The sequence below is a fragment of the Epinephelus fuscoguttatus genome, linkage group LG15 (genome assembly GCF_011397635.1).
Source record: "Epinephelus fuscoguttatus linkage group LG15, E.fuscoguttatus.final_Chr_v1".
Taxonomy (NCBI): Eukaryota; Metazoa; Chordata; class Actinopteri; order Perciformes; family Serranidae; genus Epinephelus; species Epinephelus fuscoguttatus.
Window position 1 is genome coordinate 4,433,875 of NC_064766.1, and position 144,179 is coordinate 4,578,053.

Here is a 144,179-nt window from a genome sequence, read left to right on the forward strand (position 1 = left end):
AGGACTTTACAGGACGTAATGGCCCAAACACACCGAACCAACATGGAAGAACCAGCAATGATAAAGGCCAAGTGCAGCGTTGCCTCACGTCACCTGTGTCTCAGCCAAAAATTTGCACTTGAACAGACTGCAAAGATCCCAGCACATGGCCAACTGGCATCTTTTGTACACCTGTGTGAGAGGAAATAATTCTCCACATGTATTTCTCACTAAAAAACACAAACCAGAAGACAAACAGGACAGATTCAAGGTGCCACTTAGCCAGTTAGCACATTGATAACACAATGCTGTGTTAAAAGAACAAATGATATTTACCATGCGCTCACCAAAAGGTTTTACCGTCTCCACCGCTGATTTAACATGCTGAATTGGCCAAATTAAAAAAAAATTAAACGGGCTATCCAGTGCCATGGGCGCGGGACACCCAACAAAAACTTTGGCAACAGATGCTCACTGATGGCCCGACATTGACCAGATTGGTGTGTTAGGGCCCTTAAAACCAGTGTTGGCCAAGGGCATAAAGTGATGAGCCAGAGGCCCCTGTCCCTACTTCCCAACCCCTTACCTCTGGTGCCTTTGCACGGACCACACCCAACCAATCTTTGAATCCTGCCTTCAGTGTGATCTCAACTACACACCTGTTAAGTCTTTAGATCCAGGGATGTAAAGCAGGGAGCCTGTGGCTCCTCCCCTGCTTCCCGCCACAGTAAGTGTCTGCATTTCAACATGATGACACACACAGTCACGAGGTGAAAAAAAAAAAGGCCATTGTGACACTGTTGCTGCTGGTAATTACGTAAATGCAAACTAGCAATAGACGAGCTGTACAAAAGCATCTTCTCTGAAAACACTATTGTTCGAGTATTTAAATAAAGTATGGGTTAAAGCCTTTTTACAACTTGATGGCTACATTAGAGAACAGCAGCTATAGTTATGTGTGGGGTGCTGAAATCAAATCATTTCACATCCTCTGTTTGTTTAGCTTTCATCTCAAGCTAATGTGGCGGCCTCCTCAGTAACTTGTTTTAGAATCCAAGAGGCTTTCTCAGCTCTGAACTGAAGAAGCCACTTGGGTGAGAGGTGAAAACATCTTCAAGAAACTCAAGCAAGTCTAGTTGCCTATGACGTAGCACTTAGGGTGTCAAAAGTTCTATTTCTGCTTATTGTTACACAATGAATAGGCTGACTTAGCAGAAACACATTTCCCTTCACTTCTCAGTGTGAGCAGGGGAGCGTCTGCTGGGAACTGTGTTATCTATGTGAAGAAAAAGTTTGATGAATGCATTTGACATTTTGATCGCTACACCTTAGCAATTTGTAGCCATACAGCTGAACAATAAAAAAACCTCAACCACCCACACAAAATAACAGGTTTCGTGGTTTAGTTTCTTCTTAGAACTGAAGCCACCAGAGAGGATGTGTGTATGCAGATCAGCTGTTGCTGCTTGCCAACGGAAGTGGCTTCTAGTTTTAGTCTCAGGATGAAAATGTATCAATCAGATCAAATCAAGTTTTATGCTGATAGGTTTTCAGTGGGACCCACAGGTGGTCATTTGACTTGGTTCCCAATTAAATTTCTGTTTTTTTTTAATAAAGTGTAGTGCCAAACTTTTGTTTGATGGTATATGGGTATGTTGTAAATTTATGTGAAAATTAAACATGAAACCCCAAATCTTAAAATTTTCCAATTAACAAATACAATTTACAGAACCACAGACTGTATCTTTGTATACAGTGTGTACAATACATTTTACTATAATGTCAATTTTGTGACTGCATGCAAACTGTACATTTCCTATGAAAACGAAAGTGTATTTTGAAAACAGACAATGCATGTAACAGGCTGAAGTTGTGTCCCAGAACGTCAACAACCAAGGCACCCAGGGTACCTTGCACATAATATCTTGATGTAGAAAAGTCCATGACCAAATGTCAATATGTGAAGAGGTTGGCATGAGAATGTGTTGATATTCTCCTTCTTTTTAACAAGAGTTTTTATGTTTTCCTTCCATCTATTGAGAATATGAACAAAACAGGACCTTGTCGTCTTCAATGAGATTCATGATATATACAGAAATGGTGGCTGCCCATAATAATATTTTTTCAACACCCCTGTCCCCTGAACAGCAGGCTAAAGCATCATTTAGTCATTATTGTCATGAGTCATTCCAGTACTGATCAGCAGCACAATCACATTATCACACTATAGCATTATCAGGGGGGAAAAAACATGGCACATCCCCTGGACAGTAAAGCATTGTCAGGTCATCGTGGACATGAGTGAATACAGTGGGCCTATTTGCTGTCACAGCAGACGTTGCTACATAAGATTACAGGAATGTCTGTAGTAATACACATGAATATGGGTACATTTTATGAATCTAAATACACTCAAAAACTTATGGGGAACACTTAATCTTCACAACATAACACCAAGTCATTTAAACTTAAGGGATGTTGGGATTCATGGGACCACAGATGATTTGTCATTTGTTTAAATCAAAACTGGACATGTGAAGGCTTTTCTTCTCCGTGTAACCAGGTAAAATAAATTCCATACAGTGTTATGAACTAATGTTAAAATGAAGGTGAATGAATATGTGTACCTTGGTTGAGAAACAAACACTTTACATAGTAATAAATAAAGTTAAAAATTACATCACAAATATGTTTAAAAGGGTTAAAAAGTTATTTAATTAAAGATTAAAAAGAGTAAAGTGTAATAAATAAGTTTATAAAAAAACATGCAGCTGTGAAGTTATACATGTGTTTTATTTTGAAATGTTTTATTGTGAAGAGTTCCTGGTAACAAGAGGAAGTAGTGTGTGTAAATGAGAGTAATACTGGTCGCTGATTGGTTCAGGTGTGTCAGATCAGAGATGTCCGAGAGCGAGCAAGAGAGAAAGTAAGAGCATGAGGTTGGTTGCCGAGTTTGTGCAGACAAGTGAACCGTGTAGTTTGTGTTGTTTGGACCATAGATGTATATAATCATAGATGACTCATTCCTGTGGCTACTGTGCGTCAATGTCGCCGCCATCTTGGGGTGGTCAGGGCCGGCTGGCTAGTACTGTTGTGTACGGAGATAAGTCTTCAGCAAACTCGGCGTGCTCACTCAAAAGTCTCAAAGTGTAATTGGGTGCCAGTCCATAAAATTACAGCAAAGCAGAAAAACCCGACATCGCTCACTAATAAGTATATATATATAATACTTTTTAATATAGTGGATTGAACAGCAGCAGTCGAACGGATGCGTTTCAGCTCATAGCCGTCCTCAGCGTTAGGAAATGGCCACTTTAGAATGAAAATACAGACAGTACTGACCCTCATGCCGACAAGAAGAACAGTGTAGTTTTTAATCCACAAAAAAAAGAGCTTGTTAAAAGTTTTAACGGGTTGCTGAGCTTTTACTTTATGTACAGTGCTTGTGGGCTAGTTTTCTACTGAACTGAACGTGACAGGACTAGCAACAGTCTGAATATACTACTGACCTGGAGTAAGAATCGGCACCAAATGTTTGGCCGTATGAACAGTAATGCACTTACTGTTGCCCACAGTGAAGTGCATTTGAATTGATGATGTGTTTGCTTACTAATGTACTATACATGCTGATGATATGGCTGCTTAGTTGAATGAACCACACAGTCAATGACTGAATTTTTGAACTGAACTGAGCAAACCTTCAAATCTGCAAAGCGATTTGTTATTTCCATCTCTACTACAGAGGTTACTAATGTCAAAGATGATGTTTGGCCAGCTTTACATACAAAACATTCTTATTATGGATGCTGTTTCTAACACTTGCCCTAAAAACGACATGGAGCCGTATATACAAAGCTTCTTAGTACAGAGTTACTACTTGTGACAAAATTCTAAGAAAAATGATTAACAAAATGATAATGTTTTTTCTAAGAATTTCCCCTTGCAGTGAAGACTAGATTCAAGATAAAAGTTATTCACAAAGCGTCTTCGCCCTTAAGAGAGCTCCTAAGATGAAAAACTGTTAGGAGTAAGAAAGAGGACTTTTAAGCGACTTAAGAGTTTCTTAAGCAGATGACAAAATGGTGAAAAGCCAAAGATGTAGAAATATTCTCCAAACACTGAATGACAGTGAGTAAATGAATGCTACAGAGTAGATGGTAAAGGTGCTTGTGGTCGATCTCATTAAAGATGTGTTCACATCTCCTACTCAATGCAATAACAATATAAAGCTAGTAATCAAGTGATAACAACACTAAGATATTTGGAAATTGAAAAAAAAATGCAACATTGCAGCAGCAGTGATGACTTGGGTCTGTCTCAGCCATAGACTGTATAAATAATGGACGTAGCTACCGTGACGTCACCCATTGGTACTCTCATCTGGAAGCCTCAAGTTCAGCATTTTGCCATCCTGGTTTTGGTCACCAGGAAGTGACCATATTTGGATGAGAGTGTGGAGCTGTGAAGGAGCGAGGGGTGGATATGATTCATAAACTGTGGGGACGCCTTGCGGACAACCCGTCGCTTAAAGCAGCCCCATCCATAAATATGCTTCAAAAAGATGAGAGTTGTGTGGCTTCTGTGCAGCATCAACTGAAAACAGTGCCACGCACAGACATTTTGTGGAGCAGGTCCTTCAGCAAAAGAAAGGCACTCCTCCAGGCTTGCGCACTTGCTAAGTGGCCCCTGTGGAGAGGTGTCTGATGGCACCTGAATAAATACAGTACATTTGTGCATAGTAATGAGCTGGTCTAATCTACATCTACAATACTCTAATCTACGCCTATGATACTCTAATCTACATCTACTATACCAGGGGTGTCCAAACTACGGCCCGCAGTCCATTTTAAATTGGCCCGCAGGAAATTCTAGAAATATAATGGAGTATGGCCCACTCGTGAAACTTGTGCATGACTGTATTGTACTTCTTAGTTTTAACACTAGGGCAAGCTACTGTTGAACAAGGCAGCTCCTCCACCAAAAAAGGGCAATCAAAGAAAAAATTTACCATGGGTGAAGAGAATCTGCAATAAGAACTCATCATAATGCAGTGTGATGATTCGCTGAAGAATCAACATCAGTATCTCTCACTCCCCGACTTCTATCAGAGCTTGGAACAGGAAAAGTTTCCTTTGATGAGACGCCATGCAAAAGTGGCAAGTCTGTTCGGCTCAGCATGTGAGCAAACATTTTCTCTGTTAATGCTGAACACAAGCAGACTGAGAAGCATATGGCCAACAGCCATCTTTGTGATGTCCTTTGCATCTCAACCACCAAGTTTACTCTTGACTTGCCAGCCATCCTTCAGTCCAAAGTGCAGCATCACTGCTCCCACTGAGTGCAATACCGTTCCCATTTTAGGTGAGCTGAAAATATATTACACAGTATTCATGTGTTACTAAGCAGGGGTGCACTTAACTGGTATGCAGGTATGCAGGTGCGACAAATATCAATAATGCGTAACATCAATGAGAAGTGACACTGACTTTCTTGTCTACGCATGTTTCTTCTTAACACACGAAGGAGTAAACATCGCTGTGCACAGTGCACACACTACACAAAATCAGCTGATCGCAACTTTCCTTACTGTGAGGCAGATTCAGTTGCTCCGTGGTCAAGTGACATTTGGCCCAATTTTTGGCATGAGTGGCGCCAGATCAGCCACCGCAGCTGGATTGTCAGTGCCGCGGCCGATTAAAATACTCAGCACAGCTTATACTCACTGGAGTAATTATGTGCACCCCCCCCCCTTTTTTTTCAATAAATAAATGAAAATCCATCAATGGAAAGCTGTGAAGTAGGCTGTTTTTTTTCTTTAAGCATATTCAACAATAAAGCATATTTGACTAACTTTTGATTGACTTTTCTAACTTTAATACAGAAGAAGTGAGGCTATTCACATCACCTTTACTAAGTGGGCCCTTAGCAAAAAAAGTTTGGACACCCCTGTACTATACCCTAATCTACACCTACATCTACATCTATAATACTCTAATCTACATCTACAATACTCTACTCTATGCCTAATAAACTCTAATCTACATTTACAATACTCTAATCTACACATATGATACTCTAATCAACATCTACAATACTCTATGCCTAATAAACTCTAATCTACATTTACAATACTCTAATCTACTTCTACAATACTCTAATCTACACATATGATACTCTAATCTACATCTACAATACTCTAATCTACACCTGTGATACTCTAATCAACATCTACAGTACTCTGCTCTATGCCTAATAAACTCTAATCTACATTTACAATACTCTAATCTACACCTACGATACTCTCAACTACACCTATGATACTGTGATCTACACCTATCCCTGTTCCCCTCCTGTCACAGCCACTGCATTAACAAACTTTGCAACAGGTAATACAAAAGGACCCATTTAGAATGTATGTTGTCATGTTTGAAATGGTCTATATTTTGGAATGTCTGTGAATAAACTGTGTTTGCCTTTCTACTGCAACTTGACAGGTTCATTGCCCTTTGAACAACATTTGCCTTTTTTTTTCAGTTACTTGGCAATACAGGCCAACCAATTTACCCTCAGTCTTGTAGTTTCAGTTGAACAGGAAGAAAGAACTGAAATATGGCACAGGAAGTGCAAAGGAAACTGTAGCTGTTCAAATCTGTATAATTTCTAACCAGCTGTTTTGCACTTCTTCCACATACTACAATTTCTCATCCTCTGAACTGCTCTTCGGGGAAGTGTTTGGAGGTTTTTTTTTTAATATTGTGCAAGAGCACAGTGTACTTATGCAAACATTCTATCTCTGTTGCAGTCATTTTAGCCTGGAATTAAAGGGAAAATTCGTCACCTTTTTTGTGGATGTCTAGTCAGTGTTGATGGTAAATTCAGTCGACTGAAGTGAGAAAGCTGAGTTTTCCTGCTTGCAGACCTGTGCCACTGTAAAAGAAAAAAAAACAAAAAACAAGTAGTCAGAATTCAGAGGATTATGAAGTTAATTTCATCTTAACTTGCACACCTTCAGATTCAAGACCAATGTGGATGCCATCCTGGCCGTGGAACAGTGGACCGGTGTTTCTCTGACTTTTTCAGGCTTGGAGGAAGCTTATGACCCTGTCCCTTAGCCCTTAGGAGTACTAGGTTGTTGATATGAGCTGCGTCCACATAATCAGCAAAAAGTCAAACATGTTTTCAGTCTGTGTTGGCCTCCGCCAGGGTTGTCCCTTGTTACCAATCCTGTGATATTCATGGACAAGATCTCAGGGCACAGTTGGGAAGAGGAAGGGGTCCTGTTTGGGGATCTCAGAATTACATCTCTGTTCCTTGCAGATGATGCAGTTCTGTTGGCTTCATCACATGTCACCTCCAGCAGGCACTGGGGCAGTTTGCAGCAGGCACTGGGGCTGTTTGCAGCAGGCACTGGGGCTGTTTGCAGCCAAGTGTAAAGCGGTCGCAAGGAGAGTCAGTACCTCCAAGACTGAGGCCATGGTTTTCTGCTGGATTGCCACTTCCAGGTTGGGAGCAGAGGAGTTCTAGGGGTTTTCTTGGGGTTTTATTCATCAGTGAGGGTAATGTGAGAACATGAGATGGATAGGTGGTTTGGTGTGGCATTAGCAGTGATGCAGACACTGCCTGTCATGATGAAGAGGGAGCTTATTGGAAGGCAGATCTTTTAATTTACTGGTCCATCTAAATCCCAACCCTTACCTATGGTCATAGGTAGGGGGGCTAGGCTCAGTTTTAGAGATACGGTGTGTAGCTTAGACATCCAGAGGAAGCTCGGAGTTGAGCTGCTGCTCCTTTGTGTTAAAAGGGACCAATTGAGGTGGTTCGTCTCCCGTTAGAGGCTCTCTGGATGTCGAAGTGGTAGGAGGTCCTGGAGCAAACCCAGAACTCGCTAGAGGAATTATATATCTCATCTGGCCTGAGAATACCTTTGGGTCCCCCAAGAGGAGTGTGAAAGCATTGCTGGGGAGAGGGACATCTGGAGTACTTTGCTCAGCCAGCTGCCCCCAAGACCTGGCCCCGGATGAAAATGGAAGTATGGATGGATGGATGGACAGACATGTACACCACCTTAAAAATAGATCATACATTACACTTGAAACAAAAACAAGGTCTTCTTGACAACTTAAAGAAGCAACAGACAGCATTTTTGCCTATATATATCATTATGAAAATAATGTGGGTTGCACAGGGTTGTATACACAGTAAAATCAGACTATCAGCATTTACATAGGTTATTTAATGGCTTTGCAATCTTTGCAATAAGCTTCTGCTACCGGGGACAAATTTTCGCGGAAAATATCTGCTTTACAGCAGGAAATGCGTCATGTATTGCCAAACTGGTCAGTCAGCCAATCAGGGACTGGAGCTGGTCCTTATGAGGAACTGGCCAGGGCATGAGATAGTTGAGTCAGGAGCACAATGGCAGACGGACAAAGTTTGGAGACAAGTGGAAAACAGCCTCCCAAAAGAAAACGAGCTCCTCTGTCTGAGGAGGCAAAGAAGAGCAAAAATGAGAGTGATAAAAGAAGAGGAAAAACAAGAGTAAACCTCAGTCAGTGGTGTTCGAGACATGGCGGGAGCTCCGTGACCAAAGAGGCTTCAAAACTGAAGTCCAGCTAGCTTTCTTTCTAATGGAAGAAACACGGCTAAATGTTAGCTAGACGAGAGAGGACTAAACTGTACTGGCTGCTAGTTCATTCCTGGCTGGCCAGCATCGCAAATCGCCGCAACCAGGGACCAGGTAACGGGTGTTGGTCGGCTGACATCCTCGTTGCCATTCTACGGCAGCCCTCGGACAGTGACCTTATGTGCCGTCACTCAAATGAGCAAGGAGCAGGCACCTTGGAGATAGCAATAATGGGGAAGCACAAACAAACGGTTCGCCATGTTCAATGTTAAACAGGAAGTAACTGGCAGTTTGCCGTAACTTTCCTGGAACATTACAGAGTTGTAACTCGTGACTTGAAGTCGTGACTTACGAGTTCAAAAGCCTGCCTGGAACGCACCATAACATTTGAATCTTTTAGTAGTAAGCCATGTTCTAAGCGGGATAATGTATAGTGAACCGGTGACTGTTGAAAAAATAACTCTGCTGTGCGTCAGGGTTCCATTCCCCTGTCGGGAGTTATTTTTCAACAGTCACCGGCTCACTATACATTATCCCTTACGTGTCTGTTGGTTGTACTGATACTGTGCATATTGGTATAATTTACTGTGAGCTGTTTGTACTGGTACTGTGCATTCTGGTATAATTGTTTGCATTACTATTTGTTTTTTTCTTCAGATAAATCTGATAATTGTTGCTCGGTCTCTTTACTCATTTATTTAGTATAGTGTCCACACACCTTCTCATTCTACATATACATAGAGGTATACTGCTGGCTTTACAGCCTACATTTTATTGATTATCTCTGATCCCCACGGTCAATTTGGTCTTAGCGACAGTGCAAACAACACTGCTGACGCTAGATGGCGCCAAGCTAAAAAAAACCCCGAATCCTATCTGTTGCCTCTTTAAAGGATTTAAAGAAAACATTTGACTATCCAGGGCTGACACACTGTAGTGGAGCAGTCACTGCACAGTTACCTGTCACAGATCTTTGTCTCCTTGAATCTCCTTGTCATGATCAGGTGGAACTAGAGAAAAATACTCCAATACATAGACATGTACTGTATTGGAGTAAAAGTATACATTTTATTCAGGAAATGTTTTGGACTAAAAGTGAAAGTTGACAGAAATATGAAAAATCAGGTAAAATACAGATACACCAAAAATACTTGGGTATTGTAACAAAGTATTATTACTTAGCTACATTACATCACTGCAGAAAAGCACTTTTTAATAAGTAAAGCAAATTCAGTCTTATTTTACAGTGTTTACTATGTGGGAGATATGGGCTTATAGGCCTGTAAGTCAATGCTATTTACAGTCAATAAAAACACAGTTGCAGCTAAAGCCTGAATGACAGCTGACTGGCATGCGCGCGCGCACACACACACACACACACACACACACACACACACACACACACACACACACACAGAGTCAGTATCACATCAGTCTGTTGTAGGACTACCCCTTTAGCAGATGTCTCTTTGTCACTAAAACTCTTGAGCACTCCAGAGTCACTCAGTGTGTCTTTGTGCCTGTTGTACTGCACTCCTGCTAAGCTGCACTGGTGAGTTCAATCAGCCCTGACAAAACTGACATCAAGACTCTATTTTTGTTTCTTTTTTTATTTTCTATAATCTGTACTCAGAGCTTTACACCTCTTTATTAAATGTTTATATGCATATTTTTTTGGTTAATTCTGATTTTAAAACAGGCACATATATGGTATTTTTATATATCAAATGAAGGGTGAGGATGAAATGTCTCTTTAAATTGAAGTTTCATATCAGATCAAACAGAGCCCTTGTAAGCTAACTTTCAATTTCATACGAAATACTGAAATTACTCATGATACGAAAACTAATCAGTAACAGTTTGTCGTGATGACAAACAGAAATTCAGGTTTCTACTTTCATGTTAAAGTAACTGCAACATCTTATGATTACATCATACATTATGACCATTCTTTAATGTAAAATAGACAAACCTGCTGAGGGGTTCATAAGGTTTAAGCCCAACCTAGACACACTACTGCATGGTTTAATATTACAAAAATGGTAGATATTTTATTTATAATCTTAAGATTTTTTTGGTTGTTATTAATGCCATTGTGTGCATATTTGCTACTGAAGGATAATCAAGTTTTAAAGGGTGAGTAGGGTGATAACAAAATTCTATCGTTATTGTAATAAGTCAAAATTATCTTCTTTATTGATTTTCTAACTGAGGGAAGTCCTGAAACAGTTCATCAGAGCTTTGAAAATACAAAAATACTGTCTGTAGACTGTAGTGCTTGTTATAAAGAGAAAACTAGATGTGCATTTATTGATGGATTATCATCATTAATACCTGCATGTGTAAGATACCCACGGCTATGATACTAAGAAATTTGATAAAAACGGATGATAAACACTGACAGAGATGCACTCAGTTATGAGCCAGGAAATGAGCCACCGTGCTCCTTTAACAAATTTTCACAGAGATATATCAGGCAGTTGAATTAGTGTAAGAATACATAAAATACAAAGTCAGGTATGAATAAATCAAATTTACATCCACTTTGTATCTTGTGATAAATCTGCACTGTATTCATAGCTAACCACTGGCTCACTGATTGCTATCATAAAAAACAACACACTCTTATGTGTCAATATACATTATACATTGTCAAACAGTGTACAAAAAAATAAACACAGCTTTCTGAGGGCTACACCTGAAATGACAGGAGATCTTAACATGAGCTCCACATAGTTCAGCTTGCAAATACGTAAATTGCAGAGGAAGGCAAAGAACTACTTCCTGTTTTCTTTATCCAGTTGATACAGATCTTAAAGTGAGACCAGTCACATCAAGAATACATTTTCGACATGTCAGTTCATACTGCTGACTAAAAGCAAGCTGTCTTGACCACTGGAGAGGAAGGAGAACCAGCAAGGAAGTAGGCTAGTAGGAAAAAGAGGAAGCTAGGGCTGTAGTCAACCAAAGAAAATCTTGGTCAACTAAAGTCGCACATAATCTTCAACTAACCAATTAGTTGTGGGGGAAAAAAAATTTGCATGTTATTTTTTACTTCTGCAGTGGTGTGTCTGTGTCACTCTGCAGTTACACCTCCAAAACAAGTCGGTGGTGGAGGACTCTGTTAAGTGCTGTAAAGTTTAGTTCAAATCAGACTTTATTTATATAGTTGATTCAAAACACACATTAAATATGGTTTAATAGAGACAATTTCAAACACAAGTATGCAAATCAACTTCACTGTGAATCGCAGAACTGACAGACAAGTACTTGCCTTTATCTGGACACTTTCCCCCACCAATACAACATGCTAACGTTATTAGCACAAGTCTATGGCATCTTACATTGTATAAATTAGCCTAGCATCTAGCGATCTTTTCCTCTTCTCATATAAAACCAGGGACAACAGCAAGATGTAACAAAGGTAAACGCACATAATTTGGTTCCATTACAACTCACAACATTCACTGACAAAACAACTGTCTTATACTAAACACGTTTTCCAAGCAAATACAACATGCTAACGTTATTAGTCCTAGCCTATGGCATTTTACATTGTATAAATTAGCCTAGCATTGAGCGGAGATTTCCTCTGCTCATATGAAGCCAGGATAAATCCTGAAGTATAAATCCCTGAAGGATAGATCACACACACGACTTAAAATGCTGTTTTAGTGGAGGCTTTACTGTCTTCACTATTTATTGTTTCTTATCTGTGAAATACAAGTAAATACAGGCTTCGTTTTCACTGAGGGAAATGGTGTCAGTAAACTGACAGGTCTGCATCACCGTGAAGCTGAGGGTAGGGTGGGCGAGTTCAGCTTTCTGTCAACATTTTCACAGGTAACTTAGCCTGTCCCCCGCCGCAGGAAATAATGGATTAATCCCTGCTAGAGGGTAATGGGAGGATGCGAATGAAGCAATAATACATCATTTGGCCAAAGGGGACGCTATAGCAACCGATTGAAATTGCAAACTTTGAATGGGCATATCTCATGCCCCGTATGTCGTAAAGACATGAAACTTTGCACAGAGATGCCTCTCCTCATGAGGAACAAATTTGCATCAAGAACTCATAACTTCCGGTTATATAGATTTTCCGCCATTTTGAATTTTTTGAAAAACACTTCAAATTGATCTCTTCCTAGGAAGTTTGACCGATCTGCATGAAACTCGGTGAACCTAATCTAGGGACCAATATCTAAAGTTCCCTCTTGGCAAAAGTTGGAAAACTTAAAACTGAGCTTCTATGAGGCAATGAATGTTGCAGAGGGCGTGGCTCATCACATAATATAACATCTCAAGGGTTTCACCTATCACCACGCAACTTTGTAGGCATATGACCACACATAATCTGAGAGGACCCCTCCATTATTGACCCCATCAAACAAAATGGGAGTGCTAGACAGCTAATTTCTTATCTAGGCCTAACGGCCATATCTATTTTTACTAAACTTGGCAGATATGTAGAACAGGACGCCTCAAGGTGACTGGAGAAATTTAACTCTGATTGGCAACTGGGTGGCGCTATAACAACAGAAAAATGCTTAAAAATGGCTAAAATGCGACCGATCGCTGTGGCTCCCCCTGTGGCCGAATATTTGTTTGTTTTTTCTAATTTTTGGTATGACTAAGTCATGGTATGGTATGCTGTACTCAGTGGGTATGGACTACTTTACTTATATTTAATTTCTTTGTCAAAGTAAAAATTGTACAGAGCAATGGTTTTGCAGACCATTATTACAGATTCCATGGTTCAAATATGCCTTTTGAATAAACCTTGGAAATTGTCCTGTCAGTAGCTGAACTACTTTAACAGGAGAGCAAGTTTAACTAGCCATTAGTGGTTACAATGTCGGCAAGCTCCCGGCCCCACCTACTTTGCATGGACATGCGAACAACCTCGAAATCCACTGGCTATCGGTCTGACAACAATTTCATTTCACTTTACTAATTCTGACTACAATGTATAGGTCCATTACCAAAATATCCAAATAAAAATCCATTTAATTTACAGGTTGCAATGCAACAAAATAAATGCCAAGGGGATTGAATATTATGTTGAACTTTTAGTAAAACACTGGACCCCAAGGTGTTCTTGCTGTGAACATGCGGGACTCCTTAAAAACACAGGGTTTCACCCAGATGGGCGTGGTTTTGCAGAGCATGGCAGTGCAAGCTTCAGCGAACTCTGTGGCCATACTTTCTCAGCCAGCCCATGGTCTGCTGTAGGTTTAATCTTGGAATAAAGGCAAAGGTTAGGTTAATAAACAACTTTGTGTACAGGCTTTGCTAGCTTATTCGAAAAGTGACGAGATCCCCTAACACATGCAGACGAAAACAGAGACACAAAACACTCTGCAGGACGGAAGGCACTGTCTCCTGGTGAAATCCTGTGCTTTTAGAGTCTAGTGTACATGCATCAGAGATTTGTAAATCACTTTTGACCAGTGTTGTGCGCTAAAAGAGTGTATTCATTGAATGCGCTCATATTTTTTGGCGAATGGTGCACTTTATTCATGAGTTTGCAACCTATGAACTTGAGCGTGAGCATTGTTCACTCTCGCAACAGTTAATGCCACAGATTTTATAGTACTCGAGGATTTACAGCACCCAGCATACCAACATAGTAGATGCTAGAATTTACCCACCGAATGACAGTAGCCCTTTTTAAATAGGAATTGTGCAAATTTGCAGGAAAGCCTAATCAGTCTTCTTTCAGCATTGGCAGTATAAAAACAAAGTCGGGGAGTGCAGCGATATGCTGCCTACCTACTGTTGTTCACAGAATGTGCCTTTTTCGGGGTAATGGGGGCCGTGAGCAAGTAACAAAACATGTAGCTCAGCGTTGGATGTAAACAGTGATGTACTCCGAGGGAAGCCACGGCTGGTCAGTCCTTCGGCGATACTCTCATAAATTGGCCCGACCTTGTCCGTTCCCGTCACTTGGCGGTTAATGTCCTCTTCATTTGCAAGGGCAAGGAGGGCATGCAATTCCTTGTCTCCCCAGTTCCTCATCTTTTCAGTGTCTGTCAGGTTTGCGTTTCCCTCTTGCTACTAGCTGCTCATTCCTGCTATCAGCTGTTTCCTGTTAGTCCACCATCAGTGGGTTGCACGTGCGGCATCATCAACAGCTCCTCCCACAAGTCATCAACAGCCCCTCCCGTGGCGGAAGGGTGCCTTGTTCTTTTTAAACCAAAAAGGTCCACGAATATGTTAACCCCTATGTGGCGGAAAATTGGGCGCCTTGGATCAACTCGCCAATCTGGCTCTGTGTGTCTAAACGCTCGCAGCCCAACATTCGCCGAAAATCTGGCTAGTGTTTAGCCTAGTCCTGCTCTACTGTGCTGTGAGGCTAGTACTAACCCTAACCTTGAACTCTTTGCCCACATCTAACCTTGACGCAGTATTCACAGCGTGTAGTCACAGCACAGTAGGGTGGGTTAATGCAAAGCACTCCATTGTATGAGTATATTCTAGCATTTACCTGCCAGCACACACAACGCTGGCATGGCGAGTCCTAACGGCACTTCAGACAACGCAGCAACCTTTACTGCTGAAGCTAGGTGATATGAATTTTTGAAGACTTTTATAAACAAATCAGTACAGCTTCCACAGGAAAAAAAATCTCAGATCTACATGCAATTGTTCCTGCAGGGCCTGAAAAAACAAGTCCAAATGTCAACCACACTGACAACAAATTTAAAACAACACATCAAATTAAAGCATTCAACCAGTCTTGGGCAATATTGGCAAGTTAATGATGATTTTATTTTATTTAAAAGAAAAACGGAAGACAGGAATGTTAACTAATTAATTTCTTTGGACTGTGAGCCCAGTTCAACAATTCAAATTGTGAATTATTGTGTTTCTTTTTTTTGAGATGAAAATTAGATGGCAGCACTTTTGTTGCTTGACAGTACTCTTCAGAAACTCAACTCTCAAAGTTCAGATGTGCAAACTAAAAGTCAGCCCAGTTAAGCTGGAAATGACTCATTTCTAGGAACAAGTACTATTGCGCACCATTTGGGAGAGTCAGGACTTTTTTAATGCTCAGTCAGCAGTTTCCCTTCTCTGTTTTGAAAGGGTTAAAAGAAAAAAAAAAACAAGATGACGAACCAGGCATAAGCCAGTGGTGAAACTGTCAGTTATTCCATAACACTGCTCTGTACTTTAAAATTTGAAAGCAACTACTCAAACAGGTTCTGTGTTGTTTGGATCCTGATGTTCACCATAGTAACTGCTCGCTGTTGTTGGGTAGTATGGCTCATTAAGACCCTATCATCTCTTTCATCCAAACTTTTATGAAACTGCAATAGATTTATGAGGGATTTTTCATAATAAAACATTTTCCACTGAGTAATGCCTGTATACATATGTTATTGTTTCACAACAGACACGTTCATTTCAATGTGCACTCACTGTTACAATAAACAGTTCAAACCTGATGATTATTAATAATTAACTTTATTCATAGCACATTTCAAAACACAGTTACAAAGTGCTGTACAATAAAACTAAACATTTAAAACACAAGGAGAGGCCAAAACTAGAAACTAAAATCAAGATAATGATTGGGAAATAAAATCAATAAGATAGCAATAAAATTGAAAGACAGCTCAGATAAACTCAGGATATGTTTTCCTACAGAAAAAAGTTTTTAGGAGAGACTTAAATGAGGCTGGTGACTCAGACAGCCTTATATCCTCAGGCAGGTCGTTCCAGAGTTCCAGAGTCTCAGGCCCTGACTGCAAACCCTCTGCCCCCTTTAGTCTTCAGCCTAGACTCTGGAACAAGCAGAAGACCTCTGCCAGTGGATCTCAGACTATATAAAGGTTCATAAGGGACTGAAAGGTCTGAAATGTTATCTGAAGCCAGGCCATGAAGAGCCTTAAATGTAATGAATACGATTTTAAAGTCAACCCTAAAACAAACAGGGGGCCAATGTCAAGAGGCTAAAACCTGTGTGATTTGATCATACTTCTTGGTTTTGGTGAAAAGCCTAGTGGCTGAGCTCTGTGCAATCTGTAATCGGTGCAAGGTTTTTTTTGATTAAGGCAAGAAAAAAGGCTCTTGCAAAAATCAAGATGCAAAGAGATTATAGCATGTACAACAGTTTTGTAACTTTCAAAGTTAAAATAGATCTTATTTTACCAATGGTTCTAAGGTGCTAAAAACATCATAGGATAAACTTAGTGATATGTTGTTCAAAACAAAAATCATTATCAAACATCACACCAAGATTTTTAGAAACAGGCTTTATTATTATTATTATTATTATTATTATTATTTATAAAGGGTCATAAATCACAATAAAAAACATGTTTAGCCTACTGATCTTCATCAGTTTGTGTTAATTAATGTATTAATTATCTAATACAGTGTGTTGAGTTTCCTTGACAAGGGGCTACTAAAAATCACACATCAGAAACAGAGTTTTTTTCAGGTGCGTGTGTGTGTGTGTGTGTGTGTGTGTGTGTGTGTGTGTCTGTAAACCAAAAAGAAAAAAAGACATGATTGACTTAATGAAGTGTTTATCAGCTTGTTCTCATTCTCAAATCGTCAAATATTGTTGTTTAGTCAGTGATGTCAGCATCAGACACTGATACCAAAAGCCACCTTTCATGGCAGGATGATACGCCGGACGGCGTCGGTTTGTAAGGCAGCTGGATGGAACCTTTCATGGTGGTATGATAGGCTGCCAGTCACTCTCAGCTGTAAAGTCCCTGTAGGGCAGGCGGGAGGTGGATGTGTCCAACAAATCCCAGATGTTCACCCAGACGCCTGGTGTTCACTTCCCGTATGAATGTTGAGCCAAACTACCATGTCTTTCTCTAAACCTAACCACAACTTTTGTTGTAGAAGAAAATAAATGAAAACATGAGGTGTTTTACTGTATATTTAGAGAGGAACCAGTGCATGTAATGGGTGTAACATCAACAACAAACCAGAATGGTACCTAGTGTGTCATATGTAGACATAAACGACACTGACAAAGCGGCAATATTTGCTCAGTTGGGATGAGAATGTGTTGGTTGTATAGGTTTGAAAACTATCAAGCATTTGTTACATGTGAGAGTTGAGCTAACGTCCAGTTCTTTATATGTGATAAGGACGAGTTGTGTTTTATGTGAAGTGTCTTCCACTGCCAACAAATAGACTCACATGGATCTTTAATGTCTCACAGGTCAAACACCAGCCATGAGCGACGAATTTCTGCTCTTTGAGGATCTGTTCAAGGAGGCCATTAACAGCACTGACATGAGCTATGTTGTCAGTGAAAATGTCCAGCTCTGTGCAAACCAGGCTGTCAACCACTTTGGTGCGAAATTTATCCCAGCTTTCTACTATACCAACTTCCTCCTGAGTTACCTTGGCAACGGGCTTGTCCTCTTCATCATCTACAAGTATGAAAAGCTCTGCACGGTGACAAACATCTTCCTCCTGAATTTGGTCCTTTCCAACCTTCTCTTCGCCTCCAGCCTCCCCTTCTGGGCAACGTACCATCTGTCTGAATGGATTTTTGGCTTGGCTATGTGTAAGATAGTCAGCAGTGCCTACTTCATCGGCTTCTACAGCTCCATCCTCTTCCTCACGCTGATGACATTTGACCGATACCTTGCAGTGGTGCATGCAGTGACAGCTGCTAAGAGCAGGAAAAAGGCCTATGCCATCATTTCGTCAGTGGTAGTTTGGTGCATCAGTATTGTGGCAAGTGTAAAAGAGCTGGTTCTGAAAAATGTGGGGAGCAGTCCATTCAATGGACTGACATGTGAGGAGTCAGGATACCCTGAGAGCACCATGGAGCGCTGGCGTTTGGTCACTTATTACCAGCAATTCCTGCTCTTCTTCCTCCTCCCTCTGTTCATGGTGATGTACTGCTACATCAGCATCACCATCCGCATCCTGGCCACCCGCATGAAGGAGAAGTGTCGTGCCATCAAGCTCATTTTCATCATCATCTTTACCTTCTTTGCCTGCTGGACGCCCTACAACATTGTCATCCTGCTTCGAGCTATTCAGATCTCCAGCCCCAGTGATGATGATAGCTCATGTTCTGCCACAGAGAGCTTGGACTATGCACTGTATGTAACGCGGAACATAGCCTATCTGTATTGTTGCATCAGTCCTGTGTTTTACACATTCGTGGGAAAGAAGTTCCAGAGCCACTTTAAAAGGCTGTTGGCGAAGAGGATCCCCTGTCTGAAGAAACACATGAGCAGCAGCCAGAGCACCAGAACCACATCACAGAGGACACCATACTCTGAGTACTAGACAGATATGCAGGTTTAGTTAGCTCACTTCTTGGGACATTATAGAGATAGTTATAAAGGCTTTGACACACCAAGCTGACAGCCGTGAATTAATGCTGGCCCATTAGTGAGTGCCATGTTTTGTTTTTTGTTTGCAAGTGTCCTGGACCATTGGCACTAGTCAGCCCTTGATGGCTTTTTTTTTTTTTTTTTTGCTGATTCAAATGGCATTGGCAACCTTGGAGTCCATAGCTTAATAAAATTACTCTGATTGGCAGTCCAGCTCAAAGTTAAGAGGGTTATGTTGTTGGTGTCAGAACTAGGTAACCAGTGTGTCGAATCTGTCCTGTTGGTCTTCCAAATACAGATTACCACTACCTGCTGCTATGCTTTGAAGCCAGTTTTCATATTGGCCAAACAGTGGTACTGCAATTTCCTGGGCCCGTCATGTGGTGCCCTACGGCCTCAAAATGACTTTCACAATCAGGATTTGATCCATTTAGTCTGATAACATTTCGAAAATCTGGAAGAGCCAGCAAGATTAAATTATTTTATCAAATTTAATATCAAGCGGCAGTTAGCCGAAGTTAGACATTCGGACGCACTCTGTCATGCTCAGCTGCCATAAGTCTCTAGTGCACCTGAAGTATGGGCTGCATAATACAAAAATGCTGCAGTCGAACCATTTTGGCTTCATAAGCCACTGAGTACCTCTCACGGGAATAAACAGGGCCCAGCCACCAACTGTGTATCCAGTTCTACTAATACATCCATGGATGGTTTGCTGTTAGCTGTCGTCATTGTGGGGTATTCAAATACAGATTTTTGGCTAAGACACAGGCGACTCAAGGAGACACAACACTGGCCTTCATCTCCACTAGTTCTTTGATGTTGGTTTGGTGTGTCAGGGCCTTTAACCTACTCTTAACCTTAACCACTATCCCAAAAATTAGCTTTTTCCAGATTAGGAACAAGGCTTTTGTCCCAAGTTAACTGGTCTTTTGTCTAAAATGTGTCCTTGAAGGCAGCCTAAATCAGACATACAAAATCACAAACATACGCTTTAAAAATGCCAATACATATTTCACTGCAAACATGAAGTTATTCCATGTGTACTTACTGCCAGACTCCTGTAAAATCTCATGATCAGAAACAGACAAATCATTTATCAACTTAATTAGACAAGTTTAGCAGTTTTAAGACTGCTTAACTACAGACTGTTTTAAGGTATACTATTGTTGACTGTTTGTAAACTGTATCGCTGGCAAAAGTGAAAGCCAACCCCAGCTTTGTCCACTTGGGATTTTGCCTGGCTATATTTGCATTTTTGCAAACTTCACCTATGTGCTGTTCCAAGAAATGTCCCAAACAAAAAAAAAGAAGAAAATACAGGCAGGGGCCGAGTATCTGTAGATAAAATCAAGAGTGATGATTGAGAGAGATTACTTAAGTATGAATCTATGCATTTTTTAGGAAAATTCTCCACAGTATACCTTTGTAGTGTACTTCATACATTAAAACTGTTTTTTTTTTTTAGCAGATGTATTTGTTTCAAAAAACCCTTCTGATTTAAAAAAGTTTACATTATTAAGGCTTATGTGTCATTTTATTCATGTGTCTTTTGGGACTCAACTATTGTTAAGAGAATGTAGGAAAAATGTGGACAAAAAGAAAGATTGTTGTTTACTGCTGTGTCGAAGGTCAAGACTGAATTTTAAATCAGCAGCCTGTGTCTTCAGGTGGCTGATCGGTGAGATTTAAATTTTGAGTGTGGTGTGGTGTGTCCAGTCTGCATGTGTGCTTGAGCAAGATACTGAACCCCAGATTGCTGCTGATGGCTGTGCCATCAGTGTGTGAATGCGTATGAATGTTTAACTGAGTAGCAGGTAGCACCTTGTATGGTAGCCTCGGCCACCAGTGTATGAATGTGTGTGAGAATGTGACATGTAGTGTTAAAGCGCTTTGAGTGGTCGGATGACTAGAAAGGTGCTATACAAATGCAGGTCCTTTTACCATTAAAGTTGCCACTCTCTCCATAGGAAAGCAATAGCTACTGTATACAGCTGCAAGGTGATTCTGCTGTTGATATGCTGATGTAATGTGGTTATGATTATGTCAAGTAAAGAGTGAGTTACCAACTGTGCAAAGCTGGCAACTTCAGCAGCCCTTAAAACTGATTTGTGTTAATTTAATTGAAAATCAGATACAGGCCGTAAAGGTGAAGTCTGTCAGATTTAGGGGGATTCAGTGGCATCTAGTGATGAACTGCAGATTGCAACCAGCTAAAGCTTCTCCTGGCCAGAATTCATTGGTCAGGGGTTTTCCATCAAGGGCCAAATTTTCTGCGGTCTGTGTTTTTAGAACCACTAAAAACACAGAATAAAACAGTTTCACGTTACAAATCAGTACATCTCCAACGCTGTTCGGCATCTTGGAGACAGGCAGCTCACCCACAGCATGTTAGTGTGCTCACCTTTTTCTGATTCAGACATTCAGAAGGTTTTTACCGTGAGCCGAATTATCCGGAGAGGTCTCTTCCTTTCTAAAAAGAAACAGACTAGATGATGGTGAAAAGACTGAATAACACAGTGTCACATTACAAATCCAGGTATTTCTGACCTAATTTGGCATGTTGCTGCAGTTGGCTAGTCCAACACATGCTATTGTGTGGTCACCTTTTTTCTCCGATAACATAAGATCCACCCGTTAAGGAGGTTTTCAGCGGAAGCCAAATTATCCACAAAGGTCTAGACCAGGTGATTTAAAGTGCAAGAAACACTGAATAAAAAAGCCTCCGACACTGCTCATTGCAGCTGGGGTTCTTACTACAGTGGCCAATGAGAAAACGTGAATATCCCGATTTAGAGTCACTGTTAGGTTTGTCCATTCTGGGCTATTGTAGAAACAAAGTGGTGCAACATGGTACCGTAAACAAAGACCTGCTCCTTCTGTAGATATAATCGTCTGATTCTAAAGTGAGAAGGACACAACGGTTCTTATTTTCAGATTATCATACACTAAAGAAATAATAATTTTGAAATTATATTCCATTTCTGCCAATAATAATAATAATAATACATTTTATTTATAATGCACTTTACATTCCGGGGAATCTCAAAGTGCTATAAAACAAATGATAAAAACAACAGTGTAGTACAATGAACTACAATTAAACTGAAGAAGGCACTCAAAAATGATAACCCCCTATAAACCCCCTGAATCCTGCACACTGGACCTTTAAAGGCTGAGACGAGTGTTATTCTATATTTTTCTCACTGTCAACCCAGCCTAAACAACTGGGCACTGTAATTTGTCATGAGCATTATTTAAACACCTGCCCCCTTATCTGGTTGTGCCCAGGTTTTCTTAATGTCATAAGAGTTGAGGAGTCAGACCTTCATCAGCCAAGTGAAGGACAAAGACAGCAATTTTGTGTAAAGTTATTGTTAAAGGGTGCTTTTATTGAAGAACTTTTTCCCATGTTTATGTGCAGCTGAGTTCTTTGATGCATTTGCTTCAGATCTGCTCATGGTCTGGTCCTTATACTGAGTGTTTTGATCTTGTTGATTCAATACTGAGTGCAATGTGTATGTTTGTACAAGTGTGGTGTATTTGACACATCTTGTCCAAGTGCTTTAAAACAAACTGTATCTTAACTATCCAATAAATACGCCAATCTATCCTCTGTGACATCTGTGATTTTATGGAAACTTGTCTTTAATTCTTTGGACTGTAGATGGATGATTTGATCATTTCCCTTTTCTGACAGAACATCTGGAGAGGCTCCCCGTCAGCAAAGCTCACTCCTTTCATGAATCAGTTTGGTCAAGTCTGGGAAAGAACATTAAGTAAGTGTGGACAAAGTGGTAATAAGTTTAAATAGTGTGATTAAAAAGGCTTTAGGACACAATGTGTCTTTGTTATAGCCAAATACAATTTAGATAAGTACATCAAAAACTTGTATTAATGATTAAATAAACTGGCTCCTTTAAAAGCTTAACAACACATTGAAAGTACTCTGATGAGTCACAGTGCATTTGAAAATTTGGTTTGAGACATTACACTGGAAACACATTAGAAATATGTTTTTGTTACAATGTGTTATTTTAAGGGATACTTCTGGTCAAAATCAAAGCATCAGAGGCTGAGATATCCTTACTGAAAGCAGTTACTCTCACAGATTTTATGTTGTTTGGATCTTGGTGTTCACCATAGCAACTGCTTTTCATAATTCCAAGGTGAAAACAAGTGTGCATGTAATAAAAGTTACTAACCCAGTAGCACACCATCCATCAAATGCAGAAATAAAAGATAGAAAAACTTCCAGGCGATCATACTACAAAATGTTGTTGGGTAGTATGGCTCATTAAGACTCCAATCAGCTGTTTTAGCCAAACTTTTATGAAACTGCAATAGATTTATAAGGCTTTTTCATAATTAAACATTTTCCACTGAGTAATGCCTGTGTATATTAGTTTTTTTTTCTTTCAAAATGGTCATGTACATTTCATCTTGCATGCCCTGTGTGAATAAACTCTTCATATCTGATTATGCGTTTATGTAATGTTAGGTGGCACAATATGTTTTTAGGGCTAATTTTTGGTATAAAATTGCATTATAACCTGCTCAGAGTACCTTTTATGGCATCAAGGCATTTTTCAGGACATTCTATGAGTCATCAGTGTCCACATTTCTACCAGATTATGCTCATATGAATGAAGTAAGACTGAATCATACCAGACAATCTTTGAGCTCATGTTTTATTTGCTCTGGCATAAGAACATTTACAAAACAAATGATAAATAGCCCGCTATATCCTGAGAAAAATATATGCAACTTTAGCAGTATGTCTCTGTTTTTCTACATGCAGTCAGTCTACTTTTCATTTTCATTCCATGTGCATTTTTCACAGAAATTTTCACTCAATAAAGTGGAAGCTATTGGAGCAGGTTAAGTCATCCCCTGCCTTACAAACCATTTACAATCTGAAGTTTTGTCAGTGCTTTAGTAACAGGGTTCCACCCATATTGTTTTAAGACAGAAGTGTGATAGAGATACTTCTGTACTGGAGCTGCTGGTAGACAATATTTTTGCACAATTTTATGGCCACAGTAAGTATTCATTGTTTTTTTCAGAGAACTGGATTCTCGTCAGGGTGGAAAAAGCTCTGAGGCAGCATTTTATATGAAGTATGTACTCACTGTTTAACTTGCTCCTGAAACATGGCATCTCTTGGCCTTCACAAGTGCATCAATATTAGGCATGCAAAGTCATCTAGTGGCTTGGATCGGACCCTTCGACGGGCCAGTTCTGGCCCCCGGGCTGCATGTTTGACACCCCTGTTCTAAATCAACCCACTGAGTGCATTGACTTGCTTTGTAGAGCCAAGTCATAATTTGTAGGCAAGGTTAAAGGTTAACTTAGGCATTTTTCAACCTGGACCCTAATTTCCATGTAAATTGGTCAAAAAGACTGATGTGAACAACAGAAATTTCTCCAGTACTGCTGGAGTGGGCAGCAGCCAGCAGCCACACAACTGTAATGTTAGCACATGGGGCAATCGAACACTGTCACTGTATGTCCATTAAAAGTGATTATTTTCATCACAGACAGGCTCACATTATTACTATGAGTGTCAGAAGTGTCTCTTTACCTTTCACTTCATCCGGTCTGTTTGTTATAGCCTTGTTAAGCAGAAGTCTCTCTGAAATATCACAAGATTTCATGAGATAAATGTAAATATGAAGTGTTTTACAGGCACTGCAGTTTTAGTTTGATGAAGACTGTATGCATGTAATGAGCAGAAACTGTACCTGTTACGACCCGGCTCAAGTGGCCATAACAAAAGAGAGACACACCATGATGAACGGTTAACAAAAGATATTTTATTGGAAGCAAATCAAACCAAATTAGACCAAATTAGCAAATAACTAAATAAGAATAACATATGGAGTGTGAATGTCAGTGATATCAGTACTATGTGTGAGTAATAAATGATGGGTGTGGGAGAGTGTGTATGTGTAAGTGTTGGAGAGTGCGTCAAAGCAAAGAAACTAAAACATTACCAAACCAGACCAGAGTGGTTGCCTGTAGGAAGAAGCAGAGAGTGAGTGAATGAGTGGCCACAGCTTTTATCAGCTTCAGTGCACCGGGCCCAGGTGCACTGAGTTGCAATCAAGGCAGCTTGGGAGAGACAGGCCTGAGACACTCACAGCAGACACACCCCTAGATGACACAGGGATCATCACACCCTCCCCCTTAAGACGGGGGCCCAGAAGGGATCCCCGAAGTTCCACAAGACAGTTACCAATGCTAACAGGTGCTAACTGCTAACAGGTACACACAAAAAAACAAAACAGAAAAACACAACAACAAGGCTGCACACTGGCAGTCAAGATGCGGGTCAAAGACAACACTACTCCATCGGAGCACGTGAAAGGGCATCCGCCACAACATTATCCTTGCCCTTAATATGCCTGATGTCCAACCCATACAACTGAAGGAATAAGGTCCACCTCATCAACTGCCGGTTCGGACACTTTAGTGAACAGAAACGTGAGGGGGTTGTGGTCAGTATAGACCACCACTGGGCTACCTCCAGAACCAACGTACACCTCAAAATGTTGGAGTGCCCAAATCAAGGCCAATGCTTCTTTCTCGATTGAATAGTTCAGCTGGTGCACATTGAACTTCTTTGAAAAGTAGCAAACTGGCCTATCAACCCCCTCCCATTCCTGCAGCAGAACTGCACCCGCCCCAACATGACTGGCGTCAACCTCCAGTTTGAATGGCTTGTCTAGGCGCAGCGCAGCAAGAACCGGAGCAGAGCACAACAGAGTTTTTACATTATCAAACGCCATCTGACACTGGGAAGACCACACATACTTAGTATTCCCCTTCAGCAAATCTGTCAAAGGCGCGACCACAGTCGAAAAGTTTTTGCAGAAGGCCCGGTAGTAACCTACCAGACCTAGGAACCGCATGAGTTCCTTTTTAGTGACGGGCACGGGATACTGCACGACAGCCTGAACTTTTGCGTCCACCGGACGAACTTGCCCTTGTCCGACCACCCGGCCGAGGTACGTCACGGTCGCCCTGGCAAACTCACACTTAGCCAAGTTGACCGTGAGCTGCGCCTCAGCCAAGCGACCAAACAGAGCACCAATGCACTTGATATGGTCATCCCATGTGTCACTGAACACAACAACGTCAAGATAAACAGCACAGCCATCAAGACCTGCCACCACCAGGTTCATCAGGCGCTGAAACGTTGCTGGTGCATTGCGAAGACCAAAGCTCATCACAGTATACTCATACAGACCAAAGGGTGTCACAAATGCTGAAATTTCCTGTGCGCGTGCCGTCAAAGGAACCCGCCAGTACCCCTTTAATAAGTCAAATTTACTGACGAATTTAGCTGAGCCCACCAAATCTATGCAATCCTCCATCCGTGGCAACGGATAGGAGTCCGTCTTGGTGACCTTATTAACCTTACAGTAGTCATTGCAAAACCGTGGAGACCCGTCAGATTTACTGACGAGCAGACTAGGCGACGCCCAACTGGAGGATGATGGAACTGCAACGTGATTGTCAAGCATATACTTTACCTCTGACTCCATTACCTTACGCTTGTCTGCTGGACAATGATAAAATCGCTGTTTAATTGGAGGAGTGTCGCCAACATCAATGTCATGTTCAATGACGTTTGTCCGTGATGGTACATCACCAAACAAAACCAAGTACCTCCTTACCAACTCAGACAACTCAGCTCTTTGTGAAACAGTTAAATGACCCAACAATCCATCCAAATGACCCAATGACTCAGAATTCTTCAGCCTACCACACATCAGAGTCATCTGGTGCTTTAGCGTCCCTTTCACCTTCCAACCCTGCCTCCGGGACATCAGGATCTGGAAGCACAGAATCAGCCATCATCAATGTGGGACTAACATTCCCTCCCTGAGCTAAGGGATCACGAGCATAGTAGGGTTTAAGCAAATTGGCATGACATAGTTGGGATGACTTTCTCCGATTGGGAGTAGCAATCAAGTAATTTTGGTCTGACACTCGCCTCTCTACAGTATAGGGGCCAGCAAACTTTGCCTGAAATGGTGAGATCTGAAGTGGCATGAGAGCTAAAACCTGATCCCCTGGGTTGAACTCACGGTGCTCCGTACGACGGTCATACAATTTCTTCATATTAGCCTGAGCACCCTCCAAATTTTTTCTCGCCACCTCCACAGCCATATACAGGCGGTGACGAAACCCATTGACATAATCAACCAAGTTTTTAGGTGGCTCACTATTCACCAACCCGTCCTGCAGTATGGCTAATGGACCACGAACAGTATGTCCAAATACTAAGTCGTTGGGGCTAAAACCCGTGCTCTCCTGCACGACTTCCCTGGCCGCTAACATGAGCCATGGCAGTCCCTCCTCCCAGTCCCTCCCCATCTCCATACCATATGCACGCAACATGGACTTAGGCGTCTGATGGAATCGTTCCAGTGCCCCCTGGCTCTGTGCGTGGTATGCTGATGCCAGATTATGCTTCACCCACAGCTGCTGCAGGATCTGCTTGAACATATGGGAGGTAAAGTTAGCACCCTGGTCACTTTGAATAACACGTGGAATACCAAAAGTGGAGATGAATTGGGTCAGAGCCCGGACTATGGACTTCACCGAAATAGAGCGCAGGGGAAATGCTGCAGGATATCTTGTAGTCTGGCACATAACAGTTAGCATATACACACAGCCTGACCTAGATGGAGGCAGTGGCCCTACACAGTCTATAATCAAATGCTCAAAAGGTTGGCTAACTGCTGGGATAGGACTGAGGGGCACAGGCTTAACAACCTGGCTCGGTTTACCAGTGAGATGGCATATGTGGCATGATTTAACATATTTGGAGACATCACGCTTTAACCAAGGCCAAAAGAAATAGCGCAGGACACGGTCATAAGTTTTCTTTATCCCCAGATGTCCGCAACTATCATGCGCTGTTTGTAACACCAAATCACGAAAGCCACTTGGCACCACCACCTGAAAAATTGCCTTACATACCAAGTCGCCATCACAGGGCACCCACTTACGCACCAGCAGGTCTTCCTGAACAAAGTAACCCTGGGCTACATCCCTAATTTTGCCAGCTGGCAACACCTCATCCCACAAGGCAGACAAAGATGAATCAGACTTCTGACCCTTAACCCAATCCTCCTTTGAAGCAGACAGAGGAAGGTCAGGCAGCAACACCATATCAGGCACCACAACTTTACTACACTGCGGGACAGGCGGGTCAGGAGCAGACAGTTCACGGCTCTGTGCACGCGTCACGGCGCAGGCTGGAAAAACCTCAGGAAATCCAAGACCACCCTCATTCAGCACCCCAGACGATAATGGCTTGGACACAACCACAGGTGGCGGCACATTGGCCCACACGGCACCACCAGCTAGGTCGTTGCCCAAAATCATAACCACACCATCAAGTGGCAACGCGGGGCGCACACCAACAGGAAAAGTGCCCTGCACCAGCTCGCAATCCAGCACCAATGTATGACGCGGCACTGGAATCTCCATCCCCTTCATCAATACAAAGTCCCCTGTCTCTGATTCGGGTGAAAAGGGCAACACCGACTCCAAAATAAATGAGTGCCTAGCACCCGTGTCACGCAGTAGCTTGATTGGAACACGCATATCACTACCAACCAATGACACAACAGCGTCAGCAATAAAGGGCTCAAAACCAGACCCAGTAACTGAATCCATACCAACTGATACCTTATCTGACACTGCAACTGAGCCTACACTCGGTTCCACACACACTGGCTTGTTAACTGAAACTGTAGAACAAAGCATAGCTGGAGCATGGTACTTTAACTTAGACTTCAACAGTGGACACTGATCCTTCCAATGACCCTCCCCCCGGCAGTAGTGACAGACCCTGGCCCCATCAAGTTGCCCCGTCGATGTGGACTTACGTGAGGGACCAGACACTGGAAAATTAGCACGACCATGGGAGTTAACACTGCTGTCATCTGCATCTTTCCTACCCCCTACAGGGCGCCCGTCTGTAAAACTGCCTTTATGTGTTCGTACAAAATCGTCAGCCAACTCAGCAGCCTTCAGTGCGGTGGATGGCCTCTGTTCATTTACATAAGCAGCAACACGCTGGGGGATAGCATTCTTGAACTGCTCTATCACCATCAGCTCACACAAACCATCAAAATCATCAACCTTTGCAGCTGAGCACCAACGGTGAAAATGGGACGCCAAATCACGGACAAACTCAACATTCATTTGTTTATCGCCTTTCACCCAATTTCGAAACTTCTGGCGATAGGCTTCTGGGACCAGCTCATATGCTTTTAACACAGCAGACTTCACGATTTCATAATCCAAATCATCCTGTGCACAAATGGCTGAATAAGCTTCCTGAGCTCTCCCAGTAAGGACACACTGAAGCATCAGCACCCTGTCTGAATCCGGCCAATTCTTTGTATCCACAACACGTTCAAAGAGAGTAAAAAAAGTATCAGGGTCTTGCTCATTAAACTTCGGCACCAAACGCATGTTAGCCATGACATCAATACCATTCGGCGCAGAAGCCAAGGATCCAGATCCCTCTAATCCAGACACCCCTGAAGAAAGCTTGCCCTCCCTGATAAGCTGCAACCTGGTCTGCTCCAACTCTATCTTCATTCTCTCAGTACCTTGCCGCAACCTCTCCAACTCATGCTGCTTCTCTAACTCAAACTTCCTCTCCTTCTCCCTATTCTCCAACCTCAACTGCTCCTGCTGAAGTTGCATGGCCAATAACTCTTTCTGTTGCTCAAAAGACAAACCTGCCTGCACACCTGCCGGTACAGACCCCTGTGCAGCTACTGACTCCGCCTCAGCTGCACCAAGCTCACTCTTCTGCAATATGCCCTGATCAAACAGATATGACAACACTCTTTAATGTCATCCTTCCTTTTTGACCCTGCAACCACCACTCCATAATGTTCAGCTATGTTCAGTAACTGCTCCTTCGTACAGCCCTGCAAAAATATTTCCGTAGGCACATCAAAAAAGCCAGCTAAGGAAGCCATAATCCACAACCTACCAATCAGAAAGTAAAGAGTTAACTGACGGACACACAGTGGGGCAAACTTCATCACCTGCCAGGGAATTTTCCCCCTAACTACCTAACCTAAAACTCATACTCACCCCTAGTCTTCATGCGGATTGTGGTGGGTACTTACGCACTGAAGCCCAACGGACCTGTAGAGTGACCTGCATGCAGGCAACCCCCCAAAGTCACGTGGATGTGCCCCCGAGACAGCTGTCGCTGACACTAACCACGACACCACAACACTATAAAAAAAAAACCAAACAGACGAAACCCAAAGGGGAACGCCACTAAACCTACCAGGGAAACCTCTGCACTGTGTATCAACACAGCAACACTCACTTACTGAATGGCAGTCAACACTCCGACACCAGGACGGACACCAATGCTTCCTGCAAAACAAAACACATGATGCATCTCCCAAAACCAGAGCAAACAAAAGCCAAAACAGCTCTGGAGACAACCATGCAGCTAAAAACCAACATACAGCTGCATCAAATCAGCTAATTAGCTGCACCAACACACCATGTGCCCACCTCTGCCTAGGCACAAAAAAACAAACGTTTAACAAACTAAACTCAATAGACGAGCCCCCATTTGTTACGACCTGGCTCAAGTGGCCATAACAAAAGAGAGACACACCATGATGAACGGTTAACGAAAGATATTTTATTGGAAGCAAATCAAACCAAATTAGACCAAATTAGCAAATAACTAAATAAGAATAACATATGGAGTATGAATGTCAGTGATATCAGTACTATGTGTGAGTAATAAATGATGGGTGTGGGAGAGTGTGTATGTGTAAGTGTTGGAGAGTGCATCAAAGCAAAGAAACTAAAACATTACCAAACCAGACCAGAGTGGCTGCCTGTAGGGAGAAGCAGAGAGTGAGTGAATGAGTGGCCACAGCTTTTATCAGCTTCAGTGCACTGGGCCCAGGTGCACTGAGTTGCAATCAAGGCAGCTTGGGAGAGACAGGCCTGAGACGCTCACAGCAGACACACCCCTAGATGACACAGGGATCATCACAGTACCTTCCTGTGAAAATGAAGTGTATTTAAAGAAGACGCAACCCATGTATGAGGTGTAACTTGACAAGGCGTCCCAGAGCGTCAACAACAAACGCAAGACGGTACCTAGAGCATCATATGTATATGGGAATGGTACTGACAAATAGGGCTTAAAACGATTCCAGGAGTAACTCACATGATTCAAAAACTAAAAAGCCTCAAGACAAATCCTGTACAACTATATGGAGCACTGTGTTTCCCATGGGTGGTTTTTTCTATCGCACAACGCGCTGGCATTACTTCCGCTGTTGATAGCCTACGCAGCTAACATGAATGTGAAGCGTGGTTAGCCTAACAATGGAGGAAGAGGGACAAGAAAACAACAAAGTGTCAAGAGTGTGGGATCATTATAAGTTAAAATGAAAAGAAATTTCATTATATACACATTTCAGTGTATATATTGCAAAATGGAGTTAGCATACTACAATAGCACATCCTCAATGCTACAACATCTAAACAGAAGACATCCAGTGTATGCATCAAGTTAACCGAGCGGATACAACACAACAAGTTACGTTAACATCGACAACAACAACTGAAGTAAAATGGACATCCAAACTGATACTAGCAAGGTGTACCTAATAAAGTGGCTGGTGTATGTTGTGATATATGTATTGTGGTATACTGTGGTATATGTATTGTAGCATGTGGTTTGTGGTATCAATCCAGTCCACCAATCGTAAGAAAAGCGGTTCGATCCCTGGCTCCTCCAGTCTGCATATCAATATGCAAACGATTATGTTTTGACTTTGAAAACGTGCTGTATTTATTATTTATTGCCCAAGAACTTTGTAACAGAGGACATTTCGAAGTACAAGTACAATGCCTGTTCTAGTAAACATAGTTAAGTCTACTTAAAAAAAAATGCACAAACACAAAATAAGGGCCTATGGTCTCATGCAAATGGTACAACAAATTCGCTCATTTTGCTCAGTGCACTGCCACAATATTTGAAATTTCCCCTGATAACTTTCAAAATGCCTTTCAAAAACATTAAAAACTTAGTTCTAATGTGCAAAACTGCAAATAGTGCAAAAAGACAAATAGAACATCAACTATCTATTGATCAACAATCACCTTTTTTTTTGTAAGAAAGACTCAACGATTCCAGACAGTATTTACTGATCTTGGAAAGCCCATACAAGTCGATTGATGAACTCGAACAAGATTGGATGAGAGTTAGTGCAAGTGACAGGTGAGCGATGGGTGGACAGATCATCACAGACAGACAAAATGGTCCACAGACTTCAGATCACGTTACGTCACACTTGTCATTTGACTTGTATTGACTTTCCAAGATGGTGGCGGCAGGCAGTTCGGTCTATGTCGGTAATACAATTGTAAACAATCTTTTTAAATAAACTCTCTGATAACCTCAGAAGCTTTTGGTTTGATGTTAGGGCCCGTCCAAAAATCTTATTGCTTATTGACCACACCATGCTTAACTTATTTGTTTTTGCCAACTGAGGAACAGTGACCCAAGAGAAGTATGTATTATTTGAATGCAGCTCAAGCACAGCAGGGATTATACCATATCTTGGAGTACATGTTATGATGGGGTTTTTTTATGTTGCAGTTGTCACTGTTTATAATTAAATTTCACCCAAATAAATTATTAAGAAATGATTTCACTTGCTAACCAATACACTTAATTAACATTTAAATTTCTGTCCGTCCGTCCGTCCGTCCTGCAGCAGAGGCTCCCACTGTGCCTCTTTGTGGGGAGGAGGGCAAACAGTCTGTATCTAGAGAATTTTATTTTGTAAACGCAATGAAAAAACATAACCCTGCTTCCACTTGATGAACATACTGACACAATGAGAGTTGTGTAAAGAACCATAGACAACTTAAAATACACTGACAGGCTTTCTGTGGACTGGTGCTGAAATCAAGTGTAATGCACCAAATTAAATACCACTTTGCTTCAATTGTGTTAAATTAGTCTGCGTTATTTTTTGGGTCACACAAACACAAGAACATGAGCGTATATTTTCTGACAACAAAGGTCATTGGCAAATAAGTCAGAGATAAACACATAATTCTGTCACCCTTAAAGGGGCAATAAGCAAAATTCATAATTTCTAGGTCCAGCTGTGCGTTCATGTACGTTCATGTGAATTGCCGCCTCCTCCCTCCTCTCGGAGTCCTTGGCCCTCCCTCCCTATAAAAGGCTACAGCCAGTGAGCAATGGCAGATGGCATGATGGTACCTGTAATAAATGTAATATACTTGCTGAGATGGAGGCGAGGCTCAGTGACTACAAGAGCTGGTAGAAGCACTCCATAGCTGTAGGTTACTCCAGTAGCCGGTGGCAGCCAACTAGTGCTAACTCCATGAGCTAATGCTAACTCTTCTCCGTGAGCCCGTGAGCACACAGAAGAGTAGGAACGTTAGCGTGGCAGCCGACTAGTGCTAACTGCTAACGCTCCTGGGAGCTAACACTAATGTTCCTACTCTTCTTCGTAAGCCCGAGAGCCAGCTCACGGGCCTGGCGGGCTCACGTAGAAGAGTAGGAACGTTAGTGTTAGCTCCCAGGAGCGTTAGCAGTTAGCACTAGTCGGCTGCCACCGGCTACTGGAGTAATGTTAACTTACAGCTATGGAGCGCTTCTACCAGTTCTTCTAGTCACTGAGCCTCGCCTCCATCTCAGCAAATATATTACATTTATTACAGGTATCATCATCATTGAAGTAGGCAGGGGAATAGCTAAACACAGCAGAGACCGAGAGTGAGTGAAAGACATTGCTAACTGCTAAACTGGAGAGCAGAGGTAGAGGGAGGTGTGGCTCATGACACACTTTGTTTTGGTCTACAGGCAGTGCACATCAGCAAACCCGGCGGCGAAACAATTTCGCTTTTTGCCCCTTTAAGTAACCCCTGAAATTAGTTTCTGTACATCTAGGAGACTGCAGTGTCAAACACATTTGGAGAGCTGCCAGTTAGTGTGGATACTTCAGCAGCCACACTATTGTTATCCAAATCTTTATTCTTATTCCGCTGATTATTTCACCCTTTTTTGTCTTTTATCGCCATCTAACTACTTCTGCATACTTTCAGCTACAGAAACCATTCAAATAACAAAATGTTTAGCTCTTTAAGGACATTTCTGTTATTACTTTTCATCTTTCTAATATTTATACTTTTTAAAATAGTTTTTTTTGTTTGTTTTTTAACAATATAAACCAATGGCGAGAATCTTCAAATCCTTTGAAACCCAGTCCACTTTGAAATACTACTGCTTCTGCATACTTACAGCTAGACACTGGCTCCAAGAACTTGAACTATTAAGCCTCGAGTCAGCTTTTTGTATAATGGCAATTTACATACATTTTATGCTGTTTTCAGACATTGTCTGAGTTTATAATGGGTGTGTGTTGCCCTGCTTAGAGTGTGTGACATCACTGATGACATTTCACACACTAGATATATCTGCCTTTCTCCTTTTACGAACATTTCTGACTGAATCTCCTGTAGTGCCCACAACTGTCACTCTTCATACACAGTTTATATTTCAAAACGTAGAGTTTTTTGTCTTCTTTCAGCTAACCTGCCCATTTCAGCAATAGGACTCACACTTTATTTAATTTTCTGCCTCAAAGCAACCTCTCTCATTGGCTGTGATGTTATTTTCTCTGATCAACTTTGAGCAAACCCCAAATCTAGAGACATTTTACAACTGTGCTCTCAGTCATTTTAAATTTTATCCACACAAAGTTTCACAAATTGTCCGTGAGAGGGTGGACATATTTTTGGTTTGCTAGTATATTGTCTACTTGCAGTGAATTTATAAGAAGTGCTGGAGCTTGACCAACATGTATTTCTAACAGCCTAAGGTCTACTTAATATAATGAATATGAATTTAAATGGAAAATCTCAGCTTTTTATTTTCAAAACTGTTGTCTCAAATATTTTATCAACATAATAGCTATATTTTATTTTGAAATATCACAGATTTCACACAGGTTTCCCACAGGACAGGAATCTATTCGTGGTGGTGTGGTCCTGGGAGGGGGGGGGGGGGGGGGGGTATTAAAAATATTTTTCAATACTCATCTGTGTGGAGAAGTGAACATCCAACGTCAGAGTTAATTACTAACGAGCAGAACCACATGGCCGGGCTACACCGGCTGCAAACCTACGTCACGTCAGCGTAGCATCGCGGTGTATTCATTTGGGCTCCACTGACTGCGTACGGAAGCGACACGTAGAGACGCTAGCGGGGTTGTTTACTGTTTGCCAAGCCGAGAGGCTGCATGTAGGCTGCATGAAATGTTAAAGCATTTTCCACCTAAGTTATTACATATATTTGAGTTATCTACAAGTTTACTGTACTGTTTGTCATCTACTCGCTTTCAAATGTCCACCACAGACATTTACACAATGTCACGGATAAACATGAGTAAATGCATGGAAAAAATCATCACATATCACTTCTGATGGTGGTTTATTCATTTAAAAACACATTGTGCTCGTTTAGCAGAGTATTTCATATAGTTTTTATCTGCTGGAGGGTCGCGTAGGGGAGCATAGCGCGACAAAAATAGAAGAGCCGCGTAAAATAGAGAGTTGTCGCGCGACAGACGGGGGTTGTCGCGCTGCTCCCGTTGCCAGTGGAGCCGCTGTAATTGATTAACAGGGTGGCGAGCTGCTACAGGACTCGCGCTGCAGTTAACACTACTAACAGCGTGAGTTAATGTCTCTGCACATGTTGAGCTTCCACCTATGTTAATACAGACACAGGCTAATAAAACAGCTAATATAACATGATGAGTTAGAGTTGTTCGGACCACTTTTGGACTTGTTTGCCCACATATTTGTACCGAGAGGTCTTTGGATCCGTTCTGCTACTACGTCTGCTTCTTCTTCTTCTGGTGGACCAGGTGCGTTAAGTGCGTCTTTACCATAGACTGTATAGTCTTTACGATGCATACTGCCACCTATTGCACCGGAATTGTAACGACAAGCTACATTCACAGACACTGAGTCCCATTATAATGTGTTTATGAGCGAGGTCGAACACGTAGCGCCAAAAGCAGAAAAATCTATATGTGGCGGAGATAATTTATTCGTGGCGCACCGCCACAGATAAATGAATGTATGGGAAACACTGGATTTTTATGCCTCTGTGCTGGCGATAGCTGTGGCCGGAGGCATTATGTTTTCGGGTTGTCTGTCCGTCTGTATGTACATCCCATTCTTGTGAACACAATTTTGCACAAATGTCCACTTGGACTCAACAATAACATATCATATCTCAAGAACTCCCTCAGGGAACTTCAAACAACAACAAAGGTTGACTTGGACTTGAGGATGAAGTAATTAACGTTTGGTGGTCAAGGGTCAAAGGTCAAGGTTGCTGTGACCTTGCATCCATCTCATTCTCATAAACATAATATCTTAAAAACAGCTTGAGGGAATTTTTTCAAATTTGGCATAAATATCCACTTCGACTCAACAATTCACTGATTAGTTTTTGGTGGTCAAAGGTCAAGGTCACTGTGACCTTGTCTGTCTCATTTTTGTGAATGCCATATCTCAACACATTAAGGGAATTTCTTTCAACTTGACACAAACATCAACCGTCGACTAAAGAAATAAAGTGATTAGAATTTGGTCAAAGGTCAAGGTCAGTGCGACCTCACAAAATATATTTTTGGCCATTGGTTTCATTTGCATTGTTCTGAAGTCTACTTTTGACTTCCTCAATGATGTTTGTGGCAGTTTGAAGCTTCTATATTAGATTACGCTGTTCAAAAGCTTCATTTTTGTTTCTCTGTTTTTGACTTTTGTCTGTCTACATCTTGCTTCATTCTATCCATCTCATCTTCCATTTGTGTTTGTTGTGTTTGTAACGATTGTAGCTCCATATTTTTGCTGTCCATTTTTTAAATTGCTTTTTCAAGCAATATATTTTATTCTAGTGAATGTGGGGTTTTTTTTTGTTTCTTTTGTTTTTGTTTTTTAATTTCCTCTCTCATTTCTGCCGAGATTTATTTTTCTCTGACAAGTTCACCTCTATAATGGACAAGACGTTCAACTTCATTCTTGTGATGTTCTGATAAATCTCGCATTTCCTTTAACTCTTTTTTCGTCTTCTTGTGTTCAATGTCCTTGTGTTTTAATAGTTGGCTTTGTTGTTCTAGTTTTTTGGAGGCAACATTTTTGTACTCTGTCAGTTCTGCCACCTCATGATGCAATACCTCCACTTCCAAGGTCAGTTTTTTTTTCTCTGCCACTATGTTTCTAAACCTATCCAATTCTCTCTCCTTCTGCTCTCTAAATGTCTTTTCAATGGGATTTTTTCTCAAACTCCCAAGGTTCTATCTATATTTGATCCTTCCCTGAAAACTCCATTTACAAAACTGACAGGATTTAGATTTTTTTTTATATTTAGAATAATTTTAGGGTGTCTGTCATTTTTGTGTATGAAAGAGACTTGCTCCACATATCATTTTTGCTACTTGGAATGCAAAAACTTTTACGCTTATTATCTCAAAACCACTCAGAAAAAGTTTATCTATGTAGTAATTTTTTTCCCAGTATATATTTTATTTAGTTAAAGCAACACTTACCTTTCTGGAAATTTTATGCTTTTCTTTGTTTAGGTTAAAATGCTATTAATAAGCTGATGGCACACTAAAATGTAAGGGAATTCCATTAGAGATAAAAACTCATAATTATACCATTCTTATATGGTTCTAAGAAAACTCCGACCAATCATTGCATTCGGACCGAATGCCACGATTGGCCGAGCGTCCTGTCTGTCTTCCCCACGTGGAGGCCTCCGACTGACGTAACCGCTCGTGTAACATCTCTGAGCTTTCGAGCGATAGTGAAGACTGATGCAGCTTCATCCTAAACTAAAAAGGGATGAGATGGTCGCAGAGTTAGTTTGCCTGTAATGTAAAATAGGCTATAACGTTGCATTTGACAACGCAGCATCCAGTTGCTAATAGCTAACGTTAGCCTACTGTAGCATAGCCTCTGAAACATTAACGTTATCTTACTTGTGCGTTTCCACTTACTAGTAACGTTAACGCTACTATCTAACATTAGCACTGTAACCTTATTCTAAATCTCATCAGTCATCACTGACTCTGGTTGAGTTTTAAAACTCCAGGGTTACGTTTGACTGTCTTGGTTATAACGTTACACTCACTCTCCTCTTCTGTGTATCTAACGTTACCTTGCCAATGCCTACGTCTATCATAGACGTAATGAGGATGAAATGGAGGAGGGGGAGTAGGCCTTTGGAGGGAGGTGGAGTTGCAGGAGGAGGGGGGTGGGACTTTAGAGGGAGGCGGGGGTTGTGGATGTTCAAATATTTTCTCAGTGTTGTGTGAAATGCAAGAAAGGTAAGAGTAGCTTTAAACCCTCTTCATGCTGCCAGGAATAAAATTATGCCAGAGATATACAGAGTCTGTTTCTGGGTATCAAGCCTATGCATATTGGTGGTTTGTTTATCCACTCTTCGATATCCAGTGATTCCAATCACAAAACTCGTGACCAGAGAAGTCAGTAGCCAAGTCAGTGGGTTGCTGGGTTAGATACCTAAGTTACCTTATAGGAATGAAAAGCCTGCTTCTCATTTCCCTCCACTGACTGTTCGTCCAGGGGTACTTTCACATCTGTAGTTCAGGTCATTTGGTCCTCACCAAGGGCAGTGGCATCCACAGAAATGCTTCATAGGAGTGACCAGCTGGGGCCACTGAAATTCTTGGGTTGGCACACAGAAACAAAAAGATATAAGTGAATTTTGAGAATTAGATTATGCTGTTGAAGTATATAGACAATTTAAAACTGCCAATATGAGAGATAAAGAATCGCATGTTGATATACTTTGGTTTCTTATTTTATTTCTAAGTTAGGGACTGTTCATTACTTACGAGAGGTGAGGGGGTTGTGCAAATATGCCTTCCAATTTTTTTTTTTAAAGATGTTTAAAGGAAAATTCTTTTTAGGAAAACATACCTCATGTTTTCTTTAAAAATCGCCCAAATTGCATCATTCATCATAGCCAGCAACTGTAAAAACAAATTACCATTGGGTTATGGCTTCCATCAGAAAGAAGGAAAAAAAAATAATAATCAAAATCACTTCATTCTACATGTCTAATTTAAACATTTTGTCACAAATAAACTGTTTGCACTAATGAACCAGCATGCACAGCAAGAGTGAGAAACCAGGGCTTTTTTTCAATTCAGGATTTTGTCTTCAGCTTTTGACTTTCAAACATCAAAGGGTAAGTCTTTAAAATCTACTAAATAAAACCCCTTTTTACATTGCCAGATTTTTGGCGAATGTTTTGCAAGCAAGCTGCGAGCGTTTAGACACACAGAGCTGGATTGGTGAGTTGATCTGAGGTGCCCAATTTTCCGCCGTGAAAGGGTAAACATATTGGCGGAATCTTTTGGTTTAAAAAGAATGAGGCGCCCTTCCGCCACGGGAGGGGCTGTTGATGACTTGTGGGAGAAGCTGTTGATGACACGTGCGACCCACTGGCGGTGGACTAACAGGAAACAGCTGATAGCAGGAATTAGCGAGCAGCTAGTAGCAAGAGGGAATTGCAAACCTGAAAGACACTGTAAAGATGAGGAACTGGGGAGACAAAGAATTGCGCACCCTCCTTGCCCTCACAAGCGAAGAGGCCATTAACCGTCAAATGATGGGAGCGGTGAAGGACGGGCCGACTTATGAGAGAATTGCCGAAGGACTGACCAGCCGCGCTACATTGCATGCTGAGTTACATGTTTTGTTACTATCTCACACCCCCCACTGGCCCAAAAAAGGCACATTCTGTATGAACAAAAGTAGGTAGACGGCATTTCGCTGCACTCCCCGATTTTGCTTTTATACTGCCAATGCTGAATGAAGACTGATTGGGCTTTCCTGCAAATTTGCACAATTCCTATATAAAAAAGGGCTTAATATACTGTGGAGGGAGGGTCATGCATTTTTCACCCGTCACTCAGGAGGCTATATTTGTAGCTTTGGGTAAAAAAACCAAAAACAAAACAGAGCCCAACAAAACAAACAGACATAAAAAAAGAAAATGTACAAGAAAAGGAAGTCAAATCTCAGCCTCCCCTCTCTGATAAATAAAGAACAGTCCCTTGATATTACTAATTATCTGATGTGCATGGACTAATACTGGTATAGTTAACGTCTGAGTTCCACAATAACCCTATTTTAATGTGTTCTGTTCTGTATTAATACATGTTAGGCAATTCATTCATTCATTCATTCATTCATCTTCTAACCGCTTCATCCTCTTGAGGGTCGCGGGGGGGCTGGAGCCTATCCCAGCTAACATCGGGCGAGAGGCAGGGTACACCCTGGACAGGTCGCCAGACTATCGCAGGGCTGACACATAGAGACAAACAACCATTCACGCTCACATTCACACCTACGGACAATTTAGAGTTACCAATTAACCTAGTCCCCAATCTGCATGTCTTTGGACTGTGGGAGGAAGCCGGAGTGCCCGGAGAGAACCCACGCTGACACGGGGAGAACATGCAAACCCCACACAGAAGGGCTCCCACGCCCGGGATCGAACCGACGACCCTCTTGTTAGGCAATTCACTGCTCTTCAAATAGTCTGGTTGTTCTTTTCGTTAAAAGATAAATGTAGCCTACAGCTTTAATTTGAAGGAGTACAGTATGGCAGAGAACAAAACCTTCACTGATACTAAGCCTTCTCAAGTTTAGGGGACACCCAGAGAACCCATTTTCATTCATATATCTTGAGGTGACAGTCCAAGGGAGCCCTTTGAAAATGGCAATGCCAGTTGTTCCCTCACAAAATTGTAGCCTAATTTATTGTGTTATTTAGCTCCCCTTTCTGATAAGATATGTTGGTAGGTGGGGACCTTAGGTTGTCTAATTTCAGTACCAGTTTAAACAAAAACAGCATGCCACAGCCTCTTTAAGACAGTAATGTCGACCTCCGATTAATAGGGGGTCTATCGAGTGTATCGGGGGGGGGCTTTTCGGATGCACTCGGTTCGGTTGTTTGGTCCGCGACAGGGTTCGACTGAAAGCTTTACCACTTGGCCAAAGGAACCGGAAAATCCAACGAAACGCTCCAAGTTTCGGTTACAACAGCCCAAACAGCTCAGATATGAACGCACCAGAGCCGGCTCATCATTGTCCAGAGCTGAAGCAGGCTTCGGCAAGGATACAGCCTCTGCCGACTTCTCAGTAACGTTTGTACTAAATTTGTCCCTCAAAAAGCGCCATATGCGGACCCCGCTGCTCCCCTCTTTCCCCTCCTCATTTCAGGGAGCCCTGTATTGTTGTATGTATCGGGCAGTACCAAGTGGAGCAGAGAGTAGGGGTGTATTGATTAGTCCGGCAGCTCAGCAGTTGGACAGCTCTGTGTGTCAGTCTGTCTGTCTGACCATGCACCTGGAGCGCGAGGCCCGGCTGCAGTGCAACTGCGTTCTGTTCACAGGCTAGTTCTGGAGGTTGTCAGTGAAATCCCGCCGGAGTGCCACTGGGCAGGTTGAGAAGAAAGGAGAGATAAGACAATACGCACAGGGCGGACAGCCATTGCTTTTTTCCTTTAGCTGCTAATAAAGAAAGCAGCGTCTCAGCTGTGTATCACAGGAACAACAGACAGATACCCCAGCGGGAACACCGCACCGAGACCCGCCTGGACCTGCGTTATTGTCTGTGTGGATTATCTCTGAAGATGTCTTATTTGACAGTGCTGTGGTTGCTGCCACTTCTGTGTAGCATCATCAGCACCTCCAGCGCTGCATCCTCAGTATCCCGTAAGTAGGCTAATACACATACAGATATACACACACACTCTCTCAGTAGCAACCGAGGCTAATTTGGTGGCTTGCTCTTGCTGGGGCCAGTGCAGCTCTCTGTGCAGTCAGGGATGTGGACTACAGCCAAAACTCAGCATGAGGCCAAACCACCAGCAGGAAAACAGCCGAGCTAGCTATTATACAGTATTGTAATAATGACGACACGCACAGTAATGCTATCTCATTGTTCTAAAGAAAGTCAGCATCGACATGTTTTAAAGCAGTGGTAGAATCCGCTGTCTGTGTTTATGCAGCTTTCAGTTAAAGTGCACAGGGTCCAGCAAATACTGAGCTAGAAAGCACAACAGTTCAGTTAAAATCTGTGCAAGCAGGCTATATCAACGACATATCAATATCAGCAATATCAGTTCTACAGAATAGAATAAAAATAAGACAAAATAAGAACTCTGCCCCCCACCCCCCACCCCACAGTGACCATTACATTCATAGGTGCTTCAAAAAAGTACAGGAAGTGCACTGGGCTTTGAAGCTAATTTTCGTAGTGGCCAAACAGTGATACTGCAATTTCCAGGGTCCCTCAGGTGATGCCCTGCTGCCCAAGAAGCCTTTTTCCCATAGACTTACATGGCGAAAGAGACGGCAGTAAATAAGTGGATAAGTTCCTTTGAGCATCACAACCCCAGCAAAATGAATTGATGAATTGATCCACTGCACCTGATTACATTTGGAAGGTCTTGAAAAGCCTTAAGATTAAATCTTTATAACCCCATTTAAGTTAGTAGAGCACTAAACCATTAAGTTAGCCATTTGGCAACAGGCTCACAGGAAAGCAGCTCATCCTTGCTGCAAATGTTTCCCAATGGCCAACTGCAGTATTGCAGTGAAAAAAGCCCCTGTAGCCCAAAAAGCTTTTTCCCCATAGATCACCATTATAAAAGAGACATTTGTAAATCTGCTGACAGGACATCTCCAACTGCAAACGAGGTCAGTTATACATCTTTTTGGCCTTGCCAGTGGGAGAAACCCTATTGCACATATTCAGTGGGCTGCATACCATGGAAGTAAACCTGAAAGTTAGAAAACTTTTTTTTGGCATTTGTGCCAGGCGAGCAACTCCATTAGAAAGAATAGGCGGCGTCTGGTGTGGTCCGCTGTCTGGCTGTTATTAAAATCTATGATCAACCGACAGAAGTTAAGCAGTGGCAGTAATCCCTGGATCATCTAAGTAATTTTATATACAGCGTTTGATCCATTTTGGCCTCAAGCACCACTGAGCAACTCTTGTAGCAATGAACACGGTCACACATTCAGCGCTGTATCAAGTCTTCCTAATACATCCATGTTTAACACTTTGTTGGGTGACAATTTTTAACCACCTCCCATGCACCACTTTTCAGCAGTTCTAAAGGGCTGTTTTTACTTATCAGAGGAGAGGGGTGGCTGGGGTGTGACTTAGTTTTATTTATTTATTTATTTTTGACCCTGCATGAAGCTATTGATATTTTTCCTTGAGCCTTCCTGAGTGAAAATGCATGACCCTCCCACCACCGTAAATTAGTTAATAGATTTTTAAAACGTAGCCTTTGATGTTTGGAAGTTAAAAGTTAAAAGTTGAAGATGAAATCCTGGGGTTGAAAAAAGCCAGATTTGGTTATGTTCTTTTCTGATGGAAGGGTTTGTTGCACATGATGTGTTCAAGGAAATTTGAAAATCCAATAATGATATCTGTTTTTACAGTTTTTGGCTATGATAAATGGTGTCATTTTGGTGATTTTTAACATTCCTTGAAGGCATGTTTTCTTTAAAAATCGGCAGTAAAATAAATACAAATGCAACCATTCAAATTTGTATGCCCCTTCCCTAAACCAAAATAAAAAAAAAAACACACATGTCCCTCCTAAGTGCTTAAAAAAATTTGACATACCTCCACTTTTCACACCATCCCCTCCCCACTCATAAATAGCAAACAGTCCCAAATCAGTGTATACACACTATAAATGATTATAACACCCCATACAGTGTAAGCAGATGTTGAGACAGTGTTTAAGTATTATTGTACTTGTCAGTGTGTAAATAGTTAACAACACGGTATAGCTAAGAATAAGATCATGCAATATGATCAAAAGCTCCAAAACAGCTACTAAATGGCCCTTGAGGGGAGATTGTTTTCTTAACACTCTAAAACAATTATTATCATATAAACTGATACATGATTCCACAACATGTCATTCACTGTTTATACATGACTCATGGATCCTTTGTGGATGAGTTACAGTTGTTGAGACATGTGGTAAATAACATCTAAAAATGAATGTAGATCTGCATTAAGGATAGACTGATACATCGGCCGGCCGATATATCGGGCCGATATTTGAGTTTTTACTTGTATCCGCATCGGCCGATACGCGCGTGGGTTCGCGGATTTATTTTTCCCTGGCATGATTTACAGACAGGCATCCACGGGCAGCTCTGTGTTGCCGGAAGACCCTGCAGCGCACATGCAGCGAATCCTACTGTGTACAGTAGTTGTTGTTTTATTTATGCTTCAGCTTAAATATTTGTTTATTTTATAAAGACATTACTGGAAGATTTAAGAGCTCAAATAAAACTCTTTTTTTTATTTGAATGTATAATAATAATAATAATAATAATAATATTCTACCTGTTCTACCTCAACTTTCCATCTTGTTTTAGTATTTTTTACTGTTCAATAAATGTTTCTTATTTTAAACTTGAGACCTGTAATATTTGTTATCATTGTGTCATTTTTTTGATGTAAATTGAGGGAGCAAAAGCCCCAAATATCGTCTCAAGAAAATCGGCAGTCCATAATCTGTCATCGGCTAAGGGTGATGGAAAAAAATCGGTATTGGCATCGGCCCTAAAAAATCCATATCGGTCTATCCCTAATCTGCATATAACTAGCCTATCTTATACTGTGTTATAAACTATCTGTTAATCATCTACATACTGCTTTATAATGCTAATTTAAATAGGCGGTTTGAATAAATTATGTTTTGCAACAAAATTATATTAAAGGGGCATTCATTTATTGAATATTAGGGTCAGTTTACTCATCATTGTTAGTTATTCTCAGCCTGTAAAAATCAACCACAATATCTTATTAGGTTTTGGAGGGAGCTTTTTTATATTTATTCATTCACCTTTTTCCTGTAACTGCTTATCCCCATGGGGGTCATGGGTGTGCTGGAGCCTATACCAGCTGACATTGGGCGAGAGATGGGGTACACCCTGGACAGGACCCCAGACTATCACAGGGCTGACACATAGAGACAGACAACCATTCACACTCACATTCACACCTACGGACAATTTAGAGTCACCAATTAACCTAGTCCCAACCTGCATGTCTGAAGCCGGAGTACCCGCAGAAAACCCACGCTGACACGGGGAGAACATGCAAACTCCGCACAGAAGGGCTCCCCTACCCTGAGTTTGAACCAGGAACCCTCTTGCTGTGAGGCAATAGTCTCACCACTGAAAAAATTACCCCCACATGATGTCATCGCAGTTATTTAGGGTTGGGTTTATTGATCCCACATTGGGAAATTTATTTTATTTCATTTTGTCATGTATGCTATATGTATATTGATTCACCGGCCAACTGGGCTGGTAGATGAAAAAATCCACTGACCAAGCATATTTTTTACTGGCCAAAATATAAGCTGCCCTTTTGAGCCACATTTAAAGTCATTTCAGTACATTTTACTGTGGTGATAATAAGGTATTATAAACCTAAAAAACCTATAAAAAAAAAAAACAGAGACAAATCTGTACAACTCGAGAGGTGTTGATCTCTAATTTCCACTGTATTTGCTATTAAATATACTTAAAGCCCCTTTCCAGTGTATTATGGCATTTTTATGATATTATATATTTAACTGAGTCATGTCGTGGCAATATTGTTTGGCCACACTGTTACACTGTTTGCCGAATATTTTCAGACAAATAACTTAATTTTATGCTCAAAGTTAAAAACAGAAGGTTGTTGCTAAAACAGGAGGATGACTTATGACTGTATCTGTAATTCATATGTCATCCTCCAAGCTCGCGCAGGTTCACTGTCATGAACACCATAAACAGCAAAGTAAGCCAGCTAGTCAACTCAGCTTGTATTATACCATAATTGGAGCATCATAGCCTCAGTTATATCTCTGTGAGTTGCTCTCCTCCTTAGTTAATGTGTGGTTTATTTTCACAATAGAATTTGTAGTCTATGTGCGGTGAACGGCTGCAGTCAACATGGTGAATTAGACCAAATGCCATTGACAGAAATCACACAACACACTGACTGTCCCTTTCATTTGCTTGCTCGGCTACAGCCTACCATAGGAAGGATAGACATGTTACTGCGGTCCACCATCTGAAATGCAGTTTTAGAACATGCTGAAAGTTTGCACTGTCCACCAGCATCAGCCTCTAATAGGTCGATACACTGGGAAGCACCAACTTTCAGTCAAAAAGTCCCATTAGGAAAAAAACAGTGTTGCACAGAGCAGAGTTGATGCTGAGCTGAGGAGAGAGCACCCAATGCTGGTGGATGGTACACCTCCTAAACGTCCAGTGACTCCATTTCAAACAGCGGACCTGGACAACATGTCTATCCTTCCTTCAGTGGACTGTGACCGGCATGTGGCTGTGTGGCTGTGGGGATCCCAGTTGCTGCTTGAGGTATGGGGTCTCCTTACCTTCTGAGCAGAGGATGAGATCAGCCACCATATAACAGGGATGGTAAATGATTGTTATTGTCATGTTAATGTCATTGTTTAAAGCACTGCTGATGCGTATGTTATATGTCACACTTGAGGCTAATGCTGTTGTGTCATGCCTGTCACACCTCTCTTGCCTGCTGGATGCTGGCATGCTGTCTAAGATCACACACTGGACCGGCATGATGCTGCCGTTGTTTGGTTCTGTGCAGCGGCAGCATAAAGAAAGGATGTCATAGTGGCCCCAGAATGCAATCTCTGTGTACAAAGTAGGGATGGACGATATTGGATTTTTTGCTGATTTCCAATATGCCGATATATAACAACTTATTTGGCTGATAACCGATACCGATATTGATATATCCCCTTTTGAATATTCATTCATTGTGCAAATAAGAAAATGCGTGTTTGCTGATTCTGATAGTTCATTTTAAAGTTGATTTTGGCCAATACTGATAACTTGTGAATATTATCAGCATGTTGGCCAATTCCGATATTTGATTTTAAAGCCAGTATTGGCCGATACTGATGACATGCCAGTGCTATCATGCATCCCTAGTGTGTGAGAGGTGCTTACTACTTATCAAGGTGCATCGGTTGCAGGTCTTCATTATTAGTTAAAATTGGTACTGCATAGTATCACAATATTTAAGTGTATCTTACACTAATCCCAAGTATTGATTTTTTAAATTATATAAATTATTAATATTATAAATACAAATTAAACTTTTTGTAGCCTATCATGATAATATAATAAGTTGTTTTTCAGTTTACTAGATACATATTGCTGAAAACTACAAACTTCATCTTATTAGATAAAACAGATTTTGACAAAGTTTTCCTTTGGGGACATAATGAGCAGTTGAAAAAAGGTACTAAATTGCAAAATATTGCAATATATCTTATCACAATACTCATAGCATATTGCAATAAGTTTAAAATCGCAGATCCCCACTTCCCTCTTTTCTCTTACCTTCTCCCCCTAACCTGTATCCTGAAACAGACTTTCAACATGATGCTGCCTCTTATACCCATGACTCTGTTGTGGACTGAGAGCAGAATAGTAAAATAACCTCTACCAGTTAATCTTTAAAATGACTTGTAACAGTATAGAGTTTGCACTTTTATAGAGTTTAGCATCCTAGAATGTGATTATGCGTATGCTTTTGGAAAGAATCCTCAAATGTTCATTTAACAATTAGTTAGAAGTAGCTGTTTTCCATGCTGTCTCCTTTTATCTATTTTGCCAATAGCCTCAATTTCACAGATGGCTTTTGTTATAAGAAACTCTTCACTTCTCTGCAGCTCTCATTTAGTCTCTTCACAGACCAGATGGTCAGTTCTTCAGGTGCTGAACAACCATTAAAATGGGAAACATATAGCACAGTCTGACATGTAATTCTCCCGATCAATGTGTCTATTCAGCAAACAACTATTTAAAAAAAAAACAACTTTTTTTTTTAACTTTTCCCCGAGAGGTATTACTGTGGAAAAAAACAGACTTTACGTTGTGTTGTTGCCAGGTATGCATGAAGAAGTTTCTCACATTACGACTAGAATTGTTTTTGAAATGGCGTAAAGCTTAAGGTCCGTGGATGGTGGCATCAGAGTGGTGTCTGTAGACTAGGAAAGACAACAGGTGGAAACATTATGAGGAACATTGTTAGAAACTGAAAACTTCAACTCTGACTAGATCCTCTTTTACACAGGATCCAGATGACATATCCTCACTACTGAAACAGAACATTATCAGGACATTGGGTGATGCCATTTGCAGTAAAACAGATGGTGTGGCATAACATGCTGATTAGAATATCAACTGGATTGGATTGCTGTCACTCTCTATACTTTCTGACTGATGCTGCCTTTTTCTGAGTGTTAAGAAATATCATGTTATAACTGAGACGCAAATGATCATAAAAGTGATATAAGAGGGGAGCAAAGCCATAGTGGAGTTGCCCTGACTGTCCCTTGAATCTCTAGGTGTATTAACCATTGTTAGTCTTTATCAGACCTGTTGCCGACACATGTGGTGCAGTTCAGATATTTCTAAACTCAGATTAGTCAGTCAGTCAGTAACTCATACCCCTTCCACCAAATTAGCTCTGGTTCTTGAACTGATTCTGTTCAGGATTCTGGGAACCTTGGTGCTATTGAGCGAACCAGCCCGTGTTTCCGCCAGTTTTGACCAGAACCATTGTAACCAAAGATGTATGTCATCAGCAGAGGGTATTGCACAATGCACAACAGAAATAATAAGTAGTAGCAAAACGTCAGATTTCATTGATTACCTTTGAACTTTTGTTCTTACTAGGATGGGAAACACGGTATTATCACGATACTTAAGTCATGATACAATATTATTGCAATTTTAAATATGTTGAGATATGCTTAGTATTGTGATAAAATATATAACATATTGCGATTTGTTACCATTTTTCAACTGTAAATGATATCCCCCAAAGAAAACTTTGTCAACATCTGTTGTATCTAAAAAGGTAAAGTTTTCAGTCTGTTCATTGCACTTCAGCCATTTTTTTGCAGCAGCAAAATGTATTTAGTGGACTGAAAAAAACAAGTGATTATATAATTCTAGTGGGCTCCCTAAAGTTTGATCTGTATTTTTCATACTGATTATTGCTATAATAAAAAAAATTATACTTGGCATTGTGTTATGATATGATATTGCCACACAAAAATATTGTGATACTATTTTGTATTTTTTCCCCACCCCTAGTAATTACAGATATTTCTTTTTACCCAAGAAAACAAGCATGAACCAGCTATTAATGAGACCGCTACACGCTTTTTTTTTGTCTGACAATTTTTCACTTGACTTGTCTATGGTTGCCTTCAGGTCAAGGGAAACCTGCTATTAATTTTTTAGTTCCAGCTGAGACCCAACTTTTCAGGTTCTAAACCAATTTGTCTTTGGTTCATATGCTCCCAACGATTCAGTTCAATTAGATGTGGAAACTTTCACAGCACTTTTCAGTGTTGGTGGGAAAGGCCTATCAGCCAGGCACAGTCAGCCTGTTAATAGGGAGGGCTCCCATTTCAGATATGTGTACTACAGTGAAATGTGATCATGTTGAAGTTTGTGAGCTTATTTGAATGTTTCACAGTGTAGTATGGTTACTGGCAGTGGTTGCGTAAGAGACTATTTTTGCACATGCCTTTCAGTTGTCACTAAAATAGTAACCTAACCAAGTTGAGATTAGGCTACCAGTAAATGAGAGTAGACTTGAAACTGTACTATTACCATATACAGCAACGCAAAGTAGCCTGATAATCACACTAAATTGCGAAATTGTTTCAGTTTATTCATTTAACTTGACATTGTGTTCATGTTGGCTGATTAGTGCTTAGCTGGGGGTTGTTTTACTTTATTTTGCATGAACCAATGTGTAGCGAGGGAGCTATCATTTTCATTTTTGCTCAGAACATTGTCTGTGTAGAATCGATCGCTATCAATCGCTGCACAATGTATGTTAGTTAAATTTCTCTTCGATTTGATCTCAACTTGCTCTGATGTCGTGCAAACGTAAGCAAGGATAACCTCACAAGGTCAAGGAGGCGAACGTTTTTGGATCCAGGTAGTGGCTATCAGTTGCTTTCCACCAACTGCAAAACTTCATGGCTTGATGGGAAACACCTGACTCTCCCCTCATCGATGACAATTAATATTGACGATTCCTTGGTATCGGCTGATATTGGCTTTTTAAGAAATATGGGAATCGGCCTACATGCTTTTTCTTATTTTGCACAATGAATAAATATTACATACATTGAAGCATTCTGTTTCATGCATGTATAATATAATAATGATTCCTCTACAGAAGAGACTTGATGATCACTAAAATTAGGTAGGGAAAAAAGTGGCTTTATCGATATTGGTTTCGATTGTTGGCCAAATGAGTTGTTACATATTGGCATATCCGCTAGAAAAAATCCAATGTTGTGTGTCCCTTACAAGAACTAATATTTAACCTCAGTAATGACTTTAAGGTCCAGTGTGTAGGATTTAGGGGGTAATATTGCCAGAAATGGAATATAATATAATAAATAAATTTTCTTTACTGTATGGTCACCTGAAAATAAGAATTGTTGTGTTTCTGTTACCTTACAATGAGCCGTGTATATGAGGGGTGGGAATCACCAGAGGGTAAATGATACAATGTTATTATGATACTTAAGTCACGATACAATATTATTGCAATTTTAAATATGTTGTGATATGTTGTGTTTTTTTTAATTATCTTTTTCAACTGTAAATTATGTCCTCAAATTAAAACTTTGTCATCATCTGTTTTATCTAATAAGATATAGTTTTCAGTCTATTCATTTCACTTTAGCCATTTTTTGCAGCAGCAAAATGCATCTATGGGATTGAAAAAGTAATTGATTATATTATTCTAGTAGGCTGTAAATTTAATCTGTATTTTTGATATTAATAATTTTTATAATCATCCAAAAAAAATCCATACTTGGCACTGTGTGACAAGAAGACACTGCCACACAAAAATATCGCGATACTATGCTGTATCAATTTTTCCCCCAACACTAGTTAATATCTAGATAGCGAGTAGGCCCTTTTCCAAGGTTGCACAGCCATGTTTTTACAGTAGCCCAATATAGACAAACCAAACATTTGCTCTAGATTGGGCTACTCACTTTTTTGCATCAGCCACTGTAGTTCTCCAACATGCTTGGCACACGGAAGTTTCAGTTGGTTATTATCTGCAGCCTTGGCAGCTGGATGCCTCTGAATCCTACACACTAGACCTTAAAATGGTCGTTGAAATCTCATATCATGTCTGATTTATGGACAGGAGGCCACAGTAAAGAAATGAAGGGAATATTTCACCCATTATCACCTCCTGTAGATCAGAATGGTTGCTGTTAACAGTCTGTAGTTTGCTCCATCATGGAGCACAAAGGGCTATGGTCAGCTTGAATCAGTCACAAATGATTTTAATAGTGACACATTTTTCTCACTTATCATCTTTGTGACCTGTGTATTGCAGTCACTCACAATTGTTGCTTCACTTACAGTCTTGACCTGTAAAATTTGCAAACAAGTACACATTAAACTCTTGCATCAGCCTGCCTGTTCTAACTTATATTTTTGAATTTAATGATTAATGAAGTAAAAGACCAAATATTACAAAATCCATATCACCTCAATTGATGAAGATTTGGATATAACAGGAATAAATGATCAAAAACATTGTCAATGGATGTTCAAAAACATCATTAAATGTAACCTGGCCTTCCAAATAAGAAGTATTTTCCTCAGAGAGATGAGCTGTGTGTTGAGGTTACTTTCTAGGTTCTGTTGAGCAATCTCTTTATTGCTCCTTTTTAAACTGCTTTATACGTGCCTGGCTTGTTGTTTTGTAATGCATATGAGGAGGCTCATTACCATACCCCGCACCTGTCACGCGCGCGCGCACACACACACACACACACACACACACACACACACACACACACACACACACACACGTACAACAGAGCTGTGACCCTCCCCCGCCCAAAACTCCATCTCATATCAATTTTGATCAACGTGTCGAGAACAAAGACAGACACACACACACACACAGCCTTATGCTAAGAATATGGACAATTACAAGGTAATAGAAACAAAACAAAAAAAACAAACATTTTTTTTTCTGTTTATGACCAAACTGCTGATCAGCCCTCATCAAAACCAAATCAGAAAAATTGTGTTTTTCTATTTATTATTGAAGTGGTGTTAAAGGGAATTTCAAGACTTTTATGGTATAAGCCTTTATCAGCTTAACAATTAACAATACACATAATTGATTAGTTGCAGTGAAATGATACTAGAAACAAGCAGAAGTTCAGAAGTGTTAGAATAATCTTTGTGGTAGGGAATTCTGTAGATTTTGGCCTTTGTAAAAAATACACATTGCTGTTTTGAGTACTGGGGGTTAAGCACCATTATGGGCCCTATGTAAAAGCAGTCTCTGTGGGCCCCCTCCCTTCTTGTCTTGATCCATGCCTCTCTCATGCACCTTTTTGAATTTTCTTTTTTTACAAATTAAAAAAAGGTTTCTTTCTTTCTTTTTCTTTTCTTTTTGGGAACCCTGATTTCCCTCTTTTGGGAAAAGATGTGAGAAGCATAAGCAGTCACTCACGCGGCTCTAGTTGAGTTTAGAGACAAATCCTAGTGCAGGGGCAGACCAAACCATTTTGAGCCTGAGGGGTGAGAGTGGCCTCGGAGAGCCTCCATTTTTTAATACAAAGTTCTGTCTTTCAACTGACGCATTCAGCCAATTTTGATTTAGTTATTGCACTTATATTTAAAAATAAAAATTGCAAAAAAACCCCCATACTTTTCATTTTTATTGGGGCCCTGTGTAATCAGTCACAATCTCTCTATATAACATTGTGTCAGTAACTAAAACTTAACCGTCATCACAGCCCTTCCTCATTTTTATACTTCTGGAAAATAACTTTTTTCATCATCCTCTAGAACTGAGTAATGTTTCTGCTTTGCTTGAGTTTCACATCCAAATCATTCTACACTTTCACCCACAGCTTGAAGTACACATACTCTTTATAGTACTACGAATGAAAGGCCACTTTAAATTAGGTAATTGTAAAAAAAAATCAGGTGCTCTTCAAGGATAAGGCAAATAGTCACATAAGAATAAAAATAAAATAATAAAGCAGATTGTGTTTACAGTAAATAGTTGGTTTATTTTGTTACTTTTAATTGGCCTAGATGACATTCGGTATCCCACTTAGTACTATATCACGTTGAATATTAAGTGTAAATCAACCCCAGGCTGCTCTTGTAGCTGAATTTGCTACCATTTCAGATTGAAAACCATAAATGGGTGAAACATGCCAGGCTGCTCTTTGAGGTTTTATGTATTGAGTCTCTGTATGGCCAGTAGGGGGAGTTGCTGACTTTGCCAAATATTAATTGAAAGATTTTTCAGCAAGTTTGCAAATCTGGTGTCTGCTTCCATGGCCTTAAAGGGAAATTTCGGTTTATTTCAACCTGTCTCCTATCGTCCAAAATTTGTTTCAAGTGACTAGTGACATAAAAATAATAGTTAGCATATTAGTCGTTAGCCTAGACACAGCCAGGGCGCGTAGTAGCGTCAGACCTGTTAAAACGTAAGTGAACGGGCATACTTCAAGTGCAAAGTTAGTCCACTAAACAAGCTTTTTTCCACAAAGACCGCCTCATATCGTTAGGATAAATGTCAGAAAACATATAGAAAATGACATGTAAACATGTTGTCTTATCTTACCGGTGTGCTGCCATGTTTGTTTACCATTTAGCTCTGCTTTCCAAAGCGCGGCCGAAATATTGCGAGAACAAGCAGCGATCTCATACCATGCCTAAAATCTCGCGAGCTCTAGATAAAGCCCAGCTGGATACTACTCCAGGTGGAGATGTCTCGTCCTCGGTCACATCCAGACCTTGAAAATAAGGCTGCAACCAGTCCCATTCCTTGCAACAGAGGCATTCCTCTTCTGTGGGGATTGGTGCACAGCATTCACAGGTACACCACCAATCTCCAGAGCTACGCAGCCTTGCAGCAGCCATTCCTCCTTTCTCGTCCTCTACCTGTTGCGTCTCTCTGCTCCTCCGTTCTTCAATTTCACGAAGCTCTTCGTCAGTGTATTCTGGCTCAAATAAATAAGGGCGGCCATCAAACTCTGCAAAATCAAATTCCAAAAAGTCAGCCATTATTCTATAAATCTTTAATAAAATAAATGAATGAACTTTTCAGGCTACTGTCCGGTTCTGCCTTCCAGCTGTTGCTGCTTGTTCTCGCGAGATTTCAGGCATGGTATGAGATCACTGCTTGTTCTCACGATATTTCGGCTGCGCTTTGGAAAGCAGAGCTAAATGGTAAACAAACATGGCACCACACTGGTAAGGTAAGACAACACGTTTACATGTCGTTTTCTATATGTTCTCTGACATTTAGTATGCCCTTTCACTTATGTTTTAACAGGTCTGACACTGCTATGCGCTCCGGCTGTATCTAGGCTAACGACTAATATGCTAACTATTATTTTTATGTCACTAGTCACTTGAAACAAATTTTGGACGATAGGAGACAGGTTGAATTAAACCGAAATTTCCCTTTAAGGCCATGGAAGCAGACACCAGATTTGCAAACTTGCTGAAAAATCTTTCAATTAATATTTGGCAAAGTCAGCAACTCCCCCTACTGGCCATACAGAGACTCAATACATAAAACCTCAAAGAGCAGCCTGGCATGTTTCACCCATTTATGGTTTTTAATCTGAAATGGTAGCAAATTCAGCTACAAGAGCAGCCTGGGGTTGATTTACACTTAATATTCAACGTGATATAGTACTAAGTGGGATACCGAATGTCATCTAGGTCAACTAAAAGTAACAGAATAAACCAACTATTTACTGTAAACACAATCTGCTTTATTATTTTTTGTTTTAAATAAACTGCAACACAGAGGGGACAGTGGGCACAGTGGATGGAGCAAAGGATGCAGATGGAGCTAAGATAAAAAACAGCAACAAAAGCTAATCATGTTAGATGTCATATTACACTTGAAAATTATGCTGCTTATTTTCTAAGTAAAATAGTACAATACAATACAATACAATACAAATTTATTTATACAGCACATTTAAAAACAACAGCGCTGACCAAAGTGCTGTACATCAAATATAATATACAAAAGTCAATAAATAAAACACAAGAAAAGAAAACACAAAATAAGACAACAAAAGGCTGCCAACTCTCATACAGGGGCAGAGAAGGCCGAAGAAAACAGGTGGATTTTTAAATGAGATTTAAAAACAGGGAGGGTATCTGCCAGTCTAACCTGGAGGGGCAGCTCATTCCAGAGTTTGGGGGCCACAATTGCAAAGGCTCTGTCTCCCCTCTGCGCTAACCTTGTTCTTGGGACAGCAAGAAGTGATCTGGTCGCCAATCTCAGTGACCGTGATGAAACACATTTTTTCAAAAGATCGGAAAGGTAGATGGAATAGTACAGTTATAGCTTGTAATAAAAAAACAATCTGCAAGTGGAACAACTGAAAATTGCTTGAGAAGTTTTGAAATAACATGCATTTGTCTAAAAACATGTCCCTTTTCATTTGATTATCTCTTATATTAAAAAGTATTCATCTCAGAATGTTCTGCTGTACACTGAGCAATTACAAAGGCTGTTTTGTTGTTAACTTACCAGGTAGAGCTGAGGTTGCAGCAGACACAGAGGGGATAGTGGGCACAGTGGATGGGGCAGAGGATGGAGATGGACCTAAGATGAAAAACATGTCCCTTGTCATATGATTATATCTTATGTTAGTATATCTTAATGAGATAATTTGACTAGAAATTAAATACATATGGTGACAGTTTTTCCCGCACCTGATTCATTAGCCTTGGCTGAGCCTGAGGAGGTGGACTGCCCTTGGGCTGAATCAGTGCCTCCTCCAAAATACTTTAACAGTGCTCCTGGGGAAGTTTCATTTAACGTATGAGCATAATAGGGAGCTGATGTAAAAGGAATATGTTTACTCACATAAATTACTATGCTCTGTAGCAAACAACATATCTCAAACTGTAAGTTAACTAAGTTAATTCATTAATGCAAAAACATATTGCTAGCAAACGTCACCGCATCTGTAATTAATGTTAGTTGTTATTAAACATTTGCTATCAAACATTATCAAAAACGTTGTTTTGATGCCAAAAAGCGACCCAGAATATATACACCGAGAATCAACTTATTCAAAGTAACTTAGGCTATTAAACGTTAGCTTGAATAGTAAGCTATCTAACCTACCAGTTAGAAATTTCTCTAGTTTTGAACTAACATTTGCTAGCTAATTTACTATTATAGGATAACATAGTTGGAACAAAATATCAACAATAATTAGGGAGTTTCCTAATCTGAAAAAACTTTTCAAAATCTCCTTGACACCAAACGTTACCAAGACATGCAAACATGCCTTTATCTTGTCGTTTTTTTCTCCTCTTCCTCTTTCTTCCTTTTTCTTTTTTCTGCCCCTGAAGGGTATGTCCTTTATTGCGACATTATCATTGCGTAGTGCGCACTGCACGGCTGAATGCACACCTTAATAGCGGAGCTCTGACATTTAGAGCAGGAAGGCAGTAGGAAACTACAGTCTTAACATAATATTGTCTTTTTGTACAACAACGTACATTTGATAATATATGAATCATCATCACTTACACATGGAAAAAAAATAATTAATTTTTTCTTTTTTCTTTTTTAAGTTAATTGCTCTTGGGGGCCCCCTAGTGGTCATGGGGCTCTAAGCAGGTGCTTAGTTCGCTTATGCCTTGGGCTGGCTCTGGTAGCATGCTTTGTGCTAACATAGCTGCTGTTAGATGCTAATGAGAGTCTGTAGCTGTGCAGAGGCTTGTTCTTCTGCTCAGGGTATCTGTGTGCTGTGTACTACAGGGTTAGTTCCTAACTAGAGACTGTTGCTTCACAGCGGCATGTGTTTTTTAACTCGGCGCGCACACTGGACACACCCCAGCTAGAGTCACGTGATATTTTTTAGTCTTTGTAGAATATATTTTTTGTACTTGTAATATGTTTGTTTATGAAACATGATGTATCAGAAAAATGTCATGTATTCTTCTGACAGGTATGTTCTGTATTTGCAAAACAAAATGCAATAGTTTATTTTAGTTTGTTAGTTAATCATACAGCATTTCTAAAACATGTTTTGTTTGTTTGTTTATTTTTGCTGGAATATTTGTCATCTGTGAGCTGTGTCAATGTCTTTTCACACTGCAGCATCATCAGTCATACTTTTGTTTTTCCACTGCATGTGAAAATGTAAGTGTGGCGTGAGAGCATGAGAAAGTGTCAATTACGTGAGTGACACAGTCAGTGAGGGTGGTGAGCGGTAGTTGACATCCCTGAACCACACTCTTTCCTTAACCTTCAACAAATAGATTTAATTGCCTAAATGTAACCAAACCTCAACCGTAGAAGTGGCATTTTTCCTTCAGGCCATACTGGATGGCACTGACTTATGTCACAGTGACAGGCCTGATGAAAGAGTAACGATGAAGTTGATATAACAAAGCTAAGAGTCTACAGCTATGTGAGCGGCTCTGTGAGGCTGTACCTGCTCACTGACTAACTTGGCTAACATGCTGAGGTTTTGTAGGTGTGGTAAACTGAGGAATATTTAGTTTTTGCTCATATATGTTAATTTATTAAACCAAAGTATTGGACTATTTAAAACATTGCCCTGCTGGTGGTGCTAGAGGAAAAGTCAGGGCATAGTTGTTCACAAAATGTAATCTGGATTCAGAGTGACAGAGATTTTAAAATCCCACGTTTTAATAATACAGGATCAGTTAATCAATTTTTCTGTATCCTGTATTTTCTTTACTGTATATTGTACTTAAAGACTTAATGTATAGCCCAGTGTCTGCTACTAACTGCTACTAACTACAAATCAAGTGCAAAGTATTAATAAATGTATGTACATTTGACCAATTTAAAAGTTTTATTACATTTTGTTCCTTAAATCCACCCTGACTCCATCCTGGGATCAGGATTATCTTGAATTTTTTTTGGATTGCAGGTATCCCAATCCTTCTATGTAGTTTTGAACAACACAAACTGAAGGTTTGATCCAGATCTAATCTGATTTCAGAATTCCATTTTCTGGATTTGATCCTGTCTGATAAATGAAATCCAACCAGATTAAATCAGACTAAATCCTGTAATCCAATCTTGGTTTTGATCTGGATCAAACCTTAAGTATGTGTTGTTCAGAATATTTTAGTTAGATTGGGTGACAATTACAAATGACCTTCTGATTGCTTCAGACAAAGGACTTGTCTCTGTACTTGTTTTATTAGATCTTAGTGCGGCGTTTGACACTATTGACCATCAAATTCTACTGCAGAGACTGGATCACTTAATTGGCCTAAAAGATTCTGCACTAATATGGTTTAAATCTTATTTATCTGATCGTTTTCAGTTTATTGACGTTCATAATGAATCATCCTTACGTACCAAAGTTTGTTTTGGAGTTCCGCAAGGTTCTGTGCTCGGACCAATCCTATTTGCTCTATATATGCTTCCTTTAGGTAACATCATTAGAAATCACTCTATAAATTTCCATTGTTATGCAGATGATACACAGATGATAAACAGTTACTTTGATAAAGTAGTTAAGTATACATTAGGCTAATTACTGAGCCTGTCATTATACTTAAGATCAACAAAAAAAAGGATGTTGTCCCCATAAAATAATCAAATAGCAGCAATATCAAATAAAAAATATTGAAGTTATAATCTGTTTGGTTTTCTTTAGCGCCACCTATGATAGTAAGAATGGTAGTAGTGGTAATTGCAGCATGTTTGTCAGCAGGCTGCCTACATTGTGATGTAGTTCTATGTAGAGCACTGATTACCGGAATTTGGTCATCTTTGTGTCTGGATCAGAGTGATACAATCCAATGTTGCTTTGAAAAATCAGCTCAGACGTAAAATGGATTAGTTGATCCTGGGCAGCAATACATGGGATTTCGAAATCAAGATCATTCTGATCCAGATTACGTTTTTTGAACAACTGGGCTCTGGGGATCACTTTAGTCAGTGGGCTTCTGCAGACTGACTTTATTTGCTGATGATGAGCTTACCTCTGTCTGCTTTTTATCTTTCTGTTTCAGGGAAGTGTGAGGACAGCCTGGCCACTCCTCTCCCCTACAGCTCCTTCACCAGTTCATCAGTGTATGCCCGAGCATATGGAGCTGGTTACGCCAAACTCAATCGGAAACAAGGTATGCCTTTATAATGGGAGGTAATCTCACATAAATGTCTTCAGATACTGATGAGAAGAACAAAGCTTGGGGGGGGGGCTGAAAACATCATAATGATGAAACATAATATTCATTTTGTTTCACATGTTCTGATCCATTTTTCTGCTCTTCTTTCTTTTCCCTTCCTCCAATCTTTCACCCTGTGTGCCCTACAACTCCCACAAAACTAGGTGCTGGAGGCTGGTCGCCCTTGGATACAGATCGTTACCAGTGGTTACAGGTGGACCTGGGTTCTAGGAAGCAGGTGGTTGCCATAGTGACACAGGGACGCTACAGTAGCTCTGATTGGACCAGCAAGTATCGCCTACTTTACAGCGACACACAGAAAAACTGGAGGCCGTATCTACAGGATGGAAACATCTGGGTAAGGAAGAATCTTATGTCTTGTTTTGTGATGTCATCTTATCTCATCCAAACATTCCTTTTAACCCTTTGAAAACATTTGATGTGTTATGTGTCAAAAATGGCACAAAGTTGTCATTTATATTACTGGAATTAGTGCAGCTTAGTCAAAACATCAGAATTAGCAAGGATCATCGCTGGAGATGAGTCAGTTAAAAGATTTGGATTGAAACAACTGAGATCAGTAAGCTGCTTAGCACTTATATAGAAACTCTTAATTAGATATTTACTTACTTAATCTTACAGTGTGGATTAATCTCAGCCTAAAGTTAAAGGCTGATTTCTATAATCTGAATTTGAGGTTTTTTTGTATTTTATTCTGATGCGTGCGGATGCACCTGCAGGTGTTTACTGGGAAAGGAACCACCGCATGCCTATTCCATTGCAGAAAACCCCGATCAATGTGGGAAAAGTACCATATACAGTGCAGCTCTCAAACTATATACCAACCCATCTACAGTATATGGCTATGTACAATTTATATATTTTTGGTATTATTAGATTTTTATTGAGAACAAAGTTGGAGCAAGTCCTACAGCACATCATAATTATAAAGTTTTCTGTTTTTTCTCCCTTTTTTTGAAAATTAAGTAATAAAGTGATCAAATAAAAATAAAACATTTGTTGTATGACCAATCATATATGCAGAGATGGTATTAGTGGTATAATAATAAAAATAAACTTATAAAGGATATTTCAACTCTTGACAAAACCATTATTTGTAAAAAAAAAAATTAGCCAGGGAGAAATAAACTAATTTAATAATGAAAATACATTTTAAGAAAAGAAAATACTGCTTGCAGTTTTATTTACAACCACTCAACAACACTGTGCCTCCTTGTGTCGAGGGAAATACACCTGCCATCACAAACCTAGGATGAGTCCCCTGGAGTGTTTGCCTGTTTACCCCCACTGGGTGGGTCACAACTCCTTCTTGATTTTAAGGGGTGTAAGATGTATGTATTAATTTCTTATATATATATATATATATATATATATATATATATATATATATTTAAATATAGCAAAGTGCTTTTCTAGTCATTGCAACACTATTTACATAACTTGTCACATTCACCCATTCACACATGCATTTATACACTGGTGGGTGGCTGAGGCTACTGTGCTAGGTGCCACCTGCTACTCAGTTTTTACACATTCATACACAATCACACACTGATCGAACAGCCACTGGGAGTTGACTGCCAACCTTCTGATTAGAAGATAACCCATTCTACCACCTGAGCCACAGCTGCCTTTGTTCATTATTATTATTTACAGGCGATATCAACTTTAAAAACATCTCACAGGATGATATAAGGGCACAGTGACCTGAACACAGGCTATATTCACAGAGCCTTCACTCTCTGCTGAACAGCCTCATCCCACATTAGAAAAGAACACAGTTAATCAAAGAGCTAAAACAATTGCCAAGCGTCAGGTAGAAGAAAACACTGAATTTGTCTTAAAACCAGCCTATAAAAAAAAAAAATACAAACAGAGAACCATATAATACGTTTTTAGAATATTAGGGAAACTAATCTCTAATGTAACATTCACAGGAAATAATCTGCTCAAAATTCATTTAAATTGCCCATTTTACACAAGCTTCCTGTGGTTACTGTGTTCACTATTTGCATCAGTTGTACAGTTTATCAGTTGTTCTGTACTCTTATCATTATTATTATTATTATTATTATGCATTGAATTTATTATGAAATATCCATAAAACATGTCACTTAGTCAGCAGTCAGTGTACTCAGCAATAGAACAAAGGTCCCTAAAGGAAAAAAAGGTTTGGGAACCACTGTGCTACAGTATAAGCATCATTTGCTTAAAGCTGTATAATTGGGACCAAGTTGTTTTCAGGAACAAAAGCATTCATTTTGAAAGTTCCCTCAGTGCTGCTTGAAATGTTTGAGTGTGCTACAGTGTAATTGCTTCAGTCTTTCTTGTCTCTCTTTCCTCATCTGTTCTTGACTGCACTGTAGTGAGCGACAGAGGGCAAGCTGTACCCAGCATGCCGTTTGGTGGTGTAACAGTTAATAAAGGTCCCCTCTCAATACACTACAGTGTGTTTAAATAACTCACTGTGTGGATAATAAATATGTCCCATAGATTTCAAGAGCTCACACTCCACTCTGCACTTTCGCTACAGGCAAGTGTGAAGTCAATCAAATGAACTACTTACAAAATCAAAAGACAGACAGACAGACTCCTATTTTAGTTAGAATATTGTTGTCAGGACAGGGTTGCCCCTCCTGCCAGAATACTGCAGCATGTTTGTTTCTGTGTGTTTCAGACATTTGAGGGGAACGTGAACAGTGAAGGTGCTGTTCGCCATGACCTGCAGCACGTCATCCTGGCTCGCTACATCCGCTTCATCCCACTGGACTGGAGCAGGGAGGGACGCATCGGAGTGCGCCTGGAGCTCTATGGCTGCTCTTACTGTGAGTACAAGTGGACATGACAGGGAAACCTGATTCTTCCAGCTATTCTGTTCTACAGTATGTTTCATCAGTAAAGGCGTGTGTGTGTGTGTGTGTGTGTGCTGATTAAACTGCATCATTCATTACTACACACGTGTGCCTTGAGATGATCACAATAAAAGGACACTCTAAAATATGCAGCTTATCTGGGTAGTAATGATGGTGCTCCTTGCGTCTGTTCACCTATACGTACATCTTTCCCATTCTCGTAATTGTAGTATCTCAAGAAGGGAGGGAATTTTCTCAAAATTGGCACAAATGTCCACTTGGACCCAGTGATGAAGTGATTAGAGTTTGGTGGTTCAAGGTCACTGTGACATCATGAACACATTTTTGGCCATAACTCAAGAATACATACATGGCTATGACAAAATGTCTCCCAGATGTCTATTAGGATAAAACAATGAAGTGATGACATTGTATATCCCAAAGGTCAGCTTCACTGTGACATCATAATATTCTGCAAAAACACTTTTCTGGCCAATATTCAATGTGATATCTCAGGAACAGAAGGAGAGACATTTATTCAGATACTGAATTTGTGACTCTAATCTTGAAACTGTGCTGATTGTATAGATATTTTGTGCTGCCAAGGTTAAAAATGTATGTGAAGCATCCATGTGTTAGAATTTGTAGCTTCTTTGCAGCAACATCCATATTTGAGGCACTGTGTACTGTGTGTGAACTGTAACTTGTCCGGTGAAGGCATACATCTGCAAAGAGGCAATTCTAGTTTCTGTTTTCTGTTTTCTTGAAGATAAACACGGCCTGGCTTTATTGAGCATTGTCAGCTAGCTCCCATCCACAGTGTACATTAAACTATTGTCAGGACATCCTGCTGTGAATTGCGGTGGGCGCAGGCAGATGACCTGCACTGATGTTTAAGGAAATACTTACACTCTATGAAGCATGAACCTTTAGAGATAAAAGCAGAGGTGCTATATCACATGATATAGATGACAGTAGCTCAGTAGCTCAGTCAATAGGGACTTGGGTTGGGAACTGGAGGGTCGCCTGTTCGAGTCCCCGTCCCCTGACCAAGGCAGCCCCCTCACTCTGACATCTCTCCACTTAGTGCATGTATAGGTCCTGTTTGTGCATGTGTGTGTCTTTCGGACCTATGTGAAACAGTGAAAACATTGAATTCCTCCTCAGGGGGATTAATAAAGTAAATAAACTTTAAATTAAACTTCTTTAAACTTAAACATATTTAATGATGTAGTTGTCATCAGTGTCAATTATCATATCAAGAGATGCTTCTTCAGGATCTGTCTGATTCAGCTCAGTGGGTTACAATAACTGATTGACTGATAAATCAAATTGTACATTCGCTTCGTGACGATTAATCAGAGCTTTTCACTATTTAGGAAAAAAGTAAACTCCCTGAGATTTGTCAGTTAGTAAAGGAAGATTAGTCATGGTGAGATAAGGCTGTCAGATTAAAAACTCACTGCATAAGAAGAGATGAACCAATAGCACTGCAAGTAAAGCATCAAGCAGGTGTTATGAATCATCAACATTTTGCATCATCACCAGTAAGTGTTGAGACACAACTTGTAAATTCATACATAAATTGGTTGGTTAATGTGGCATGCTCGTAGGCAGGGGTTGGTTTCAGACACAGCCTATGCACTAATAAGGATGATGAAAGTGCAGTTAGTAGCAACCTGACAGGTACAGCAAAGCTTGGGGAATAGTCAGGTGGATGTCAGTCAAACAGGTCTAAATAGAGGAGACGTCCAATAGAGGAGAATAAAATCTGTTTACGCTCAAGTCTACAGATTACAGCAGGGCATTATAAAGGACCTGGAATACAGATTTTTGAACAGTTAGCGTTCGAGCACCAATTTTGTGAGTATGGAGCCAACACTGATTTTTTAAATTATTTTGAATTAGTGGCAAATCAGGGCTTAAGTCATGTACTGTTAACTAGGCATAACGCAGCATGGTTCAAGATCTTCCTCAAACCTGAGGTTGACATCACCTAAGCTCTGAGGATGCTTTCAGATAATTTTAGAGGAACAGAAGAACAACAGAAATGCTGTACTTGGTTTGTGTGTGCTTCCTATTACTCAAAAGGAATCACAATAAGAAACATTCCACAGCTGAGACTGCACATTTTGACAAGTATGAGGCAGATAGTAACAAGCTACCTCCTACAGAGGAGCTTATTGATGGGGGAACTACATGTGCAAGCTCTAGTTTGGGGCTAGGCAAGAATTCCTCTGCAAAATGGCTACTAGTTTTTCCTTATCCGCTGCGAGGGTCCTAAGGACAGAGGGATGTCGTATGCTGTAAAGCCCTGTGAGGCAAATTGTGATTTGTGATATTGGGCTTTATAAATAAAATTGATTGAATTGATTGATAAATTTACAGGCAGCTACTAAAATTATAATTACCGCCATGTTGGTATGGTTGTATGCCTGCGCACATCAGTCAAGTTTCTTTGACAGTTTCCATCCATGTCTGTGAAAACATGGATGCTTCACACACAGTAGATGTATACAATCAGCACAGTTTCAAGATAAGAGTCACCAATTCAGTATCTGACCAAATATTTCCCCTTCTGTTGTGTTTAATAAGGAACATTATGATGTCACAGTGAAGTTGACCTTTGATCGTTTGGATATAAAATGTCATCACATGATCATTTTATCCTATTAGACATTTGCGTGAAGTCTTATCATAATCAGTGTATTTATTTTTGTGAGGTCACACTGACTTTGACCTTTGACCTTCCACAACAAACACAGTGATGAATCAGTGTATTCATCACTTCATAATTCTATCCTATTAGACATTTGTGTGAAATGTTAGCATATGAATTCCTGAGTTATGGCCAAAAACATGTTTTATGAGATGAAAGGGACCTTGACTTTTGACCTCCGTCCAACAAATTCAATTAATGCGTACTCAAGTACTTGTTTATGTGAATATCTTAATAATTAAAATGTGTGTTTAGCCACCAAAAGTAAACACCTGCAGCTTGAATGTCTTGAATGCAGCTTTTAATGTCAGCTTGAAACCTGACATTAAAAAAAACAAATAATGTTTGAACATTCACCATTTTTAAAATCCAAAATGGCCACCATAGAGAGTTTGAAAAAAAAAATGGAAACATTAGTTTTCATATTCCTAATGTTCTAACGATTCAAAAATGAATAGTTTATCAACTACCCAAAAATTTTGAATGAAAATACATAAGGAACTGGACTAGAAGGAAATGTTCCTGTTGAATCTTTCAGTCAGTTTTCACCGCTTTGAGCAGCACAGACACAGGTGAATTCACAAAGAATTGGATTGTGGCTGCTGATAGTACCATGAATTGCACATCACTTGCAGTCGCTGTCTGCAGGCAGAACAATGACAGAGAGCAAAAGAAAACTAAACTTTTCAGATAGTGAGCTACAGGTCTGGACCAATGAGATGCAGAGACATTCCTCAAAATGTCAGGCAAGATATTTTACCATGACAGAGAGACACCATATTTGTGATTTAACAACTGACAGTGCGCTTCAGTTGCTACCAGCTCCCTGAGAGTGTTAATCATTTCCCTGTATTGTGTGTGAACTTATCTTTGAGAATTTGACAGTTTTTGCAGAGAGGCTTATCTGCATATAAGGGGGGCAATTTTGCACCAGATGTATGCATATTATATAATTTAAATATATGCATGTAGCACAAGAGCACCAACAGGATTAGAATCTATGTTTATGTCTATGTGTGGTGGCAGCGGATGACAAGGGGTGACGTTTCCTAACTTTACCTTTTATGTTTTTTTATAGGCCTCCGCGCTGGCAATAGCCGTGGCCGGAGGCATTATGTTTTTGGGTTGTCCATCCGTCTGTCTGTCCCATCCTTGTGATACGTGACATGATATCTTAAGAACGTCGTAAGGAAATTTCCTCAAATTTCGCACAAACGTCAACCTGGACTTAACAATGAACTAAGTAGATTTTGGTGGTCAGGGTCAAGGTTGTTGTGACCTTACATCTATCTTCTATCTGCAATATCTCATGAACATCTTGAGGGGATTTTTTTCCAAATTTGGCAAAAACGTCCTCTTGGACCCAAGAAGTAACTTATTAGAATTTGGTGGTCAAAGGTCACTGTGACCTCACAAAAATGTTTTTTTCACTGTAACTCTGTAGAATTCATATATTGTTATGACAAAATTTCACAAATGTCTTTTAGTACAGCAGCAAAAAATTAAGAGGCATGTCATTTTTTAAATAAAGATCAGAACAGTAACATCAATGATAACAACAAAAAATCCCCCCAAAATAAATAACAACCAGAAACAAGATCTGTCCATACAAATGTATTTATCTACAGCCCTGTTTATTTTCTGTGCTTCTGGTGAATTGGCACCATATTTTTGTTGCTGATCAAATAGAGTTGGTAGTTTAGGCTCAGGATGCTCCTGTTTCTACCTCACTATGTGATCAGAGAACCAGGGGTTACGGGAGAAACCAAACGTTTTTTCAGCTCCAATCTATGACTTTACAGTTAACATAACTTTTCAGACACACATCATAATGTTACAGATGGGCATGACTGAGTTTTCTGCTTAGCTCCCACATTAACGTTAGAAGTTATATTTTAGTTTGATGCTGGCGACACCAGCTGCTCAGCTGCTAGTGAGGGGAGGGGCTGTACCTGCCGTCTGCAGCGTGCTGTGTTCACGTCACTAAATATTTCCAAAGAGCTCTTTTTCCTTTATCATTTTTGACCAAAACTGGCTGCTCTGATCCTCCTGCAGCCGCGCTGGCCATATTACAGCAACAGAAATGTGTGCATGCATGCACAGCGACGACAACAAGCCGGGTTGCAGCGAGGGCTCTGTGCCTGCCAGACGCTGCCTGCACGGCGCGTGTCCGTCGGACCCGTCACGCGCACAGGCGCTGAGGTGGCGTGCACTGTTAGTATCGATACTTTTGTGAATTAGTATTGTATCCGGATACAGCGTTTGAGTATCAATACTTTTCAGAGTATCGATACTTTTGACAACCCTAGGTCAATGTGACCTTGCGTCTGTCTCATTCTCATGAATGTGATATCTCAAGAACACCTTAAGGAAATTTCTTTAAATTTGACACAAATGTCCAAGTGGACTGAAGAATAAACTGATAAGAATTTTGTTGTGGAGGGCCAAAGGTTAAGGTCAGTGTGACCTCACAAAATATGTTTTAGCCATAACCCAAGAATTCATACACTAATTATGACAAAACCTCACACAAATGTCCAACAGGATAAAATAATGAAGTGATAACATTTTATATCCAAAAGGTCGAAGGTCAGCTTCACTGTGACATAATGTTCTGCATGAAACACTTTTCTGTCCATTATTTGACGTCATATCTAAGGAACAGAAGGGGAAATATTTTGGTCAATTACTAAATTGGTGACACAAATCTTGGGTGTCAACCTTGAAACTGTGCTGATTGTATTGATCTGTGTGTGAAGCATCCATGTTTTCACAGACTTGGATGTAAGCTGTAAGAGAAACTTGACTGGTGTGTGGAGGCATACAACAGCGGGCCAGTAATTCTAGTTTTTCTTTTATGTTGTTTTTTGGTGTCAGTTAGTTTATTTCCCCATGTGTTTTGTCTCCTTTACATCTTCTTGAGTTCTGATGTTATAGTTATAGCAAAAGACAAAATGTGGAGGCGTCGGTGGCTTAGTGGTAAAGCAGGCGCCCCATGTACAAGGCTGTTGCCGCAGCGGCCCAGGTTCGAGTCCAGCCTGTGGCCCTTTGCTGCATGTCACTCCCCCTCTCTCTCTCCCCCCTTCACACTCACCTGTCCTGTCAATTAAAGGCTAAAATGCCCAGAAAAAAAGGACAAAATATAGTGATATGTAAGCGTGTAAATATTGTACTTTTGTTGCTGTCACAGATAAAAATAGTTGTAAAAAAAGAGAAACAACCTTAGAGAAGTGTGATCTTTTCAAACCACAAGCAGCCAGATCTGATGTGCAGGCTCATTAAAAACTAGGAAGGAAAACATACATGCACAAATAGGGTTTGGAGATTTGCTAATTGTGTTTAGAAAAGTACACAGTGACAGTAATCGTGGGTCTGTTTCAGGAAATGACTAAAGATATTCTTGCTCTGCCAGCTGTGTGTAAAGTGTGCAGAATTTTGAAGAGGTCTGAGTGTGGCCTCTGAGCAGGAGGAAACACAAGTGAACATAATTACTGAAAGCATGAAGGGTATCTCTGCAATCAGATTTGTTTTGAATTTATTTATTTCCCCTAGCCACTGTGTGCCCTGACAGTATCGTCAGCCTGTATATGATTACAGGTCAAGTCAGGTTTTATATGAATGAGTCATGTGCAGAAAATACCTTTTTTACAGCAGATATTTTGATGTTTCACAACAGCCTTGCTGTTCTGCATGCTGGTTTATCGGAACATCTTACATTGACTTGCATCATATGTTTTTCCTGCTATGACAAGTCTAAATGTCTGCTGTTACAAAGTTCCATTGATTTAGAGATAATTGCAAGTACCAGATCAATTTGTGTTGAATGCTGCAGATGCGGGGCAGGTACGTCATGTTTAGTTTGGTTTCAGTAACATGTCAACAGAAATCCAATATTGCCACAGCATAACTGAACACACCTACAGTGTAGTGTAGTTGAATTGATTGGGTTGCTATAGAAACTTTTCATTGTATCTTGATTGCAGTTGCAAACATTTCAGCCACAGTGGAAGGCCTGATCTCTGTACAAACTTTATGGAATGCCATCCAAAAGATTAAGGCTGATATGCTGACTCATTTTGACTCAAAGGTGGATCCCATTCATAACACTCAGAATTCAGTGTTAATGGAATGGTTTGGTTGGAGTCAGAGCTTTGGTGATGGTTAGGTGTAGCAGAGATAGCTTGCTGGGTTATGGGTAGGCTCAAGTTAAACATCACACAAGATGGCTGGTTGGGGTTAGGGATATGGTTGGGTTCAGGTTAAGGTAAGGGGAAACAAACTTTGACACAACAAATCTCCTCTCTCTATGGGTAGTTGAGTCAGCAGAGGGCCGCAGTGTCCTTGGCTTTGTGTCCCATTCAATTTTCAAAAACTCAAGGTGAAAACAAGATGACAACTTCATTGGTGTCAAGTTGGTATCAAATTTATTGCTTATTTATTTATTTTTTTACTTAAAACACTTCTTTGTCCCTTATACTCCAAGTTACTTATAAAGAAGCTCTGATTAGCTCCTCTTTATGATTCCTTTTCTCTCTAAGAAAATTGGCGGTTCTGTGGTTTTAATTTCTCTCTGTTTTAATGTATCAGCGCCAGTGATAGCTGTGGCCAGAGGCCGCATGTTTTCAGGTTGTCTGTCCGTCTGTCCCATTCTTGTTGATGTGATATCTCAGGAATGCCTTGTGGGCATTTCTTCAAGTTTGGCACAAATATCCACTTGGACTCAGTGATGAACTGATTAGAGTTTGGTGGTCATATATAGGTCAAAGGTCATTTTGATCGTGTGTCTCATTCTTGAAAACACAATATCCCAAGAAGGCCTTGAGGGAATTTCCTAATATATGGCACAAATGTCCACTTGGACTGAAAAATGGACTATTTAGAATTTGGTGGTATAAGGTTAAAGGTCACTGTGACCATACAAAACATGTTTTTTCACTGTAACTAAAGAAGGTATCCACTCCAGACCTAGCAGCATCTTCTTAGTCTCAGTTTCAGATGGCAGTAGGACAGTAAGCGTATCTCGCAGCCTTCCTGTTTACTGCCAGGGGCTGATACAGACTTTCAGTTCTACTATGAATAGAACTTTATTTATTTTATTTGTTTATTTAACAGGGACAGTGCACAGCTCTGAGCCATACCAGAGTTAGCTACTAGCTAATTTTCATCTGTAGTCCCTGAGCAGGAACAGAAAACATATAGTGTTAAGACAGAAATCTAACACTATATTATAAAACAAGCACACATGAATACAAACAAATATAAAAACATCGTCACAGAGCAACATCTTCAGACAACAATAACAAAATTTCACACTATTAAGACACAACGGCAACAATAAAACCACAATGTTAAAACACGACAATAACAACAAGATTACGAACCAGTGAATTATGAGCCTGTGTTTGACAGTTCTAGTCATGTTTAGGGGTAGCACAAAATGTTTCTGAAGGCTGTGGTTGAGCCACTATGGTCAAGGTTGTCTTCATGAAGATCTCCATCCACGCTGAAACACCTGAATAGAAGGAAAATGGTTTAATCTTCTCTTTTTCATCCTGTTTGTCAGGTCTGTTTTTCCTGTCCACAGTAACACACATAAAAACCTCTTCTAAGTGTGGATGGGGGTTCAAAATGGAAAGACATGTGTGTTTTCAAAGCTATCCAACATTGTGTGGTTGTATTGTTATAGCCAGATCCTGATTTGGAATGTTTTTTCAGTGTGACTAAAGAATTCATGCGCAGTTATGACAAAATTTCACACAAATGTCTAATAGGATAAGATGATGAAGTGATGACTTTTTATATCCAAAAGGTCAAAGGTCAGCCTTACTGTGACATCATAATGTTAGGCAAAAACACTTTTTTGGCCATTATTCAACATCATATCTCAGGAACAGAACAGATAGTTCAGGGGTAAGGTGTGTGTGAAGCATCCTGGTTTTCACAGACATGAATGTAAACTGTAAGAGAGACTTGACTGGTTCGCAGAGGCATAAAGATAGAGTTGATTGTGTTATTTTTTCTTTTGCATTGTCGTCACATATGTTGCATCTTGTGTTTTGTTTCGTGTTCTTGTGAGAGTTTGTTTTGCACAGCCTGGAAGATGAGATGATCTCAAGGGGTTCAAAAAAGATATTTTTCTGAACTTTTTTGAATTTTTTTTTTTTTTTTTTGTCTTCCAGGGGCAGATGTGATCAGTTTTGATGGCCATGGCGTCATCTCTTACCGCTTCAGGAGTAAGAAGATAAAGATTGTGAAAGATGTCATCTCTCTAAAGTTTAGAACCACTGCTGGAGACGGGGTCCTGCTCCACGGGGAGGGACAGCAGGGAGACTACATTTCCCTGGAGCTCCGCAGGGCAAGACTGCAGCTCAGCATCAACTTAGGTAGCCTTCCATAATGTCTGTGTGGTCTTAAGAAAAACAAACGTGTTCTCCAGAGACAGCCTTTTCTCTGCTATTGAAATTCTAAGGACTGTATTATCTACTGCTGTCAGAAATAACATGATAAACATTTACAACCTGTTCCTGTGTGTGTGCTTTGCCCTCTTCTCTCCAGGCAGTAACCAGTACGGTTCCATTCAGGGTCACACCTCTGTGACCAGTGGGAGCTTACTGGATGATGACCACTGGCACTCAGTTGTTATAGAGCGTTACCGAAGAAATGTCAACTTTACTCTGGACCATCATACTCAGCAGTTCAGGACCAATGGAGAATTTGACCATCTGGACCTGGACTATGAGGTAAAGACTCCCTGTGGAGAGAACAACCTGCCTTAAAGGCTGGCCACGTGTATACAAAATGGATTAGTGTATAGTTTCTAGTTTGGAAGTCTACTCATCAGTCTTTAATTATATCTGAAAATGTTATTGTGACTGATATTCACAGCAAGTTTACAGGAGTAGCTCCAGTAACAGCTGTCTGACCAACGCAACATTCTGAAATAATGCAAGAACAACATTTCTGCAAAGTCCTACTGCACCTGATAATACAATATAATATCGGTTTAATGTCACTAAGTCCACGTTTCTCTGCCCTGCTGTGTCCTCAGATCAGTTTCGGAGGGCTGCCTGTATCAGCAAAGCCAAGCTCAGGAGGCAGAGACAACTTTGTTGGCTGCATGGAGGGAATCACCTACAACGGAGACAACATCACTAACCTGGTCCGCAGGAAGAAGGTGGACACCTCCAGCTTTGTAAGACAACTTACTCTGCTTCTGTGTGTGTGTGTGTGTGTGTGTGTGTGTGTGTGTGTGTGTGTGTGTGTGTTAAACAGACACATTATTTTTATTTATCTGTCTTTACAATAGAATACTACTTAAATAACTTTTTTTAGGCTTTATTTATTTATTTATTATATTTCAAAAAATGTAAATTTTGCATGGGCATCTGTTGAGGAAAATTTATAGTAACTTCTCAAGAGAAAAAAAAACAATGTCACATTGCCATCTACTGGTAAAATAAATGTGCAACAAGTAGCCTGCCAGCCTGAATATTCTCCATGAGACACTAAGCCTCACACCTTGCTCACACTGGACGCAGAACCACCCAGATATGTCAGTTGTCGCAGAGCCACATCAGCAGTTGCCTGGTTGTTCACAGCAGAAGCATCTTTTGTCGCACCAGTCAGCAAGCAACGCCGCTCCTCTGCTCTGTTCTTATCACTTACAGTACACTGTTTCTGTGTGTGTGTGTGTGTGTGTGTGTGTGTGTGTCTTTGTGTGTGTGTGTGTATTAGTGTATTTGCATCTCCCTCTCTCTCTCTCTCTCTCTCTCTCTCTCTCTCTCTCTCTCTCTCTCTCTCTCTCTCTCTCTTTCTCTCTCTGTGTTTTGACACAATTGACAAGTATGCCACCATGCCAGCAATAACCGCGGCCATAAACATTGTGTTTGTGGTTTGTCCATTCGTACGTCCGTCCCATCCTTGTGAACACGATATCTCAAGAACACCTCAATGGAATTTCTTCAAATTTGGCAGAAATATCCACTTTGACTCAGCAATGAATCGATTAGATTTTGGTGGTCATGGGTCAAAGGTCAAGGTCACTGTGACCGTGTCTGTCTCATTCTTATGAACGTTATATCTCAAGAACGCCTTGAGGAAATGTCTTCAAATTTGGCACATACATTTACTTGGACTCAAGGATGAACTGATTAGATTTTGGTGGTCAATACTAGACAAGCTTGAAGGCTCTGGTAAAATAGTGCTCCTGAAGAAGTGTTAGTCTATAAAGGATAGGTCAAACCTGTTTTCTCCCTCTCTCTGTCTCCCACTGTAGCGTAACCTGACATTTTCATGTGCCGAGTCCAACTCCTTCTCTGTATTCTTCAACTCCACTTCCTTCCTGCGGTTGCCGGGTCAGAGTGACAGTGACACTTTGTCAGTCAGTCTGTCATTTAGGACATGGAACCCCAACGGCCTGCTAATGTTCACAGCACTGGCTGATGGCTGGGTGGAGGTGGGACTGACAGAGGGCAAGGTCACTGTCTACATGAATGTGACACAGAAAAAGAACACACGCATTGATATCTCATCAGGTGAGCTCAGTTTATTGGTCTTTGGAATTCAGAAACCCTCAGTTAGTTTGATCACTTTTAGCTCCATTTTTATTTTGCTGCTTTTCTCAGTTATTGTTGTTGTTGGCAGTTTTATATTGAAGTTTATAGCCTAAGGTGTATTTTTTTTATTGCAGGTTCAGGTCTGAATGATGGCCTGTGGCACAGTGTCCATCTGAATGCATTGGAGAACTATGCTATGCTGACAATTGATGGAGATGAGGCATCCACAGTCAGAACAGCCATCCCTGTCCAGATCCAGACTGGAGGAACCTACTACTTTGGAGGTGATTCCTCATAACGCTAACTAACCATCCAAAGGAACATGTATATTTCATGAAGAGGTGGCAGTGAAGGATTTTTGTATTTTCAAGCAATGAATCATGTTTCAAGTCAAAGTTTTTAAAGTGTGTTATCACACCAAGTAGGAGCAGGTAATTTATCCATTATACTCAGTGCATGGCAGCTTGTTCCCCTTCGGATGTATAAAATGACTAAATTACGAACATCGAGTTAAAATGGTCACATCATGGTTTTTAGCCACTGGCAAGAGACTCACCTCAGTGCTTTCAGTTGTCTCGCTCTCTCCTATGGCTCTCTCCCTCACACAGACACACAGATAAAGAAAGACTCACAAACATGATATGTCACACACACACACACTCCTCCTCCTATCCAGATCACTCTGTCTGGAGTAATAGCGTGTTAGCCGGCGAGGTGTGTTTGTTATCTGCAGGGCTCCAGAGTGTGCTCATTTACTAATGTTTTGCAACCATGGAGCTCCACTGCTACTTGCAAACATTATTGATATAAGACCTGGAGAGCTTTAGTTTATTTAAAAAAACATTGTTAATGAGATAAACGATAGCATGAGCTAAGGCAATGTGTGTCTTTGTACCTGTAAGGGTCCAGGCCGTGACTATTAAGTCACATTTTGTGACCATGGAGTTCCAGTGTAACTTGCAAAATACTTGATATATGAACTGTAGAGCTGTTAGTTTGTTTCCAGCTTACAGTGAATAAATCCTCATGTATAACAACGCTGCTCTGACCATAACTGCGCGTTCACACCAAACTCGATGGACGCAATGTCATCGCCCGTAACGCGAGTATCGCGTCGCTTGATCACAAATGTCACCTTTTTGATTATCGCTTCATCGCTTCAATCGCGATGACGCAACCCTCCTCCCGCAATTTTCTTCACCTTCCGCTATTTTCTCGTCAACCATGGCTGAGTTAACTACCGTAGCTGCTCTTTATCTGTTGTGGACATCTGATTTGGATCTGAGACCCAAACGCCGCCGTGTCTGGGTTCACAATATCATCCAGAAACGCACACAGCTGGGTGAATATCATCACCTCCTGCAAGAGCTGCGTCTGGATGACGGTCGTTTCCAGCGGTACTTCAGGCTGACGCTGGCCCAGTTTGAGGACCTGTTGTCCCGTATCGGTGCAAGGATCTCCCGCCTGGACACCAACTACAGGCGCTCCATCCCAGTTGCGGAGCGCCTGTCCATCTGTCTCCGGTTAGCTGCTTATAATTTCTTTATGAATGGTTGGATATCAACGCTGATTGGATGTCGCGGCACAGCGCCACGCGATGTCGTTGAAAAGTTCAAAATTTTCAACTTCAAGCGACACACGCGATGAGGCGATGAGAGCGATGGCTCTTATCGCCTGAAACGCGTCGCCCGAAGCGACATCGCGTGTCATCGCGTGTCATCGCGTCATTTACATTGATTTTGAATGGAAATTTGTGGCATTCATCGCGTCCATCGTGTTTGGTGTGAACGCACAGTAAGCTTTAAGTTCACAGCAAAAACATCAACACTTCTTGCCCAAGACGAACTTGGAGCTTCAAAATAAAAGCTACAGGGGTTCCTCTTTGTTTTATTTAATTATAACAATGCCTTTTTTTAACTTTATTATACATTTCTTTATTTAAAGGGTCAATAAGCGAAATTCATCATTTCTAGATTGAAGGAATTAAAAAATCGCTATGTGAAGAACTAGAGGTGTAATTTCGTCTGGAGTATAGCATGACCTCACACACCCTGTCTCTGTGTTGATCTCTAGCCCCTTGTTTAAAAGCCGGTCCGGCTGTGCGTTCATGTGAATCCCCCCCTCAGAGCCCTTGGCCTTCCCTCCCCTATAAAAGGCTACAGACAGTGAGCAATGGCAGCGCGTATTTTCGAAGTGAAATGGCGGAGTCAAATGTCTGTTTTAATTAGTGTTACAGTAACATTAGGCACATGTCGCTATGTCGATTCAATTAAATTTAATGTTACAATCGTAGCATGGGTTAATGTCCGGAGCTTGAGTTATTAGCGGCTCGGTCCCAGCAATGGGTCAGGTGTTTCAGTTGTGTTAGGTGAGTAGCCCGGCAGCCCAACTAACATTTGCAATTAGCATTGTAAAATGTAGCCCAGCGGGCAGCCTGGCGGGCTGTGTTTAGCTATTCCCCTGCCTACATCAATGATGATGGTACCGGTAATAAATATATTTGCTGAGATGGAGGTGAGGCTCAGTGACTAGAAGAGCTGGTAGAAGTGCTCCATAGCTGTAAGTTAATCCAGTAGCCGTAGTAGCTCTAGTGCTAACTCCGGGAGCTAACGCTAATGTTCCTACTCTTCTTCGTGAGCTGGAGCTGAAGAAGAGTAGGAATGTAAGTGTGGCAGCCGACTAGTGCTAACGCTAACAGGAAAGCAGGGAAATAGCTAAACACAGCAGAGACCGAGAGTGAGTGAAAGACATCGCTAACTGCTAAACTAAGCCAAACTAAGTTGGCTGTTTAGGTTTTATTTTCTCGCCCCTGTGGCGAGTGAATCTGCCTGTAGTTAAACCGGGGCTAACTGGTGCTTCCTCCTCAGGCTCCACTTCACTCAGCTGCCAGCACAGCCAGTTAGCCTCCGCTAGCTTCCCAGCTACCTTAGAGGTAGAGGGAGGTGTGGCTCATGACACACTTTGTTTTGGTCTACAGGCAGTGCACAACAGCAAACCTAGCGGTGAAATGATTTCGCTTTTTGCCCCTTTAACTCTATTGTAATGCACTATTATTTTTAAGCTATATCACCTAGCCCTAACACCAAGGCAGAGTCCTGGATCAGGTCAGTTACCCTCGGGTATGTAGTGGGTGACCCGCAATAAAGGTGATTTGTGAATGGTGTTTTGTCTGCCAATATAATGGCAGGGAAAACACTGTGTGGTTCCAATCGTGGGTGTTGAATTGGAAATATATTAAAATGAAATGAGAATAAAGGTAATTTAATTTCATGTTTTATCGTTTTAATCCTCTGAATGCTGACCTTGTGTGTTGGCCCTGTCTCTTGCACCACATGGAATATGAGAACAGCTTCAATCAGGTGTGTTACCAACACACCTGATTGGGACATTACTGCGTAGATTTACTGTTCAATATTATGAGAGTAAGCAAAAATTATACATTTTAATAGTATTTCTTGACTTATCTTTGTTTTTAAATATTTATTCTAAGTTTTCTATGTATGAAACTGTCACTAAATGATCACTTTGCAGCCTAACCAAATTATTTGAAAAGTGCATGATAATTATAGGATTTGTGGTTTTGGTTCAGGCTGTGGATTTTGTATTTGCGGGTCAGGTTGTGGAACCAATTGGTTATGTGCAGGTGGCGGGGCAGGTGCAGTATTGCGTGTCACGTTGCAAGTTTGGGAGCAAGTTTTGAAAATCTGGCTCATGCAGGACTCTGTACCAAGGTGTCTTCAACACTTTACAATGAAAACAATACAAACACAGTGTATAAACAAGCAGCATTGATAGTGTAAAATAAAACACACTAATCAAAAACTAACTAAAATATAGCATAAAATAAACCACAGTAGGGGCTTGGACTCAAGTATTTCTGAGGCTTGGGGGTGGAAGAAAGATGCAGCACAGACAAAGTGTTCAATGTCAAGAGCACAGAGTTCATTCTATCACTATTTCTCCACTGGTTGTGATAATGACCTTTGACCTCCTCTGCTTGTCTCCAGGTAACTTCTTGCACACCAACACCCGATCACTTCAGCGCTCCTTTCAAGGCTGCATGCAGATGATCCACATAGACGACCATCTAGCTGACCTCAGGGCTGTGGAGCAGGGCCTCATTGGAACCTTTGAAAATGTCAGCCTGGATATGTGTGCCATTATAGACAGGTATGCAACCCAATCACAGTTATAAACTTAAGACTGACATAATAGAGAAAGCTCAGACTCAGGGGAAGTTCTGGTGCCTCACAGCAAATATCATGGGTTAGAAAATGGTCCCTGCTGTGTTCTGGCTGAGTTCACATGAGTTCCCTCCACTGTCCCTCTGTGTGTGTCCTGTCAGGTGTGTTCCTAATCACTGTGAGCACGGTGGGCACTGTTCTCAGACGTGGGATACATTCAGCTGCAACTGTAGCAGCACTGGATACACTGGAGCTACCTGCCATACCTGTAAGTGTAGACAGACACACGTACCTGTACTTCTACTTTTGTTGACATAATGCATTCCCTGGCCCTTTACCCTAATCCTAACCTAAACCTAATTTTGACCTGAAACTCATAACCATGTCTGGCCTTTAAAAAATGAGGATTGGTCAAAATGCCCTCACTTTTCATAAATGTGCTCACTCTTTTGGTTAAAAACATGTTTAGGTCCTCACTAGCTGTGTGTCTCCCATGTAGCGATGTATCAGCAGTCCTGTGAGGAGTATAAGCACCAGGGCAAGAGCTCGGGGAGCTACTGGATTGACCCAGATGGCAGTGGACCTATCACCCCCTTCAGAGTCAGCTGTGACATGACAGGTGAGACGTCACTGCAAAAACAGTTTAGGGTTAAACCATTTAATTTTCTCATGCCACTCTGGGAAGGACAGCAAAAGAAGAAGTTTCTCTTACAGTTTACATCCAGAAGATCTATACAATCATCACAGTTTTAAGGTGGACACTAGGGCTGCACGATTCTGGGAAAAATGTGAATCATGATTTTTTTGCTTAGAATTGAGATTACGATTCTCTGGCACGAGAAGTTGAACACAAGTTGAAATGTTTATTGCACCCATAAACTTTGACAAATGAAAAAAAAAAAAAATCAATTCAATCAGCTATAGAAGTACAGTACAGTATTTAAATGTAAACCACTTATTTATTACTTATCACTTTATTATTCATTTATAATTTATCTTAGTCTGGGCCGTTGTTGCTGTTTTAAATATTATACTATACTAAATTAATTGAATTCAACTCACCAATAGCCAGATGAAGCCTGTGATCATAACACTGCAGCCAGGTACAGTCATTGATTGAGATGGCCTTTATTATGTTTTGACCATTGTCTGTTGTTGTTGTTAGATGGGTATGGCGTTACATTGTACATTATCTCCGTTAAATATGTCTGTGTTGTCGGGCAACAGGAACTTTCTTGTTTCTTGCCTTGCATGGCTTCATCATATTGCACTTTGTGGTGACGTTTAAGGTGATTGTAAAGATTTGTGGTGTTGCCTTGCGGTGCTGCTATGACGGCAAAACAGGGCTTGCAACGGATTTCAGACTGATTTTCATCGTCTTGCCTAAATCCAGAATATTTCTGCACCACCGAATGCGAGCCTTTTTTCGGAACGAGTTCGCTTTGTGTGGTTGGCTGATTCTTGTCACTACCACCTGGGTTTTCATCAATGTTTAGTTTGTATGTAGTTGTCTTTATCACAACTTTCCTCCGTATCTGCACTCTTTAAACTTTTCTCTCGTACTCACTCGCTGCTGCAGCTAGCCTACTAGCAGTGTTGCCAGATCTTGGGAGAAACAAGCAACCAGGGCTATGGAAACAAGCCCAGCTAGCAAGCGTGGCTAATAAGCAGACCTGGCAACCCTGCCTACTAGTTTTGAAAGACTGTTACCAGTTACCTCTTCTGGCTTCTACATGAAATCATGTGATGTGGAGCCGCTTTGTCATAGGGTGAAGGAGAATGCAACGCTAGAGCAGCACTTGGGGTGCTTGAGACAACTACTTTACTATGACAGCTACCAGAGTTTGTTTGCAATGCCGCTTGTGAAATAATGTTGGAAAATTGTTGTCATTTAGAAATTGGATCGCATGTAGGTGTGAATCAAGATCAGGATCTTCTTATGATTAACCATGCGGACCTAGTGGACACCCAAGATTAGTGTCACCAATTCAGTATCTGACCAAATATTTCCCCTTCTGTTCCTGAGACATGACATTGAGTAATGGCCAGAAAAGAGTTGCAGAACATTTTGATGTCACAGTGAAGTTGACCTTTGACCTTTTGGATATAATCAATCAATCAATCAATTTTATTTATACAGCCCAATATCACAAATCACAATTTGCCTCACAGGGCTTTACAGCATACGACATCCCTCTGTCCTTATGACCCTCGCAGCGGATAAGGAAAAACTCCCCAAAAAAAACCCTTTAACGGGGAAAAAAAATGTATAAAATGTCATCACTTCATTATTTTATTCTATTAGACATTTGTGTGAAGTTTTGTCATAATTGGTGTATGGATTCTTGAGTTATAACCAAAAACATATTTTGTGAGGTCACACTGACCTTGACCTTTGACCTTTGACCACAAAATTCTAATCAGTTTATTCTTCAGTTCAAATGAATGTTTGTGCCAAATCTGAAGAAATTCCCTCAAGCTGTTCTCAAGATGTTGTGTTCACGACAATGAGATGGATGCAAGGTCTCAGCAACCTTGACCTTTGACCCTTGACCACCAAAATTTAACCAGGTCATCCTTGAGTATAAGTGGACATTTGTGCCAAATTTGAAGAAATTCCCTTGAGGTGTTATTGAGATTCACAAGTATGGGGGACAGGCGACGTGAAAACATTATGCCTCCAGTCACAGCTATTGCTGGCACTGAGGCATAAAAACAAACCTGAAAAGCTTTTGTAAATTGGTGCATTGGATTAAACCCTAATATTCCACTTATATTTAGAATAATAGCCGAGTCAGAATAAAAATGCCTGAGGAGGGTGGTGTAAACCTTTGATAATAATTCAATTGGAAAGTATTACAATAACCACATAAATGCTTAATCTGTGGTTTCTCTCTGGTAAAAAAATATTTCTTCTACGCATGTTTGCCCCATGAGGTGACAGAGCTGGTGCATGAGTCGTACACATAATGCCAGCAGCTGTTTTTATAGACTTCCTCTGCTGATTTTGACAGAGATTTGCTCTTAATTCCTTTGTTAATGCAACTTCTTATGTGAGCGCTCTGATTAATGATTTTATGCTTTGATTTTGAAACAGTAGCCTTATGTTATGTTGTTGCTACAGGCTGAATTGCAGTGTCACCAGACATAAAAATCATATATGGCTACCACTATCAGTAGCCTGCATATGAGACATTTAGGAAACATCAGAAAATTGTAGGGGTGCACGATAACTATCGGGCCGAACAGGAAATTATTACATCATTCCAATAAGTCCGATATCATGATGAATAGCCCCAATAACATATATAATTTTGTCAGCACGGCAGTGCCCCGCTCCCATTATGAGACCTGAATGGCCTGCAGTGAATGCTGCGTTCAAGTGACGTCAGCATAATCAGAAAAACTCTTTATGACTGGGAAAATTCAAGAACAACTCGTTAACTCATAATTTCACACAGACACGCGCACTCTCTCTCTCTCTCTCTCTCTCTCTCTCTCTCTCTCTCTCTCTCTCACTCTCTCACTCTCTCACTCACACACACACACACACACACACACACACACACACACATATCACACACAGACGTGCACACTCTCTCACACTAGTGTTGCACGGTATACTGGTACTAACGGTAGACCGCAACACTAAAACTCCACAGTACATATGATACCATAATGTTGGAGTACCGTAGTACTACGGTACCTCACGGTACCACCACTGTGGGATAAGTTCAAAGTCCAGTCGCAAGAGGGTGAGTGTCCATGCGCCGTCCAATAACGGTGCGCGCTGTCCAATAATGGCACGCGCTGTCCAATAACAGCGAATCCTGCCGGTTGTGGGTTGAACGGGGGTCAAATACGGCGGTCATAGTGCTCCGCGGTGCAAGATAAGGGCTTACCGGTGACAAAGAAGTCTGGCTCCAGGTCCAATAATGTCCTCTTGTTGGCGTCATGACTGCCCAGTAGTACCTGGACAGCCGAGCTGTGGCGGCACACAGGTATGTGACGTGTCAGAGGAGAAACGAGCCGTTCACATTTCTCTCTTTGTGGCAGGTAACGGCCCACAAACCTCAGCGCACTTAAGGGACTGTTCTTTACTTATGAAGGGACTGTTCTTTACTTGTCAGGGGAGGAGGGTGGCTGGTTGATTTTTATTTTATTAATTTATTTTATTTTGATCCCCCTATGTTAATCACTTATTGATGCTGTTTTTAAAGTATGAATAAGTCAGTAAGTAATTTATTCCTTTGAAATATCATTGATGTATTATAGAAAAGTGATTTATCTTTTTATAAATGACAAAAGGCACATCTGCCTCATTTTTGCTGTGGTATCGTGATACTGCTCAGAACCGTGATACTTTCACTGGTATCGTACCGTGGGTCCCAATTTTGGTACCGTGACAACACTATCTCACACACACACACACAGACGCATGCTCTCTCTCTCTCTCTCTCTCTCTCTCTTCTGAGATAAAAGAACAACTGAACCTCATTTACCTTAGTGAAAAGGTAGTCATTTGATTGGAACCATAAGCCAAAATTCTTTAAACTTATTTTTTTGTGACTATGGAATGCACTTTTTCAGTTTGTATACATAGACAAGTCTAACTTGTTCAGTGCAGTCATTTTCTATATATATTTATTTTTTTGAACTTCTGGAATGAACTTTTTCAGTTTGTAATCCCGATGCATGTATTTGCATCAGTTCAAGGGGCCTTTATTTTTATATCAGTAAGTAATGCACCTTATTTAAATTGATGTTCATTTGAGTAGTTTTTTTGTTTGACATCTTTTCAAAAATGTTTGAGATGCTTGCCAATAGTTTTTCATTGGAAAAAATAAATATCTCTTCATTTAAAGGGTCAAAACTGTTTTGGTTTTGTTCATAGTATTGATGTCATGATATCTTAGGTATATATATATATATATATATATATATATATATATATATATATACTGTATATGTGTGTGTGTTATTGGTTATCGGTATCGGTTTAAAAGAAAAGTTATCGTGCATCCCTAGAAAATTGTATGTATTGTATAATGTTGCTTTGGGGCATGTAAATACACATCTTGTTGGATCACTTTATTTAGCATCCATGTAAACAAATAAGTCGGAATCTTTGATTACAATGATTTCAATCAAACAAAAGAAATATTGTTCATGTAACCGCAGCTACTGTGGAAAGTAGAACTGAAGTTCTACTTGCCACACTTATCTTTTACAGCTGTGCGTAACACACCCAAAATGTCTGTTAAACATTCAGGAACATGTGTTTGTGAATGTAGTACAGTAGCTACTGTAGAATCAAACCATTCATCCGTCATGCTTTTTTACTTCATACTGTTTATTGTACAAGTTATTATGCATCTGTGTGTAGTGTAAATAAATCTTTGCTGAAGAATGATACTATTACCATTATTTTTTCTGGTCTTTTAGAGGAAAAGGTTTGGACCACACTGAAGAACAACCTGTCTCCTCAGACATCAATCACCAGTGCAGACCAGGAGGGGAAGGCAGTGCTGCAGATTATTTACAATGTGACTGACGAACAGGTACACAATGATTACACACTTACTTAGACTCACAGTAGTTCACCTGGATGTAGCACTTAGACTTAAGATCAGTTTTTGGAAGGAGGTAAATTTAAGTTTAAATGTAAGTGAAAACAGGCCTGTGTAACTGACAATTGTACATTAAAAAATATTGTATATGCCAGCATGAACAAAAAAAGTCACAGACCTGTACTCTGCTGGCACACATGGTAATTTCAGAATAATTTACTTCCACAGCACAATATTTTTCTTTTCATTAGTACAACAACATCATGTCATACTCACCACCCTGCTGCCCTTACTGAAGTTTCTTTGATTAACACTAATACTTATCATCCATTTATTTAACACGCTTCTCCTCTCTGGATTTTCCCATTGATGTTAAACTACGGTCAATCTGTTTAGTCCGCTCAGTACTGAATGGGTCTAATCTGTAATCACTGAAACCTCAACAGGTTTAATTCAACACTGAAACATTATGAACATAAAATTGTACAGTACATAACCATGACATGTTGCACAGATTCAAGGCCACTCCAACAAGAAAAAAAAGCAATAATCAGTATTTTATAGCATGATGATGCCTTTAAAGGTGGACCAGTTGATAACTAACTGACAACACTTGGGGGATCATGAAGTGTAGCATGTGAAACGTCTTTCCTCCATAGCATATACCAAAATATGTCAAGATAAGCAGGTATTGTGTAATAAAGAGAAAACTTCTTCATATAACAAGATAAAGTGATGTTGTTATAACAAGAAAAGCTTCCTATTAAAACAGAATAATCTGCTATTTACTGATAATGGAAAATATGATATTATGCCATGAAGAAACTTTGATATGAATGAGAATGATGTTATTGTAACAGCAAAACCTAAGAACCAGAGTTTATTTTGTCATGGTGGCAGCGATACACTGCTGTGATGCCAGTACATCTAAAAGTTGATCAAAACATTTTTATATTGTATTTTGTAATCAATTCCAAATAACTGCTATTAGTCATTGTCAAAAAAATGAAACATTTGTTGTGTACAATGAAAGAGCACATAAAAACAAGTTGTCTCTCTGACTCCTTTCTCTGTGTGTGTGTCCAGATGTTGTCAGTCACCAGCAGTGCAGAGTACTGTGATCAGTATGTAGCCTACGCCTGCCGAATGTCTCGTCTGCTCAACAGTCCTGGTAAAGTTTCCCTCAGCATGTAGTCTGACTTGAGAAATGATCTGATGAAAGTGAAAGTAAACTGACTCCAGGCTGTTGGTTTGACTTTCAGATGGTGTCCCATTTACCTGGTGGGTAGGAAGAGCCAATGAGAGGCATTCTTACTGGGGGGGTTCAGGACCAGGGATTCAGAAGTGTGCCTGTGGTATCGAACACAACTGCACTGACCACAAACACTACTGCAACTGTGATGCTGACCAGCGCACCTGGTGAGTGGACCACTGCTTGGCTGCTGCTTGGCTGAGTAGCTGACTAGTTTTAGCTAGTTTTTATATTCACACTGGTCTACAGTCCTAACCTTCAGGAAAGCAGCTGTGACAGCCAGCAGCATTTGCGTTGGCTAAAAACACTAATGCTACATGACTACTATATCTCATCTATATAAAACCAGGATGTGTGTGGATTCTGTTTTATTCCTTTCCTCTGTATGTTTATTTCCAGTCTGCCATATGAATTCTTCTGAACAAACTGTTGCACTGCAGCTTGCACAGTCTGTGATTAGTATAAAAATATATTTCAGTCTGCTTTTGCAGCCTTACTCAATTTTTGTTGGAGATTCTTTTTAAGACAGATGTTTTAGTTATTAAAGATGACCATTTGTAAATTGAGTCATGCTGTGTTGGGTAAAGTGTTCCCTAAAAACTCTTCATTTATTTTTTTATCATAGAAGTAAAATGTGGAAAGTTTATAAAGGGGAATATAATGGTTCAACATGTCAAATGCCTGAGAACACACCACACCACTTTTATCAAGTGATGGTTTAAGTTGTTTCATGAAAAAGCAATGAGCGCTCTCTGTAGGACAATTAGGATGGAAAGAAAATTATTAGGCTGTTTGTCCACATAGTCTTTGTCTTCAACAAAGAAACATTGACTGGACGCTGGGGAGCACTTCATCCCAGCGCTTCATCAAAAAGAGCTCCCGCCTCTTTTTGTAATGGCGTGCTCTGCATGGGTATGTTTCTGCGACAATATTGTAACACTGACATTAGCTAGGTCGCTAATGTAATGCCACATTAACAGAGGGTTGACTACACTTTTAATGTCAAGCTTACAAAACAAACGGTGACAAAAGCACAACACTCACCAGCAAGATCGGGGGTCTGCCGGCCGAGCTTCTCCCAAAAAATGAGCTTTTCTGTCTTTGTTGTCATGATTAGACAGTAGCATAGCTAAAGAAGTGGCCGTGATGTCACCGGCACCTTTCTTAAAAGCTTCTCCTTATTGGAAACAACTGAAAAAAGGGAAAAAACTTATTATGTTGACACAGGCCCTAATATATGCAAGAAACTATTCTTTTTTTCGGTTTATGTACTTAGATTAGCTCTTTAGGGCCTGTGTCCACGTAGCGCTTTGTTTCAGCAGAAAAGTGCTGGCAGGGCCCTGGGGAGCGCTTCATCCCAGCGGCTCATTAAAAAAGCTCCCTGTGCTTTTTCAAATGTGCTCCCCATGGGTACGTTTCTATCACAACAATATATTGACACTAACATTAGCTACTTAGCAACCAAGTTTTTTTTCTCTAGGCCGCCACATGCACTCTCTCCTCAATTGGAAAAAGAAACAGGTACTAAGAAAAAAACACTATGTGGATACAGGCACCCTTACATGCATACTTAAATGATGCAGTAGACTATGTTAGTAGATAGGTCAGCTGTGTTTACCTTCAAATTAGAGGCTATAGTTATGATAATAGTTTATTTATAGGATCTATGTTTGGCTGCTGGTATTTCTGCCCTACAGGACTATACTATAAAGCTGTTTGTGTGCTGATAATACTGTGTGCTTAAATAGATTCAGTGTCACCAGTAAAGCACTATCAAACCCAGGCTGTAAAAATATTTTCTCTGAGTAGGAAAACATTGTCGCATGATCCTGATTTAACTGATGTGTGTGTCTCCCTGTGTGTGTGTGTGTGTGTGTGTGTGTGTGTGTGTGTGTGTGTGTGTGTGTGTGTGTGTGTGCAGGAGGGAGGATGCAGGCCTGTTGGTGTATAAAGACCATTTGCCAGTCAGTCAGGTTGTGGTTGGTGACACAAGCAGAGCTGGATCTGAGGCTAAAGTGACTATAGGACCACTCAAATGCCAGGGGGACCGTGAGTCTCTCTCTCTCTCTCTCTCTCTCTCTCACTTACTCACACACTTACACACAAATGAATCTTTCACCAGATACTATGAGATATTGAAATATTTCATATCATCAGAGAACTATTAATACTTTCCTCTGTGTCTTGCTGTTGTTTTCTGAAGGGAACTTCTGGAACGCAGCGTCCTTCACCAGCCCTGCCTCGTACCTCCACTTTCCTTCCTTCAGAGGAGAAACCAGCACTGACATCTCCTTCTACTTTAAGACTTCGTCCACTCATGGAGTCTTTCTGGAGAACCTGGGAACCAGTGACTTCCTTCACATTGAACTCAGAGGTGTGTCTGTGTGTGTGGACACTACACACATTTTAGAATTGTCTCAATGGCAATTAAACACTGCAAGTTAAGATATGAGTAAAAAAAAGGGGGAAAAAAATGAACATAGATATTTTACACCAAAATAATGGTATGCTATGTTTGTTCCACGTGTTTTTTTTTTAATTTAGTATGGCAGGCACTAACAGACAGAAATTCAGTAAAATGTATTTTTAAGTCACAAAGTGCTTTTCTGTCTTTCTTTCTTCTCTTAAAGGAAACCGTATTGAAACAAATAATAATAATGAGATAAGATGTAAAATGTAGTAAAAAACTGACAGTAAGATATGCATAGTTAAAAAAGGCACCAGTATAAGTAGTAAAAGGCCCTCTAGTTAAAGGGTTTTCAGGAGTGATTATAAGATGCTAAAGTCTTAAAACATCACTCATGTTTTGATCCCGGTGCTCCCAGGAGGCTCGATGGTCCTCTTCTCTTTTGATGTGGGCAGTGAGCGGGTGGAGCTCAGCGTTCACTCACCGGTGCCTCTGAACAACGACCAATGGTATCGTGTGGAGGCTGAAAAGAACATCAAGGAAGCGGTGCTGCAGCTTAATGGACAGTACAGAGAGGTCAGACCCATGCCCCCACAGGGACACACCAAACTGGAGTTCTACAGTGAGCTATATGTTGGTAAGACGCACACACCTCATGTGCTGTACTGTTCTCCACAGTTGTCACATGTAATGGCATACACCACTCCAGTATTACCACATCTTCATCTTGTTCCTGTCTTTACGGTGACTCAGCAGAGATCATAAAATGTTGAATGTGATAGTTCCCTGTGAGTGTGCATTTGACAACTATTTTAGATTTATTCTTAGTTCTTTGATTAAAACTTTAGTCACATTTTAGACATTTTTATCCTTCATTGTTTTAGTCTAGTTCTAGTCAAAGATATGTCATTACATTTTAGTCAACTTTTAGTCAGAGTGTTTTCTCTCTTTAAAACAATTACAATAGTAATAGAGGAATAATAATACAGGTATTGGAAATTAGAATCAAGGTGACAGGTTGTATCAAGTGCAGAAATTTCATTAAGACATCTGTTTTTTTTTTACAACTACAGCTGATTTCTACACAAGTCATTGTTGATTCTGATACCTATTTTATATTCGGTCCTTACTCATTAGTTTTACTCACATTTTAGTCATTTTTAAACTCCAAACGTTTTAGTTGACAGAAATTCGTGACATTTTAGTTAACTTTAAGTCATTATGTTTTCTATGTTTTTTTTTTTTATCTTTAAACTAATCCAGTTAGGCTAATTCATGTATCAGAAATTAATATCAAGGTGACAGGTTGTACAAAAATTTCATTAAGAACACAAATTTCTGAACACTTAAACTGTCATCCAGCAATTTTTGATAGGTTTGAGGGGTGATTTAGGAGCAAACACTTAATGACCATCATTTCTTTATTTATGGTCTCAAAAACTTTGAGATCACAAATAACTAATATGAGATAACTTGACAACCATTTGTAACTAGGAGCCTCATTTATGAAACTGCAGAGAAATCCATACTTACTGTTTGCATACGTATGTAGGAAATGTATGTATGCCAAAAAGATATTCTAATTTATAAAACTATGTCTCCACCTGCCAGACTGCAGTTTCCTTTTATAAATCCCAAATCAACTTGGACTTGTCTGCATGTGGATCAGCCTCATGCCCTGCCCCCTACACGCCCACATTCAACCATAAATGGTCAATGCAAAGCATCTTATCAATGCTGATGCATAGACATGAGCCATTTGATCAGTGGTTCAGTGCGGTAAACCATGCAACGACCAAGAGGAAAATCAAGTTGTTTTCATGTTAAGAGGTGCTTGTGGGTAAGCTGGAGGTTAGAAAGCACAGAGCCTATTGTTTGGTGGACAGTGGAGTTACAGACTAAAGAAAAGGCAGTGAATGAGCCTTCAAAACACAATGAAAAAAACTTTGTATGAGTTAATGATAACAATGTACATTTGTATAGCTACAACTTCTCTGTAACATTCGGTGTGCTGATGGAATGGCTAATGAGTCAGTGGCTGTGAATCATGAATGAAACAGCTTAAACTAATGCCGTGCTTTATGTCTTCTTTCCCAGGTGCCTCAAGTGGTCAGAGGGGTTTCCTGGGCTGCATGCGAGCTCTGAAGGTAAATGGAGTGACCTTTGACCTTGAGGAGAGGGCGCAGGTAACTCCAGGGGTAAATCCAGGCTGCCAGGGCCACTGCAGTAGTTATGGGCTGCACTGCAGAAATGGAGGGAAGTGTGTGGAACAGTACAATGGATACTCCTGTGACTGCTCCCTCACTGCGTATGATGGACCCTTCTGCACCGATGGTATGGCCTCCAACACTGAAAGAAACTACAGTAGAGCAGATTACATCATTTTAGATTAGATTGATTCGAAAAGATGTAGCAACTAAGAGTGATCGACACTTTAAAGGTCTTGTAATTACCCTTCCTTCTTCTGTGTGTTAGATGTTGGCGGCTACTTTGAGACAGGAACCCTGGTGCGTTATGACTTTCTGTCAGAGGTGGGATCTTTTGCGCCGCAGGAGGTGAAGAGCATGTCGGGTGTCGGTGGTCCTAGTGAGGCCAACCTGACCCAGGAGGAGCTGGTTTTTAGCTTCAGCACCTCTAGTGCTCCTAGCATCCTGGTCTACATCAGCTCCAGAACTCAGGACTACCTAGCTGTGGTGCTCAGACACAACGGTGGGCTTATCAACATCATTGCTGATGAAGTTTTTATTTATCATAAATTTATCTGAAAAAAATTGTATATTTTATAAACAGCTGTTACATTATTATCTTGCTATAAGACATACATAATGTCTCTGTGTGTGTGTGTCCAGGCACTCTCCAGATTCGCTACAGTCTCGGGGGTCTAACGGAACCTTACACCATAGATGTTGACCATCGTAACATGGCCAACGGACAGCCTCACTCTGTCAACATAACAAGGAACTTAAGGGAGATACGACTACAGGTTAGTGCTTCCTGCAGCTACAATAGTACCTGACAAGGTCAAACCAAATACTGTATGCTGCAAATACCTGGGGAAAAAGGGTCACATTGCTTTAAAGTAATAGTTGTTATTATGTTTTTTTATGTTTTTTTTCATGTATCTGAACTGAGAATCAAGTTGACAGGTTGTATAAAATTTTCATTTAGACAATTTTTTCCTGCAACTACAAATCATTTCTACACACTTACAATCTGTCATTTCTCCAACAGTTGTTGACAGGTTTGAGGGGTGATTTATGAGCACACACTTACTGATCATCATTTGAAAAGCTCAACATCTCTGTGTTTATGCTCTCAAAAACTTTGACACCACAAATAACTAATCTGAGACAACTAGGATTTGTACCCAGGGTCATTATAAACTCATCTGACTTATCCATCTCACTGTTAAGAAGCAGAGAAAGAACTTCATTAAAGCCTGAATTCTTTCTTAATCTGCAACATGTTAGTCTGGAGGTTTAAACTTGTGTCCTCTCACAGAGTCGGTGGTTAAAACTAATTTTTCATCTCTGCCAGAGAAAACTGAGCTCAGACTGTTTACTTATAACACAGCTACACTGACAGATAACTGAGCCTCCTACCTGCCTGTCAAGCAGCATCAACCCATAAACCTTCTATAGACAGTCCAGACTGAGTGGAGTCCTGCAGGGATGAAATGAGAAATCTGGCAGCTGCTTGCTCTGCTGCCATTCAGCAGCTAGTCAAACATCCTGGCTCAGACTATTTACTGGAGTTTGCCAGCCTGTCCCTCATGTGGCATCTGACGATAATTAAAAGCATGGCTGCTCTCAGTGTCCAATAGTCGACCACAAACATTTTTGTCCCGTCTTGTCTGGTCACTAAAAATGAAACGTAGATTTCCTCTTAGTTTTTATTATCAAGATCTTTTTTTAGCTTGTCATCGTCTCGTTTTTTTTATGGAAAAAAGATCGTTGACAAAAAGTTTTTGTCATAGTTTTGGTCAACGCAATTAACACTGTTTGGATAAAAGGATTTTTCAAAGGATTTTTCAAAATGTTGTAGTATTTCTTTAAAACACGTGTCCTATAGACTGTAATTTCTTTTAAACATGGGGCTTTGATACTTGTTTTCAGGAAAAAGGAAGAGGGTATTGGTAGGATGGCAGAATTACTGAATTTACTGTTCAACCAAAATTGCAAACTGTAAATAGTTTTAATCTACATTACTTTCTACTGAAGAAATAGGTCAAAAGAAAACTTGAAGCAATATTTCACCCACAAATTGACCATTTCTAAATCAATTATTCATGCTGTGTTTGCTTGATTTTGTGAAGAAATGTTTCTTTTTCTTGCATGCCTCCACAGAAAATGACAGATGTTGTTTTATCGATTGATTAGGGACTGCGTTTCAAAACAGCAAAACTATATCAAAACATTTGTAAACAAAAACTCTGGGACAACCCGTGCAGTATAAGTCTCATTTATCCAGTTGTATGTACAGTACTTCCCAATTACAGGCATTTTTAATAAATAACCTTAGTGGTGGAGTCTGGCTTTGAAGAGAGCATAGATAGGTTTTACTTTTAGTTCAGTTTTTAAATAGCAAGGTTTTTTTGTGAAAATGCATGTGTCTGGGAAGTACTGTATATACAGCTGGATAATTGAGACTTGAAATATACTCGGCAGTTATGTTAGAGTTTGTAAACAGATGTTTTGATATAGTTTTGCTGTTGTCAAAGTGGTCCCCAATCAACCGAAAAATTGATCAATATGTTTGCTGTTTTCATGGAGGCATGCAAGAAAAACAAGCTTTCTTTGCAAGTTCAAGGTAACTTTGCATGACTAACTGATTAACAAATGGCCATTGTGTGGGTGAAGTATTCCTTTAAATGCACCTACTGCGGTTCATTCAGAAGAACAAGGACACTGATTCTGTAAAGATACATTGTTGTTGAATTTACTGTATGTAATCTTTCCATGCTGTGGGCAGCACAACAAAATTCTTTACACCTCCAATCGAGGACAAATTATACTGATATGTGCAGGAATAGATACCACAAGAGGAAAGTTAGACATTTATTTAATTTTATTTTTAGGTCACCTTGCCTTTTAAAGCCCACAGATGAACAGTTCTTGGTGGTAATGACAACAGAGCAGATTAAAGTTATTAGTAACATTTGTTACTGTTCCTTTCCTCTGTCCATATTCACCAGCTGGACCACTACCCAGTTGCCACATACACCCTACCTGAGGCCTCTGACACCCAGTTCAACTTGGTCAAAAGTATCTTTCTTGGAAAGGTCTTTGGTAAGTGTGAAGATGAGTTGAAGTGTGTGTGTGTGTGTGTGTGTGTGTGTGTGTGTGTGTGTGTGTGAAGATCCTTTTCAGACAGGATTGATTTCTCTAAAGCCTATTTACACCTGGTATTAACATGTTTTTCAGTCATCTAATCACAAGTGGACAGCGGGGCACATTGTTGTTCACACCTGTGTCTACCATGCGTCTCCAGCTCACCACTTGTGTTCACATTTCAATACTGCCTAATCCATTATGCTAGAAGAACAGAGGGCCCTGTGCACAGTTATTACGTCCTCACTCTCATTCGCTAGCTGCTCACCAGCCATGTTAACAGTTGTGTCGGTACAACTGGAGATTTCGCTGGAAGCAGAATTAAACACAGTTCCTTCCAGAGGGCAAAACAGTTGACGGTCATGTAACACTTTGTCCAACAGATAGTTACAGTGGTGATTGTTTTTAGCTTGACTTCCTCTTGTTTTTGTCATGGAAAAAAGGTCATTGACAAACAATTTTTGCCATAGTTTTTGTCAGTGAAATGAACACTCCTGCAAGTGGTTTAAGTGATTTAATCTCAATTTGTCTTGGTGGTTGTTTACACTTGTATTTAGCGCTGTTAGATTTTAATCCTGTTTAGATGGTGTCTGTGTGTGATTTTTCTCCTCCTGTTCCAATATCACATTACATCGCTATTAATTAATAATTAATAATTAATTACAATCCCAGTCACCAACTAGTTTTTTTTTTTTTTTTTTTAATTTTTAAAGATTATTTTTTCAGGCTTTTTGCCTTTAATGTTCAGGATAGAGTGAAATGGGGGAGAGAGAGAGAGCGGGGGGGGGGTGACATGCAGCAAATGGTTGCAAGCTGGAGTCGAACCTGTGACCGCTGCAGCGAGGCATCGCCATTGTACATGGGGCGCTGGCACTATCCACTGCCCTACCAATTCCCCAGTCACCAACTACTTATCAGTTTGCTCCTTGGTCCACCAATCACACACAGTACAACTGGTAATTTAAAGTGTATCTATGAGAACTGGAAGCCCATTGGTGAACAGGGTCACATGATTTATCCACTTGTCTATTACAGAACCTCTTACTGTTGTTTGGCAGTGATTAAAACTGGCATCCAGAATATTAAATTTCAAGGAGCATGGCAAATATTTTATTACACACCTCCCTCTGGAATAATAATCTCATCCAACTGGATCCTAATTCTATAGTCGTATTTTAAAGTGCCTACAAGACAAAGAAGTATTATCTGACAGACTGATTTCAAATTTCAAGCCAATCAAAAAAAGGAAAAGAAATTTAACAGTAGATGGTTGAAAGCCAGCAAAAACTAAGGTTATTCCAAGCAGGGGCTTTGCTATTGGACACAATGGACAATAAAAATCTATAAAGGGTAGTAGTAATGAGTAGTATCTACTTACTGAAGTATTGATCTGCCTGTCCCTGGAATGCATATAAAATATGCAGAGATAGTACAGAACTGTCAAATCCAGACACAGTCATGTGTAGCTGAAGCAACATAGCAGTGCTTTCCCCATGGCCAAACAAATTCGTGCAGACTCTGTCTACTGACCATGCTGAGACTATGAGTGGAGATATTAAGTTTTTCTTAGTCTTGTAAAGAGGTTCGGTTGTTTTGCTTGGTAAGTTTTGTAATTGTCTGACAGTGTTAAAAAGGATAAAATGCTTGCTGTGTCTGTCTTGTAGAAACGGGACAGATTGACCCCATCCTAATTGAGCGCTACAACACGCCAGGCTTTGTAGGCTGTCTGTCAAGGGTTCAGTGGAACAGCGTGGCACCGTTGAAAGCTGCACTGCGCTCAGGTCTGGCAGCACCCGTCAGCACCCATGGGATTCTGGTCCCATCCAACTGTGGAGCCTCACCCCTGACCATCTCCCCCATGGCCTCAGCTAGTGACCCCTGGCACATAGAAGCAGGTAGAGACACAGACAAACTGACAGTCCAGTATCAAGGAACATTAGAACATGCCAGAGTGAAAATATATGTCAGAATTTAGAGAACAAATGTTGCTTTGTCCACAGCTGGAGCTGTTTTCCCCTTTAATGAGGACACGGCCAGTGGTGATGGAGTGGATCGAAACTCTGCAATAATTGGAGGTAAATCTCAATTAACTTTTAACTACCAAATGTTAGAGCTGCAGCTGGGAACAGTCTTTAAAGGGGGCCTATTGTGCTCTTTTTCAGGTTCATACTTGTATTTTGGGTTTCTGTTCACATGCTTTAATATAACACTATATTTAATGTTAACGAAATTTCTACTCACAAGAACCTTAGTGGTGTAACGCCTGGGCCACACTGCTCGCATGAGCAGCACTGCTCAGGTATGTTGCAGCTGCTGCTCAGTAGTGGAACATCTAGAGAACAAGAGTCTCACCTATTTTTTCTGTGTGCTGTGCATGCTTTTCAGCAAAACTAGACAGTGAAAATGGTCTTTTGATAATTATGTTGACATTATACAATCTTTCACTGCAGTTTCACTGTCTGTATCTGTCACAGACATGAATATATAAAACATTTCTTTTTAACTCAACCTTTCCTGTTTCCTTTTCAAAATGAAAGCCCTCTGACAAAGTTTCTGTTGAAAGAATCTCTTCATTTGTCAACAGAAGGCTTTTTACCCATGAATTATTGTCATGACTGTGTTGTTGACGATGCAGTTTCTTGCACGACACCACCTTCGTGGTACCCGTTACCACAAAGGTGGTTATCAACTGTGTCTGTTAACCCAGGCTTTCTGCTTCTGGCTATGCGCTCGTTTCCATAAAAACAAGTCAAATTAAGTATTCAGTACATCATTTGACTCATAGGAATGAACACTCCATTAGTGTAGGAAAGAAAAATGGCTGTTGTAGCTGATGCAATGACTCTTATTCTGAAAATGTCAAAGGGGCACTGCGCTGATCAGACACATGGCCAGTTTACTCATGAAGAGTTCTACTGTTCACTGTGTTTGTGTGAGTGCAGCTTTAGAAACATCAAAACTGTATATTTCATCTTTACAGTCTACAGTTAAAAGTGAAGTGCTCACTTGTTTTGTTTCCAGGCATCATCTCCATGGTGATCTTCACTGTCCTCTGCATCATGGTGTTTGTGATCCGTCATATGTTCCGTCATAAAGGCTCCTACCACACCAACGAGGCCAAGGGAGCGGAGTCAGCAGACTGTGCCGACGCAGCAATCATCGTCAACGACCCAGCCTTCACCGAAACCATCGACGAGAGCAAGAAGGAGTGGTTCATCTGAACCCCTCTGCACAGCACAGCACGGACACATGACGTTAGGATGTATGTAGTTTTCTAAGCATAGGGAGTAGTAGTGAGGTCACCACCTGTGGAACCTCGAAGATGTGCCGAGTGGTTTATTTAAAAACTTTATGGACAATGGACACCATGGCATTACAGCGTGGGTATTAAAGCACAGTGCACAGTGTTGCCTGGCAGAGCCCGTGTGAAGATGTGGAGCGGTTTATTTTAACTTTATTTAAAATGGACAGTGTGACAGGATGACAGCCTTCAGATGGTGGAGGATGGTGCCATGAAGTTGCAGGCCTTGGATGAGTGAGTGTGTTCATTAGCTTTTATTTTAATATTTATTTATATAATTATTTAACAATTTAATTTGATTTCAGTCACATTTATGTAATGTATTTATGTATTCATATTTAAGTCATATATTTTTTCATAAAAGTTCTAACTTTGTTTACATTTATTTATTTTTATAGATTCATATCTTTATGCCTTTGTGCAATGTGCTGGTATTTCAGACAATTAGGGTATTAATGATAGTGATCATTAGTCCCAATAATTCTCTACATCTGTAGCAATGCTCATAAAGTCCAGGTTTTTTCAGTACTGAATCTCATGTTTTATCATTTGCCTTATTTTAATTCTTTTCAGTTCAATTTAATTTTAGCCTTAAGAAAACTTTGGGGTGTGTGTGTGTGTGTGTGTGTGTGTGTGTGTATGTGAGCGTGAGTGAGTGTGCATGCGTGCTGGCTTGCTTGTCTGTAAAGGAGATGTAGCCATGACTTTGTCCACATCATTTGGACTATGAACAGAAAGGAAATGTCACACTTCTATTTATTTTTGCATCTACATAACTGACAAGTGTCTCTTAATGACTTTGAGCATTGATTGTTGAAATTCTTAATGACTGCATTATTTTTATTTGACTGTTTCTGCTGCCAAATGAGTTCAGGGGTAAGTTCAGTTTTTGAAGAATGAACTGAGTCCTGTTAGTCCACAAGAACTTGATTCACTGGTTTGTTTGTGTTTTTCAGATTTGTGAGGCAGAGGTTGTCTTATGTTAGCAATGCTGGTACATAATGCAAAAAGAAAAAGAAAAAAAAAAACACTTGTCAAGAAGTGATACCACATTCCGGGAGGTTTCTTAACAGGTCTCTTAACAGAATTGCTATTTAAGGAACATTACAACATTGTGGAAATCTTTTTTTGCCATCTGACTGTCAGATAAGATTGAGTTATCTTGGTGTGTCTAGTATGACAGCACAAAGATTGGAAGCAGGAGGAAACTGCTAGTCTGGCTCCATAACAAGTGAACCAATACACCTACCAACAACTCCAATGCTGTCCAATTTATATTGTCAGTGTTGTTAGCTAGTACAGTAAGCTGTTTCCAAGAGCCAACTCTGTTGACAGAAAGAGGTAAGATAGAGCTTAAACTAGGGTTGGGTGATATATCTTATATACTCGATGGATCGGGGCTTGTTTCACATGGGATGTATGAAATGACTATATCGCAAACATCAAGTATAAATGGTCACATGTTCTTTTTTTAAGCCACCAGCATGAGACTTGCTTCAGTGTGTCGGTTTTCACGCTCTCTCCTGTGGCTCTCCACCTCCCACAGACACAAACACATAAAGAAAAACTCACAAACATGACACGTCACATACGCTCCTTCACCCATCCAGATCACTTTCCTCTGAGCGATAGTGTGTGAGCAGGCAAGGTGTGTTTCTCATCTGCAGGACTCCAGATCATGCCCATTTACTCACATTTTGTGACCATGGAGCACCACTGCAACTTGTAAATATTATTAATATATGGCCTGGAGAGCTGTTAGTTTGTTTCCAGCTTAAAACAGTGAATAAATCCTCACATTTAAAGGTGCTACAGCAACAGTTTAACTTCATCAAGACATCCAGACTTTCTGCCAGATATAAACCAGGTGCTTCAAAATAAAAGCACCAGTGGTTCTGCTTTGATTTATTTGATTGTAACAATACTTTATTTAACTTTATTATAACAGTAATTGCCCTGCGATAGTCTGCCGACCTGTCCAGGGTGTATCCTGCCTCTCGCCCCATGTTAGGTGGGATAGGCTCCCGCCACCCTGTGACCCCCAACAGAATATGCGGTTACAGAAAATGAATGAATGAATAACAGTACTTCAGTTAACTTTATAATGACATTAGCTACTTTTTTTTTTAACTTAATTGTTACTATCATTCATTTAATAATTCTGTATTTTCGTAGACAACAGTTGTTTAGAGGAGATTTCAAAATATTGTGATATATATCATGAATCGCGATAATGCCTTAAGATACTGCAATATTATTTCAGTCATATCAGCCAGCCCTCACTCAAGTCTGACAATCCTACTATGAGGACGGGACTTTCAGTGTTCTGGTTGGTAAAGAAATACCACCAATAATTACAGTACCTAAAGCCATTATGTCTTTTTTGATTTCTACACAAGATAAAATGTGTGAAACATGGATTGGAGTTATTAGAAGCAGGCCTTAAGTCAGAGCCATTTAAATCCATGAGGTCCAAGTCCAAATGGTTTTATGATAAATTTAAGAAAGAGTCCAAATGGGGTTTGGATGTGACTTAAAGGGACAGTTCACACCAAAATTGAAAATAAACGTTTTTCTCTTACCTGTAGTGCTATTTATCAGCCTAGATAGTTTTGGTGTGAGTTACCAAGTGTTGGGGATATTTCCCGTAGAGATGTCTGCCTTGTAGGAACTCAGTAGAATCTCAGTCTATTGAACCACACCTGCCAACCATATCATTGTGCAGAAGGAAGTATGCATCCACTGCTAGCTCATCGAGCACCAGCTAACATTACAGCTCAGCCGAGGAGGACGCATCTTGCATAGTAACGAGTACGAGCCTCTCATGCATGAGTAGATGCAAGCTTTCTTCTGCATGGTGATAGAGTTTGCAGGTGTCGTTCAGTAGAAAGAAAATAGTTCCTACATGAAACTGCTCACAACAAGGATGGATGATTTCTGGATAGAGACATTGCTGTTGAGTTTTTCAAATGTGTTTTTTGGGGCTTTTTAGCACCACAAGCTCGTTGCCATCTAGTTCCATTATATTGGAGAGAACACAGACATCTCCAATACTTGACAACTCACATCAAAACAATTTAGATTGCTAAATAGCACTAAAGTTTTGATTTGGGGTTGAACTGTCTCTTTTAGATAGAGCCCAAATGGGCTTGACATGAAATTGAACAAAACATTACTGTTGCCCTCCTGTTTCTTTTAGTGCAAGTCAACAACTACTAAAGGAACAACTGTCAGCAAAAAAAAAAAAAAAAAAATAGATACTTTTGTCACAAGCATACTCCTCCACAGTGTTACAAGCTAACTATAAATATCTGATGTCTTAGTTTAAGGTGAAGTCACACTACTGAAAATGATCAGTGTGGTGTAAATGAGAGCCAGGAACAGTATATGTGATCTTGAGTTCAGGGCACTGACAGGCAGCGGAGCAGGCTTTCTAGTTTGCTCATACAGCAGCCAGCTGGCTGTTCAAAAATCAGAAATTAAAAGCTAAAGACAAGGCTAAACCAAGGTTAAATCATCCGTAAGATTAGAACTGAAAGAACATAACATATCACGAAAAATTGAGTACTGCAGCTCTGGTTGGAAGGTGTAATTATTTCACTTGTGATAGATGAGCAGTTATCTCTGTGCTGGATGAGAGATGAAACTGATACTGGTCATCTCGTCCAAGATGGCAAAACAAGTAATTTGCCTAAATGCTAGTTTCTCACTTCCTTTAAATGGACATAATCAGCCTCTACTGGTAACATGTTGGGAACTACAACTTCCCCAGCTCCAGGGAAAATTTCTCTTATTTTATTTGCATGGTATTTTGGAACCTAGATTCACCAGTGCTACTGATTTTAATTTGTTTAGATTTAGTGAATTTGGGGTTAGAGGTCAGCCTGTTCCTGAACAAGGTAGAACAACTCTTTGCTTCTTCAGATGGACTCAAAGGACTCTTAGTTTTTCTAAAATCTGACATTTATAGGCCTGACCTGTCTTATTTTTCAGAAGTAGGATGATGTTTCTGGAAAAGAATGTTTGTTACCCACATACAAGTCTATGGCTTACATCCTGACATTTGATTGTATTGCATTTGTATTCCTTTGACTGCACTGCAGTGTAATGGCATGCTGTTTGACACTGAATGACACACACGTTTCTGTTTGATAAGCCACTGTAGCATCACATTGCTTTTTCTTCATGTTATATGTATAAAACTTTGCTTAACTGTTCTTCTCTTTATAGCCGATTTTTCATTCTTTGTGCTTTTCTCATTGTCTTGAAAAAAAATTATGCTTCCCCTTGGAAAGACCAGTAAAATATCAGTACAGATCTTACACTGGCTAATACAAGTTTTTTGACCAAACAAAGCTGGATCCAGATGATTGACATCTGGAAGAGAACTAATGATGATTACCCCCAGCTTTCAACAGAAAATGCTTCTTGAAAAAAGAAACTAAAATTACCGACCCAGGGTTGTATACCTCTGTTCACCAGTCAAGTTTCCCTTACAGTTTACATCCATATCTGTGAAAACATGAATGCTTCACACACATCTTCCCCATGACAACACAGAAGAGCTATTCAATCAGCACAGTTTCAAGGTGGACACCCAAGATGAATGTCACCAGTTTAGTATCTGACCAAATGTCTTCCCTTCCATTCCTGAGATATGATGCTGAGTGACAGCCAGAAAAGTGTTTTTGCAGAACATTATAATGTCACAGCAAAGCTGACTTTTGACTTTTGGACACAAAAAGTCAGCACTCATTTTATCCTATGGACATTTGTGTGGAAATTTGTCATAATAAAGTTTTGTGATGGTCACAGTGACCTTGACTCTTGACCACAAAAATCTAATCAGTTCATCCTTGAATCCAAGAGAACGTCTGTGCTAAATATAAAGAAATTCCCTTAAGGCATTCATGAGATATCATGTTCATGAGAATGGCACAAACTTATGGACGTACTGATGGACAACCAAAAACATAATGCCTCAGGCCACTGCTATCGCAGTTGTGGAGGCATTTAAATTTGATCAATTTTATCAATATGGAGATGTTATGGAACTGGAGATGTAGCATGCATTAATCTACAGAAAAACAGAAAGCACAAGAGAGTGTAAATGTCTTGAACTCTATGCCAAACCCAACAACAACAACAACAGAGAGGGCTCCCTCAGAACAAATGATGACTTGCAGTGACTTTAAAAGTGACGTGTCAAAATGCAGACACTCCACCAGAGGGCAGCATCAAACAATAAATAAATCTTCTTATTTCAATTTGATTGTTTTTATACAACATATTTTTAGCAATTCATCAAACCTGACATGACAATACTTTAATACACCCCTGCAAAAGTACATGAATGTGGGTGTCGCTCATGGTGGCAGACATGCACTGACCATCACTTTCCTCCACTGAGGGCCCACCTACAATAAAATGTCAGTGGTATGGGATGTAAATGATACCCTGTAGTCTTAAAACACAAAATCTTAAAACAGAACATTGAAAACACTATCAAAAATTTCACTGTTGGCCAAGACTTAAATTACATGCAGGTATCACGGAGCTATTGGCCTATGGGACATTAGTATAGAGTATTTTTTGCTGCTTAGTTGAATGATGATGAAACTACTCTGAATATGTCACATAAAAGATTTATAGTAACACCGGACTGTTTCTGCTGCTGAAGTAAAGAGTGGAAAAATAGTTAATGACTAATGAGGTCTATCTGACTGCAATGTGACATTTATAATAGCAGGAGGCAATAAAGAGTGTGTGGATTATTTTACTAGTAAAATATTATGTTTTATCCTAGTTCTCATCACACAGGTGTCTCATGTTATTTTGAGCTGCAGTGATGGAACCAGAGTGTAAAATAGCAACACTGTCAGCAATCACTGTGGACTAAAGTAAACTTTGCATAATTTCTGTGAGTGCTAAAATCATGTGTCTGTTGATGTTAATGATCTCTGTTTGTTAGAAGCTCGGTTTCAAAACCAGTAGAAAAAAAACCTGGAACACTGAAGTGATCATACTGACCTATAAAATATATACGTATATATATATATACGTATATATATATATATATATATATATATATATATATATATGTATATATATATAGTACAGGCCAAAAGTTTGGACACACCTTCTCATTCAATGCGTTTTCTTTATTTTCATGACTAGATTCTAGATTCTCACTAGATTCTCACTGAAGGCATCAAAACTATGAATGAACACATGTGGAGTTATGTACTTAACAAAAAAGGTGAAATAACTGAAAACATGTTTTATATTCTAGTTTCTTCAAAATAACCACCCTTTGCTCTGATTACTGCTTTGCACACTCTTGGCATTCTCTTGATGAGCTTCAAGAGGTAGTCACCTGAAATGGTTTTCCAACAGTCTTGAAGGAGTTCCCAGAGGTGTTTAGCACTTGTTGGCCCCTTTGCCTTCACTCTGCGGTCCAGCTCACCCCAAACCATCTCGATTGGGTTCAGGTCCGGTGACTGTGGAGGCCAGGTCATCTGCCGCAGCACTCCATCACTGTCCTTCTTGGTCAAATAGCCCTTACACAGCCTGGAGGTGTGTTTGGGGTCATTGTCCTGTTGAAAAATAAATGATCGTCCAACTAAACGCAAACCGGATGGGATGGCATGTCGCTGCAGGATGCTGTGGTAGCCATGCTGGTTCAGTGTGCCTTCAATTTTGAATAAATCCCCAACAGTGTCACCAGCAAAACACCCCCACACCATCACACCTCCTCCTCCATGCTTCACAGTGGGAACCAGGCATGTGGAATCCATCCGTTCACCTTTTCTGCGTCTCACAAAGACACGGCGGTTGGAACCAAAGATCTCAAATTTGGACTCATCAGACCAAAGCACAGATTTCCACTGGTCTGACGTCCATTCCTTGTGTTTCTTGGCCCAAACAAATCTCTTCTGCTTGTTGCCTCTCCTTAGCAGTGGTTTCCTAGCAGCTATTTGACCATGAAGGCCTGATTCGCGCAGTCTCCTCTTAACAGTTGTTCTAGAGATGGGTCTGCTGCTAGAACTCTGTGTGGCATTCATCTGGTCTCTGATCTGAGCTGCTGTTAACTTGCGATTTCTGAGGCTGGTGACTCGGATGAACTTATCCTCAGAAGCAGAGGTGACTCTTGGTCTTCCTTTCCTGGGTCGGTCCTCATGTGTGCCAGTTTCGTTGTAGCGCTTGATGGTTTTTGCGACTCCACTTGGGGACACATTTGAAGTTTTTGCAATTTTCCGGACTGACTGACCTTCATTTCTTAAAGTAATGATGGCCACTCGTTTTTCTTTAGTTAGCTGATTGGTTCTTGCCATAATATGAATTTTAACAGTTGTCCAATAGGGCTGTCGGCTGTGTATTAACCTGACTTCTGCACAACACAACTGATGGTCCCAACCCCATTGATAAAGCAAGAAATTCCACTAATTAACCCTGATAAGGCACACCTGTGAAGTGGAAACCATTTCAGGTGACTACCTCTTGAAGCTCATGGAGAGAATGCCAAGAGTGTGCAAAGCAGTAATCAGAGCAAAGGGTGGCTATTTTGAAGAAACTAGAATATAAAACATGTTTTCAGTTATTTCACCTTTTTTTGTTAAGTACATAACTCCACATGTGTTCATTCATAGTTTTGATGCCTTCAGTGAGAATCTACAATGTAAATAGTCATGAAAATAAAGAAAACGCATTGAATGAGGAGGTGTGTCCAAACTTTTGGCCTGTACTGTATATATATAGATATATATATAGATATGTATGTATATATATATATATATATATATATATATATATATATATACATATATATCGTAGGCTCTTCTTTTTTACCCGAGACTCTGGACTCCATGGATACTTTTTTCTTCAGTGATCTTATTGGTCAGATTTCGGGATGTTGACAGGCTGTGATCCGATACCCTGAAGTTAAACCACTCCAGAGCAGGTTAGCTGTTCAGTTACCTCGCTAACTTCAAATCCTGCTTCATAGTACAGACCTCTGGACTCCTGCATAAAGAAACCTTTATTTTGTTATAGAATTTTAGACTTTTTTGTGATAAATCAATCAGCTGGTGCCACTTATTAGATGAGGTCAACTCTAAGGAGCAGGAGCATGACTACCAAATCACAATGATCTGCTATATGAGTACTACATTATTCACAACATCCTCAAACACCAATATATGATAGCAGAGCATATTATATGAATGCACACAACTATACACAGAATAATAAAAAAGAAAGGACAAAATATAACAAAGCATGTCCAACAAGACGATGCTGGTACATGCAGATGTCTAAAAAACAAAAGAAAGATCTATCTACTTTCTGCATGTACCAGCATGTCACAGAGATTGTGGCCTCTGGAATGGACAAAAAAGGGCAAATTAGAAAACACATTTTTTTCCCAAGTCACCAGCAGATAGAATATGCTAGTGTCTGATTATGACCTCCTTTATTTGTTGCTGATAGGACTGTAGCTTGTGCAACATATCAGGTTTTTCACATGGAGGTATTTTAGTGGGCAGCCCAGTAAGCTTTGGATAAAGCTGAATTAAGTCAGTTCTCTCTTGTGTCTCCTCTGCCATCCTTACTTGACATTAAGTGAACACAGGTTTTTTTTTTTGTGGAATCCCTCTGTGATTTGTCCTTAAAACATATATTTGCTGTGCAAGGTGCCAAGTTTGGCATCATCCTCTCTATTTTGGGGTCAACAGTGGTTTGACTTTGGTCTTGACCAGGCCCCTGCAGGTTCTTTATTTTGCAGTGACCCTGTGATCTCATAAGAGCTCAGTAAGTCAGTAAATTTTATTTATATAGCACTCCTCACAGAGAGGACTCACAAAGTGCTTCACAAGATAAAATATAAAAAATACAATAACAGAAACAATGTAAAATACACAAAAACAAATAAAAAGTAAAGTGCAGCAAAATACAGAGATGATACAATGGACAATTAATGGAACGCATGCCTAAACAAATGTGTTTTTAACTGCTTTTTAAAAATGTCTACGGAAGAGGCCGCTCTCAGTTCATGAGGTAGTGCATTCCACCATTTGGGTGCAACAGCCTTAAAGGCTCTATCACCTTTCATCTTTAATCTTGTGTGAGGGACAGTAAGTAGGTGGCCTTCAGCGGACCGCAGTGACCTGACAGGACAGTGAAAGGACACCAGATCCGTCAAGTACGCAGGTGCTTGACCATGGAGGGCTCTGTAAGTGATGGTTAGAATCTTGTGCTGGATCCTGAAATTAACACGAGCCAGTGCAGGGATGCCAGGACTGGAGTGATGTGAGAGAACTTATAAGATCTGGACAGAAGCCTGGCGACAGTGTTATGGACTAGTTGGAGGCGGTCTAATGAAGTTTTATTGAGACAGGTGAAAAGAGAATTACAGTAATCTAGACGTGAGGAAATAAAAGCATGGATGATCATTTCTAGCTCGGAATAAGTTAACATGGATCTGAGTTTGGAAATGTTTTTGAGGTGGAAAAAGCAGGAGCGAGTGACAGTTTTGATGTGGTCATCGAAGAGCATGGCCTGGTCAAATGTGACCCCAAGGTTTCTCAACTTGGGGCGCAAGCTCAGCTGCTCCTATAACATTTTGAAAAATGCTCTAATCACTATGACCAGTTTTACAAGTTTCATGGAGAATAAGAAGTTGACACTAGTTTAGACCTAACTTGTTGAAACGTTTTGAAGGACTTCCTAAGGGAAGACCTTGAGTAGTGGTGAAGGCCAAAAATATTGATATAGTGGCCTGTTTGAAGTCCTCTCTTTGTCTATGTATTCTGTTCAGTCATAGTATCTGAGATTTTATCAGCCCAGCGTGTGTGTTCAGGATGATAAGAGAGCATGAGTGTCTGTTTGCTTAAAATGTACTTTGATATATAATGTGTGTTTCATGAAAATTTGAAGTTCGGCACATATGGTGAGATTAAAAATTGAGCAAAATCCTCTTTTCAGTAGGGCCTTACACCCCAGATATGATCTAAAATTCTATAAAAAAAAAAAATAATGTTGTTTTGTTATACAGGAGTCCAGGGGGCTGTACTACCAAGCAGGATTTGGAGCTAGCAAGATAAGTTGAAGGTCAATGCTGGGTTTTCAGTAGTATGAAGCTGGTTTTCTTTTTACTGGGATAAATCACTGTGGTAACTTATGCTGAACAGCTAACCTGCTCAGGTTAACTTCTGGGTATTGGATCACAGTCTGTCAACATCCCAACCTCTGACCACTCAGATCACCGAAGAAAAAAGTATCCATGAATGAAAGTCCTCTCGAAAGTCGAGAGTCTCAGATATTTTATACTCTGATTCACATCACTGCAGCTCAAAATAACATGAGACGTCTACGTGATGAGAACTTGGATAAAACAGATGATATTTTATTTGTAAAATAATGAAATTATGATAATATAGTAATAGTTTACATAGTTTGACATTTCACTAAATGACAAAGAAAATGAGATTACAATAGTTAAGTTACATCCCATCCAGAAAAAGTATCTGGATTTCTTCTAATTAACAAATTATAAATTGAAAATGGCTAAATGATTGGCGTTGAGGAAGGGTCAAGTTATGGACAAGGCAGCACAAAGCCATTCATTCGTCCCTAACCTGATAAATTAACCGTACATTCTCTCCTATTACTACTCTCTGCCTATTGTTCACACATATACACACACAGACAATGACAGTGGTTTTTAAATGAACATCCTGTCCTTTTCACTAACACACACGCATACACGCACGCATGCACGTACACACACACACACACACACACACACACACACACACACACATACTTTCTAATCTCACAACAGTAGATAAAGATGATAATTTTGTGTTTAACAGCTACTAATGTTCAAGGTCAAGAGAGCAGCTGATAACCTGAGGACACTTCACTTCCAGCATAAAAAGGCAGATTGCTATTCCTGAACAGAAGGACGTAGTTGATTAGGGGGTGAAATGTAACCTCTCAATAAGGTCTTTATACCACCAATCTAGGTTTTGGGATAGAGCCTAAAAATCTGGCTTTGCGGGGCATCAGTAGTGTAGTGGTATAGGCAAAAAGCCCAAAAAATAATCTTAAAAAAAAGCAATAAAAAATCTGGGTTTGCAATGTTGAAAAAATGTCACAACTTAATTTCAACAGTGAAAGTTTTACACCACACATGGTAATACCTAGTTGTATATTGAACTTAAACCTTAAAAGAAATCAAGTGCAAATTTATCATATATGAATGAATTTGCAATGGAGTGTTTGCACATACTTTATGTTACACCCATAGTTTGGTCAGCAATCCAAATGCACAGCCAATACGGGGATACAGGGAGGTAAACAACAAAATTGATTACATGCTGAGTGTTCAATTTAAGCAGCTTTTATGATGTCTAAACCTTGGAAAGTTCTGGAATACATGGAAACTGCTAAAATTTTGAGGTTAAAGGTTCTCTAAGTCTTCCTAAACTTGAAAGTTTTTATCACATACAGCAAGCATTTCTTCACGATCCACTAGCTTCATGTCCTCTGAATATGCTGTGGAAAAAGTCCGGTTTCTGTAGGCAGCCCAGGCTCCGCAAATGGCAACAAAAACATTTTGGCCCAGGCTGCACCAACCCAGCCAATCACCGATTGCGGGGTGGGGTTTGGGGTTTAGCACGGGTGCACATGAAGGGGGGTTGGGTGTAGAGTAGATGAGAGGACCAGGAAGAAGAAAGTTAGCTAGTTAGAAACAGTTTCCTGTTTCCTGTGTGGTGCTTGCTCGCTTGTGTGTTTGGTGCTTGGCTCGGATTATTCTGTTTTTGATTTTTTTTTACTACTGATTCGGATTATGGCCATCGGACTAACTGTTGATACCCTTGGGTCTGGGCACTGCCTGGTTTACGACGCTGATTTTGGATCACGGACTGAAGTGCAACGAAAGTTGGCTAGTTTGCAAACTAGCTAGCCGGTGGCTAAGCTAACAGCATTACCTAGCAGCAGCGTGCGAAAAGGGCAATGACAGCCGAGGAGGGAGATGAACTCAAGAAGACCCTGCAGTTTTTGGCTGAGGAGATTTCTGCGGTTAAACAGCAGCAGAAAGGCATCCTGGAGCTGGTGGAGGAGGTGAAGGCTCTCCGGATCCAGAACGCTGAGAAGGATTGGCGTCTGGCGGAACTGGAGAAGAGAGTGGCGGAGTTGGAGCAGTACTCCAGGATCAATGATGTGATTGTTACCGGGCTCCGCATCAAATCCCGGTCATACACCCGGGCGGTGACCACTGACAACAGGGGGGAGCCCGGTGAGCAGGATGATGAAACTACTAAGGCGACATGATCGGTATGATTTATTTTATGATATTCATAGAGTCATGGAGGATGGGGGGGGATGGGCGAGCTAGCTCCATTGTGTTTGATAACATTGTTGAACGTAAACAGAAGTGACGTCACCCAATGGTGCTTAGCATGCCTTTAATAGGTGGTGCAGATCCAGAAGAACTAGGGGTGAGTTTGTGTACAAAAATCTCTAAACGTTTAGAGTGGGTAATTTTTTTCATGTAAACGTGTACACAGGTTTCACCGCTGGGTGGTGCTATTGCATTATACCAGTAAAGCCCCAGTTATCCGAATACCAACTGAACGGGCCATTTAACCAACGGGCTGTTTTATTAACGGAGCACGTAGGCTACTGACCTGTTGCCACACCATTTCTTGTTATATTCACAGTTGTTACCGGCCAGCCCTTCGCTTTAAGACGGTGGCCGTGTGGGTGTGACGTAGTAGATGTTGTGAGAAGCAAAGCGGCGCATAGAGTGTATGGACGGGAATGCACTGTGAAAATAGTACTGTTCATGCTACGGGTGGTTGCAGTCTGTTTACATTGTTTAGATAGGCTCCAGTTACAGCATAGTCTCTGTGAGAAGGCCCTGTGTTATGTTATGTTATGTTATGTTATGTTATGTTATGTTTTCCCGCTGTAGAGGAGAAATAATTGTGCTTCTGCATGGAAGTCAGTTCTGCATCTGCAGTCTTCAAGCAGAGTTGGTCTGGACTCCTAGAGCTACATACCAGCAATGAGCCAAGTTGTAAAGATAATCTACAGAAAACCAGTGTCTCCCAACTGCGGTTCGGAGCGCCAGACTGGAGAAGGTAACACAGTCTATCACAGTTAGTCAACAATTAGTATCAGCCCCCTCCCCCCTAAAAGAAAAAAAAAAAGTTTTTTGTGTACAGTACTAATTTTTCATAACTGTTTATAATCTCAACATGTGTACACGTGTAAATGTGTACACGGACTCACCCCTAATAAGAACTGGCTCCAACATCTTGGAATAATGACCCGGCAACACTGGATTCTATTTCCTATCTCAACATCATAAACTACAATATTTTTAATTTAATGAATATATATTATATATTATAATATATCCTGATATAGCACACTGAACTATATAAGTCTTATACTACTGTAGAAGCCTATGAAATAAAACCATAATATTCAGCCAAGAATGCAAGAGACATCAGCTTATTATTAATATGCTTGCATATTATTACTCCATAAAATTTGTATTAATGCTAATTTTTTACCTAACATTACCTGACAAGAAATATGCAAAACAAACTTGAATTTTGTCAAGATCCCAAATCCTGGTTCAGTTTGGCCAACCACAAACACCTCCTTTCTACAGGCAGTGTTTTTCACTCCCTGATTTGTAGTAACTTTTGGCAATCTGTAGTGCTCCAAAAGCTCTTCCTGCTCCAACTGATTAGTACAGCCAACAACACTGCAATAATTGTCCATTGTGAGCACAATAATATAAAACACTTGCAAGTTTGGTTGCGTTGTCTACATTCATTATCACCAAAATGGCTGACTTCAGGTTTGATGACATGTCATGAAAAGACACTTTATAGGCATATACCAATAAACTGAAAGACCCTGGCAAGACCAGTATGTATGAGCTTGTGTTGCAGGGGAACTTTTACATCTATTACAAGAGACATCAACCGAGAGATACATCTTTGAGATTTTGACTTCAGATAGATGAAGCCTGTGTACCACCTTGAACTGAATCAGGCCATGCCTGGCACATATTGATGAGGTATGTATTCTCGAGAATATGTTTGTCCACTCAGCATCTGTAAATTCTAATTTCAGATCCACCTGCCACGCGTCTCTCAGTGCATCAAGAGATACTTGGGCAAAATATTCCTTTTAAATTTAATTAATTCTGCCTGCCAATGAAAAAGGAAGCATGGACCATTTGTTGAAGGCCACCCTAGTGCACCCCAGAAGAGGAGATTAAGTAAATTAAGTATAAAGAGTTTAGAGATCTTTTGAGCTGCAACTACACCCAGATATGTAAAATTGTCACTAGCTACCTTAAAAGGGAAGGAATTACAGAAGAGTGCTTGCGCAGCAGAGTTGAAAAAGCTCACTCGTTGAAACGTTCGTCTTATAACCAGAAAGCTCACTAAAATGATCTAATACAGTCATAATCCGGGGTAAGGTATTCTGGGGATCAGTTATATATAACAATAAATTGTCAGCATATAACGATAACTTATGTTCTCGTCCTCCTCTTAATATGCCATGGATATCCGGAGAGGAGCATAATAAGATTGCTAGGGGCTCAATGGCCAGTGCAAATAGAAGAGGGGAAATTGGACACCCTTGCCTTGTGCCACGTTGTAATTGAAAATGCTGGGGATTGCTATTGTTGGTATGCACTCATGATGAATTGAATTTAAAATCCTACTGTTAACTTATAAAGCTCTAAATGGGCAAGCTCCGTCATATCTTAGAGAGCTCATAGTGCCATATTATCCCACCAGAACACTGCGCTCTGAGAACGCAGGGTTACTCGTGGTCCCTAAAGTCTCCAAAAGTAGATCAGGAGCCAGAGCCTTTAGCTATCAGGCTCCTCTCCTGTGGAATCATCTTCCTGTTACGGTCCGGGAGGCAGACACCGTCTCCACATTTAAGACTAGACTTAAGACTTTCCTCTTTGATAAAGCTTATAGTTAGGGCTGGCTCAGGCTTGTCCTGTACCAGCCCTTAGTTAGGCTGACTTAGGCCTAGTCTGCCGGAGGACCCCCCATAATACACCGGGCCCCTTCTCTCCTTCTCTCTCTCTCTCTCTCTCTCGTATCCTATTACTGCATCTAGCTAACCTGGCCATTCTGGATGTCACTAACTCGGCTTCTTCTCCGGAGCCTTTGTGCTCCACTGTCTCTCAGATTAACTCATATCACAGCGGTGCCTGGACAGCATGACGTGTGTGGTTGTGCTGCTGCCGTGGTCCCGCCAGATGCCTCCTGCTGCTGCTGCCATCATTAGTCATTAGTCATACTTCTTCTGTTATTATACACATATGATTATTGTCATACATGTACACTGCCAGGTATTAATACATACTTTCAACATATTGTACCGCAGTAACCAGAACTATAACTATAATATTATTACTTTCATTAATGTTGTTGTAAGCTACTGTCATTACCTGCATCTCTCTCTCTCTCTCTCTCTCTCTCTCTCTCTCTTTCTCTCTGTGTCATATGGATTACTGTTAATTTATTATGCTGATCTGTTCTGTACGACATCTATTGCACGTCTGTCCGTCCTGGAAGAGGGATCCCTCCTCAGTTGCTCTTCCTGAGGTTTCTACCGTTTTTTTTCCCCGTTAAAGGGTTTTTTTGGGGAGTTTTTCCTTATCTGCTGTGAGGGTCATAAGGACAGAAGGATGTCGTATGCTGTAAAGCCCTGTGAGGCAAATTGTGATTTGTGATATTGGGCTTTATAAATAAAATTGATTGATTGATTGATTGATGTTGGGGACCTGTATGATGATTTTTTTCCATGGCGTTAATTTAGGACCAAATCCAAATCTCTCTAGACACCTAAATAGGTAGCCCCACTCAACCCTATCTAAAGCTTTTTCAGCATCCAGAGAGATTATTACTTCGGATAATGGTTGATTGGGGTGTGCGGAACACATGATATTTAAAAGGCAGTGAATATTAAGGAAAGAAAGTTTTTTCCATTGGTTTTTTTTTTTTTTTTTTTTTTTTTTTTTTATGAAACCAGTTTGGTCCAGGGAAATCATATAAGGAAGGACGAGCTCCAAACGGTGGGCCAAGGTTTTAGCCAAAAGTTTACAATCAACATTAAGCAGCGATATAGGATGAAATGACCCACAGCTAAAGTGGTCCTTATCTTTTTTCAGTAGGACAATAATAGAGGCCTGACAAAAGGTTGGTGGAAGGCGGCCTTCGACAAAGTATTCATTAAAAACAGAGCAAAATTGGCAAGAGCTCTTCCCCAAACCTCTTAAAAAAGTCAACTGTGAATCCATCAGGTCCTAGGGGTTTTGCATTTTGCATATTGTTAAGGGCTGCCCCTGTTTCTTCTTTTTACATATTCTCTCCCCACCCAAAAAAAGGAAAAGAAAAGGTTTTTACACCTGAATGTGTGAGTGGAAAAACTAGTTAAGACAGAAACACATGTCTATTTAGGAGCTGTATATAAAGCACTTCTAAAAAACAAAATTGATTAGAGACAATTTTTTCCCTTAATACAATAAAGGAGCCATGCACTTATTATTTCTGTGTGTTGATAACAGTTTATAATTCCAGTAAAGAGTTCAAAACTGCGCTTGAGATCAGGAGATGTTAGTGCATGCAGCTGAAGTTCACCTATTCCATACACTGGTCATGCCAATTCAAATTTGGCATAAATTGAAACAAATTTACTAATACCACAACTCCAATCCTAAAAAAAGATGGGACACTGTGTAAAACATAAATAAAAACAGTGTGCAATGATTTGCAAATTCTTTTTGAACCATTTTCAAATGAATACAGTTCAAAGACAAGATAGCTGATGTTCAAACTGATAAACTTAATTGTTTTTGTAAATAGACACTCATTCATTCATTCATTCATTCATTAACCGCTTCATCCTCTTGAGGATGAAGCGGTCGCCAGATGCCAGACTATCGCAGGGCTGACACATAGAGACAAACAACCATTCACGCTCACATTCACACCTACGGACAATTTAGAGTTATCAATTAACCTAGTCCCCAATCTGCATGTCTTTGGACTGTGGGAGGAAGCCGGAGTGCCCGGAGAGAACCCACGCTGACACGGGGAGAACATGCAAACACACAGCACAGAAGGGCTCCCACACCCGGGATCAAACTGGCAACCCTCTTGCTGTGAGGCGACAGTGCTAACCACCACACCACCGTACCACCCTAAATAGACACTCATTCTGAATTTAATACCCGCTCTTTTTTTTACTACGAAGCTGTGATGTTGGAACATGTGCAGAATGTGTCTCATCGTCTTGCTGGAATAAGCAGGGACATTCCTGAAAAAGACATCATCTGGATGCCAGCATATGTTGCTCCAAAACCTGTATGTACCTTTCAACATTCATGGTGCCTTCACAGATGTACAAGTTAACCATGATGCCATGAGCACTAATACACATCCATACCATCACAGATGCTGGCTTTGAACTTTGAGCTGGTAACAATCTGGATGGTCCTTTACCCCTTTAGCATGGAGGACATGATGACCATGATGGACCACAGCACACTTTTCCACTTTGTGTCAGTCCATCTCAGATGAGCTCAGGTCCAGAGAAGTCTGCGGTGTTTCTGACTTTTGTTGATAAATGGCTTTCACTTTGCATGGTAGAGTGTTTACTTGCATTTGTAGATGCAGCGACGGACTGTGATTACAGACCGTGGTTTTCCAAAGTATTCCTGAGCCCATGTAGTAATGATCTTAAAGGGCCAGTGTGTAAAATGGGTTGAAAACAGTGACATCAGTGGTCAAATTCTAGATTGCAGAGCTCACTCGCTCACCCCTTCCGTCGGGTAAATGACGGTGGCCTCGTAGGGACAAAAAGCCTTGCGCACAAGTTTTTCAGGAGTAGGTCTATCTAGCGACGAGGTGAATGTTTATTTAGAAATCTAAACCATGTTACGATATTGTAATGAGTCCCTCATGAGCAGGAGACCAGAGGAGCGTTCGGGAAAAAGGCCAGTTTATTTGAGCACTCCAGAAACTCCAGTAACACTCCACTCCGTCCCAAACTCTGACTCTTCTAGCATAACAGACACACTTAATAACTTTACACACATACTCGTTTACCATACTGAGTGGGGACCCCCTCCCCTCTTTGCTCAATCTCCAGCCCGCACACTGACTGACAGCGTAGCAGGTAAACAGAGCTCAGCTGTTTATTTAGCCGAGCGATATCTCCGGACTATAGTAGCTGCAATGGACGACTTTGAACGCGATTTTGAAGAGTATCTTGTAGCGGACACAGACCCAGAGCCATACCTGTTTGAGCCGGAGCATACAGATGAGGAACTCCATGTGTTTGATGCTGAGTGGGCGAGAAGAGAGGCTGAATGCACAGGATGGGATTCGGTGCTACTGCTACCATCGTTGGAGAGATATATCATCAGGAGGAAAAGCGCCGCAGAGAGTGCATCACAAGGAGTGAAGTTGCATCTTCTTTTCCTCGCAGATGACGGTTCGGGTTCATTCTCTCCTGTTGCATGATAAGTGTGGTCCATTCGCAAACTTTATAACTAAAACAACTTTTCACTACTCTCTATCAACGAACTACTAACACTCTCTGCTGTTTCCTCCTCTTCTTCCTTCCTTCCGCTGTCTTTGTTGGTTCATTTATACACGTGAAACGCGTTCTCTGGCTGGCTGGATTGTCCGCTCGGTCTGCCTTACATACATGGCGGCGCAAGATGGCGACCTCTCTAAAGCAAGGCCCTTGCTATATATATATATATATATATATATAAAAAGCATAATTATAAGGCTACAAAAACCAAACGAATTTTATTTTATAGCGATCATACACTTGTATAAACATATTAATGGGTAGAATATTCAGATTCAGATTCAGACTGACAATAAACCATGCCAAATATTACACACTGGCCCTTTAATAAATCATGTCAATTTTTAAAGCAGTGCAGCCTAAGGGGCTTGTGCAAAGATGTTTGTGCAAAGATTTCTCTGGATTCTCTGAATCTTTTAATGATATTATGAGCTATAGATGGTGAAATCCATAAATTCCTCAATGCAGGGGCGGACTGGGACTAGAAAACAGCCCTGGACTTTGACTTGGCCCAGCCCACAACAACCGGTGTGCATACGGTACACGCTTCCTTCTTCTTCAATTTGATTGCCGGCCGGCCGGCTCACAGATATCTATGGGCCGGCTGGCATCCAATTTAAAGGCTGCCACCTAGCGGACTGGACGTGGAACAGTAGATTATCAGGGAGAAAAAAAAAAAAAAAAAACGGTGATGACTGCGTGGCGGCCGCTGGCCGTCCCGGAGTACCGGCCGTTCAGTGATTCTCCAGAACCTCCAGATGGCCAGTCCACCTCTGCCTCAATGTGCATTAAGAAACATAGTTTTTAAAATGTCAGACTCTTTGACTGCAGTTTTTCACAAAGTGACAATCCTTGCTTGTGAACCACTGAGCCTCTCAAGGATGCCATATCTATTAATGAGACTATCATCTCATCATTTTTTTTGTAATATGTAGCAGACATCAAATTAAGAATAAGTGTATTTTACAAAAAAACAAAGTATCAGTTAACACATTAAATATCTTGTCTCTGCATTGTATTAAACTGAATATAGGTCAAAAAAAGATTTGTAAGGCAAGGCAAGTTTATTTATATAGCACAGTTCACCAACAAAGCAATTCAAAGTGTGAAAGAAACACATCATAAAAAGACATTTAACAACAACTAATTAAAGTCATTGCATTCTGTTTTTATTTATGTTTTACACAGTGTCCTAACTTTTTGGGAGTTGTGGTTGTACTTGTCCCAACACTTCCAGCGAGCTCATACAACATTTTTTCCCTATGTTCGTGAGTTTAAAGGTAAATACCCCTGAATTGTTCAAGTTTTACTAATATCTTTAGACTGTTTTAGACCATAGGAATAACATTTAAAAATGGGCGTAGTTCCCCATTGAGATACTGTTATCAATTCTACTTTTATTCTATTTGCCATTCCATTTGGCCTTGATTGCTGCACACCATGCTGGATACACAAGGACAACACATAGAACAGTACACTGTATAGACAGTAACACACTATCAGGATAGAGATAAGGCAGGAGAGCATTGGAAGATATACAAGTTTCAAGGTCAACAATTTGTACTATATGTACTCTGTAGGATGAGGTTGGTGTCAGTCTGCTTAATCCAGTGAGACATTTGTGTTGATTCAACTTACTCCACATCTTTTGTATCATTTAGCTCTTACATAAAAAATTGTGTCAGGACATGTGCTGCCCTCTGGAGAATGCACATCTAAGTCAAACAACGCTTTGGTCATGTTACCTAATCAAAAGCTCAGTAAATGGGAGAGAAATCCTTGTTGGACGACAGGTTCACTTTAGGCAGGGCAGAAATCCTGGTCAGCTTTTTAAGCAGTTCCATGGTCCAGCTAGTGACTGCTGCCAAAAAATGTTATAAATCACAGTTTAACTTGCTGTAAAAATGAAATAAGCTCACTACAGTGATTTTTGTCACGTCCAGGTCCAGTTGTTACATTTATGTGTTCTTATTTTTACATTTTTTGTCAGTCACAATTTCCGGTTTTATTTTGATACATACCGAGGCCTCTTGTTTCAGAAACCTCACTTTCTTGCTGCGTTCATTTTGTACTCGGAGGTTGGAAGTCAGAAGTGGAAATGATGTCACCTCTGAGTTGACAACAGTTTTTGCATTCTAGTTGACGACGGTGGACAAGTCGGAAAAAACATGGATGCCCGCAAGAAAGCCTTTGTTGCCCTTGCACTTTCGGAGTATAGACAGCTTCAAAACCATCATGCACTCCAACTGATGAAAACCGCAGATGAGGCTGACCTAATGTAAAACAAATAAGATAAAAGTGCTATAAACAGTACTTTAGCAGAGTGTTTACTCACTATGTATGTGACCGGCAGCCATCTTGAATTCGTAGGTTGGGGTTGATGCAGTTGCTCCAATTTTCCAAGTTTGAAATCTGACCTCAGGGTGTGTTCGAGTTTAAACTTCCAACTGGGAACTGGGAATTTCTGACCTCCGAGTACAAAACGAAAGCACCATATGCCCTCATGTGTTTCCCACCTGTGTGATTACCTGCATTGCCCTGATTAGTTTCACCTGTCCCTCATTACCCTGCTTCCCTGTGTGTTTGGTCTGTGGGTACATCCCAAGGCTCTTAAATTGCATCTACATTTCCCTCACTTGAGTCTTCTCCTTGTGTCGCAATCTTTGTCACCGTGGATGCACGGAGAGATGCAAGGAAACCATGGAAGAAGAGAGAAAAAAAGGAAAATACGTTTTTAGATAAATGAGATGTTGTTTTCTCTGAAGCATGTGTAGCAACATCTGATTCTGATGATGGCGGCAGGTGATCACAGCTGGATCAGCTGTCAGTTGTCTTCAACAGCTGTTTGTGTCTGCACACATGAATACTATGCTGTTCTAATAAAAACATTCAGTTATCATTGCCAGAGTAGCAGTGTTTTTGCATTTGTATTTATTGATATTCCAGCCCGTTCTCATTCCAAAGTCATCATATACCGCCACACTTGTCAGTGATTCCAGCATCAGACACTGATGCCAAAAGCCACCTTTCGCAGCAGTATGACACGCTGCCGGGTGGTGTCACTTTGTAACACGGCAAGACAGAACCTTTCATGGTGTTATGAACTGCCACCAGCAAGCCAGACAGCACCTGCAGCATCCATTAATGACGTGGCTGGACAGCACCTCCCAGGGTGGTATGTTACGCCACAGGACGGTGTCAGTTTGAAATGCTGCCATTAATGACATGATATAAGGAGGTGGAAAGTCCCTATAGAGTGGGCGGGAGGGGCAGTTGATGGGTCCAACAAACCCTAGACTTGCCTAGCCTAACCTAACCATGTGCTTTTGTTGCCTAAACCACCGCATCAGTTGATAACGTGACCAGACAGCACTTGTCATTGTGGTACGATACGCTGCTGGTTGACGTCATTTTTGAAATGCTGGCAGTAATAATGTAATGTAAGGAGCTCCAAAGTCCCTATAGTGTGGGCAGGAGGAATGGTGGATGGGTCCAACAAACCCTGGATTTACCTAAACCTAACCACAAAGCTGTTGTTGCCTAAACCTAACCATGTGCTTGTGTTACATGATGTAAATTGACACGCCGTCCTGGAACATCAATAACAAACGCAGGAGGATACCGAGCGCATAATATGTAGACGTGAACGGCACAAGCAGCAATATTTTTAATAGTTGGAATGAAAAAGTGTTGGTCAAACACTGGTTGGTTGGTTTAAACATTAGAAATCATAATTAGGCTAAATGTTTCAGGGAAAAATTTGAATTCCATAACTTATCAAACCCAACTCTCAGGAATTATCAAGCCTCACATGTGACTGAATGAAAATGATAAAAAAAAATGATGTAAAAAGTGTTTCTAGTTGACAGACACACTCTGTCTGACTTAAGTTGTCTCCATAATAAAGGTTAATTTGGAAAATAACAGGTCATGAAAAAAAAATCTTAATGATGAATGGAAAAGACATTTGTGGTCCTTTTGTTGTTAAGACCTACAATTAACACAGCTGTCATTTAGCTGGATAGCTATAAAATCTGGCAGTGATACACTTGAGTGTAATCTCTTGTCGGTCCTCACTCCAGTGTTGTTAAACTCTGGTATGCTGTGACGTGTCACAGTATCACAGTGTCCAATCAATCCAATATTGGCTAATAAAAGACTTCCGTGAAGGCTGCTCTCGTGGTTCCCTGCTCATCGCTCCTCAGAGATCCCTCCTTGCTCCCTGATCCTTGCTCCTCGGAGCACAAATAAGCAAATAGGTATCACTGCAGCTAGAGCAGCTGCATGACCCACCCTCTAGCTACATGACTCGCCCACCATATACATAAGTCCATGATCAGCCCCTTTCACTCCTTGGTCCAGAAGTGGAAGTCCTGACATAATTGCTAAGCTAGAGAATAGCTAGCTGTGAAGTTTTACGTTAAAAGAGAGGTAGTTAAGGTTAGGGTAAGATTAATGGGAAGGCTACATCTCATTGCTTATGCTAATGCTAAGTTAGCAATTAGCTAATGTTAGCAATGAAGTATTACATTAAAAGAGCAGTAGTTAAGGTTAGGTTAAGGGTAATAGGAAAGGTTACATCTCATTACTTATAAAGTGAATCATGTTTTCATGTATTAGAAATTGTAAAGTGGACCACTGCTACATTTGGTCACCCTTATTCTTTACAATGCAGCATTGTAACTGTAGTCGTTGCGATGGTAAGTTTGTCTTGTACTGGTGGTGAGCATGGTTTGCAGGAGTGTGTTGTGTATGCTACAAATGGGATGTGTCTGCAGCTATACATGTCACCAAATAAGAGCTTTGGGAGGGTCTGCAAAATGGCGCATTGGAACAGCTTCTGGTTCAAACAAGGAAGTCTCTTATTTGATATTTCCTCTGATATTTCCTGAATACTGTTTGAGTGGGATTGCTGTTAAATAAAAGTGTGTTCTGTTTCAGTACAGAAAGACCATATTGTCTAAATACTGTGCGTATATCCATCCATATTACCTTACAGCCACTTTTCGTTACATGTTATTCTTGTACTTGTATATTGTGGAATTGCTGTCTTTCTCTTTTCTTGCAACTTTGTTAAGGATGCGGTTGTCTTATTTGAATACATTTTGTTTGACAACACATAACAGGTTATTAGATGTTAGTTGCAGGTTCTAGCTGTGCAGAAAGGCTGATTAAACAGCTGGAAAGCCAACAGGCCCTTCTAAGGTGATTTTTGATGATCATGATATGTAAAACAGCTGCTGCATTCGTTGTTTAAGTGGTTTACTCATATGCCTTATCAATCGAAAGCTACATTCCTTGTGGTGCCTCTAATGCTGCCATTTCTAGATACAACCACCACAGCAAGCTCAAGCTCTTCTGTCAGACAAAGAACAACCAAATAAGCTGTTACTCACCTATGAAATGTTAACATAATCCACAGATCCATATTATCCGGACCCAATCCTTTCACAGCTTCTATTTTCCTTTGCGCAAACTTTTAAAGATCCAGACAATCTAAATCCAGCAAAAATTTTGTCCAAACACATTATTACATTCATACATAATCACAAACTGCCATTGCATTGCTTCAGATGTTTGTAATTCTCCTCATATTATCCATAATTTCTCCCATTCTGAATATAACCAAACCCGACTGGCTGCCATGATGGAGGCGAACTCCTGGTCTTTCTACTGAGATGTCACTTAAAGGGCCAGTGTGTAAAATGGGTTGAAAACATTGACATCAGTGGTCAAATTCTAGATTGCAGGGCTCACTCGCTCACCCCTCCCGTCGGGTAAATGACGGTGGCCTTGTAGGGACAAAAAGCCTTGCGCACGAGTTTTTCAGGAGTAGGTCTATCTAGCGACGAGGTGAATATTTATTTAGAAATCTAAGCCATGTTGTGATACTGTAATGAATCCCTCACGAGCAGGAGACCAGAGGAGCGTTTGGGAAAAAGGCCAGTTTATTTGAGCACTCCAAAAACTCCGGTAACACTCCAGGGGGTAAAAGACTCCATCCCAAACTCTGACTCTTCTAGCGTAACACACACACTTCATACACACATACTCGTTTACCATACCGAGTGGGGACCCCCTCCCCTCTCTGCTCCACCAATCTCCAGCCCACACACTGGGTACGTCCCAAGTCTCTTATTTTATACTGCTAACTACTAACTCCTGACTTGAACTGGAAGTCGTTTGAGCTCCGCCATCTTTAAGGCCGTCTCATGTCTCTTATTCCTGCCAGTAAGGAGTTAGCGTTAGGAGTTAGGAGGGATCTGTTAGGTGCGATGAGTTAGGTAACACGAGAGGTTCCTAACAGGAAGTCTTTTTCAGCTTGAGGCCATGACGTATAAATACCCGCCCCCTACCTCTGGCTCATTTAAACGAGATGGCGGAGAAACAGCGCAAGTGTACCCGTTACATGCATTCTTTGCAATGAAACGCTGTAATTCACATGCCTACGTGACTACAAAGAGTAACGTTAATGATATTTCCTGCAAGACTGTCATGTTGTAATTAAGTTCATTTCATTCACAACCCGTTGCGGTGTGCAGCGGACTGTCGGTGATGTGTGGCTGTTAAATGTGCAGCTGCTCATGTCCAGAACCACACGTGTTGTTATAACACCACGCACACACGCACACACACACACATTTGCCCATCATTAATTGTCCTGCGTGTCATGTGAGTGGAATAATGTTTAATAGGCTGTAGGTAATATTAATTATTAATATTAATATTAATTAATATTTAATAGCCGGGTTACGGCTTTAATCAGCAAATATAATGTGACTTGGGATGTACGCCAAACGCTGGCTCCGTTATGCAGCAGATCCAGCTGTGCCGCCGTCATCAGAAAAGGACGTCGCTTTACGTGACGCTTCAGAGTAAGGCTGTCTCATGTCTCTTAATCAGCAATCCTCGCTCCTCACTCCTAACTCTTGACTCCTTAGTTAGGTAAGGTGGCTAGGTTAGGTGGTTAGCAGTAATTTTAAGGGACTTGGGACGTACTCACTGACTGACAGCGTAGCCGGTAAACAGAGCTCAGCTGCTTATTTAGCCTAGCGATATCTCCGGACTATAGTAGCCGCAATGGACGACTTTGAACGCGATTTTGAAGAGTTTCTTGTAGCGGACACAGACCCAGAGTCATACCTGTTTGAGCCGGAGCATACAGATGAGGAACTCCATGTGCTTGATGCTGAGCGGGCGAGAAGAGAGGTTGAATGCACAGAATGGGATTCGATGCTACTGCTACCATCGTTGGGGAGATATATCATCAGGAGGAAAAGCGCTGCAGAGAGTACATCACAAGGAATGAAGTTGCGTCTTCTTTTCCTCGCAGATGACGGTTCGGGTTCATTCTCTCCTGTTGCGTGGTAAGTGTGGTCCATTCGCAAACTTTATAACTAAAAAAAACTTCCACTACTCTCCATTGACGAGCTACTAACACTCTCTGCTGTTAAATCCTCCTTCGCCCTTCCTTCTGCTGTCTTCGTTGGTTTATTTATACACGCGAAACACTTTCTCTGGCTGGCTGGATCGTCCACTCAGTCTGCCGTACATACATGGCGGTGCAAGATGGCGACCTCTCTAAAGCAAGGCCCTTGCTATATATATATGTAAAAGCATAATTATAAGGCTACGAAAACCAAACAAATTTTATTTTATAGCGATTATACACTTGTATAAACATATTAATGGGTAGAATATTCAGATTCAGATTCAGATTGACAATAAACCATGCCAAATATTACACACTGGCCCTTTAAGAAAACCAGGGCTTGAGCCGAATGTACATTACTGAGATTTCCAGTAGTTTCAAGTTAGTTTAAGTGCTCGCAATTGGTCGAGGCTTATGGGTCTTGTAGACAATGACGCTCCTCATCTCTAGAGGAGTTTTTCACCCATTACTGTCACCATAGACTGTTATTAACAAACAGAAATTATAAACAAATGGCTTCTTTGTTGTCATACAAGACAAAAACAGCTTTTCTAATCAGATTAGGGCTTCTAGAAGGTGTTTTATATACAGTAAGCTCCTAAATAGACATTTGTCTTTGTGTTGATTTGTTTTTCACCTATATTCACACATTCAGTACATTGATTTACTAAATGACGCCATCGACTTGCGTCAGTTCAAGCAAAAAAAATGGCGGCGTACAGCAGCAGTGCCGTGCTATGTGCTATGGCCTATTCAAGTGCTGGAATTTGTTATTTACGTGGCCGAACTCCACTGTGCGCGTTACAGAGAGCAGAAGAGAATTGTAAGCATGTGACCATGTAGAGACAGAAATGACATTAGATAAATAACATAAGGCTATTTAGTTTGTTTAATAAATAGACAAGGTATAGACCTGTTCTAGGAAAGGTAACCTTAAATGACTTCTGTTGTGATCTGAACAAAATCAACTTGACCTCCAAGGGGGGGTGGGGGGTGCCATAGAGGAAACACTGATGTTTCAATAAATGTTAATGTTAATAAGAAATGTTTTGGTATTCATATTGTTTAAATTGCCTCATTAATCAAATAATGGAAAAATAATCAATGATCAAAAAAATAAGTGTTAAACTAATTGAAAAATGAATCGTTAGATTAGTCGATTAATCGAAAAAATAATCGCTAGATTAATCGCTAGAAAAATAATCGTTTGGGACAGCCCTAAGATGCAGTCTCCTTATTTTAAATTCCATGGGTCAGCGTTTCAGCATGTTTTGTCTTCCTCAAGAGGTGACCAAAAGGCATTTGAAATGTCTTAACAGATAAATAATATGTGGCTGCAGTGGTGTGTGGCAGAAATGTATGACAAAAAATATTGTCAACTGCTCTTCATGCTAAAGTCTTTGGTTGTCCACTGTCTCCTACCTTTAATAGCTTAACTACTACAAGCTGAAACAAGACACATAATGTATTATTTTAATTAAAAATAATATTGTATCAACGTTATTACAGTATGCAGGTGGATTTACTGCATTAGCCTTCTAGTGTCACTGCAGTTTATCAGGAGTTTCAAGGTTGTGCAGACTTAACAGATGATTATAGGTGTTTGTTTATTGCAGCTTAATGATTATCAGTTTTTTTGCTCTCTTGACCTTTTTTTATCTCTCTTCCTCTGTCTGTCTCTGTCTCTGTTTTTTTCTGGTTTGGTGAATAAACACCCATGATATGGTGCACCATACCATCGCCTTTTGACTGCTCTTTTACTGCATTATCCAGCCGCCATGGTCACTTTAACAGTCTGCCAATGACTTACTGCTTGTCACCACCTCAGGCCCCTACTCCATTTTAATTCTCCTTGACCTCAGGTCAGCTTTTGACACAGTGAACCACAATATCTTTACCCCTCCAGTCCTAGTACTATCAACAGTATCTCTTGCAGTCTGGGTGCCCTATCTAATAACATCAAAAAAGAGGCCTGTAACCTGGAAGTCATCTTTGACCCAGCCTTGTTTTTTGATGCCCAGGGTACTAAAGTGGTGCAGTCCTGCTTTGCCCAACTGAGACATTTATTGGAGATCAGGTCATTACTTTTCTCTGCAGATTTAGAAAAGGTGATCCATGCTTTTATCTCCTTCAGACTCAATTAGTGCAAAGCACTTTATTCTGGCATCAGCAGGCTCAACATCCAAAGACTGGAACTCATACAAAAAGCTGCTGCCAGGCTTTTAATGTGTACTAAGAGAAGCAACCACATCACAGCGATCCTCACTGCCCTTCACAAGTTTAGAATTAATTATAAGATTTTACTGCTTGTTTTTAAAGCCTTGAATGGTGAGACTCCTGCCTACATCTGGGATCTAACCACTGCCTGAGATTCTCCTACAAATCTCTACCAATGGTTGAAAAATCTTAACCTGTCAATAAAGCTGACCAAGATTTACTGTCCAGGCCCTTCAGCTGTGGAACTTAGACTGCTCAGTGACCTCTTTTAAATCTCTTCTTAAAACTCACTTTGTTTTTGGGCTTTTTCTTAATGGATGTTGTCTATTGATACTTTTTATACCATTTTATACTCTTTTTTTTAAAAAAAAAAAAAAAAACAAAAAAAAACTTGTACATGTTTTTAGCTTTATAATTGTTTTTCTTACTATAAAGTACTTGCATCTCTGTTTTTAAAAAGTACATTAGAGAAAAAGGGTTAAGTTAAAAAATGAAAGAAAAAAAAGGGGAGGAGGTCTTTTAGATGACTGCGTGTGAGTGAATAGCAGTATCCATTTTTTTAAATCTTAGACAAGCTTCCAAAAATGGAAGCCCAGAAGGTTTTAAGTTTGGGACACAAACAGAACAGAAGTGTTTTAATTCCTCTTTAGGCATGAAAAAAACAATTTAAGTTCCTTTTTTTTAAAAAAAACCCAAAAAAAACAATAACTTTTTAAATGGTTTTTCATGTCCTCTTGGGAAACTATAAAAATATTTTTTAATGTTTTTAAGTTTTTAAGTTGTTAATTTTTTGTGTTCGCATATAGTAAACTCATAACACTGTCTAATACTATTTAGTGCAATGCAAAAAAATTGAACCTTGCTCGTGACTGCTCAGCCTTTCCCCTCTCTTTCTACTCCTCCCCTCTGTACCCTCCTCCTTCATGCAACTCTTTGCACTCTTGACTCCTCAGTCCCCCCCCCACACAACTTCCACTGTTTATTTTTTTTCAATGAACATTTTCTACAAAATTATTGTCAAAATATTGTTTTTGCTACAAAAACTAAGTTCAAGTTAAGTTAAAAAACTAAGTTACATTCTAAAGATATAGTAAATCAATTAATTTAAAACCAATAAAGTCACTGTAGATGAAGTAATTTCAAGTGTTCAACAAAGTTTTCCTGTATCTCCACCTCTGGTTGTTCTTATTCATCATTGTCTTGCAAAGGAAATGTGTCAGACTGCACGACTGCAATTGATTTCCAGGAACTATTAAAAAAAAAAAAAAAAACCCTCTCCTGTTACAACAGATTAAAAATATCTGTGTAGGTGTGGGACATGTCACAACAGAATTAAATGGAGCCATGAAAACTACGAAACCCCAAAAATATGAAATGTTGAAATCCCCAAAAGTGTTTGTGTGTCTTTTTGCACGTACTAACAAAGTACATTAGTTTGTATGCAAACATGGAGTGTGTTTATGTGTGTGTGTGTTTATGATACCAGATGTTTTTTAGCCAGTAGTGAACTGAAGAGGGGCGGGCAGCTCCAGGTTACTGCCGTATGAACTAATATGAACTGGATCGAAATTAGTCATCAAGATTACATTATCATCATTACGTCATGATACTCCCCTTCCTCAAAAAGAATTTCACATTTCACCTTTCTTAACCTAATGTGTATATATATATACCCTATTTAAAAAAAAAGCAGAAGAAGCAGCTAAAATGGAAAAATCTTGATTAGCCTCAGCCAAGGGATAGTTCAGATTTTTTTGATGTGGGGTTGTATGGGGTACTTATGCACAGACAGTACATTACAGATAGTATGCCCCCAGTTCAGAGAGGCAGGCTGGAGTCTAACGTGGAAGCTAAGCAATCTACTGCTTTGGAGGGGTCAGCTATATTAAGACTATTTTCAGCCTGCTTCTCCAAACTGGGGGCGTGCCAGCTGACATCTGCTGTATGTAATATACTGTCTACAGATAAGTACCCCATACAATCTCACTTTAAAAAATCTGAACTCTATAAGTAATGCAAGTTGCGCTGGATTTTTTTGTGATGGACAAAATGTTTCCACTTCCTCCCACTGTACATAAATGAAGTCAGTATACCCCAGACAGAGCCACTGCCATCTTGCACTAGTGATTTGGAGCCAGAGTGTATGTAGTAGCACCTCTGCAGTATTGAGTTCCTGCCCATACACCTGTCTGACCAATCAGGAGCAGCGCAACGAACATACCTATTCGCACACACAGCCTTCAATCATGATGTTATACACCTGTTTTATAGCATTAAATAACCAGTTTACACCAAACCTATTAGAAAAACTGACACTTGAACATATATCAGTGTGATAAGTACTACCTAAAATGACAAAAGCCATCTTTGGGAAAATGTTTTTTTTTTTTTTTAAGTTTTGGACGAGTTTATGACCTATACCGAAGCCAGTCATCAGGGGGTGATCAAGATGTTTTGGCTTCACTTTTGAGGAGCTGACTCATTGCCCATCTTTATTATACAGTCCGTTGTCCATTGTCCATTTTTTGTTTGTTTGTTTGTTTTTAATAGAATATGTTTACATTATGGTTTGTTACTGTTACTTAAGATAGCCTAAAGGATCTGAATACATCCTCCATAAATACAGTACAGCTTTGTAACATTATACAGCAGCCTATCACGAAAGCTCAAAGCCCAGGAATAATAAAGCAACACAGACTAACACTAAACAAAATCTAAATCAGAGTTGTCAGTGAGTACTTTTTAGCTTGGAAACCCCAGTAAAATAATATTAGCATCATGGGGCCTTCTTTTTCAACTGCCTGGCTGTTAAGTCATTTTATTTTGTAGGTGTGAACCCTACAGCCCTTCAACCCTAAATCATGCGTGCAGAGCCAGTTGTCAAGGTTCATACTGACATCTGACAAAAGTGCAAAGGTCAGACGGTTACCAGATAAGAAAACTGAAAACTGACAAACTACTACAACAGTTCCTTAGGCACCTGAAACCTTGAACTTGAAACAGTAAGCTGGCTGCATTTGTCCAGGAATGCTTATCACTCTTTATCAGCATTTATAACACAGCATTCAATTTCTAATCAAGGATAGACAGACGCTGCAGGTAATAACAAGTATATTGTTGACTCGTAGAGTACCACTTTTACTACAGTGGCTTGCATTATCATCAAACAAACATAACCATCTTTTTCAGTCTTATAACTGTAAAACAACAGCACATAAACCTCCACTGTGTGTTGTCTTTGACCTGCAGCACACTGATGGACGACGTGAAAGACCTATCTTTAAAAAGGTTTGTTTGAATAACACTTTTAGTAAGTGAGTTGAGTAACCTGTCTGACCCTGCCATCGTGTCGGACTTCCAGTCAGCTATCTAAATAATGTCTCGTTGGCAGAACTGACTGTGACTGGGGCTACTATAGTTTTATTAGATGTAATCATGTTTTAATGCGGACAAAACACCAAACAGCAGCATTGACTTTGACCTTAAGTTCCACAGCAGGAAACTGGCAGTGTGTCAATCCTATATATTCAATCATGAAAATACAATACAGATAACAGAGAAACATCATAGGAATATTGGAAATATTATAGAGACATTAAAAATAACAAAAAGAACGTAAAATATATTAAGCTCACTGTTAGGTCATCAGCTGCAGGTTACGGTCATGGGAGCCTAGGCTACATGTGTTTGGGGCCTGCCGACATTTTACATTAGCCATTCACAGTTTCAGTGTACTGGCCATGTGTACTTAGACATGGCTTAATCTTCAAAACGAGCATATGCTACTGGTAGGATCAACCAGGTAGCCCTCTGGTATCTGGTCCATCTCTTGCATGGCTCAGTGTGGCTTGGTATGTCTGAGCTGGTAAAAGAAAAAAAAAATCAGTACAGTATGGTTTATTTAGGCAAGGCCAAATGTTGTAATGGAAATGGGTACAAGTTACCCATAATGCCATGAGCACTAACACACTCTCATACCATCACAGATGTTGGGTTTCAACTTTGCTCTGGCAACAATCTGGATGGTTCATTTCCTCCTTAGCTCTGAGGACACGACGTCCATGATTTCCAAAAACAATTTTAAATGTGGACTCATCAGACCACAGCACACTTTTCCACTCAGTCAGTCCATCTCACATGAGCTCGGGCCCAGAGATGTTGGCAGTGTCTCTAGATGTTGTTGATATGCAGCTTTTACTTTGCATGGTACAGTCTTAACCTGTATTATGTATTGATGAACTGTGTTTTCCTCTGTTTCATTTTCCTCTCTGTGTTTCCTGTGCCCATGTAGTTATGTTCTTTACACAATCATGTTGGTTTTTAATGCAGTGCTGTCTGAGGGGTTGAAAGTTTCGAGCTTTTAGTGTTGGCTTTCAGCCCTGCCCCTTACCTGCAGAAATTTCTTTAGATTCTCCAAATCTTCTAATGACATTATGGATTGCAGATGGTTAAGTCCATAAATTCCTCACAATTTTATGTTAACAACTTTGTTCTTAAACTGTTAGACTTTTTGCCCACAGAGTTTTTCACGAAGTGACCATCCTTGCTTATGAGCAACAGAGCCTTATGAGGATCTTAAAGGAGGGGGGCTATTCCATCAAGGTAGAATACATTTAGACTATGTATGCATTAATATTTTTCTCATGATTCTGTGATCATAATTACTCATGTCATGTTGTTGTAGGACATTCATATAAGCCTGCACATGTGTATATTGATAAATTACAACAAATGCTCAGTCTAAGCCAAGAAAGACATTTAATTAATAGTGCAAGATAAACAAGTGAACCAACTGCATTCAACAAAACATTTTATTATACAATAATATGTCCAGTGTGAAACCTTGCCATCACCTCTACGCAGATGGTCAGTTGTTATATCACACATTTAATATGGATAATGCTAACACTGTCATATACATCACTTCGTATACATGGTCAGAAGTGACCGACAAGGATTAGAAAGACAAGTATATGGGAGAATAAAAGAGGTTAAACAGCAGAGTGGCAAAGTTTAATCCCACTGAATGCTTTGTTTTTGATGAATCAGTCAAACTGGAGGTATCGCATTCAGAATTCAGAATTGCCACTAAACTGGACAAAGAAGTCAGGCCAGTGCAGATTTGCTGTCTAATGTACTATGCCATGGGAAATGAGGCAGAAAACACTTGTAAGTCATTCATGTTTGCTGAGATTACATTGACATTGTGATGAGAAAGTTCAGTGAATACTTTTTCCCCAAATAGGAATATTATCCAAAAAAGCCTGTACAAAGTGTCTGAGTGCTGTCAATATGTTGCAAGCAAGGATGAAAATATCTGTGACAATAATGTTGTTTGGATACTGGGCAAAGAACTTGTATGCAAACTACAGCTAGTAGAAGACCTAACACAGTGACAATACAAATTGTCTGACAATCAAAAGAGGTTGCCACTGTAACAGGTATGGTCTGGACCCAAAAGCAGTACAACAGAGAACAGGAACAGTTCGTAATGACTTTTATTGTCACCACAGCAAACAGGGAGCAGAGCACAATGAGTCAATTCAGTGCACACTTCATTCTTCGGGCGGAGTGCCCTCACACAGTCTCTGAGGCTCAGACGTGGGGGAGTGATGAGGCCGAATCCGGCCGCGGAACCGAGGGGAAGCACCAGAGCCCCCGGACCCGAACAGTTCAGTTCTCTCACTGCGTGACGTCAAGGGAAGGAGCTTACTTTAGCCGCTGATGACGGAGCGAGGAGTCCGTAGCCTGAAGAACCAGCCGATCGAGCAGAGGAGCAGTCGGAGACAGGCGAGGGGGTCAAAGCCAGGTGAGCAGTCCGCAGAGGCAGAACACATGGTCAGAGATGGAAGGCAGGTGAGTTTGCCAGAAGGCAGGCGAGGAGAGCAGGTCAGGGACAGGCACTCTTCTAAAACTCTTCTGAAGCCTCTGCCTCCTTGTCCTCGGAGCGTGAATCGTCCTCCTCCGAGAATGACCCCTCGTCTTCCTCTTCCGCACCAGATACCTCGGACGTAGGAGAGGACTGGGGGTCAGCGTTGGCACCCCCTCGTGCAGAGGCGATGTTGGAAGGCTGGTCAGGGTGTCGGCAATGGAACTCCCAAATGAGCTGAGCATCCAGGTTTTGGCGAGCCGGGATCCATGACCTCTCCTCCGGACCGTATCCCTCCCAGTCAAGGAGGTATTGAAGGCCCCTCCCATGACGACAAGAGCGCAGCAGGCGGTGAACAGTGAAAGCAGGCGCCCCGTCAATGGTTCGGGGAGGTGGTGGTGGCTGGGAGGCAGGCAGCAATGGACTCTCCCGAAATGGCTTGACCTTCGAGACGTGGAAAGTAGGGTGGATCCGCATGGTGCGGGGCAGCTTGAGCCAAACAGCCACGGGGTTGATAACCTTCTCGATGGGAAATGGCCCAATGAACTTGGGAGCCAGCTTCTTAGATTCCACCCTCAGTGGAAGATCCCGGGTCGACAGCCACACTTTCTGGCCCACCTGGTAAGGGAGAGCCTGGGATCAACGGCGGTTGGCAGCTGTCAAGTACCGGTCTGCGGCTCGAAGGAGCACAGACCTGGCCCAAGTCCAGGTCCGGCGGCAGCGACGGATGAAGGCATCCACAGACGGGCAGGAGGCCTCGTTCTCCTGGGCAGGAAACAGGGGAGGCTGGAAGCCGTAGGCGCACTGAAAGGGTGAGAGCCCTGTGGCGGAGCTGGTAAGGGTATTGTGGGCGTATTCTACCCACAATAGCTACTTGGACCAGGTCGAGGGGTGCTTGGAGGTCATGCGGCGGAGCACTGTCTCCATCTCCTGGTTCAGCCTCTCGGACTGGCCGTTAGACTGGGGATGGAACCCAGAGGACAGGCTGGTGGAGGCTCCAATAAGGTGACAGAACTCTCTCCAGAATACCGAGGTGAACTGGGGGCCTCGATCCGACACCACATCCGACGGGAGGCCGTGGAGCCGGAACACGTGCTGTAAGACCAGTTCTGCAGTCTCTTTGGTTGACGGGAGCTTGGGGAGGGACACAAAGTGAGCCATCTTACTGAACTGGTTCATCACTGTCAAGATGGTGGTGTAAACCCCTGACAGTGGCAGCCCGGTAACAAAGTCCAACGAGATGTGGGACCAGGGTCAGTGAGGCACAGGCAGAGGTTGCAGGTAACTGGCAGGGGCCCGTCGGGGAGCCTTATTCTGGTTGCAGACCGGGCAGGTGTTAACGAAGTCCTTGGTGTCCTCCTCCAGCGTGGCCCACCAGAACCATCGTTGCAGGACCTCCTTAGTTCGCTGAATCCCAGGGTGGAGGTGGGAGCCGTGGGCCTACTGTAGGACGTTGGTCCTCAAGTCCTGAGGGACAAACAGCTGGTCTTGAGGACAAGAACTGGGCCCCAGCTGGTCCTCCAAGACGGCCTTCACCCGCTCCTCCACCTCCCAGGTAAGTGCGGCCATCCAGCGGGAAGCGGGATGGATAGTGTCCGGTCTAGAGGTGTTCTTCTCTCCGACCATGAACTGGCATGACAGGGTGTCCGGTTTGATGTTGCGGGAGCCTGGCCGGTAGGAGAGGGAGAAATTGAACCTGGTGAAGAACAGTGCTCACCTGGCCTGACGAGAGTTCAGTCTCTTAACTGAGCGGATATATTCCAGGTTCTTATGATCTGTCCATATGAGGAAGGGAGACTTGGTTCCTTCTAACCAGTGGCGCCACTCCTCCAACGCCAGCTTAACCGCCAACAGTTCTCGGTTGCCGATGTTGTAGTTCATCTCTGCCGGGGACAGACGTCTGGAGAAGAAGGTGCAGGGGTGCAGTTTCTGGTCCTCTGCAGAGCGTTGGGAGAGGACGGCCCCCACGCCCACATTGGAAGCATCCACCTCCACTACGAATTGTCTATCGGGGTCGGGGACCAGGAGAATGGGAGCCGAGCTGAACCAACCCTTCAGGTGCTGAAATGCCTCCTCGGTGGCCTGGGTCCACCGAAAAGGTACCTTGGAGGAGGTGAGAGCAGTGAGTGTTGTGGCCACAGTGCTGTATCCCCGGGTGAACCTCCGGTAGAAGTTGGCGAACCCCAGGAACCGTTGCAACTACTTACGAGAATTGGGGACGGACCAGGAGGTGACGGCGGAGACCTTGGCGGGGTCTATCTCCATGCGGTTCTGGCCGACGATGTACCCCAGGAAGGAGACGGAGGAGACGTGGAACTCGCACTTCTCTGCTTTTACAAATAGGGAGTTCTCTAGCAGGCATTGCAAGACAGTCTGGACATAGTGTATGTGTTCCTGCTTCGACCGGGAGAAGATCAGAATGTCGTCTAGGTAGACAAACACATACTTATTGAGCATGTCTCTTAAAATGTCGTTGATGAGGGCTTGGAAAACAGCTGGGGCATTGGTGAGGCCGAATGACATCACCAGGTACTCATAGTGACCAGTGGGTGTGTTAAAGGCCGTCTTCCACTCCTCCCCCTCACAAATCCAAACCAGATGATAGGCGCTGCGGAGGTCCAGCTTGGTGTAGATGGTGGCCCCTTGGAGCAGCTCGAAAGCTGAGGCGATGAGGGGGAGAGGATAACGGTTCTTAACCGTGATGTCGTTCAAACCTCTGTAGTCAATGCAAGGTCTCAGGGAGCCGTCCTTCTTGTCGACAAAGAAGAACCCAGCACCGGCAGGAGATGAGGAAGGATGGATGATCCCGGCAGCCAAGGCGTCACTGATGTAAGCCTTCATGGCCTCCCTTTCAGGTGCGGAAAGGGAGTAGAGGCGACCCTTGGGAGGTGTGGTGCCGGGCAGGAGATCTATGGTGCAGTCATAGGGCCGATGGGGGGGCAGAGAGGTGGCCCTCGCCTTTTTGAACACCTCTTGGAAGTCGTAGTAGTCGGGTGGTACCTTGGAAAGGTCGGAGGCCGAACAGGGACTGGCAGGTGGTGTGGGTGCAACTGCCTGTCTGAGGCAGAGCTGATGACAGGAGGAGCTCCACCCCAGAATAGACCCCATAGACCAGTCAATGTGGGGGTTATGCCGGCGAAGCCAGGGGTAACCAAGGTTCAACGGATAATTGGGAGACCTCAGGACGTGGAATTGAATGGTCTCATGGTGGGTGCCAGACAGGAGCATGGGGATGGCCGTGGTTTGATGGGTGACAGTCCCCAGGAGATGACCATCCAGAGCGCTGGCTGGCACTGGACAGGACAGGGGAACCTGATCGATACCCAGCTGACGGGCGAGTTCCTCGTCGATCAGGTTAACATCCGCCCCAGAGTCAATGAAGGTGGCGAGGGTGTGGGACCCCCCCACAGCTGGCAACCCACGCTGGTGGGCGGATGGCCGACAGTCTACTCCCTCTTGGCGTAGCTCCCTTCTCCTCGCCAGAATATGCCTGTCTAGCCATGTAGTCAGCTCGATGAGTCCATCAAGGGAAGTTGGGAGGTCAAACGAGACCAGCTCGTCCTTGATCTAAGGTGCTAGTCCATTGAGGAAGGCGTCGCACCGGGCCGCAGCATTCCAGTCGCTGAGTTGGGCCTGGGTTCGGAAGTCGATAGCGTAGTCGGCTACCGCCCGTTCCCCCTGCTTCTGGCTCATGAGTCCCCCAGTGGCATCAGGACCCAGGGAAATGGATCCAAACACCTTGTGTAGTTCTGCCGCGAAGGCCTGGAATGAGGCACAGGCTGGCGTGCCTCTATCCCACTCCGCTGTTCCCCACAGACGTGCTCTGCCAGTGAGGTGGTTGATGGCGAGGGCGACCCTCGCTGCCTTTGAAGCGAAGGTGTGGGGCTGTAGGGCAAACAGGATGGAGCAGTTGGTCAGGAACGGATTGCAGCCCTCTGGATCCCCGGAGTAGTGCTCTGGCGCCCCCACCCAGGGCTCTGATGCGGTGCCCGAAGGTAACCCCGGACCCGAACAGTTCAGTTCTCTCACTGCGTGACGTGAAGGGAAGGAGCTTACTTTCGCCGCTGATGAGGCACTGAGTAGTCCATAGCCTGAAGAACCAGCTGTGCAGAGGTGCCGATGAGGAGAGAGCAGAGGAGCAGTCGGAGACAGGCGAGGGAGTCAAAGCCAGGTGAGCAGTCCACAGAGGCAGAACACGTGGTCAGAGGCGGAAGGCAGGTGAGTTTACCAGAAGGCAGGCGAGGAGAGCAGGTCGGGGACAGGCAGAATCGGCAACGGGTGATCAGGCAAGAGAAGAATGCTGGAAAGTTTTGCATAATGCTGTAGAACAATCTGGCAACTGGTGAGTGTGGGACTGAGGCTTTTATGCAGGCTTGATTGCTGGGGATGAGCTGCAGGTGTGGGTCATCAGGAGAGTGAGAGGAGGTGTGGCTGATCAGGAGAGTGAGAGCAGGTGTGGCTGATCAGGAGAGTGAAGCAGAGGGAGGGAGAGTGGAAAATCACTACAGCAGAGTGTAGTTTAACAAATGTAACAAAACCCAGAAACCACAAGGCAAGTCAAAAGACAAAAAATAAGGGTGGGGCAGGTGGGGTACAACATCTGTCATGTCACACTGGGCCAGAGTGTGCCACATCAGCAGACTAGTGAATGAGGTTACTGGGTTACAGAGTTATATAACTGTGTCTTAATCAATGTGTGTAATCAAACTGGTTGATTAATAAAAGAAATATAAACGTGTAGATAAATTTGTTAATATGTACAGCAATCTGAAACTGACAAGTATGTAACTGTGCACAAAGATATTAATTGATAATAAGATTCTAAATTGGAGACAAAACTTTTTTTCCTTCTCCACATAGATCATAGACTCTTGAAACAAATTAAATCAAAACAAATTGAAATAGGCTTTACAGTCTTGTCATGGTGCTGACGTTAGGCCTGCTACCGTAGTGTAATTCGTTTATAGCCTAAGGTTATAAGGTTCTGTTGATTGCATTTAGGCTTCAATAATCATGAAAATGGTGTTCATTTGTGATCTTGCTGTACAAAATGTGCAAGTATCATAAACTTCTGTTTGCCACAGAGCGTATATTTGGCAATAATCCCAAATCCATCGTAAAAAAAATCCCATGGGCATTTTGTCAGGGGAACAAGTACAATGCTAACTTCTGCGTCCGCCTACAGATGAACATCATCCCTGGGGCACTCTATAGCTACTGAGGCACAGTGTGGGCAGAGTGGTACGAACAAATTTCTAAACACATTTGCAAATCATCAAAAGTGGCTTGGATCACCTCAAGCTATAGACTAATTACAAGCCATCAGCGCCACTTGTTAACAACTGAAGCCTAGACAACATACCCTTACCATGCCAACGTCTTTTCATTTGGTTCATTATATAAACCTGTGATGAGTCCACAATCCTTCACAAGGGAAGAGATCAATAACACACAGTGAGCCAACTCCATGACAGGACACCAGTTTAAACTTCCAGACTAACATGTTAAAGATTTAGAGGGAATTCAGGTGAATTAAAGTTATTTTTCTGCTTCTTAACAGTGAGATCAGTGAATCAGCTTATAGTGAGCCTGTGTACAAATCCATGTTGACATCTCTGTAGCCATGCAAGTCAAGGGCCCTACCTTGCCTTAGGCCAGGGTCATCTGTAGTAAATATGGAGAAGTTATTCATTTTATTGCAGGGCTACCAGAGCTTTACATCTGTCCCATGGACAATATTCTTGGCCTAATACACACTTACAAGACGTAGGGCGCATGCTCGTGCAGTGACCAGTAGCAGATGTGAATGGCGCTCGCTTGTTTTGAGCTTTTGTCATGTTTTTATACTGTTTTAGGGTGTTTTAATGTGAGCAGTTAATGTGCGCAGGTGCTTAAGTGAACTGCAAGCAGGAAGCCGTCCTTTGTGACTGTGACTGAAGCTGTGCTTATCTGTGTTAGCGACCCCGCTAGCACAGAGGCTACAAACTTTTGCTGGCTAAATCCTAGCGTCAACTAGCCAGCATCCAGCCGTTCTTCTGTAAGACTCTTCTGACTTTTTTCGGCACCTCGAGTCCCTGGTACTCCCTTGTACAGTTCGACAGAACCAGGTACCCTCTTTGATGTGTGATTATGGATTTCTATGCAATGATTCTGGCATGGCAGGTGTTCCACCTAGCCTGGGCTCTTGGGCGCACACTCCTGCCTCCTGACTGCCCCTCTTGACTCCAGTATGGAAGGGAGCTGCTTCTACTGTGGGATACCCTCGACCCACCAGCCGACCTCGAACAGATAAACTTCGACGGACTCCAAGTGCCCGTTTTTCAAGGAATTCCTGGCTTACTGCCATCGTTACAGAAATAGGCACTTTCACACCATGAGTGTAAGTTATATGCACAGTTAGTTACATCCATTCAGTCTGTACCTTACGGGTGATGTGTTCTGTTGCTGATAAACAGCAACTCTCTTGTACATGTGTGATGTATGGGGCACAGGGTTTGACATGAAAACCAAGATTATTTCTTTGCTTGAGTTCTTGTCATAACAAACCCCAGCTTTTTGACAATATGTTAATTGGTTAGTCCCTCTAATGTCAAATACACTGTGCATAGCTGTTGTAGGCTGCAGAGACCATAGTGACAAGGATTGAGTTGAGAGGGATCTGTCTGTTGAAGACAATATTTATCTGTTGCTTTTATAAAGAGTGGCTAAGAATACAGTGCATATATAAAATGTAGCTACATGATGTGCTCTCTGGTGGGAAGATCATGTCTTGAACCCTCAGTCTTCAAAATAGCACTGCTTTGCTCTTAACTATTGAGTCACAATGTTAGTTTTGTTTGACCTTTTTTTTTAAAAATTATTTTATGCCTTTATTGCACAGGGACAGTGGAGAGAGACGGGAAATGTAGGGAAGAGAGTAGGGGAATGACATGCAGCAAATTGTCCCGCCAGTCAGGAGTTGAACTGGGGACTCAGTGCTCAGAGCACTTGTGTCTATGTGGTATGTGACCTAACCACTCAATTACCAGGTCACCCTGATTTAACCATTGGAACTTCAACCTCTGGAGGGAGGAGCTCATGAGTCCAAAAAATGCCCTAAATGTATTTTCTTTTTGGAGAGTGGGCAGTTGACCCTCCTTATCAACTATTCCTTTATTATGGATAGTGGGAGGGCTGGGGGAATTGAAAGCTACAGTGTGGAGGGGTGTTGATGCCGGGAATTGAACCCTGGTTTCCCAGGGGAAAGGCTGGGATTTGGTGTGTGGTGCCTGGGAGCTGGCTGCCCTGCTGGGTTGGTATGTGGGAGCTGAGAGCTGCCCTGCGTTCCAATACCCATACTACTATACTATTTAGTGTGCCAGAAAAAGAATTAGTGTGTCCCAATACATAGTATGTCAGATGCAGTATGCCAAAAGTACCAGGATGTTCTACTACATCCGGTCATATTTCGCAGTATGCATCTCAGCATGCTTCTTTGGCCATTCTGACCCACAATCCTTTGCGCAGCAGAAGTTACATCGCACTGACTGAGCTGCATGTACAACCAACGCCTACACTTCCTTTCATACATGGTTTATTTAATTTGAGATACTAAGACACTACATATTAGGACTGCAATGATCTGAATATATACTGTCACATATCATACAGTTTTGCAGGAACACAGTTACAACATTCAACTTTATTGTGATTATAGTATAATCAATGTTAGGGTTCAACTATGACTACAATATAGAAGATTCTACCAGTATAGGCAGTGGTGTAAATGTGGTATAAATAATGAATGAATATGACTAAATATGAATACACTATGGGCCAGGTATGAGCAGTATAGACTAGTAAATATATAAATAGTAAAAGTCAAATACATATTAAGTAATGTAGTAAGAATGTGCAAGTATGTTACACTACAAATAAAAGTAATGTGAATGTAAGGCTGCTTCACATGCAGACAGAATATAGTGCCAGCAGCTGCATAGCTGTAAATATATTTAACAACAAACATCTGCCAGCAACAGAGAGCTATGTGTGAAGGGGGTTAATATGCCTACTGGTGACTAGTTCAGTAGACAGGTCACTAACAATAGACTTGGAACTGTTTACATGAACACGACAGTTTATTAGAAACAACAACATACATTACGACATAACAGCAACAGAGCTCTCCAGCACCTCCGACGGTATGCACAACTCTGGCGAGCTCAACGAGAGGAGATTTGCTGCATCTCCAAAGTACAACAACACAAAATATTCAAATGTGGCGCTACGACGGCGTCGGAAGTGAGCAAGAGAGTCGGAGCTCAGGGAGCGATGTGATGACGGATGTAGTGTGTCCCAATAATACTGCATGCATACTGCATACTACACTACATACTTTTTAAGGGCAGCTGCAGTACATACTAAAAGTATATAGTAGAAGTATGCGATTTGGAACGCAGGCCTGGTTTCCCTACAGATTGCACCACATGATCTGCCCCTCCCTAAAGACCAGGTGTGACATATCAATAGTGATTGCTGTTCACACATTGTGTGCAACCAGAAGGTGGATGTGACAGAAAAACAGCAACTTCAGAGAATCAAGGTAAGCTGAATCTAATATCTTATTTCAACATCTTGACTCAGTTTGTCACTGACTTGAACAAGAGGGTTTGAGCGATTATTCAAACACATTTTCCGGTGAAAGATTGGAATGAATTATCAAGGTCCGCGTTGTCCTGTTAAAACCAGAACACAAAAGAGATACCTGAAACACCTTGAATTGTATCATCAAACTGAAGCTAATTGTGTGCCACTGGTGGCTCTTAGTATTGGAGTTGGAGGACAGGCTTATTCAATCTGTTCCCCTGTTATCATTATGTCTCCATACACTGATTGCTCTCATTGGACCATGCATTACTTTGTTGTTTGTAGATGGCTTACTGCTTCATCAGCTATAGAAAATGTACCTTTGATTAATGGTACTAACTGTCTTTTTTTCTCTTCCCTCTCTACCATGTCACCGTGATTTCACCTGCTGAGGACGGCCTGATGTGCCAGGATTGTGTATCTGTCATGCTGCTGAAACCCTTGAAATATAAAAAGGTTCTCCTTGGAACCCTCTGGGTGGGTTTCACACAAAACCCTTAGAAGGTGAAAAGGTTCTGGATGGAACCCCCAGTAAGGGTTCTTTGTGGAACCTCTCATGGTGGGTTCTGGGTGGAACCTTTCACAGATGGTTCTACCAGTCACCAAAAAAGGGTTCTCCTATGAGGACAAGCCAAAGAACCTTATATGGTTCTACTTAGCACTTCTATTTCTAAGAGTGTACCTCGGGAATTTCCCCAGATATCTGTGACTCTTGTGTACATACACCGAGGGCTAATGATAGGAATGCCTGTGAGCTTATCCATCAAGTCACACAGAGGCCTCAATCTCCCCGGACACTCCTCACATTATCCTCGGTGACATGAAGCACTGTACTCTGAAAACCACGCTGAGAGACTTCCACCAGTACATCACATGCCCCACCAGACACAATAAAATCCTTGATCTCTGCTATGGCAACGTTAAAGGTGCATACAAATCCATCCCCTTTCAACCTCTGGGTTCCTCTGACCACAACTGTATCCATCTCATCCCGGTTTACCGCACTGTACTGAAGCGAGGCAAAGTGCAGAATCTCAGCATGAAGGTCTGAGATGAAGACACCTGCCTCACTCTGCAGGGTTGCCTTGAAGCTACAGACTGGGACATGTTCAAGGAGTCCTCTGCTGACATAGATGAGTTAACTGATGTCATGAGCAGCTGTGTTTCATATTGTGAAAACAGTGTCATACCAGAAAAAATTGTGAAAACCTATCCCAACAATAAACCGTGGGTTTCTAAGACACTTAAAGACCTTATTTACAGAGAGAAAAAAGCCTTCAGAGAAGGGAATAGATTAATTTTGTGTAACCTGCAGAAGGAAATTAAATGTGAGATCAGGGCCTGCAAAAGACAATATAAGGAGAAAATCGAGTGCCAACTCAAAACAAACAATCTAGGCTCTGCATGGGACAGTATGAAAATGATCACTGGGGCCAAAGAATGTAGCAGGAAGAAAGTTCAGCTCAACGGCTACAACTCAGACTTAGAGCCTTAATGATTTCTATGTAAGATTTGATGCCTGTGATTTCAGTAATAAACATGCTGAGATAAAAAACTGCCTGTCCGCTCCTCCTCAGAACTCCTTCATTGATGAGGATGATGTAATTTTAAGAAGTGTAAACTGAGGAAAAGCCCTGGCCCTGATCATATTGGTCCTATTTTTAACTTTATTTTTAACATTTCTCTTTCCCAGCAGAAGGTGCCATTTTCATGGAAACAGTCTGTTGTGGTGCCCGTTGCCAAAACAAACAACCCCACCACACTGAATGATCTTCGGCCAGTGGCTTTAACCTTTATGGTGATGAAACAGAAATATTAGCAAAAATTGAGCATCTACTGGACCCTCTTCAATTTGCTTATAGAGATAATAGAGGTGTACAAGATGCCACAGCTACCTTACTTAATCTTGTATATAAGCATCTTGAAGGTAGTAAGAACCATGTTAGACTGCTCTTTGTTGATTTCTCGTCGGCTTTTAACATGATCCAGCCTCATGTTTTAGCTGATAAACTTGTGCACTCCTTTGGGCTGGATGCATGCTGGATTTTTGATTTCCTCACAAACAGATCACAACAAGTAAGAGTGAATGGAACATTGTCCAGCCTTCTAACATCCTCCACCGGTTCACCTCAAGGCTGTGTTTTGTCTGCCCATTTATACAGTTTGTACACAAACAATTGTTTTAGCCACCACATCGACAGATTCATCATAAAGTACGCAGATGATTCTGTTATCGTCAGCCTGCTTCATGATGATGAAGTTAGCCACAGCCAGGTTCTTGATGATTTTACATCTTGGTGCGAAGAATCCTGCCTCCAAATCTATGTCTCTAAAACAAAGGCGGTTTGTATTGATTTTAGACAACCATGCCCAGTTTCTCAATGTAGTGTCGTTCACAATCAGCCAGTTGAACTGGTGACCAACTACAAATATCTTGGCACTTTAATTGTTAACACGCTCAAATTTGATGTGAACTGTGATATGCTTTGCAAAAAAAGGTCAGCAACGTCTCTTTTGTCTGAGGAAGCTCGCCAAATTCCAGGTAGATAGGACCCTGATGAAAATGTTTTACAGTGCTTTTATCGAATGTGTCATTTCTTTTTCTATCATTTGTTGGTATGGAAACCTTGCCATCAAGGACAGGAACTCCTAGGGAGAATTGTGCGTGTTACTTCTAAAGTAGCTGGGGTGAAGTTCAGCAGTCTGGACGAAATTTGTAACATCCAGGCACTTAAGAAAGCAACGTCCATTTGTAGGGATGATACTCATCCTCTTAACCAGGAATATAAGCTTCTTCCTTCTGGCCTCCGCCTAAATGTTCCCCCAGCTGCCAAAAACAGTTACAAATTTTCCTTTGTGCCTCTCTCCATCCGGGCTCTAAACGCTGCGGAGAGGAGGAGGTAATTACACTGTGGTTTAAAACTTGTTCCATTGCTATTATTTTGTACTTGTTTATTTATTTATTTATTTATCTGCTACGCACTTAACTGTGTAGGCTACTGTATATATACTGACCAGTGGTCTATTTTTTTTCTATTCTTTCTTTCTTTGCACTGTAAACTGCGCACTTGCTGTGTAGGCTACTGTATATATGCTGACCAGTGGTCTATTTTCTTTTTCTTTTTTTCTTTTTTTAAATTCTTTCTCTCTTTGCACTGTAAACTGTGCACTTGGTGCATTTGATGTAATTCACTGCTCACATCTTGTAGGTTTTTTGTCTAAATGTGACTGTTGAATGTATGTGTTGAATCTGTTTGCTGCAAACCAAATCGCCCTCCAAGGGACAAATTAATAAAGTGAAGTGAAGTGAAGTGAAGTGAAGTGAAGTGAAATACCAGAGGATCAGCTCTGGATTCAGGATTTCTGTTAAGTAAGCTATGATACAGTGCTGGTTATGGTTGCTTTGCAACCTCAGACACAACCTGCTTCCGTGCCCTTGAAAGTTGGCACAGAGTAGTGCCTAGCACCCAATCTTACAATTTCTTTAAAGGTTAAAGACATGGCATATGTAAGGCCTTTAAGGGTGCTTTTTAAAGCTTTGAAAAAACATAACCACATTAGAAGGAACATCGTCACTTCAGAGTGAGTGCAAAGGCAGAGCTGATGAAATACAAGGTGGATTCCAGGTGGAGTAGGAGTGGAGCTAAGTAGCATATCTGCTACAGCTTCTTCTCCCTCCAGGAGCTCTGCCCCTCTCCTCTGGCATGAGGAGTCGAGCAGCAGCTGCTAACCATCTACAATCTGCTCTGCTTCAAATACCAGGCTCCAACTTCAGCACGCCACCAGATCATAGACTCAGCTAGTCAGTCTTGTTCAAGCCTCTTTGTTTATTATTGTCTCTTGATATACGGGGGCGGCAGTAGCTCAGTGGGGGCGGCAGTAGCTCAGTCCATAGGGACTTGGGTTGGGAACCAGAGGGTCTCCAGTTCGAGTCCCCGTCCGGACCAAAATATGGAGCGTGGACTGGTGGCTGGAGAGGTGCCAGTTCACCTCCTGGGCACTGCCGAGGTGCCCTTGAGCAAGGCACCGAACCCCCCAACCGCTCGCGGCGCCTGACCAAAGGGCAGCCCCCTCACTCTGACATTTCTCCACTTAGTGCATGTATAGGTCCTGTTTGTGCATGTGTGTGTCTTCCGGACCTGTGTGTAATTGACAAGCAAGAGTGAAAACACTGAATTTCCCCTCAGGGGGATTAATAAAGTGAATAAACTTAAACTTAAACTTAATGCCTGTATTTCTGCTGTGCCCTCAGCATTATCCTGCTTCTGAGCTCCACTCCTGCACCACCTGGAAACCACCTTGCATCTCACCAGCTCTGCCCTTGCTCTGGAACTTCTACTGAACTACCACCTTGTTTGGTGAAGAACATCCTGTTTATTCTTCCGCCTTCTGCTTATCCCTCCTTTCAAATTATTATGTTTTTTAAATTTATTGCAAGACAATACAAAACATGAACAAGACAACAAAGACTGTGAATACAAATGTGAATACAAATCAGACAAGAAAGGTGATTACAAGAGTGAATACAGGCCAGTAAATTGTTGATATCGGGGAATAGGGGGACAAGATTATGTTGGCTGGTGTTTGTGTGTGTGTGTGTGTGTGTGTGTGTGTGTCTGTCTGTCTGTCTGTCTGTCTGTGTCTGTGTGTCTGTGTCTGTGTGTCTGTCTGCTCTACAGGCTGACAGGTGGAAGGATGAGAGGGAAGAAAAAAAATGAAATAAAATAAAATAAAAAGATAATAAAATAAATAAATGAATAATAATAATGATAAAGGGGAAGGAACTCTATTAACTAAATCCATCTCTTCAGGCGCGTAACCTTTTCTCCCCCACGCCTTTCCCTCTCTCTGCATCACCTTGATCTTGGCCTCCAGCCTCCCTCTCCATGGAGGGTAATGCTCTTTGTGGCTCATGGTGTTCATCTTGTAGCCAAGCATCTCTAGGATCACTGTTGCTGTGGTGTACAACAGCTGATTGGTCTCAGTAATGGTCCTAGTGGGATAGTTCATACCGCTGTATTCACATCATCTAGTAGACTTTCAGAGGGTACTTTGTCACTTAAGCCTTGGTAATCGGCCTCAGAGTGCTGGGTTTCCAGCTTAAAACTTATGTTATTCGCCCTTGCTGTAAGGGAATCTGTGTCATAAGGGCTTGGTACCCAATCTTATTCTCCACTGTTGTCCTGACCTGTTGTCCTGGCTTCTTCTTGCTGTAGCATGTTTGTTGTACCTCATCAATCTCTAGTTGCTGTTTGTGGATGTTGGAACACTGGGCTAGGAGTAGTTTCTTTGTCAGCTTAGATGTTGGGTTCCAAAGCATCTATACATCCCACATCCTTTGCATGTAGCCCCTCTTGCTGGGGTAACTTGTATAGTAGCATTCCAACGGTTCCATGTTCTCTGCTATAGTCCATCTATGTCTAGTTCCTGTAGCCCATTTCTCATTAGGTTGCCCCGGTTTCCAAACACCTGACACAGACCTTGTTGGCCTGGGCGAATACAGACGGTATGACTCTTGTTTTTATGGTTTCACTCATCCTGAGGTAGGCTTGCAGCATTATGTATCTTGCCTAAGGGTCTAGACTGGATATGTGTTACTTGTCCTGACCGGGATTCGAATCCCTGACTGATCTTGGTTTCCTTTTGGGTTTAACCAAGTCAGTTGGTCATGGGGTACTGACCAAAATTCCGACGGTCAGAAATGTTGTGTAGTGCGTACCAGGCACTAGCTGCCTGACTTATGACTGGTACACACTACACAACATTTCTGTCCG

General features: G+C 41.1%; 3 protein-coding genes across 4 annotated transcripts in view; all 3 read left to right on the forward strand.

Moving 5' to 3' along the window:
• LOC125902840 (cytochrome c oxidase assembly factor 1 homolog) overlaps positions 1–2,660 on the forward strand; it is an 18,523-nt gene extending 15,863 nt beyond the window's left edge. For both annotated transcript variants that reach the window (XM_049599476.1, XM_049599475.1), the window contains exon 5: positions 1–2,660. This exon is cut by the window's left edge and continues 888 nt beyond it. The gene's annotated coding sequence lies outside the window, so the exon portion shown is untranslated.
• Positions 2,661–10,044: 7,384 nt separating this feature from the next.
• ccr12a (chemokine (C-C motif) receptor 12a) lies at positions 10,045–22,536 on the forward strand. The gene is made up of 2 exons (XM_049599436.1): positions 10,045–10,154; positions 17,790–22,536. Exon 2 carries the CDS (start codon positions 17,804–17,806, stop codon positions 18,875–18,877), a length of 1,074 nt encoding a protein of 357 aa, XP_049455393.1. The 5' UTR covers positions 10,045–10,154; positions 17,790–17,803; the 3' UTR covers positions 18,878–22,536.
• An 18,833-nt stretch (positions 22,537–41,369) lies between these two features.
• cntnap2b (contactin associated protein 2b) lies at positions 41,370–100,237 on the forward strand. Its single transcript, XM_049599369.1, has 25 exons — positions 41,370–41,813; positions 59,259–59,369; positions 59,579–59,772; positions 62,113–62,260; positions 71,186–71,389; positions 71,562–71,746; positions 72,055–72,198; positions 73,282–73,540; positions 73,696–73,845; positions 77,569–77,731; positions 77,907–78,013; positions 78,245–78,364; positions 83,191–83,306; positions 84,402–84,486; positions 84,578–84,734; positions 86,489–86,616; positions 86,771–86,941; positions 87,393–87,611; positions 89,072–89,308; positions 89,450–89,683; positions 89,824–89,957; positions 92,169–92,262; positions 93,969–94,199; positions 94,305–94,379; positions 95,326–100,237. The coding sequence occupies exons 1-25, from the start codon at positions 41,732–41,734 to the stop codon at positions 95,523–95,525; spliced, it is 3,948 nt and encodes a 1,315-aa protein (XP_049455326.1). The 5' UTR covers positions 41,370–41,731; the 3' UTR covers positions 95,526–100,237.
• Positions 100,238–144,179: the final 43,942 nt, after the last annotated feature.

Coding starts and splice junctions, on each gene's coding strand:
- ccr12a (XM_049599436.1), top strand. CDS start 17,804: ATGAGCGACGAATTTCTGCTCTTTGAGGATCTGTTCAAGGAGGCCATT.
- cntnap2b (XM_049599369.1), top strand. CDS start 41,732: ATGTCTTATTTGACAGTGCTGTGGTTGCTGCCACTTCTGTGTAGCATC. Junction 86,942..87,392: donor CCTTCACATTGAACTCAGAG/GTGTGTCTGTGT, acceptor CGGTGCTCCCAG/GAGGCTCGATGGTCCTCTTC. Junction 89,684..89,823: donor TGTGGTGCTCAGACACAACG/GTGGGCTTATCA, acceptor GTGTGTGTCCAG/GCACTCTCCAGATTCGCTAC.